Below are 144,179 nucleotides of genomic sequence, written 5' to 3'. Positions count from 1 at the left end.
ATCTTAGGAAGCTGCGCCTCGATAAAGAAAGGGCGTATCGTACAGGCGATAAAGTCCTCTACAAAGCTGCAGAAGGCCATCACTGCCGCAAAAAACAATAATTCAAAAAGAGACTCGAAGAAAAATGTTGCACAATGGAGTCTTCCACAATATGGAAGTCTCTACATCAAATTACCAACTACAGAAGGAAAGCCCCCAATCATTAGATAACCTGCAGCTTGCAAATGAGCTGAACACAATTTATTGTAGGTTTGATACAACCAACAATTCGCATATTTTGCATCTCTGTTCCAACAGGCAAACCGAGCACTGCAGCCAGTCAACGTCTGCACCCCTGCGGTGCCCCAGCATCTACACAACACAACCTGCTGACCTGTCCCCAAAATGGCATCCACTATCAATAAGCCAATTAGATGTAATATTCAGAAAACAGCCGGCCCAGACTGTCTGCGAAATGTCTAAACTTCTGCGCTGGTCAGCTAGCCTTTGTTTTCACAGAAATATTTAGAACATCTCTGGAACGCTCAATGGTCCCTGCCTGTTTTAAACGCTCAACCATTGCCCAGTTCCTAAAAAATCTAAACCAACAAGTCTAAATGACAATAGGCCTGTTCCTCCTACATCATTGGTCATGAAAGCATTTGAAAAACTGATAATGGCTCATCTGAAATCCATCCCAGATCCCCTGCTGGACTTTGCAATTTGCCTACAGGTCTAATAGATATGCAGATGACGCTGTAAACGTGTATGCCTTATGTGCTAGAACATCTAGACTCTCCGGGAACCTATGCCAGAATTTTGTGTGTGGATTTCAGCTCTGCATTTAATACCATTGCTGCTACACAGCAAGCTCTGCCACCTACGCAGACCTGGAACCATCTGCAAATGGATAACCAGTTTCTTAACCGACAGGAGACAGCAGGTTAGGCTTAGGAGACACACCTCAAGCTCTTTGGCAGTCAGTACTGGGCGCTTTCCCCACAGCTCTACTCACTGTACACCAATGACTATCTCCACAGACCCATCTGTCAAGGTTTGCTTATTACATAACAGTAGATGGTCTCATACAAAATGGGGATGAGTCTGCATAGAGGCATGAAGTGGGACAGCTTTCCTCCTGATGCAGAAACAACAACTTGGAACTTAATGCTCTTAAGACCATGGAGATGATAATAGACTATAGGAGACCCCCCCCCCCCCCCCCCCCCCCCCAAGTACCTCCCCCTAATCATAAATGGATCTACAGTAACCCAAGTAGAGTCATTCAAGTTTCTTAGGACGACAATTTCCAACAACCTACAATCAAGAAAGCGCAGCAGAGGATGTACCACCTACGGCAGCTGAAAGTCTGGCCTACCACACAAATGAATGGTGCAGTTCTACACCGCGATCATCAAACCCATCATGACCTCATCTATGACTGTATGGCTCGGCTCCTGCTCAGTATTAGAGAAGGTGAGACTGCAGCGCATCATCCGAACAGCGGAAAGGATAACTGGCTGCAGCTTACCTTCCCTGCAGGATCTTCACGCTAGCAGGTGTAGAAAGAGAGCGGCAAAGAATGCCTCAGACCCCTCACCCTGCTCACGCCATCTTCCAGCCTATGCCTTCAGGAGTGAGATACCGTTCAGTGGCTACTATAACCTCCAGGCACAGGAACCGCTTTTTCCCTCAGGCAGTTGCCTTGCTTAATGCAGAACCGCGCTAAAGCTGCTATGACTTGGAAGCATTACAGCACAGAACTGAAAACGAACACTACTCCCTGTTTATTGCCACTAAAACATCCACACGGTCTGCCCTTGCCCGGCACCATCCACACTGTCTGCCCTTGCCCGGCACCAGCCACACTGTCCGTCAAGCAACTGCCAAGTCAAATTCCTTGTAAGTGCAAACTTATTTGGCCAAATAAAGTGATTCTGATTCTGTTACACTGCACTAATAGTCCAGAGCCTGAAGCAAGCTTCAGAGTCTATTACAGGAATATACCAATACAGGCCACTAGGTGGTAGCACTGTACTGTTATGTTGAAAATGCAGTGTTAATTGAAGGCGATTTCGCAAGCAAGTTCATTCAGTTTTGTATGGGATCGCGTTCAGTATACAAACAACATCTCTTAGCAACCATCAATGAAAAACGCAAGCCAGTGCAGAAGGGATGCGATTTTCACGCAGCCCCATTCACTTCTATGGGGCCAGCATTGCGTGAAAAACGCAAAATATAGAACATGCTGCGATTTTCACGCAACACACAAGTGCTTATGAAACGAATGTGTCCGGATTCAGTGCGGGTGCTATGTATTCGCATTGCGCATTGCACCCGCGCAGAGTACTCGCTCGTCTGCCAGGGGCCTAATGATTACCAGTTATAGTCACCCAGCGTGACTTAACAAAAGAAAAAAAGAAAACTATTATTTCCAAAGGAATGAAAGAAAAAAAAAAAAAAAAAAAAAAAGAGCCCTCACACAGCTTCATAGTTCTAGGGGTCAGAATATGGTGATAAAAAAGTAAGATTTGTTAAAGTGAATGAGGCCAAACACTGACAGCCCAGTGATTGCAATGAGCAGTGGATTCACACGTGGCCCTGACAAACAGCTGCAGTTTACTCATGGATGAGGCCCAGGGCTAGTTTCAAACTGCTGTTAGGCGAGCTTACTGGATCCGGCATTGCAGGATGTTACAGGAATGGCCGCCAGGGCCCAAGCTGCATATGTTACCAGTGTACAATATTATCCATTTACCACAGACCTGCGCCATTTAGGAGAACGATCCATCCAATAAAAGCAACGACAGGAAACTAAGTAAATCTACTTTCACACCTGCGTTGGGTGCGGATCTGTCTGGTATCTGCAAAGACGGATCCGCACCTATAAATGCAAGCGCTGGTATCCGTTCAGAACGCATTCGTCTGCATTATTCTGTCCAAAAAAAATCTAAGTCTAAGTGTAAGTCAAAGGGATCCATCCTGACTTACATCGAAAGTCAATGAGGGATGGATCAGTTTACAATTGCAACATATTGTGTCAATCTAAACCGATCCGTCCCCATTGACTTACCGTACATTGTAAGTCAGGACGGATCCGTTTGGCTCTGCATCGCTAGGCGGACACTAAAACGCTGAAAGCAGCGTTTTGGTGTCCGCCACCAGAGCGAAATGGGGGCGGAACGGAGCCAAACTGATGCATTCTGAACAGATCCTTAGGCCTCGTTCACACTTCAGTGTTGGGTCAGTGATTTCCATCAGTGATTTGTGAGCTAAAACCAGGTGCAACTCTAAACACAGAACAGGAGCAGATCTTTCCCTTCTACCTCATGTCTGTGGAGGCTCCATTTCTGGTTTTGGCTCACAAATCACTGATGGAAATCACTGACCAAACACTGAAGTGTGAACGAGGCCTTATCCATTCAGAATGCATTCAGGCTAAACTGATCCCCCCGGGGGTGAAACGACATCACTGCTGCCCATACACCTCAAATAATATACAGGAGGTGACGTCACCACTGCCCATACACCTCAAATAATATACAGGAGGTGACGTCACCGCTGCCCATACACCTCAAATAATATACAGGAGGTGACGTCACCGCTGCCCATACACCTCAAATAATATACAGGAGGTGACGTCACCGCTGCCCATACACTCCGTTTGGGGCCGCTTGTGAGAACCTTGAAACGGATCTCACAGGCGGACCCTGAAACGCCAGTGTGAAAGTAGCCTAAGTAGTGGAGATAAAATGAAATGGACTGCCGAGGATGCGTGTACACACCATGGTCTGATACCCCACCTCTGCCACACTCTTGGCACGTATTTGCTTTACTTACTGGTTTAACAATAACTTGGTAAGTTCCATGTAGTGGGCACTGGGCATCGGTGTGAAGGTCTCCTCCCTCCGTTCATTGTCTCGGATTTCCTCCAGCTTTTCTAAAATAAAGATATCTGTAATTAACACATTGTGTCTGCATGTAAACCACCCGCCCCACGTGCCCCCGGGGGTGAAACGTCCGCACACTCAGGACTGCAGCGACCACAGTAAGTATGACATGAAGAGTCCTGATCACATGGTGTCTGCACATTAGATGATGAAACCTTGGTGGTCTTTAAACTGGGACCCCCTGCCCCCGAGCAGAAGTGTGGCAGGAGGCATCCAGAAATCTTCACTATAAGGGAGTCCACGTGGCGTGGCAGAACTGAAAGCACTTCAGCTCAGATCTCATCATGTGAAGGCATGCTCTGGGATGACACCGCAGAGGAGAAAAGCGGAGCGGGCCCCTGCTTTGTCATTCTAGGGCGCAGAGGGGACCCAAGGTCCGAGCACTAATCATGTCTTTAATAGAGGGGGACAGAACCGTCTCTCACCAACGTCCATCCACTCCGGAGGAACAATGCGGCATTTCTGGCGCTGCTTCAGGTTGATGGCCAGCCACAGAGGCACCTGCACAGGGAGACCCGGGTTAAAGGGACCTATGTCACCCTGGAGAAGAGCAGAAATATGGGTCAGAGCATAAACAGCACAAGGGACGTGCACAAAGTAATGGCTGAAACACAGTAATAATATACAGGAGGTGACGTCACCGCTGCCCATACACCTGTCCTAATATACAGGAGGTGACGTCACCGCTGCCCATACACCTGTCCTAATATACAGGAGGTGACGTCACCGCTGCCCATACACCTGTCCTAATATACAGGAGGTGACGTCACCGCTGCCCATACACCTCAAATAATATACAGGAGGTGACGTCACCGCTGCCCATACACCTCAAATAATATACAGGAGGTGACGTCACCGCTGCCCATACACCTGTCCTAATATACAGGAGGTGACATCACCGCTGCCCATACACCTGTCCTAGAGGTGACATCACCGCTGCCCATACACCTCAAATAATATACAGGAGGTGACGTCACCGCTGCCCATACACCTGTCCTAATATACAGGAGGTGACATCACCGCTGCCCATACACCTGTCCTAATATACAGGAGGTGACGTCACCACTGCCCATACACCTGTCCTAGAGGTGACGTAACCACTGCCCATATACCTCAAATAATATACAGGAGGTGACGTCACCGCTGCCCATACACCTCAAATAATATACAGGAGGTGACGTCACCGCTGCCCATACACCTCAAATAATATACAGGAGGTGACATCACCGCTGCCCATACACCTGTCCTAGAGGTGACATCACCGCTGCCCATACACCTCAAATAATATACAGGAGGTGACGTCACCGCTGCCCATACACCTGTCCTAATATACAGGAGGTGACATCACCGCTGCCCATACACCTGTCCTAGAGGTGACATCACCGCTGCCCATACACCTCAAATAATATACAGGAGGTGACGTCACCGCTGCCCATACACCTCAAATAATATACAGGAGGTGACGTCACCGCTGCCCATACACCTGTCCTAATATACAGGAGTTGACATCACCGCTGCCCATACACCTGTCCTAGAGGTGACATCACCGCTGCCCATACACCTCAAATAATATACAGGAGGTGACGTCACCGCTGCCCATACACCTGTCCTAATATACAGGAGGTGACATCACCGCTGCCCATACACCTGTCCTAGAGGTGACGTCACCGCTGCCCATACACCTCAAATAATATACAGGAGGTGACGTCACCGCTGCCCATACACCTCAAATAATATACAGGAGGTGACGTCACCGCTGCCCATACACCTGTCCTAATATACAGGAGGTGACATCACCGCTGCCCATACACCTCAAATAATATACAGGAGGTGACGTCACCGCTGCCCATACACCTCAAATAATATACAGGAGGTGACGTCACCGCTGCCCATACACCTGTCCTAATATACAGGAGGTGACATCACCGCTGCCCATACACCTCAAATAATATACAGGAGGTGACGTCACCGCTGCCCATACACCTCAAATAATATACAGGAGGTGACGTCACCGCTGCCCATACACCTCAAATAATATACAGGAGGTGACATCACCGCTGCCCATACACCTCAAATAATATACAGGAGGTGACATCACCGCTACCCATACACCTCAAATAATATACAGGAGGTGACGTCACCGCTGCCCATACACCTCAAATAATATACAGGAGGTGACATCACCGCTGCCCATACACCTCAAATAATATACAGGAGGTGACATCACCGCTGCCCATACACCTGTCCTAATATACAGGAGGTGACATCACCGCTGCCCATACACCTCAAATAATATACAGGAGGTGACTTCACCGCTGCCCATACACCTGTCCTAATATACAGGAGGTGACATCACCGCTGCCCATACACCTCAAATAATATACAGGAGGTGACGTCACCGCTGCCCATACACCTGTCCTAATATACAGGAGGTGACATCACCGCTGCCCATACACCTCAAATAATATACAGGAGGTGACGTCACCGCTGCCCATACACCTCAAATAATATACAGGAGGTGACGTCACCGCTGCCCATACACCTCAAATAATATACAGGAGTTGACGTCACCGCTGCCCATACACCTCAAATAATATACAGGAGGTGACGTCACCGCTGCCCATACACCTCAAAAATATACAGGAGGTGACGTCACCGCTGCCCATACACCTGTCCTAATATACAGGAGGTGACATCACCGCTGCCCATACACCTGTCCTAGAGGTGACATCACCGCTGCCCATACACCTCAAATAATATACAGGAGGTGACGTCACCGCTGCCCATACACCTGTCCTAATATACAGGAGGTGACATCACCGCTGCCCATACACCTGTCCTAATATACAGGAGGTGACATCACCGCTGCCCATACACCTGTCCTAATATACAGGAGGTGACATCACCGCTGCCCATACACCTGTCCTAATATACAGGAGGTGACATCACCGCTGCCCATACACCTGTCCTAGAGGTGACATCACCGCTGCCCATACACCTGTCCTAGAGGTGACATCACCGCTGCCCATACACCTCAAATAATATACAGGAGGTGACGTCACCGCTGCCCATACCCCTGTCCTAATATACAGGAGGTGACGTCACCGCTGCCCATACACCTGTCCTAATATACAGGAGGTGACGTCACCGCTGCCCATACACCTGTCCTAATATACAGGAGGTGACATCACCGCTGCCCATACACCTGTCCTAATATACAGGAGGTGACATCACCGCTGCCCATACACCTGTCCTAATATACAGGAGGTGACATCACCGCTGCCCATACACCTCAAATAATACACAGGAGGTGACGTCACCACTGTCCATACACCTGTCCTAACAGGTGACGTCACCACTGTCCATACACCTGTCCTAACAGGTGACGTCACCACTGTCCATACACCTGTCCTAACAGGTGACGTCACCACTGTCCATACACCTGTCCTAATATACAGGAGGTGACGTCACCACTGTCCATACACCTGTCCTAACAGGAGGTGACGTCACCACTGTCCATACACCTGCCAATATACAGAATATGACGTCACTACCCGCCCTGACATCTACAATATTCATGACGCGTCCTAGAAGCACAAGCCTCAGGATACCGCCAGCGTAATGCTGGTACTTGTGGTTCTGCGACATGACCTGGCCGCCCCAGAAGAAACACGCCTCTCACCCCGATGAGGTACACCTTGTCCAGGCTGAAGTTGGGGATAATCGTCACCAGTTCCTTCTCGGCCAAAAACTCCACCTCAGAAGCATCCATCTCCTTCGCCGCGCTCCTGTCCCGCAGCCTCCGCCCACAGATTTCCCGCGCTGTCGTCCTCGCCAATCAGAACAGAGATCAGTGTATGACGCGATGTTTGCGTCCTAAACCTCGCTCTGAAAAATCACATGGCTATTCATGAAATTGAGGCCTGGAACGCAGGCCCGCACCGGAAGTGACGACAATTAGCTGGGGGGGGGGGTGAAACAGGGTGCGCACGCGCGGCTATATACTCCCGCCACACATATCAGGAAGGAATACACTGCTGCGCACTCAGGGGTAGGGGGATCCGATGGAATAAGGTATAGTATTCTGACGGAACACCGGAGCTCTAACGGAAATCCTTACTTTGTGAAAATACCGTACGGCATGGATCAGCCATCTGGGGCTGTGGGGGCATTGCTGGCTTTGATCAGGTCGGTCTCTCCCAGCACTATCAGCCAGGGGGGTGCAGCATATTGGGGGGCGCTTGAGGAGCTCCATTCAAGTGATCAGAGCTTAGCCGCGCCGAGGCCAGTGATACTAGTCGAGACGTCACTGGGCCGGCAGTAGACGGTGAGAAGGCTGCTACCTTCTCAAACAGCTGATCGGCAGTGGGTCCCGGGTGTCCGATCCCCATCGATCAGATGCTGATGATCTATCCCAGTGTGCTTCTAGCTGTTGCGAAACTACAACTCACAGCATGCTGGGAGTTGTAGTTTTGCAACAGCTGGAGGCACACTGGTTGGGAAACACTGATCCAGAGGATAGATCATCAGTTTAAAAAAACTGCAGAACCCCTTTAATGTCATTTGCAGATTGGCTGTGTGTATGAGCAGTGTCTATGCCGACATACATTGCATTCAGGATTAGTCTAGTATAAAGTAGCTTTGTCTTTAAATTTCGTTATCTTTATCTTTGTGCATTTATCTTTTAATGCGACAGTGGTTTACAGATTCCCCCCCCCCCCTCAGCAGTGCAGGGACGTTTTAGGAAAACCATTGTTATCAAATGACAGTTGATAAAATACATCAGAGGGGGGGGGGGACAATGAATCCAGTTAACAGACTCCACTCCGTCTCCCTAATCGTACACAGAGGACATGCCTGCACCGTGGGGGTCATCTTTTGGAGCAGAGACTAAAGTCCTGCATGCAGTACTTTCGTCTCCGCTCCAGAATCATCTTCTGAGCGTAAACCTAACGGACCCCATTATAGTCTATGGGGTCCGTAGGCTCCGTTCGCCTCAGTTATGTGCCCAATCCGTCCTTTCCGTTCTCCTGCTCCTATAACGGAAAGGCTGAACACTGGTGTGAACTCAGCTTTAGAGACTTGTAGAATGAGAATTGTGTTCTGTTTTTATAGAAATGGAGACAAAGTACAAAGAGATCTTGAAGTTCCTCACTGCTGGAGAATACCCCTCCTGGTGTAGCAAGTCCCAGAAACAGAACTTCAGGCAAACCTCTGCTAAGTTTACAGTAAAGGGTAACTATCCGACATACAATCTTATTTGTTTGTAAAGATGGCTGCAATGAATGTTGCTCTTATTTTTTTTTACTTTCATTACAGAAGGAGAGCTCTTTGTTGGAGGAAGAAGAGTTATAAAGAGCGAGGAAGAAGCAAGGAGGATCTTCTTCGAATTTCATGCATTGCCCATTGGAGGACATGCAGGCATCAATCGAACCCGATCGGCCGTCTCCTCGAGGTTCTATTGGCATGGAATGACCATGGATATTGATAACTGGGTACACACTGATTATCTTTATATTTTACAATAATTCTGAAAGCCGTACACATGTTGACAGATCATTTCCAACAGATCCAGGAATGTGATAAATGCCAGAGGGTTGGGAAGCCTTTATCCGCTCCACAGCCGTTACAGTGTGCGAAGGTAACTATCTCCTATAGTATTGCATAACGTGTTAGTACATTGGTTTATTAAAAATAAAATCTATTTGTTTCATCACGTTAGGTCTCTGCTGTCTGGGAGCTTGTGGGGATTGGCCTAACGGGTCCTTTCACAAAGACAGTGGATGGTTTCCAGTACATTATGACGGCCACAGATTATTTTTCGAAGTGGGTGGAGGCCTTTCCTCTAAAAACAAAATGTGCTGCTGAGGTGGGACGCCATATTTGCTCCATGATCTACCGATATGGTTGTCCCAAACTAATACTTTCAGACCAGGGCGGAGAATTTGTCAATCAAGTAGGTGTACTATCAATTTCCTATTGCTGTTAAAACAAATATTTTGTAATATGTATGGTTATTATATATATATATTTATTTTTCTTTTAGCTCAACAACCAGATGTGCGGTCTATTGGGAATTGAAAGAAGCGTGACAACGGCGTATCACCCACAGAGCAATGGCCTGGATGAGAAGATGAATGATAACATAAAGAGGCAAGCTTTTTACTCCACTTCAAGTGCCATGCTTGTCTCCTCGCGGCTAGCCCTGTCCACGCTCTGCCTTTTTGGTTGAGATGATCAAATCTGCCGATCTCAGCCAATTTAGTGCCTTCTCATATGAAAGTATGGGAGGCTAATGCACGTGCTCTGCAGGACGCTGCACTCAGCATCTCCTCATAGAGATGCCTTTGAATCAGCAGAACGTCAATGGCGCGGAGACGCTGGCCCAGGAAAGAACTCTATGGAAGCAGGGACAGGCCACAGACACCAGTATACCTACATTCAGCTGAGAGCTATACATTCCACACTATTTGTGAGACTGTTGTAAATGTGTTTATCTTTCTTTTTCTTTTATTCCTTATAGAGCGCTCACTAAATTGGTGAATGACAAACAAAATAACTGGGACGTGTATCTAGATGCAACATTGTTTTCCATAAGGTCGAAGATCCAAACAACAACCAAATTTTCACCCTTTCTTTTGATGTACGGGAGGGAGGCAGTGTTCCCCGTCGAGGTTCCTGTTGAACTGCCGGTGAGTTGTTACTGATTTAGTATATGTAATAATTGTCTTAAATACTGATCTCGCCTCGTTCTGCTGCTTTATTCACATACAATTGTCCTAACTATTATCTGACCAAGTTTTCTGCCGTCGCTGTATTTACAGATAGTGTGCGGATGTAGACATGTAACTAATCACTATATATTTATTCATAAACATTGTAATCTCAATAATTATCACTTCTGATTTCCATTAATAGCTGTGACTGTACAACAAATGGCACTTTTATTTATCAATACAAAATTTCAATTTACTATTTTTATTTGAAAATTTGGTGTCTATTTGTATTTTTGTTCATGGTCGGGATACAGAATGAAGAAGAGGAGGAGGAGGGTTTCTGCTTGAGGCCAAACTCCTGCTCTCACAGATTGCATGTATAACAAGGCATTGGTCAGGTGTATGGATCACATTGCAGAGTGGTGGGCATGGCATGTTAATGTGTGTGGCCCTGTTGCTTCTGGGCATATAAGGCTGCGGAAGGTGCTCTGGTTGGTTTACGTGCCAAGCGTATGGTTTTGCTTCTTTTTGAAAGTGGGTGGGGGGGGGGAGTAAACCTCCTCGTAGTGTGATTGTCGCTACTGTACTCATAGTAATTTTGGTGGTTGAGGGGTGAAGTAGATGGGGTGTGGTGGCTGGGAGGTAAGCCTATAGTAAAGGTTGGTCCAGTTGTCTTGAAGTGGGTTGGTGTGTGTGTATTTTTATAATGTTTTAAAAAATGTTCTTCCCAGCTGTCGAACATCATTCTTCCGGAGGAGAAGACTTATGTTACTTTTGTAAATGAGCAGAAAACATCAATGGAGAAGATACAGGAAACAACAAAGAGAAATATTGAAACATCGAAGGAAAAGCATAAGATGATATATGCAAACAAAGTGCGGAAGAAACACCAGAATTTAGTTTACTCTGTTGCCGATGCGGCCAAGGCTGCAATTGTTGCTATGGACCATTCATACGCATTTCATACTCCAGATGTTTTGGACTGCATCTCCCATGATGGTGCTCCAGCTGTTATGGACTACTCCTCCCATGGTGGGACATCAGATGTTATGGACTACTCCTCCCATGATGGGACACCAGATGTTTTGGACTACACCTCCCACGATAGTACTCCAGTTGTTTTGGACTACACCTTCCATGATGGTACTCCAGCATTAGGAGAAATGTATTTCACCGTATCGGCACTGCCTAATGCTACCAACCTAGACGGCGATCACGGCACACAATGCTGAAGTCTCTGTGCAGACTGGAACAGCTTGTCACATGCCAGGTGACACTTTAAAGTCAATGCTCCACACTGGACATGAGCATCAAAGATGGGCCTCTTCACCCGCCTCGTGGTCCATAGGAGAACATGCTTGGCTGAGTTGTCACACACGTAGAGTTAGTGGCGTGACGGACACAAGGATCGTGGGAGCCACACCGTATGAAATAAAATAATTAGGAGGGCTATACGTACACAATGCATATTAAGACAGAGGACAGAATCCAGGGACAGATGTGGGGCAGTCCCTTGGGCTGGGGTGCAGTGACCGCTAGATTGGGGTGCAGTCTCTCAGCCTTCCCTAGTGAGTGACTTGGCTTTTGTTGTAAAAAGTGTCATAGCTTTGAGATATTGGAAATAAATATTTTGTCAAACTAGGGTTGCACAAAGGCATTATATACTGCGCAGCCCCTCCATCCAATACACTGTCCTACCGATGTACTGCAGAAATCCCCCTTTCCCCCAATCTGCTGCACCCACCCCCTAGCTGGCTGGGAGTAGGGAGTGACCTACCTGATCGAAGCCAGCCAGCAATGCATCTAAAGCGTGCTGTGTACGCGCGTGCGCATTGTGAGGGTAAGGAGAAAAGACTGTCCGATTGCCATACCTGAGGGTGCACGCGCAGTGTCCGTGAGTCATTGCTCCCTGTAATTTTACCTTACCCGTGCCGTGGTAGTGCGCTTGCGCTGAGGCGCACACCCCCGGAAGTTACGAGGGGTACGGGATTTTCACGAAGTAAGGATTTTTGTTAGAACACCGGCGCACTGTACTTGTAGATCACGTGCCTAAAAACAAGTGAATGCAGCAGATTCCGGCTGCAGCGGCTCATTAGACATTAACGCCAGGCCCGCCCTAAACCTCTCCGTTATGGCTCCTTTACCCTCCAGTAGTAGCCGTCTACCTTGTTAACCCCTTAATTGTGACCTTCAGGGTAGAGCACATCGTCCTCACCTCTCATCATCGTTGGGGTGTTACCCCCCCGGGTCTTATGGACATCATACAGGAGTTGAGATGGGGTCGCATCATGGCCGCTTAGGGATGAAAAAAAAAATCTAAAAGTGGCCTCATGTTGTAGACGGGTCCACATTAATAGAAGGTGGGACAACAGAAGTGGGCGGGGCCAGTAATACCACAGTGCAGAGCTATGTACCGCCCCTGCAGAACCAGATACCATAGTGCAGCACACAATACTGCCACCCGCCCCGCAGTATGAAGCTGTATCGTGGCCCTGACATACAGGAGGGCTCCTGATACTCTGACATTATTGATGCTGAGAGCATCTGCTCGTTATGTACTGGCGGCCATGATGAGCCCCTGGGAAATCTCTGTAGGGTCGGCCTTCCTGACACACACAACTATAGTGTGCCCTAGTGGCCGTATACATGGCGGGTTATGTCAGATCAGCATCACCACCGGCTGGACAGATGCATGTGCACGGTGACCTGGATCCACGCTGCCGGATCAGATGCTCTCAGTAGTGCAGCCTCAGGCTTTGGGCCTGGAACGTAGAGGGATCAGATCTCAGAAGGGAGAGATTAACAGACGGTTTTCACATTTTTATTGTTCATTAGAGCAGGTTCTTCCGGTCGCTCTAGAGATCTCAGTAACGAGGAGGGACGGGATGATGGGGGTGCTCCATCACTTATATAGATGTCCTGGAGGGGGGGGGGGGGGTAACGTTATAATAAAAATATATAAAATGTTTGTCTCGGCACTTGGACAATAAAGTTGTATCCGTTTGTATTACGCAGCAGTCACCCTGCGCTGTCTGCACAAGGCGTTGGTGTTCTCATCGCCTTCTCTGAGGGATAACGCCCCTCCCCCATCATCTGCGTCTCTTCGCGGGGGAGGCCGGGCGGCCATGTTGGACTGCTGTTTTGGCATTCAAGGTCCCAGTCGGGGTGGGAGGGGTGATGATGATGTCTGGGACGTTCAGGTGTCTGTCTGGGAATCTTCTGGAAGCTTCGTCGCTGGTGTTACACATCTGCAGCGCTGCGGAGACATTATAGAGAACGTATATATTGGCTCACTACAACTCCCAGCATGCACTCCTTAGAAGAGTTGTGGTTTCACAGGGTTTGCTGACATCTGGTATACATCATAGTGATGAGTATCATGTCATTAATGGGTACATAGACTGTTTCAGTATTTCTGCTTGCTGTCACGGAATAGAAACATTTTTGTTTACAGAGCTAAAATCCTCCCCTGATCTCACAGCTGAGGGTTTGTTACAGTTGTATCCAGTCGATCCTCTATACAGCAGCACACACCTCCTGTCCTGAGAGTCCAGGAGGAGGACTGTCCAGACTGGATACAATTGTAACAAACCCTCAGCTGTAAGAATTCTACATGTGGAATTAACCCATTTAATGTTATTATTTGCTGACAGCAAGCAGAGGTCTAAACAAAGTGAACAAAACATACATGACACTTTATGGTGGACACCGCCGCCTGATGAGCATTACCTGTGGGTAAAGTCAAGCAGGGCGGATCCGGCACTGTAATATATATATATATATATATATATATATACGCTGTACGTATACAAAGGCTTTCTGACGGCAGGTGACGTCCGCCGCCCACAGGAAAGCACCGACCGGAAGTTTCCTCCCCATTAGTCACAAGCTCCGAATCCCAGAGGGACAGGGAGGCGGGGCCAGATCTGTGTGATATCACATGACCCCAGATCTCCGATAAACCCGCCCAAAAAAAAAATAACAGACTGGAGGTTTTCTGAAAAAATGTCAGAATTCTGGCCACACATGATATTTATTATAGGCTTTATACACTTTTTGTGCCTCCTTGGACCAAGGGGTAGGAGTGGGCATGGCTTAAAGGGGTCGTCCAACCCCTATCATGACCCGCCACAATGCCCGGGCACCTCATATAAGTTATACTTTCCCCGCTCCCTGGCACCCATGTCGCTCCTGATCCCTGCACGGCCGCCGCTGTAAGGGAGGTTCGACACTCTCCGTCCCCTACCGGATGTTTGGATCCACGCGGGGATCAGGAGTGGGGTAAGTATAACCTATAAGAGGTGCCTGGTCATTAAGGGGGTTGGACAACCCCTTTAAGATGTACCAAAAAAAACAGGGTGTAAAAATAGACAAGTGTGTCTGAAGATGCTCCGAACCCATCATCCAGCCGGCGCCGCCGTCGTTTCTGCCACGTTTATCAAGCGTTGCACAATGTTTGACAAATCTGGCGCATCTTTTATCATAAGGGCTCTTTCACACGAGCGGACGCCGTGCGGGTAATCCGCTGCGTAAAAGCGAGCCAAGCCCCGCTCCGGACCTCAAAAACACGGATGATAATGACCGATAACGCTCCGAGACTCTCGTGACTTTTTTACTACAAAATCACGGTGACAACTTTATCTCAGATCACAGAGCGTTCTCAGTCATGTCCATGCTCCGTGTCTCTGAGGTCCGGAGCGGGGCTTGGCTCGCTTTCACGCAGCAGATTATCCGCACGTGTGAAAGGACCCTAACACCGTTGAGGTTACTGCACCTTCTTACGCACCATTCACAAGATTGTGCTTTTTTGTCAACTCCTTAAATCCGATGCGGGCTGCCATCTTTAGTAAGGTAGACTCGCCCGTCCGGCGATGCACAGGTAAGCCCTTACCTGTACCTGTGGCGGGAGCCGGTCTGAAATCAAATGCGGTCACCGGGAGCAGGCAGTTCCGAGAACAGTCGCCGGGGCCTTCATCGGGCTGTTCTCGGATCTGCCTGCTCCCGGTGACCGCATTTGATTTCAGACCGGCCCCTGGCACAGGTAAGGGTAGTCTACCTTACTAAAGATGGCAGCTCGGAGGTGTTCGCTGGCCATCACTGCTTGTCACACATTTCAAAAATTAAGGTAGGAGTAGCATTATATCAGGAAAAAATGCAACGTTTTGTCCAGAATTCTGGTGCAAATTAAATGATCTATTCCTGCTACATGTACAATGTCCGAATATTACACAGGATTAGAAGTCTGCCCCAATGTAAAAAGCGCAGGATCCTATCAACGGGCAACCACCATTACTGCTTTCTGGGGGCCCCTGCTCCTTCCACTATGTAAGGCATAGCGCCCGCACTCAATCCGGACCCATTCATTTCCATAGGTCTGTGTACATGAGTGGGGTTTGTCACACATCACTTTTGCGTGAAAATCGCAGCATGTTCTGTATTCTGCATTTTTCACGCAACACTGGACCCATAGAAGTGAATGGGCTGCGTGAAAAATGCATCCGCTTTTGCACTTGCGTTTTTCGTTGATGGTTGCTAAGAGATGTTGTTTGTATACCTTCAGTTTTTTGTGCAAAACGCATTAAATCGCATTGCACCCGCACAGAAAAAACTGAACCAAATGAACTTGCTTGTGAAATTGCGCATTTGTCACTGAACGCATCCGCTCACGCTCAACTGCAAGGGGCCTAACTCTCCCACTGTGACCTCCACAAGATCAGCAAGCTCCTCTCCTGAAATCCTCTGTGCTGCTGGGACCCTGCTCCTTTCACTATGTAACTCTCCCCCTGTGACCTCCACAAGATCAGCACACTCCTCTCCTGAAATCCTCTGTGCTGCTGGGACCCTGCTCCTTCCACTATGTAACTCTCCCCCTGTGACCTCCACAAGATCAGCACACTCCTCTCCTGAAATCCTCTGTGCTGCTGGGACCCTGCTCCTTCCACTAGGTAACTCTCGGCCTGTGATCTCCACAAGATCAGCACGCTCCTCTCCTGAAATCCTCTGTGCTGCTGGGACTCTGCTCCTTCCACTATGTAACTCTCGGCCTGCGATCTCCACAAGATCAGCAAGCTCCTCTCCTGAAATCCTCTGTGCTGCTGGGACCCTGCTCCTTTCACTATGTAACTCTCCCCCTGTGACCTCCACAAGATCAGCACACTTCTCTCCTGAAATCCTCTGTGCTGCTGGAACCCTGCTCCTTCCACTATGTAACTCTCGGCCTGCGATCTCCCCAAAATCAGCAAGCTCCTCTCCTGAAATCCTCTGTGCTGCTGGGACCCTGCTCCTTTCACTATGTAACTCTCATCCTGTGATCTCCACAAGATCAGCACACTCCTCTCCTGAAATCCTCTGTGCTGCTGGGACCCAGCATTTCTTACCTTTCAGACAGGAGACGTGGAGGCCCATGCTATCATTCTGCCCTCGGCTCCTCAGATCCTGTAAGACAATGCAGCGGGTCAGGCCGGAGCAGTAATGAGCGGCTCTGGCGATATCAGACACTCATCTGACAGCAGAATCTTGTGACACAGAAATAAAGTAACAGAAAACCACAAATTCTGACAAAAATAAAGTTACAGCCAGGAAACCTCAGCGCTCGCTCATCTCTCCACCTTCGTACTGTTCCACCGCCACCGCGTTCTCTGTCGGCAGTGTGCACGGTGTAGCTCAGCTTCCTGCAGACAGTTATTCTGCTTTCATCCTTTGCCAAATGTTTACCCGTCGAGCAAAGGGCAACACAGGGGCGACAGCAAGGGGGGACGACGACACAGGGGCGAGAGAAAGGGGGGGGGGACACACAAGGGAGAGAGCAATGGGGGAATACAGGAGCGAAGGCAAGAGGGGAACACAGGGGCGACAGCAAGGGGGGACGACCACACAGGGGCGAGAGAAAGGGGGGGGGGACACAAGGGAGAGAGCAAGGGGGGAATACAGGAGCGACAGCAAGGGGGGACGACGACACAGGGGCGAGAGAAAGGGGGGGGGACACGGGAGAGAGCAATCGGGGAACACAGGAGCGAAGGCAAGAGGGTAACACAGGGGCGACAGCAAGGGGGGACGACGACACAGGGGCGAGAGAAAGGGGGGGGGACACACAAGGGAGAGAGCAATGGGGGAATACAGGAGCGAAGTCAAGAGGGGAACACAGGGGCGACAGCAAGGGGGGACGACGACACAGGGGCGAGAGAAAGGGAGGGGGACACAAGGGAGAGAGCAAGGGGGGAATACAGGAGCGACAGCAAGGGGGGACGACGACACAGGGGCGAGAGAAAGGGGGGGGGACACAAGGGAGAGAGCAAGGGGGGAATACAGGAGCGACAGCAAGGGGGGACGACGACACAGGGGCGAGAGAAAGGGGGGGGGACACGGGAGAGAGCAATCGGGGAACACAGGAGCGAAGGCAAGAGGGTAACACAGGGGCGACAGCAAGGGGGGACGACGACACAGGGGCGAGAGAAAGGGGGGGGGACACACAAGGGAGAGAGCAATGGGGGAATACAGGAGCGAAGTCAAGAGGGGAACACAGGGGCGACAGCAAGGGGGGACGACGACACAGGGGCGAGAGAAAGGGGGGGGACACAAGGGAGAGAGCAAGGGGGGAATACAGGAGCGACAGCAAGGGGGGACGACGACACAGGGGCGAGAGAAAGGGGGGGGGCACAGGGGCGAGAGAAAGGGGGGGGGCACAGGGGCGAGAGAAAGGGGGGGACACAGGGGCGAGAGAAAAGGGGGGGGACACAGGGGAGAGAGCAATGGGGGAACACAGGAGTGAAGGCAAGAAGGGACAACGACACAGGGGCGAGAGAAAGGGGGGGGACACAAGGGAGAGAGCAATGGGGGAATACAGGAGCGAAGGCAAGAGGGGAACACAGGGGCGACAGAAGAAAGCAAGTGGGGAACAAGGGCAAGAGGTGGAGAGAGCGATATAAATGTGAATTAAGCACTGGAGGTGATATATAAGACTTACTATTAGTTGCTGAATCATGTCTGTCTAGTGTCAGTCCCTCTGTTTCTCTCTGAACTTCCACCCTCCTCCCTTTTCCCTCTCCATAGACTTCTATGGCATGATGTAACCTGATCCCTCAGTGAGCAGGCAGTCCATCTTGGTCTAACAAGACAGATTTATTTTCAAAGTTCAGAGAGAAAGTTAGTTTAGACAATGGGTAGAAAATAGCTGGTAACTGAAGAACAGCCTCCGTGGACAGTCAGCCTGGGAGATTCCCACCAGCCGAAAGAACTGCGTCAGAAAACATTTCTGCTCCATCAACAAGAAGTCCAAAGTCAGGACCACCACAAGTGGAGACGGCCTATTCCTGGACACTATAGAACAGGCATGGCCAACCTGCGGCTCTCCAGCTGTTGTAAAACTATAACTCCCACCATGCCCTGCTGTAGGTAGTCTTGGCATGCTGGGAGTTGTAGTTTTGCAACAGCTGGAGAGCCTCTGGTTGGCCATCCCCACTATAAAACATGTCTCCAGGACACGTCTATATCCTAAAGACATGCTGGACAATGACTTTATCAACAAAGCCCAGGAGTTCCTGCCGAGGCAGTTTAGGGGCTTTGATGGCCTGCAGCCCACCACTACTCGTTATGCTTAGGATAAGGACAGAGTGCACTGACAATGTGCTTCAAAAGTGGAGACATCCTGGTGGCATCAAGACCAACAATCAATCTATCTTCATCCTTCCGTGAGAAGATTAAGAACATGTACAGTGCAGTGGTCCATGAGCTTCTGGAACACTTACAACTGTGAGGTAGTCGCCATGGCATTTTCTTTAGTGTTTCTGGAAGAGGATGGTGAACCCGCAGATGATGAGAGACCACCTAATATCTTGCCTGCAGAACAGCATGATCATAGGTTCCCATACAGATCACTTAGTGACTCCATGCTTTCAAGGAAGACATTTAGGTCTATGATGGGTCAATTGATTGCCCTAACAGAGTCTCACATGACCCAAGACAGACCTAGGATCCTCTGTGTCACCAGAACTGCAGACCCTACACAAGTCCAGATTACCAATACTGACCCTGGTACAATTGTCTTCTTAGCTATATAACTAGCATGGACCCCAGTATGTATCATCCACCAGTCACCGTTCCTGGAGAAGAATAGCCTGGGGTTATGAAGAACATGGCAGCAGATTGGATTCTCCATGTCAGCAGAGTTCCTGTACTAGAGAATTGAGGTGCAGAGTCCAACCACCTGATCTCACCAGTGACCTCTGTAAGGAAGTATTGGTCCTCAGCACCAATGAGTGCTTGAATTGTCCATCCGACCCCAAATTGTGTGAGCTCACAAGACCAGCAGAAGGTGATGACAAGTCAATGACTTCAGAAAGAGGCAGATTCTGGGCTTGGTTTCTGCACTCCCCCACTAATCTTTTCACAGTCGGTCTTCTGCTGCATGAAGGAGCAGATTCCGGGCGCAGTCTCTGTGCTCACCAAAGAACTTGTCATTCACCTGGCTTTCTGCAAACAGATGTATTCATAGAAGTCCGTTTCTTGCTGCCTGAAGAGGCAGATTCCAGGCTCGGTCTCGGTTCTCACCAAGTCACTTGACAGTGCAGCTTCATCCTTGTCACATAAATGGCACGTCGCAGTAATTACCCTGCACTGCTGCGTCTATGAAGCTAAAGAGAGGAGAGCAGCGCTCATAGGTAGGACCGCTTTACAGAAGGGTCACCTGCCAGCGCAACACCCAATATGGCATGCAAGATACCAGTAGCTGGTAGTCAGGATACAGTGGTCAGAGGAATGGGATCGGCGTTGGCGCAACTTGGTAAATCAGGATACAGATCAGTATTATTATGTTTCTCTTAAAGGTAACACGTTTCTGGGGCGATTGGGTCCCTTCTTCAGACCAAGAGATCTTGGTCTGAAGAAGGGGCCTGTTCGGCCCTGAAGCGTGTTACCTTTAAGAGAAACATAATTAATAAAGAATACCGATCTACATCTGTATCCAGACTTACCTGGTAGCGCCGATCCCATGCCTCCAACCACTGTTTCCATGATGCTGGGAGCCTGGGTCGGGCTGTGACACATGCACGTTATACAGACGGATACTGCGCCCGGAATCTGCCCCTCAGACTGAGCTGCTGGAGGCCGCAGCCCTTCTTCCCGAGCTGCTGGAGGCCGCAGCCTTTCTTCCCGAGCTGCTGGAGGCCGCAGCCCTTCTTCCCGAGCTGCTGGAGGCCGCAGCCCTTCTTCCCGAGCTGCTGGAGGCCGCAGCCCTTCTTCCCGAGCTGCTGGAGGCCGCAGCCCTTCTTCCCGAGCTGCTGGAGGCCGCAGCCCTTCTTCCCGAGCTGCTGGAGGCCGCAGCCCTTCTTCCCGAGCTGCTGGAGGCCGCAGCCCTTCTTCCCGAGCTGCTGGAGGCCGCAGCCCTTCTTCCCGAGCTGCTGGAGGCCGCAGCCCTTCTTCCCGAGCTGCTGGAGGCCGCAGCCCTTCTTCCCGAGCTGCTGGAGGCCGCAGCCCTTCTTCCCGAGCTGCTGGAGGCCGCAGCCCTTCTTCCCGAGCTGCTGGAGGCCGCAGCCCTTCTTCCCGAGCTGCTGGAGGCCGCAGCCCTTCTTCCCGAGCTGCTGGAGGCCGCAGCCCTTCTTCCCGAGCTGCTGGAGGCCGCAGCCCTTCTTCCCGAGCTGCTGGAGGCCGCAGCCCTTCTTCCCGAGCCGCTGGAGGCCGCAGCCCTTCTTCCCGAGCCGCTGGAGGCCGCAGCCCTTCTTCCCGAGCTGCTGGAGGCCGCAGCCCTTCTTCTCGAGCTGCTGGAGGCCGCAGCCCTTCGTCCCGAGCTGCTGGAGGCCGCAGCCCTTCTTCCCGAGCTGCTGGAGGCCGCAGCCCTTCTTCCTGAGCCTTGGCCACTTTCTGGAACAGCGGCAAGTGAGGTGCAAAAGCACAAAAAAGTAGTTTGTGCTTAACTGCCGTGCGCCACTGTCTGCAACACAATCCTGGGCAAAACCACCTGATAATCCCCCTATGTTTAGACCACCTATTATTTTGCTTCAAGCAGAAGCGGTTTATTACGGATTCTGCCATAAGTCTTAATTTTATTTAATTTTTCAAAAACTTATTGTCAAGTAAATAACGTCGCCAAAAGACTGGAAAGCAAACGCCACAAATGTACAAGAAATAGTTTTTTTATGGCGTTTTTGACAACTTTTTAGTTTCTTTGGCACATGATTTTTTTTTTTGCTAGTGTCATTTCTTTTCATTGCGGTGCTTTTATTCGTCTCCATGGCATTTGTTTTTTTAACATGCAACACGTCGTAGTAATGGCGATTAACCTCCTTTATAGGGAGAAAAAAGAAAAAAAATCCATTCAAACGTGAAGAAAAAAAACTCCACTAAAAACATGCCATAAAAGATGCATGCGACATGGAATAAACCAAATCCATTTGTATCACAGTTTTTTTTTATGCCAAGACCCTTTCTTGTGACTTCGCGCACACGGGGGGTTAACCACTCACTTTTTTATTTGTTGTTTGCAGCCTTTTTACAGGAGAGGATTAGATACACCGCTCAGCAGACAGTATCACACAGGAGAGGATTAGATACACAGCTCAGCAGGCAGTATCACACAGGATAGGATTAGATACACAGCTCAGCAGACAGTATCACACAGGAGAGGATTAGATACACAGCTCAGCAGACAGTATCACACAGGATAGGATTAGATACACAGCTCAGCAGAGAGTATCACACAGGATAGGATTAGATACACAGCTCAGCAGAGAGTATCACACAGGATAGGATTATATACACAGCTCAGCAGACAGTATCACACAGCATAGGATTAGATACACAGCTCAGCAGACAGTATCACACAGGATAGGATTAGATACACAGCTCAGCAGACAGTATCACACAGGACAGGATTAGATACACAGCTCAGCAGACAGTATCACACAGGAGAGGATTAGATACACAGCTCAGCAGACAGTATCACACAGGAGAGGATTAGATACACAGCTCAGCAGGCAGTATCACACAGGATAGGATTAGATACACAGCTCAGCAGACAGTATCACACAGGAGAGGATTAGATACACAGCTCAGCAGACAGTATCACACAGGATAGGATTAGATACACAGCTCAGCAGAGAGTATCACACAGGATAGGATTAGATACACAGCTCAGCAGAGAGTATCACACAGGATAGGATTATATACACAGCTCAGCAGACAGTATCACACAGGATAGGATTAGATACACAGCTCAGCAGACAGTATCACACAGGATAGGATTAGATACACAGCTCAGCAGACAGTATCACACAGGATAGGATTAGATACACAGCTCAGCAGAGAGTATCACACAGGATAGGATTAGATACACAGCTCAGCAGTCAGTATCACACAGGACAGGATTAGATACACAGCTCAGCAGACAGTATCACACAGAATAGGATTAGATACACAGCTCAGCAGACAGTATCACACAGGATAGGATTAGATACACAGCTCAGCAGACAGTATCACACAGGACAGGATTAGATACACAGCTCAGCAGACAGTATCACACAGGAGAGGATTAGATACACAGCTCAGCAGACAGTATCACACAGGAGAGGATTAGATACACAGCTCAGCAGACAGTATCACACAGGAGAGGATTAGATACACAGCTCAGCAGACAGTATCACACAGGATAGGATTAGATACACGGCTCAGCAGTCAGTATCACACAGGAGAGGATTAGATACACGGCTCAGCAGACAGTATCACACAGGATAGGATTAGATACACGGCTCAGCAGTCAGTATCACACAGGAGAGGATTAGATACACGGCTCAGCAGACAGTATCACACAGGATAGGATTAGATACACAGCTCAGCAGACAGTATCACACAGGATAGGATTAGATACACAGCTCAGCAGACAGTATCACACAGGAGAGGATTAGATACACAGCTCAGCAGACAGTATCACACAGGAGAGGATTAGATACACAGCTCAGCAGACAGTATCACACAGGATAGGATTAGATACACAGCTCAGCAGTCAGTATCACACAGGAGAGGATTAGATACACGGCTCAGCAGACAGTATCACACAGGATAGGATTAGATACACAGCTCAGCAGTCAGTATCACACAGGAGAGGATTAGATACACGGCTCAGCAGACAGTATCACACAGGATAGGATTAGATACACAGCTCAGCAGACAGCATCACACAGGATAGGATTATATACACAGCTCAGCAGGCAGTATCACACAGGATAGGATTAGATACACAGCTCAGCAGACAGTATCACACAGGATAGGATTAGATACACAGCTCAGCAGACAGTGTGGGGTGGCGTCTCACCTGGGCGGTGTGTGTAGTGTGGGGGGCGTCTCACCTAGGCGGTGTGTGTAGTGTGGGGGGCGTCTCACCTGGGTGGTGTGTGTAGTGTGGGGGGCGTCTCACCTGGGTGGTGTGTGTAGTGTGGGGTGGCGTCTCACCTGGGCGGTGTGTGTAGTGTGGGGGGCGTCTCACCTGGGTGGTGTGTGTAGTGTGGGGGGCGTCTCACCTAGGCGGTGTGTGTAGTGTGGGGGGCGTCTCACCTGGGTGGTGTGTGTAGTGTGGGGGGCGTCTCACCTGGGTGGTGTGTGTAGTGTGGGGGGCGTCTCACCTAGGCGGTGTGTGTAGTGTGGGGGGCGTCTCACCTGGGTGGTGTGTGTAGTGTGGGGGGCGTCTCACCTGGGTGGTGTGTGTAGTGTGGGGGGCGTCTCACCTGGGTGGTGTGTGTAGTGTGGGGGGCGTCTCACCTGGGTGGTGTGTGTAGTGTGGGGGGCGTCTCACCTGGGTGGTGTGTGTAGTGTGGGGGGCGTCTCACCTGGGCGGTGTGTGTAGTGTGGGGGGCGTCTCACCTGGGTGGTGTGTGTAGTGTGGGGGGCGTCTCACCTGGGTGGTGTGTGTAGTGTGGGGGGCGTCTCACCTGGGTGGTGTGTGTAGTGTGGGGGGCGTCTCACCTGGGCGGTGTGTGTAGTGTGGGGGGCGTCTCACCTGGGTGGTGTGTGTAGTGTGGGGGGCGTCTCACCTGGGCGGTGTGGATCCCGCATGTCCTGCTCCCGGTCTGCTGACTTCACCTGGCAGCACAGCTTTAGTCCTCGGAGCGCAGCGCGGGGCGACCACCTCTGACCAATCAGCTGCCTCCTCCCCACGACTGCAGGGAACACGGGGAAGTTTTTTCTTCCATTCAGCTGCAGTAATCCCATTACCCTCCGCTCCCGTCCGCTCATCACTCATACAGCGCATTACAGGAAACTTGGCAGACATATATACTTTACATTAATGGGATGTGTAAGAAGAGAGCCAGGATGATGGGAGTGCTGGGAATGTTTGTGGCACTAAACACCACTACATCTGTCAGCACATGGGGGGGGGAATGGAGTAACGCATGGTATCACCCTGAAACCACAATGTAATGTCACTCCCTAATGCTGCTCACCGCTGAGGTTTTGTTACAGTTGTAGCCAGACTTGGCGATTCCTCTGGTTACATGAAGGTTTCTTGTATTGTGTTATGCTGCCATGCTGGGGGTTGTAGTACTCTCCATTTCACAGAGGCTGCAGATACCAAAGTGTCGGCAAAATCTTAGGTGATGGCAATAACAATCCACAATGAGGACGAGACTCCGCAGGTTTCGGCATGGCTTATTTTTGAAACCCGTTGTCTGAGCGTCCCTCGCCGTGTATCGGGGTGTTTCACGGTAATGCCCCTCCCCCGGTGCGAGCTTAACACATAACCCACGACTGAGGAACAGGGAGCAAAATATGTAGTTAAATTTTAACAGCCTGAAGGTCTCCGGAGGGTGACTGATAACACGCATGGAGTCAGGCTCCAAATATCTGTCACCGCAGGGCAAACAGCATGACATCATCACCACTATCCTCATCGTTTACATTATTGGGGGTTATAGTGCCTGACTTCAGTGTCCGCCTTGTGTCATCAGGTCATGTTCAGGAGGATTTTGCACATATAATGACGACTCACCAGGAATATCCCAGCAGCGTCATCAAATCCGTACATTTCAGACCCTTCCAATATGGACAGCTGCGTCTGACCACCGGTCCAGAGCTTGCTCTTCTGTGCAGGCAGGTTGTCAGCCTCTCCTGTAAAATACAGGATGACATGATCATCAGATCTCTCCTGGCAGCAATCAGACACCTCCCCTCCAAGCGCAGTCCTGCTTGTTCCCACGGCACAGAGTATTGCTAAAGATGGATCAGAAGAGCCAAGATATAATACGAGGGTCCATACAATTAATATAAGTTATAAAACTGCCATAATGCACACAGCCTGTATGTATCAGTGCTGTGTGCTGAATTTCCAGTGTATCCTATAAGATGCAGCTTCACACTGCTCTCCCCTAACTCACATGGTCTACACTGTGTCTGCTGTGTACAGAATCTCTATTATTTCCTATAAGATGCAGCTTCACACTGCACTCTTCTGCCTGTATATACTGTGTGCAGAATCTCCACTGTATACTGTATGATGCAGCTTCACACTGCTCATCCCTGACTCACACTATCTATACCATGTGTCTGCTGTGTGCACTGCAGAATTTCCAGTATTTCCAATGGCATGCTGAATATCCCGTGTATCCTATAAGATGCAGCTTCACACTACTCTCCTCTGACTCACACTATCTGTGTCTGCTGTGCGCAGAATCTCCACTGTATACTATATGATGCAGCTTCACACTGCTCATCCCTGACTCACACTATCTATACCATGTGTCTGCTGTGTGCAGAATCTCCACTGTGTACTATATGATGCAGCTTCACACTGCTCATCCCTGACTCACACTGTCTATACCATGTGTCTGCTGTGTGCACTGCAGAATTTCCAGTGTATCCTATAAGATGCAGCTTCACACTGCTCATCCCTGACTCACACTATCTATACCATGTGTCTGCTGTGTGCAGAATTTCCAATGGCATGCTGAATATCCAGTGTATCCTATAAGATGCAGCTTCACACTACTCTCCTCTGACTCACACTATCTGTGTCTGCTGTGTGCATTATCTCCAGCATTTCCTGAGATGCAGCTTTACAATGCTTTCCTCTCCCTTTGTATATTGTCTGTGTATGCTGTGTGCAGAATCTCCGTTATTTCCTGAGATGCAGCTTTACACTGCTTTCCTCTCCCTTTGTATATTGTCTGTGTATGCTGTGTGCAGAATCTCCGTTATTTCCTGAGATGCAGCTTTACACTGCTTTCCTCTCCCTTTGTATATTGTCTGTGTATGCTGTGTGCAGAATCTCCGTTATTTCCTGAGATGCAGCTTTACACTGCTTTCCTCTCCCTTTGTATATTGTCTGTGTATGCTGTGTGCAGAATTCCCAGTGTGTCCTATAGGATTCAGCTTCACGCTGATCTTCCCTGACTCACACTGTCTATACCAGTGGTGCAAAACCTTTTCTGGTTAGGGGCCACGTTGTCAGACTGAAGGAATCCCAAGGGCCGAAAAGAAAAGTTAAAGGGGTATTACCAACTAAACAACTGTATTTACGGTGTATTGTATATACAGTATATACTATAAATGTCTGGTTACACCTCTAGGATTCCCATCTAATGCATATGAGCAGCCACAAGACATAGACATACATGTCTGTGGTTGGGGGCTGCACAGAATGATATCAAGGGTTGTGCACCCCTGGTCTATACTGTGTATGCTATGTATAGGACAGGATCTCCAGTGTATCCCATAAGATGAAAGCTTCACACTGCTCCTCCCTTTCACCTGTTTGTGCTGTGTGGGGTCTTCAGTGCATAATATGAGACAATGCTTCTTGCTGTTCTCCCCTGGCTCACACCACACCTCCCGTCTATACTTTGAGTATTGTATGCAGAATCTCCATTGTATCCTATGAGGCAGGGGACAGCAGTTCAATGTCACTGATCTATCACGTGCAGCCCCATGGATTTATCTCAGTGCAGAACACGTACAGTGTTATAAGACTCTGCCTCTTTAGAGCCAAAGGTGTGACGGGCAATGTAGCCTGCAGAGCTGCACATGAGACTGCATTAGCGGAATCTCAAGAGACTGAATTCCTGCAGCCACAACTAGGGGGAGCTCATCGAGCAGCCAGCTCCTCCTAGTGGTAGGTAGAGGGAGTCAGAATTTTCTCATGTGCTTCAGTGGCTGTACAATAGGAGGCAGTGGATTTAGGACTATATCAGGAAAATGGTGTAAGGCAGCAGAATCGGGTGCATATTAGAGAGTTGCGCCCCATCCAGTTTTCTGTTTCTTTTACCTTTTATATGGCTATGGGATCAGTACCTGCCGGCCGAGGCTGCGCTGCTGTACATGGAGGCATCAAGGACGGGTCCGCCAAAGATGTCTTGGTGCCACATACAGCGCTCCTGCAGATCATCTCCATTTCCCCGCTCTTCTGTGCATGTCCTATAGTATAAAACGGCAAACACTCAGCAGATGGTTATTACCGGCACTCACCTTCTGAGGGGTACTTACCTGATATACATTCTTATCAGTATAAGCTTGTCCACCAGATCTGTGACTCCTCTTAGCTGCACTGTCTATTGGTGCCACGGCAGATAGAAAAACAGCCTGAGCCTCTGTCAGTATATCACAATATAAATTGCAAAAAAAGCCCCCTAAAACATAAATTTTATTAGGATTGAGTTAAAATCACCCCGTTAAACCCACAAAGGAAAGATGGTTACCATGGACAAAAAGTGGCCCGACAAATATTATACATGTAGTATTAAATTGATGGCAAAAATAGCGACAATAAATTAATAAAATAGGGGGGACAGTGCGAGTAGGTAGCGAGCGGGGAGCACTTTCCCCATGGAGGCCCTAATTCAACCTCAGCCCAGGGACAGCCCCTAATGGTGGGGTTTCCCTGTCCTATAAGACCCTGGATGCCCTAGATGGTTTGGATTATTAGTAACACCGCAACGCATTTCCCCCGGATGGGCTCCTCAGGGGGTTGGTAACAGTTAGGGCTCTTTCACACCTGCGTTCTTGTCTTCCGGCATAGAGTTCCGTCGTCGGGGCTCTACGCCGGAAGAATCCTGATCAGTTTTATCCTAATGCATTCTGAAAGGAGTGAAATCCGTTCAGGATGCATCAGGATGTCTTCAGTTCCGGACCGGAACGTTTTTTGGACGGAGAAGATACTGCAGCATGCTGCGCTTTTTGCTCTGGCCCAAAATCCTGAACACATTGATCCGGATCCGGCCTTAAGCTAAACGTCGTTTCGGCGCATTGCCGGATCCAACGTTTAGCTTTTTTAGAGTGGTTACCATGGCTGCCGGGACGCTAAAGTCCTGGCAGCCATGGTAAAGTGTAGTGGGGAGCGGGGGAGCAGCATACTTACCATCCGTGCGGCTCCCGGGGCGCTCCAGAGTGACGTCAGGGCGCCCCAAGCGCATGGATCACGTGATTACATGGCACGTCATCCATGCGCATGGGGCGCTCTGACGTCACTCTGGAGCGCCCTGGGAGCCGCGCGGACTGTAAGTATACCGCTCCCCACTACTACTATGGCAACCAGGACTTTAATAGCGTCCTGGCTGCCATAGTAACACTGAAAGCATTTTGAAGACGGATCCGTCTTCAAATGCTTTCAGTACACTTGTGTTTTTCCGGATCCGGCGTGTAATTCCGGCAAGTGGAGTACACGCCGGATCCGGACAACGCAAGTGTGAAAGAGGCCTTAGAAATAGTCCCATCTATACTGATAATACACTTGATATAGTAAGATGAACACAAAATGAGACAGATCAGGCAGACTTAGAAATGGCTGCCAGATACATCACATGTTGCGGACAGGTTGGTAGGAGAGGACACAGCCTACAAATGACAAAGCAAATCTATATGTGCCCATGAGGAGAAACCAAATCACATCATGGGAAGTTTAACTCACATGTGAAGTGCCCCAACAGTTGCCAGGCTGCTTGATGAAGCAATGAGGCATATTGCAAAGGGGGGGATTTAATAAGGGTGCCCGAGCGCACCTCACACCCCAGGAAGACGAACTTCCAGTCGGTGGAACGCACTCTGCCCCTACACTTCCGGTATCGTGGAACTATTGGCATTGTTCAGCATCGCTCTGACCTCAGCATTCGCCGCGTCAAAGGTGGAGATGAGACGGTAGTGTCTGTTCTCCCTCCAATGGTCTTTTTGGAGTAAGTAGAGTTTCCCTTTCTGTGGCTAATGCATGTTGGAAAGCTTGTCTAAGGGGAGCCTTAGGGCTCTTTCACACCTGCGTTCTTTTCTTCCGGCATAGAGTTCCGTCGTCGGGGCTCTATGCCGGAAGAATCCTGATCAGTTTTATCCTAATGCATTCTGAATGGAGAGAAATCCGTTCAGGATGCATCAGGATGTCTTCAGTTCCGGACCGGATCGTTTTTTGGCCGGAGAAAATACCGCAGCATGCTGCGCTTTTTGCTCCGGCCAAAAATCCTGAACACTTGCCGCAAGGCCGGATCCGGAATTAATGCCCATTGAAAGGCATTGATCCGGATCCAGCCTTAAGCTAAACGTTGTTTCGGCGCATTGCCGGATGCGACGTTTAGCTTTTTCTCAATGGTTACCATGGCTGCCGGGACGCTAAAGTCCTGGCAGCCATGGTAAAGTGTAGCGGGGAGCGGGGGAGCAGCATACTTACCGTCCGTGCGGCTCCCGGGGCGCTCCAGAGTGACGTCAGGGCGCCCCACGCGCATGGATGACGTGATCGCATGGACATGTCATCCATGCGCATGGGGCGCTCTGACGTCATTCTGGAGCGCCCCGGGAGCCGCACGGACGGTAAGTATACCGCTCCCCTGCTCCCCACTACTACTATGGCAACTAGGACTTTAATAGCGTCCTGGGTGCCATAGTAACACTGAACGCATTTTGAAGACGGATCCGTCTTCAAATGCTTTCAGTTCACTTGCGTTTTTCCGGATCCGGCGTGTAATTCCGGCAAGTGGAGTACACGCCGGATCCGGACAACGCAAGTGTGAAAGAGGCCTTAGGATACCCCCGGTCCATCAATCTGTTGTATAACTTTCTTGATTCAAAATGGAATTCATTGGTGCTGGAACAATTTCTGCGCACCCGTAGGTACTGGCCCCTCGGGATCCCCCCTTATCTGCGAGGCGGGATGATGACTATCCCAATGTTTCCGGGACATAGTAGCGCTGCGTCTTTCCCTTTGCTTATAGACCTTCACGTCCAGAAAAGTAATACATTCTGTCTGCATTTCAGAAGTGAATTTGAGGCCTACCCCATTGACATTTTAAATCCTCCTTGTTACCATTCCAGAGCACAAACACATCATCGATGTACCTTATCCCAAAAACTATTTTCTCGTTCCACCATGTGCCACGGTCAGGAAAAAACATATTATCCTCCCACCAGCCCAGGAAGAGACTGGCATACGTGGGGGCACAGGGGCAGCCCATTGCCCCCCCCCCCCCTTCCCCTGAGCTGGTGGTAGAACCGCATATGAAAGAGGAAGAAGTTGTGTTTGAGAATGAATTTGAGAAGTGTCATGACAAGATGGTTGTGGGCATTGTAGTATGTCCCTCTTGTACATAAATAATACCGCCATAAGTCCCTTGTCATGGCAGCTGCTGCTATACAGGGATTCGACATCAATACTGGCGAGTAGGAAGAGGGAACAATGACCGGCGTCTCTACTTTGTTCAAGAAGTCCATTGTGTCCCTCGTGTATGATGCCACGGAGAGGACAAACTGTCTCAGGACCTGACCAAGATATACCCCACAGTTAACGCCCGATACTATTGGGCGACCCGAGGGCCTCCATAGGGAACATGCTCCCCGCTAGCTACCTACTCACACTGTCCCCCCTTTTTTATTAATTTATTGTCACTATTTTTGCCATCAATTGGATACTACATGTACAGTATTTGAGGGGCCACTTTTTGCCCATAGTAACCATCTTTCCTATGTGGGTTTAACGGGATGATTTTAACTCCATCCTAATAAAATTAACGTTTTGAGGGTCCTTTATTTGCAATTTATATTGTCTAGTTTTCAGGGACACCATTACTATCTCTCATATTTATGTATATTTCTTTATGTTTTTCTATCACCTCCCATGCTTTACACTGTAGTTCTGCTCCATTAGGACACAATTCTGACCCGTGACTAGAGCTCAGCTGCATGGTGTCTGGAGTATGAGGTTATCCATCTCCTGTATCATCAGAGGCCCAAGCTGTGGCTCTGGCCTTCTTCCATGCTTTACACTGCAGTCCTGCTTGTAAAGATTAGATGCTGTGTATAAGTGCAATCTCAGCAGGACATGGAGAGACGATCAAAGGCTATAACCTACAAGTAGCTAAACCACCATTGAGGCAATGGCCCCCAATAAGTGGGAGGAGCCTGTAGAGCAGCGCACCCATAATGCATTCCTTCCTCGGCGGACATATAAACTGTGCAGCTAATCTCCGCAGCGGCGTCGGAGGCGGCAGCTTCTGCCAGGAGATCACTTACTGGAAAATTAAACAGGAGATAAGATTCATGTGACTGCAGCGATGTCCTGAGGTGCACTACCAGGGAGGGGTCCGGCTTATAGCACACTGCAATGTTAGGGAACTCTTAATAAACAGAGAGGGGCCCTGAGCACCCCCCCCCCCCAGAGGCTTTTTACCCCCTGTGGAGGCGCTGCAGAGGATCCGAAGGGGGCTGACAATACATGGTCAGGGAGCCCTTCTGACAAATGTAATTCTGTTTTGTAGTATTTTCCATTACTCTGAATGCAGCCTGCAGTGTAAAGAATGGAGGTTTTTTGCTCTGGTTGTCATAACTATGCCCAACATTCTGTCTATGTCTACCAGATACAGACGGCCTGATAACAGGGAGCAATAGCCGACGGTCCATGCACAGAATGCGGCCTGCAGATTTCTGCTCAAGAGCGGAGATGTTCAGAATCTCTAAATACTATTTTCTACTAATATACTCCACTCACCCCCAGAGCTGCATTCCCAGTTCTGCCACATGTAGCCTGGATTCCATCAGCACCGCACAGCCTGTATGATACACCAAAGTGGCAGTTACATCCTGCTGGCTGCTATTGGAAACAGTCAGCAAGCCTGTGGGCAGTTCCCCACTCTCTACATCAGATGTCTGTGCAGTGTCAGGGGGTAAAGGCTAACCCATAGGGGTTCCACTCCACCCTTGTACCAGTCATGTGACCTACAATCGGTTCACCCGAGTTCCGGAGAGCAGTGCATTGTGGGAACAGGAAACCTGCAGAATCCAGGATTTAGCTTTAGATGTGACTGGAGTAAAGGACATCAGAATAAAGTAAGTTTATATTTCCAACATTATATTAAAGGGGTCGTCCGATGAACAACCTTTATGACCTGTCCACAGGATAAGTGATAGACGTGCAATACTGAGACCCCCCAGCGATGAGAACGGAGGTCCTGGGGAAGGCTATGGAGTGGGGCGGTAGTGCGCATGTGTGACCCGAGCGCGGCCATGCCTGTCGTCCCATAGAAGTGACACACACTGCCGCTCCACTCTCTAGGCGGCCTCTGGTGACCGCTGGGGGTCCCGCCTATTACACATTCACACTTATTCCGTGGACAGATCACAAACACTTTTTGTGGGCGACCCCCTTTAGACTCCTACTAGTGATGGCGAGGTCGGATTCCTTACAGTAAGCTGTAAAATAAGACGAGGCCGAGAGAAAACTGCAGAAACGTCAGAATTCTATTTTTTTATTATTTTCATGAAACAAACACCGGAACAAAAAAATTAAAATATATTCTGTGTCTCTTCAAAATACCGTGCAAAGTCCTGGACCGCGAGGAGAAGGCGAGAAACGGGGGAGTGAGCATAAGACGTTGCGGGGGGGGGGGGGCGGCGATGCCGGGTTCACACAGAGTGCAGCGTGTCAAACGCACATGAGCATTTGTCGCGTGTGAAAACTGCGTGGCCAAAAACCACGGCGATTCACAGCGGCGTGTGCAAAGTTTCGCCAGATGGTGCACTACTGCTACGCGGGAACCCGGCAGACTGCGAACAAGATATAAAAGGACGAGCGAAAAATATAGTAGTGGTGAAGAGGAGGGAACTGCTCTTCTATTCACTGACAGGCAGCAGGGATGGAACCGTTATCACGTTATAAAAAGGGTATCTCTAGTCTCTGTCCCAGCACCAAAAATAAAAAGACTGTAAGTAATTGTGCGTCCGCGTTTGAGACGGCAGGGGTCGGCATTTGTCTGTGACTCAGGTTAAATTTTGGGTACATTTCTGTAGATTTTCGGTTGATAAAATGTCTCATTATTAATTCTCTATGAAAATCATCTGAAAAACAACACAAAGCGGGAGATTCTCCGTATAAATCATCTCCACGCCGTTCTAGAAAACACAGAGCGCTCTGTAGAGCCGGTGAGCGGCAGTTCTGGGGCGTGGACGGCATCACCCGGGTGGACACCCCCTCACAGGTCCCGTCTGGATGTACGAGGGGCCCCCATAAAAATGTGGTCTGTTCACAGATCGAAATCTGCCCGGCAGTAGAAATGGCTGTCATTGACTCCTTCTACATTCGGCGGTCATCTTGCATAGTGCGGGCTGGCGGCGGCCCCCTGACCTTAGCATAGATGAATGATGGACTTGTTGATTTCAGGATTGGCCCAGTCGTTGCGTAAGTCGTCTAGGTGGCTGTCAAAATCCACGAGGGTTTCGTACGAGCGGCCATCCATGAGAGACGCCGTGATCCTCTGAGCCTCTGGCCAGTCTTCAAAGACATCTCTGGAGGGGAACATGAGAAGCCCTCAGTGCCCGGACCCCAAAACCACAACACCCCCACTGCACACCCATCCTTCCTTGTATCCATTTCTGGGAAAGCTGGGTGGTGGGCAATATGGCTCCCAGGAAAGTTGTCACCCAGCTTTCTCAGACTACGGAGAGGAGAGATTGCTTAGGTGTGTTGCAATATAGTCCAGACCCCAAGAAAGCTGGGCGACAGCCACTGTGGGAGCTGTAACAGCAACTATATGGGATTTTACCCAGCTTTCCAGGATGCGGACACGTCTGTACGGATACTCACTCGTGAGGGTCTTTGGCTTTCCATCTATTATCATGGGACTCGTACACGTGGATGGAAGGGATTATACAGTCCATGGAGAATTTGGAGTTGTCCACCTGAGGACACAGAGCAGAAGACGCAGCGTTACGGCCAGAACATAACGGACACCCATCTCTGACTAATAACTGCTGCCACCGGGGGCGCTGCTCAGTGACAGCAAACACAATGGCAGAACTGGACCCGGCTCCCAGAATTTTACCTAAACCATGTATTTCAGCTGTTGCTGGGGAGTCCCACTTTACAACTGACAGGCTGCCCCCCACAGTAACAGAATGGTCCCCCTCCATATAATACTGCACCCCCTACAGTAACAGAATGGTCCCCCTCCATATAATACTGCACCCCCCGCAGTAACAGAATGGCCCCCCTCCATATAATACTCCACTCCCCACAATGACAGGATAAATACTCCATGCTGTCGTGTATGCTGACTGCGATCTAACAGGATTCTGAATGTGATTGCTTAATTCTGAACACAGCGACATCCCCAGCTATAAGAGGGGGTGCACACTTATGCAACCACATTATTTTAGTTTTTTTTGTTTTCTTCCCTCCACCTAAAAGATTTCAGTTGTTTTTCAATTGAGTTGTACAGTTTATAGGTCACATTAAAGGTGGAAAAACTTCTGAAATGATTTATCTTTGTCTCATTTTTTTTACAGCACAGAAACCGGACATTGTAACAGGGGCGTGTAAATTATATCCACTGTAATACTCCACCACCCACACCGATAGGATGACCCCCCACCATGTAATACTCCATCCCCCACACTGACAGTCTGATTATTATGACCTGCCCCCTGGAGGATATCATGGATTTCTGTACCATTATTAAAGCTGCGTCACTGTAGCCCTCTGCGATCCGGGAGGCGATTCTCTCAGCGACCGTGTTAAGACTGAAAAACAAGTAAAAATACATAAAGAACGGAGGTTTTCATTCGGATTGTCCAGGTTCCATCCGATACACAAATCCTGTCTATACTGGATGCACGAGACACGGTTTACAGCTGTGGGGCGGTCACATGAATGGATTGCTCTGCACCGCCATGTAATCGGACGTGGTTGTCGCGCAGCAGTCACATGACCTCAGCCTGCGTGAATCTGCGGTGTGAAGAATAGGGCGCAGCACTGACCTGTTGTCTTTCAGCCGCTCGTTCCCCTGGTAGTAGCCGGCGATCACGTAACCGTTCTCTTTACACCACGTGTCAATCTGAGAAGACAGAACAGCAGGTGTCAGGTGCGGCACCGCGCCCCCACTAATCACAGGGACACCCTGGAGCCCCGCAGCACTCGTCGGATCACACCCGCAGGACTTGCCGAGGACTTGCTGCCATCACGCCGTTTTAGGGGTTGAGCAGAAAACATATTCTGGGGCGGTTTTATTTACTTTCAATGACGTTCACAATGCATCCAGCGACACCGATCCTGTTCCCTCCACTCACCCGGCTGCAGCGGTGACATCACATCGCGTGCATGACCACTGCAGCGGGCACACAAAGCCCAGCGGAGAGAAGAAGAGGTGGCGCTGGATGTACTCAGCAAGCACTGCTGCATCTGAAGTCCATTCCCCAGCGGGGTCCTATAACAGACACGGATTCTTTTCAGTTCATGTAGCTTTAAAAACCATAACTTTTTTTGGAGTTATTTAAACAATTTTTGCATCGTTTATCGGTGACGTGCTGGGAGTTATTCTTTTACCATTTTTCTTAAGAGTATTTTTTGTTTTTAGGTTTTGTTAATAAACCGCACACTATATCCGGTAGCAAGTAGAGAGACAATAAGTGATATTTATTATCCTAATTACAGTTAAAAGTACGGAAAAATAGGGATATCTAAGTAAATGGGAAAAAGGTTAAAATTAAAGGAAAACCTGTCACCAGGATTTTGTGTATCCGCTAGCACATCCGCAATACCCAGTCCCCATAGCTCTGTGTGCTTTTTTTAATCGTGTAAAAAACCCGATTTGATACATATGCAAATTAACCTGAGAGGAGTCAGAGCTTGAAAATATGACTCTTCTCTGGTCACACAAGATATGACTCTTATGTTAATTTGCATATGTATCAAATAGGTTTTTTTACACAATAAAAGCACACAGAGCTATGGGACCTGGATATTGCGGATGTGTTAGCGGCCATCTAGCAACCCATGTCCTCAGCTCTATACACAAAATCCTGGTGACAGGTTCCCTTTAAGAAAAAAAAATACAGTTAAAAGGTCAAAGTCAAAATAGAAGTAAAAATTTAAATTCACTTGCACAAAAAGAAGTTGGTTTGGCCCCACATGTGGTACCAGTAAGTGTCCTTGTTAGGGATCTCTCTCTGTTACTGGTAATACAGTTGCTGTATATCCACAGTGTAGTAACAATATGTTCTGCTGGGTGCTTCTTTGTTGGGTATTTAAATACTGCAGATATTGTATATTAGTTGGATGGCGCCAAATCAAATTCACAAGTATCGCAGAATAGAAAAATTGTCAACAAGTCATTCCGTCAAAGACCTATCCAGGAGACCACTAGTTAATTGTGAAAATGCCAGTCATTAAAGGGGTTGTCTGGGTTCAGAGCTAAACCCGGACATACCGTACCCTTATTTTCACCCAGGCAGCCTCCCTGAGGCTAGCATCGGAGTATCTCATGCTCTGATGCGCCCCCTTGCCCTACGCCACAGCGCGCAGGGCACAGGCTCTTTTGTTTATCATAACACACTGCCGGGCGGAAGCTTCCGCCCGGCAGTGTGTTCGGTGACGTCACCGGCTTTGATGGGTGGGCTTTAGCGCTGCCCTAGCCGTTTTACTGGCTAGGGCAGCACTAAAGCCCGCCCATCAGTGCCAGTGAGGTCACATAGAGAGCCCGGTACGTCACCGGAACTCCTAAAAATGCCTTTGCCCTGCACGATTTAGCGCAGAGCAAAGGAGAGCATCGGAGCATGAACTGCTCCAATGCTCAAGCCAGGGGGGCTGCCAGGGTGAAAATGGAGGTTTGCCCCTGTTCTGCTCTTAACCTGGACAACCCCTTTAATAGACATTAATCCTATGAGGGCCTCCTTACATATAGTATATCCTTAAACTTGATACATATTTGTATAGTTTTCCCCCAAATATCCTGCCCTTTCATATAGTCCACTTATACAGCTCATTTGTATAGTCCTCCCAAATATACCCCTGTGTTACACATCTATACAGTCTACATATAAATAAATATACTTTCTATTTTTATATATTTTTATACATTTTTTGTCTCCATTTTACATATATATTTGATGCATTTTTATATTGTTTTTTTCTCAATTAATATATTGAAAGATAAGAGACACATAATGGGCCTCTCAGCGATAATGGCCTAGGATAAGCTCGACCACGGACAACAAGGGATATACTCATCCCGATTGTATCGGTGAGAAATAATCACCCTTTAATTTGGAGGAAGTGGATAAAAAGGGCGTTACAACCAGTGGCGGGTCACCACTGAGGATGGGGTCAGATGAGACCCCGAAACGCGTCTGGTGATTCAACGTTACCTGTTCAGACATTAAATGATAACATATCAACTGGTTTGGAAGCGCTTCCATTAAACTATACCAGCCCACAGATCCACAGCAACCTCCCCGGTATATACAGCCAGCGCGCGCTGACCGCACGGACGCCGAGCCTCTACACCACGTGGGACGCCGGGTACATACAACATCACGTGGTTTGTCGTGCCCACAATATCACGTGAGACGCCGAACCTGCCGTGAACGCTGAGAGAGGAGGACGCACGGAGAACAGGAGTGAGTGAACTCACGGGAAGACTCTATGGCAGGCAGCACACTTTCTCCTTGTGGGATATAATCGGTGCTCGCCTGCTGGATCACTTGGATTTTCTATTGTGTCACAGCAACTGCTTCACTTGGATCATTTATTAGTTGATGTAGCGGCTGCATTGTTTAATGAAACAGATAGCTGTACTATAAAAATCGGACAATTATTGGCTGAAAAGTTTTCTAATCTGCGATACTTGTGAATTTGATTTGGCGCCATCCAACTAATATACAGTATCTGCAGTATTTAAATACCCAACAAAGAAGCACCCAGCAGAACATATTGTTACTACACTGTGGATATACAGCAACTGTATTACCAGTAACAGAGAGAGATCCCTAACAAGGAACTGCTTTTTGTGCAAGCGGATTTTGCTAATTTTTTTAATTTTAATTTTTACTTCTATTTTAACTTTGTTACCTTTTAACTGTATATTTTTTTCTTAATTTTAACCTTTTCCCCATTTCCTTAGATATCCCTATTTTCCGTACTTTTCACTATAATTAGGATAATAAATATCACTTATTGTCTCTCTACTTGCTTCCAGATATAGTGTGCCGGTCTATTAACAAAACCTATTCCTACATACATCAGCCAGACCTTGAGCACGTAGACGGGTGAGCGCCTATACATTCTAGAAGTCTATTTCTATTTTTTGTTTTTAATCTTTATTCCTGGGGGGGGAGGTCTGTTTTTCCCCAATTTTATAAACATTTAAATTGTGCCCTTTTTCTGATCTGGGGACAAATAGAATATGGTGGAGGGGCGGGGCTAGAAGCTGGAGGTGTGGCTATCAGTGGCGTTCTTTATTTCTATTTCACACATGTGCATTTAGCATTACATTGTTTCGTTTTTTTGAAGATTTCTCCTATAATTGGGGATAACATATTGAGCCCAGTTACAGCGGGGAATACAGCCCCCTGATATGTACTGCAGAGCCGACCTGTATCCCCCAAGACCCCGCGGCTCCTGCAGTTACCTGGGACCCGATCATCAAGTGTTTACTTGGGTCAAAACAGGAAGCGGCACTGACCGCTGCTTGACCTGGACCCAGCAATGGGGAGTCGGGGACAGTAATAAAGCGCCTCTGCCTTCTCTATGGGGAGCCATGGCCTCCTGCACTTTTAGCATGCAGCTGCCCTCTCTGCAAGGACATTCAGGAATGTCCTTGGACAGATAAACGTGAGCTGTCCGGGACAGCGGAAACCTTCATATAATGCTCTGACAAAGTCATCAAAGGATGCCAGTTCTCCCTGATCTCAGCCGTGATCACATGGGTGACAGCCTCACCAGAGCACGGATCACGCGCAGGCGCATCAATCAAATAAACCTCAATGGGCTTTTCCCATGCATTCTTAGCATACGCACACATTTTTTACATTCGGGTGAAAATCGTAGACTCAGAATTAAAATTAGCTCTGTATCAGAATACTCCACTCGTGTGAAGGCAGCGGTGTTCACGTATCACCAGACGCCCTGGTGACTGCGCCATTATTAATAACTGCCGTGTCTGACCACAGCAGAGCGTCAGCCGTAGGTCACATCCCCTCTTACCAGCGTCAGCGCCACCTCTAACACCGGTGACAGGGCAATTGTGCCATGGAACAGCGGGATGCAGTCCACAAATAGGACCTGCTGCTGCGAAGCCTCTTTACGCTTCTGCTTCTCGGCCACCAGGATGCCGTTCACGGAGCAGGCTGGGTGCTTGGCGCCATGCAGCATCATCTTGCAGTACGCTTGTGTCGTCAACTTAAAGACAGGCATCTTCTGTGCAGGAAGAAGGGAAGACAGTTATTATGGGTCGGAAGATAACGGGGATCATTCTTTACCCCCTCACAATTATAAAATAGTCCACGCCCCCTTCCATAATTATTATATGTGATGAAACACATTAGATCAAATGAGGGAATGTTTGGCACCACAATTCTGCAGTGTGAATCTGCCGTAAGGCTGCTATTTATCAAAAACACTGGTAAGCAGGGTGTACTAATGGTGATAGATAATCAGTTCTCCTCTCTCCTGTCCTTATACTATACACAGCGATAAGCAGTGTGTTCTAGTGATGATAGATAATCAGTTCTCTCCTGTCCTTATACTATACACAGTGCTAAGCAGGGTGTTCTAGTGATGATAATCAGTTCTCGCCTCTCCTGTGTTCTCTCCTGTCCTTATACTATACACAGCGATAAGCAGTGTGTTCTAGTGATGATAGATAATCAGTTCTCACCTCTCCTGTCCTTATACTATACACAGCGATAAGCAGTGTGTTCTAGTGATGATAGATAATCAGTTCTCACCTCTCCTGTCCTTATACTATACACAGTGCTAAGCAGGGTGTTCTAGTGATAATAGATGATCAGTTCTCACCTCTCCTGTCCTTATACTATACACAGTGATAAGCAGGGTGTTCTAGTGATGATAGATAATCAGTTCTCACCTCTCCTGTCCTTATACTATACACAGTGCTAAGCAGGGTGTTCTAGTGATAATAGATGATCAGTTCTCACCTCTCCTGTCCTTATACTATACACAGTGATAAGCAGGGTGTTCTAGTGATGATAGATAATCAGTTCTCACCTCTCCTGTCCTTATACTATACACAGTGCTAAGCAGGGTGTTCTAGTGATAATAGATGATCAGTTCTCGCCTCTCCTGTGTTCTCTCCTGTCCTTATACTATACACAGCGATAAGCAGTGTGTTCTAGTGATGATAGATAATCAGTTCTCACCTCTCCTGTCCTTATACCAGTGTTTCCCAACCAGTGTGCCTCCAGCTGTTGAAAAACTACAACTCCCAGCATGCCCAGACAGCCTTTGGCTGTGTGGGCATGCTGGGAGTTTTAGTTTTGCAACAGCTGGAGGCACACTGGTTGGGAAACACTGCCTTATACTATACACAGTGATAAGCAGGGTGTTCTAGTGATGATAGATAATCAGTTTTCACCTCTCCTGTCCTTATACTATACACAGTGATAAGCAGGGTGTTCAAGTGGCGATGGCCCCCAGATGAAGGTTTTGTTGAAACGGGTGTTGGGGTGTGCGGCTCTCCTGGGGGGATTACTTATTATGGGTAGGTAACGACCATCTTGGCTCATGTACTGTTTACCTTTGAGGGAGGGGTTTATGTATAGGACATGATTGATGCATGTCTTAGCATTTGCTATTGACTCCCTGTAACATTAGTGAATTTATTATTTGCCATATATTGGACAATTTAATAATTACTATTCATACCCACCCTCTATTGTGACTGCATTTTTATATTGTCCCTCAGGTGGTAGCGCACCTTATACTGATGTTATTCATCTCTTTTTATCATGTTATGTATATTTATTCAATAAAGATTATTATATTTTTTGAGCTGCAGAGACTCAGGTTGTTCTGTTTATATGGAGTCGGCTCGTTGTTGAGGGGAACAGACGCAGGTGCGGAGGCAGCACGGGGGGGGGAACAGACGCAGGCGCGGAGGCAGCACGGGGGGGGAAACAGACGCAGGTCGCGGAGGCAGCACGGGGGGGGGAACAGACGCAGGCGCGGAGGCACTTCGGAGGGGGGGACAGACGCAGGCGCGGAGGCACTTCGGAGGGGGGACAGACGCAGGCGCGGAGGCAGCACGGGGGGGGGATAGACGCAGGCGCGGAGGCAGCACGGGGGGATAGACGCAGGCGCGGAGGCAGCACGGGGGGGGGACAGACGCAGGCGCGGAGGCAGCACGGGGGGGGGACAGACGCAGGCGCGGAGGCAGCACGGGGGGGGACAGACGCAGGCCGCGGAGGCAGCCACGGGGGGGACAGACGCAGGCGCGGAGGCAGCACGAGGGGGGGGACAGACGCAGGCGCGGAGGCAGCACGGGGGGGGGACAGACGCAGGCGCGGAGGCAGCACGGGGGTGGGGACAGACGCAGGCGCGGAGGCAGCACGGGGGGGGGACAGACGCAGGCGCGGAGGCACGGGGGGGGACAGACGCAGGCGCGGGGGCAGCACGGGGGGGACAGACGCAGGCGCGGAGGCAGCACGGGGGGGGGACAGACGCAGGCGCGGAGGCAGCACGGGGGGGACAGACGCAGGCGCGGAGGCAGCACGGGGGGGGACAGACGCAGGCGCGGAGGCAGCACGGGGGGGGACAGACGCAGGCGCGGAGGCAGTTACGGAGGGGGGACAGACGCAGGCGCGGAGGCAGTTCGGAGGGGGGACAGACGCAGGCGCGGAGGCACTTCGGACGGGGGGACAGACGCAGGCGCGGATGCACTTCGGAGGGGGGACAGACGCAGGCGCGGAGGCACTTCGGAGGGGGGACAGACGCAGGCGCGGAGGCACTTCGGAGGGGGGACAGACGCAGGCGCGGAGGCACTTCGGAGGGGGGACAGACGCAGGCGCGGAGGCACTTCGGAGGGGGGACAGACGCAGGCGCGGAGGCACTTCGGAGGGGGGACAGACGCAGGCGCGGAGGCACTTCGGAGGGGGGACAGACACAGTCGCGGAGGCACTTCGGGGGGGGGACAGACCAGGCGCGGAGGCAGCTCGGGGGGGGGACAGACGCAGGCGCGGAGGCAGCGCGGGGGGGGACAGACGCAGGCGCGGAGGCAGCGCGGGGGGGGACAGACGCAGGCGCGGAGGCAGCGCGGGGGGGGACAGACGCAGGCGCGGAGGCAGCGCGGGGGGGGACAGACGCAGGCGCGGAGGCAGCACGGGGGGGGGACAGACGCAGGCGCGGAGGCAGCACGGGGGGGGGACAGACGCAGGCGCGGAGGCAGCACGGGGGGTGGACAGACGCAGGGCGCGGAGGCAGCACGGGGGGGGATAGACGCAGGCGCGGAGGCAGCACGGGGGGGGATTAGACGCAGGCGCGGAGGCAGCACGGGGGGGGGATAGACGCAGGCGCGGAGGCAAGCACGGGGGGGGATAGACGCAGGCGCGGAGGCAGCCACGGGGGGGGGATAGACGCAGGCGCGGAGGCAGCACGGGGGGGGGGGATAGACGCAGGCGCGGAGGCAGCACGGGGGGGGGGGATAGACGCAGGCGCGGAGGCAGCACGGGGGGACAGACGCAGGCGCGGAGGCAGCACGGGGGGGACAGACGCAGGCGCGGAGGCAGCACGGGGGGGACAGACGCAGGCGCGGAGGCAGCACGGGGGGGACAGACGCAGGCGCGGAGGCAGCACGGGGGGGGGATAGACGCAGGCGCGGAGGCAGCACGGGGGGGATAGACGCAGGCGCGGAGGCAGCACGGGGGGGGGGGGGGGACAGACGCAGGCGCGGAGGAAGTTCGGAGGGGGGACAGACGCAGGCGCGGAGGCAGTTCGGAGGGGGGACAGACGCAGGCGCGGAGGCAGTTCGGAGGGGGGACAGACGCAGGCGCGGAGGCAGTTCGGAGGGGGGACAGACGCAGGCGCGGAGGCAGTTCGGAGGGGGGACAGACGCAGGCGCGGAGGCACTTCGGAGGGGGGACAGACGCAGGCGCGGATGCACTTCGGAGGGGGGACAGACGCAGGCGCGGAGGCACTTCGGAGGGGGGACAGACGCAGGCGCGGAGGCACTTCGGAGGGGGGACAGACGCAGGCGCGGAGGCACTTCGGAGGGGGGACAGACGCAGGCGCGGAGGCACTTCGGAGGGGGGACAGACGCAGGCGCGGAGGCACTTCGGAGGGGGGACAGACGCAGGCGCGGAGGCACTTCGGAGGGGGGACAGACGCAGGCGCGGAGGCACTTCGGAGGGGGGACAGACGCAGGCGCGGAGGCACTTCGGAGGGGGGACAGACGCAGGCGCGGAGGCACTTCGGAGGGGGGACAGACGCAGGCGCGGAGGCACTTCGGAGGGGGGACAGACGCAGGCGCGGAGGCACTTCGGAGGGGGGACAGACGCAGGCGCGGAGGCACTTCGGAGGGGGGACAGACGCAGGCGCGGAGGCACTTCGGAGGGGGGACAGACGCAGGCGCGGAGGCACTTCGGAGGGGGGACAGACGCAGGCGCGGAGGCACTTCGGAGGGGGGACAGACGCAGGCGCGGAGGCACTTCGGAGGGGGGACAGACGCAGGCGCGGAGGCACTTCGGAGGGGGGACAGACGCAGGCGCGGAGGCACTTCGGAGGGGGGACAGACGCAGGCGCGGAGGCACTTCGGGGGGGGACAGACGCAGGCGCGGAGGCAGCACGGGGGGGGACAGACGCAGGCGCGGAGGCAGCGCGGGGGGGGACAGACGCAGGCGCGGAGGCAGCGCGGGGGGGGACAGACGCAGGCGCGGAGGCAGCGCGGGGGGGGACAGACGCAGGCGCGGAGGCAGCACGGGGGGGGGACAGACGCAGGCGCGGAGGCAGCACGGGGGGGGGACAGATGCAGGCGCGGAGGCAGCACGGGGGGGGGACAGATGCAGGCGCGGAGGCAGCACGGGGGGGGACAGACGCAGGCGCGGAGGCAGCACGGGGGGGGACAGACGCAGGCGCGGAGGCAGCACGGGGGGGACAGACGCAGGCGCGGAGGCAGCACGGGGGGGGGACAGACGCAGGCGCGGAGGCAGCACGGGGGGGACAGACGCAGGCGCGGAGGCAGCACGGGGGGGGGATAGACGCAGGCGCGGAGGCAGCACGGGGGGGGACAGACGCAGGCGCGGAGGCAGCACGGGGGGGGGATAGACGCAGGCGCGGAGGCAGCACGGGGGGGGGATAGACGCAGGCGCGGAGGCAGCACGGGGGGGGGGATAGACGCAGGCGCGGAGGCAGCACGGGGGGATAGACGCAGGCGCGGAGGCAGCACGGGGGGATAGACGCAGGCGCGGAGGCAGCACGGGGGGATAGACGCAGGCGCGGAGGCAGCACGGGGGGATAGACGCAGGCGCGGAGGCAGCACGGGGGGATAGACGCAGGCGCGGAGGCAGCACGGGGGGGACAGACGCAGGCGCGGAGGCAGCACGGGGGGGACAGACGCAGGCGCGGAGGCAGCACGGGGGGGACAGACGCAGGCGCGGAGGCAGCACGGGGGGGGGACAGACGCAGGCGCGGAGGCAGCACGGGGGGGGACAGACGCAGGCGCGGAGGCAGCACGGGGGGGGATAGAGGCAGGCGCGGAGGCAGCACGGGGGGGATAGACGCAGGCGCGGAGGCAGCACGGGGGGGGGGACAGACGCAGGCGCGGAGGCAGTTCGGAGGGGGGACAGACGCAGCCGCGGAGGCAGTTCGGAGGGGGGACAGACGCAGGCGCGGAGGCAGTTCGGAGGGGGGACAGACGCAGGCGCGGAGGCAGTTCGGAGGGGGGACAGACGCAGGCGCGGAGGCAGTTCGGAGGGGGGACAGACGCAGGCGCGGAGGCAGCACGGGGGGGGGGGACAGACGCAGGCGCGGAGGCAGTTCGGAGGGGGGACAGACGCAGGCGCGGAGGCAGTTCGGAGGGGGGACAGACGCAGGCGCGGAGGCAGTTCGGAGGGGGGACAGACGCAGGCGCGGAGGCAGTTCGGAGGGGGGACAGACGCAGGCGCGGAGGCAGCACGGGGGGGACAGACGCAGGCGCGGAGGCAGCACGGGGGGAAAGGCGCGGAGGCAGCGCGGGGGGCAGACGCAGACAAAACGGGGGAGGGGTGCAGACATATTTGGTCATTTCTAATAGACCCTGATTTATAAATATTGAGGGCCTCTTTAAGAATTAACCCTTTATCCATCCAGAAAACAATCATTGGGTATAAATCGATAGAACAATGAATTTCTGGTCATGCTGTGCTGGGGATATGTCTGAGGGGAGGGGGCGTTCAGTGACAGGTAGCAGAGATCTTATCACACCGGTCCTCCCCCTGGGAGCCCTCAGTGTCTCCGTCCCTCACCTCCTGGTTGCTTCCGGTGCTTTCTGCCAGGAATGAACCGTCTGTCACCGCGAGCAGTCTTACACACAGCCGTAAAGCGTCGTACACGCAGCACAGGCGTAAAGCGAGCTCAGGTCACATGGTACGGAGCAGACCACCGGCGGCCATTTTTACTGAGGGCACATCATGTTTTCACAGTATAGTAGTTCGCTGGTTTAGCTTTGGCTCTAGTACCGTCACTTCTCAGTGATATCCGAGGAAAGCTCCACTCGTGTCCACACTACACTCCGGGCTACAGCGATCTCTATATACAGAGTCCTCCGGGGAAGGTCCGGCGTGCAGTGCGGCGCTGGGCGGGGCCTCCTCTCTTTCCACAATCGTCCTCTCGCTGGTTCCGGTGTCCTCTCTCTGTTCTTGGCAGGCGGCCGCTGGTGAGGTGAGCGCTGGCTGACGGCTCCGGGGCGGGCAGGGCGAGCCCGGGGGTGTCCTGTGTGTGTACCCGGGGAGCTGGGTGTGACCCCCGTACACCCCACAGTCTGTCTGCACGGGTGACATCTCCCTATAACTGCCCGGTAATACGTGCATCTGTATCAGGCCCATATATTATAGCGGTGTCCACAATGCTGGGGGTTATCATCACATGGCTGGTGAGCTGCCACCACCCCCAGCATACACATACGTGTAGTTCTGATGGGAGTTGTAGTTCTCTGTGGAGATGCACGTTTTGGCCTCAGATCCGGTTATTCTTCATTGGATAATTATTGATTAGGTGATCGTGTCCAGTCTGTCACCTTCGTATAACAGCGGCGCCCAGGAGCGGTGAATACCCCCAGTATACACATACGTGTAGTTCTGCTGGGAGTTGTAGTTCTCTGTTGAGATGCATGTTTTGGCCTCAGATCCGGTTATTCTTCATTGGATAATTATTGATTAGGTGATCGTGTCCAGTCTGTCACCTTCGTTACAGCGGCGCCCAGGAGCGGTGAATACCCCCAGTATACACATACGTGTAGTTCTGCTGGGAGTTGTAGTTCTCTGTTGAGATGCATGTTTTGGCCTCAGATCCGGTTATTCTTCATTGGATAATTATTGATTAGGTGATCGTGTCCAGTCTGTCTCCTTCGTGTTACGGCGGCGCCCAGGAGCTGTGAATACCCCCAGTTTACGTAGTTGGGGGCACAGGATGGGTTCGTAGAGAGGCATCCAGCCCCATAGAGTCTGCACACCGCCTTAAAGGGGAAGTCACCGTATCGATGTCTTGTAATAATCGGGAGACCCTCTGGTCCTGTCTAAACCTCTGAGGGTCTCACGAGCCGTGAAAGGCACTGTGACCTTCCTGACTGGGTGACCTTAAAGGGACTCTTCAGACTGGGTTTTTTATTTTATTATTATTCTTAGAAAATATGTTTAATTTTTTTCAGCAGTGCTATGCAAAAGAGACTTAGAGGGGTCTTCCAGTTATATAATGGGCCTTTGCTCTCATGATTGGGGGGTCCCTGCAGTAGTACCCCATTAATCTAATAGTGTTCACTTCTCCTGTGTATAGGGGATAACTTTATATTATCGGAATACTCCTTTAAGTGCAAAATCGTGCCCCCCTGTAGCAATCGGCACAGAAAGATGAAACTGATACAGATAGGTTATCCATTGTCAGTTTACTGCTGCTGTGAGGGGAAGATGTCATTTGAAGGGTAATCCTCTTCAGTAATAGTAGGTGTAGAATTAGGATAACAGTATGACTGCTCTATTGTTAGGCTGCTTTCACACTTGCGGCAGAGTGATCCGGCAATCTGCATGCAAATGGCCAGCATTTGTAGACGGATCCGTCTTACAAATTCGTTGCAAAAACGGATCCGTCTCTCCAGATGTCATCCGGAGAAACGGATTAGATATATAATCTAATTTTATTTTTATTTTTACCGGTCTGCGCATTCAGGACAGATCCAGAATTGCGGTATTTTTAATGCATTTCAATGTAAATTATTGCCGGATCCGAAATTTTGGTTGGAGATAATACTGCAGCATGCTGCGGTATTTCCTCCGTCCAAAACGCCATTCAGTGACTGAACTGAAGATGTCCTGAACGGATTTCTCTCCATTCAGAATGCAGTAGGATAAAACTGATCCGTTCGTTTCCCGTATTGAGCCCCTAGGACGGAACTCTATGCCGGAAAAGTAAAAAAAAACTCTAGTGTGAAAGTACCCTTATACACACCTACTACAGGGGGCTCTCTGGTCCCAGTGATTGTCTGACCGAGGGTTAATGGAGACTGCCTGCTGTGCTAAATGTCTAAGCAAAGAGGACGTTGGAGGATGTAGAAAACACGGAGCGATCTCAGAAAATCGTATCCAGAAACCGTCCGCCCTTTATTTATAAAAACAAATTACATTGAATGTTCACATATAGGTTATTAATATGAGTGTCCCTTTAACGGTGGGTGTGAGGGGTCAAACCTGCCGTGGTGCCTGTGGATTGTCCTTATTAGGGGGCGTCTGAGTTCTGCGGCACTGGGCACGCTGCCAGATCAGCTGACGTTAATGACACCGATGACGATCCACCGCTTTGGAGCAAAGAATGCTTTTAATCCAATATGCAGATGAATAGTGCACCGAGGGCAGGTCCAGGACACTTTGCACCTTTGCTCCTCCTATTTCCTCTGACAACCCCTTTTCCATCCTGATGATGGGAGTTAGAGTCCTGTATCTGTAATATCATTATAATAGTTCAGTGTCGGCTAATGCTTCCGTCCCGTGTGTAATAATTGCCTCCTCTCCTGCAGAATGCTGTCTTCACGAGTGCTTGGCTTGGTTGGGAGGAGGGCGCTGTCTACCTCTGCTTCCCTGCAGGGTCATGGTAGGTACCGTCTGTCAGCTGTCTGGTAGGAAGTGCTGCTGTGACAGGAAGCAGGAGGGTGGCCACAGGTCTGCAGTGCCTCAGGACAGAGGTTGCGCCTCTTTTGCTGTGGTCCATTGGCCAGGCTATGTAGGGGTTAAATGCAGTGGGCCGTGTGCTGTTCTGGTTGGAGATCCAGCTGTCAAACTGACCAGTAGGTCACTGAAGGTCATAAGATGTCACCGGCCATGAGTGGTAAGAGGTCGGAGAACAGTGAGACGTCACAGTCCTGAAGCTCAGTGTAGGTGACTGCAGCGTCAGATACGGCAGCGTCCTGTAATCCAGAACAGTGTGAAGAACGTTAATTTCTCAAGACTAGAAGATTCAGTGATAAAAGCGGGTGTTGTCTTGGCCGCAGTCGTCCTGTGTAGGGTAGGTTCAGGCTGGTAAGTCGTGCTGGGATTTACATTGCTGTTTCTTGTATTCACAGCCACCATTGCCGTCCCTGAGTACACCCTCCCCAAATACCATGACTACCGCTCCTTCCCCCTGCCGGACATCCCCTACCAGGAAAACCTCACCCCCGACCTGAAGGCTCTGAAGGAAAAAGAGAAGGGAGCGTGGGCATCTCTGAGCGCACAGGAGAAGGTGCAATGTGAGTGGCTGCGGCCATGATGGCGTCACGTGACTGGGTTTAATGGTTAATGAGATTAGACTGGACACATGGGCAGGAATGGCGCAGTTTTTGGCTGCATTAAGATTGCCGCCTTGTTCTCCTCTAGTGTACCGCATCAAGTTTGACCTGACATACGCTGATATGAACCGGGGATCAAGCGAGTGGAAGACTGTCATCGGTGGCACACTCATCTGCATCGGCCTCACTGCCATCATTCTCACGTGGCAGAGGAAATATGGTAAGGGAGGCAGAAGTGGGTGATGACTCTCAGGTGGCAGACACAGGCCGCCATCATAAATCATCCCGTGGACCTGCAGGGAGTTCCGTATTAAAGAGCTGTACATGGTCCTCTTCACACTTCAGACCTCATAGTAACCTTTTGTATGCCACGTTGGGGGGGGGGGGGTTGCACCACTGAAGGTAGCATTACACTGCAGAATTTCTGATCATCCTAAGGGCTCATGCACACGACCATGTGCTGCCTGTGGCCGTATTGCGGCCCGCAATACACGGGGCACCGGCCGTGTGCAGCCGGATCACAGACCCATTCATTTCAATGGGTCTGCAATCCGGGAGAAGCGGTGCGGTGTGCTTCCATGGTGTTTCTGGCCGTGCATCTGCACCGCAAAAAAGTAGTGCCTTGAGGACGGCAGCACGGAGCCCTTACATTGGTGGGCATGAGCCCCAAGTCTGATGGCAAGCTGATTTTCCACACTCTACTGTAGCTGCTGCCCCGGAAGGGTTAAACATGTGCAGGTCACTACAGGATTAGGATCTCCTGAGAATCTGAGTTCTACTTAAGCCCCGCCTCCATCCTAATAACCACACCCCTTCTAATGACATCACATATTTAAGGCATTGCTGTAATCGCCCAGACCTTACATGGTGATGAAGCTGGAATAGGAGACGTTTACAGTGGAGACATCTGGTCTGCATCATCCCCTGCGAGGCCTGAAATACGCGACTTGTAGGATCCTAATGCCGCAGATTCTTTTTATAGAATCTCCCTTTATTGTCAAACCCGGTTAGGAAGAGACCGGACGTGCTCCATTATGGCTGCTGCAGAATAACCTGAGCCTGGCATCCTCTTTGTCGTCCAGGCTGGCACCCGCCCCCCTGTAAGGTCTAGAGCCCTACTGTGGCCATAACATCCCATTGGCGCCATGATGCACGCGGAGGGGTTTCATCATCCCTGATGTCCGCCTCTCCAGTGTAATAGGGGCTACACGGCAACTTCTAGTCAAATGACATAAGATTTCAGGTCTCGCTCTTAAAGGGGTTGTCCAGCTTTATGGCCAGGACATCACTGTACATAAATGCCTGCTCCTCGTTGTTCCAGTCTGGCTCCTTCAGGCCCCACGGTGTGTGAACTTCCAGACAGGGTCACGTGTGCCGCAGCAGAGGCCAGTGAAGTAATCCTGGTGCAGGCATCAGGACCTGAACAAGCCTCCATCCCCTCAGGGGCCCGGCTCTGACTGGTGCTGGGCTCCTGCTGTAATGGCCAGGATCAGAGGTAACTCTGGGGCCAGCCACGTAACTCACTTGATGCTGTGGTCTGCAGGGTCTCTGGGGGTCTACCATGGCTGTATGTCTATTAGACACTGTGTAATAGACTGCCTGTCACTGGTATACAAGCTGTGCCACTGCATTATAAAGGCAATGTTCACTAGTGAAGAAAAAATAAAGGTTAATAAAGTTTAGGTAAAAAAAATAAATAATTCCATAAGCTGATTTTTATTTTGTAAAAGTGTTTAAAAATCCACAGACAAATGATTTCCTGTTTGTTGAAAGCCGTATGATAAAGATAACGCCCCGTGAAGAAGGTAAAAATGCAAAAGATATTTAATATAGTTTTTCCTATTCACCCTGTTCCCCAAAAAGTGGTACCAATGAAAACCATGTCGCACCTCGTGCAAATAAAAATAAAAAAAAAAGCCACATACGCCTACAACAGTGTAGAACTGAACGGGTTCTGGCGACATAATGAGGCATCAAAAGAATCGCGGTAGAGCAGCACTGCATTACCTTAAGAGGTGGGTCCTGTAATAGGAAAGGGACCTGTGGGTGCCGCAGGGTCAGCGCATCCAGATCTGCGGCACCCCTCCGGTTTAATGCAACGTGATGTTACAGAGCGCGGTTTCGCTGAGATATGAGCAATGATTGTGCTAAAGTAGGAAACACAAAAAGCTACACATTTGGTATTGCCATTATCATACCGAACCCTAAAATGGTAACAGGCTAGCTATGGCGCACAGTTAACGGCGAAATAAAAAGTGCGGAAAAACAATGGAGGGACTGCTTTTTTTTTTTTTTTTTTCCCCCATTACCCCCATGAAAAAGGTAATGTAAGTTATTTGTACCCCAAAACCGTGTCATTAAGAATTCAAATCGGCCACAAAAAAACAAGGCCTCAAATGGCTGCAAGAACAGAAAAATAAAGGACAGAGAATAAGAGCCGCCCAGCGTTGCGGGTGGGCCCTGGGTGCTGTGGTGGTGGCGCCGCCGTCTCGCCTGCATTAACGTCTCTCCCTCTCGTAGTGTTCGGTGAAATTCCTCACACTCTGTCGGATGACTGGATCGCCATGCAGACCAAGAGGATGCTGGACATGAGGATCAACCCCATCGAAGGCTTCTCCTCCAAATGGGACTATGAAAAGGGCGAGTGGAAGAAGTAAGCTGCCGCCGCGCCCGCTCTGCTGGTTCCTGTATCTTGCTGTGGTCCATTCACACAAATACCTCATCGCTACTGGAAAGTCTCTGCTTGTCTGATAATAAAATGCCGTTTACTTGACTCCTCCCGTCATTTATTCCACCCTGAGAGTGAAGGAATGTGGGTCGTGTATCCCCCGTCTGATGAGCTACGTAGAGGCTGTATCTTCCTCCTCCTACATTATATAACAGGCCCCATTCACACGACTGTGTGGCGGTCATGCCCATGTTGAGGACCTCAAACAGTGGTGCACAGAACATGGGCACCTGCTGTGTGAACTCTGAACTTAAGTGGGTCCGCGATCCGCAAGATACGGCAAAAGATAGGATGTGTCCTATATTTTTCGGATCCGAAGCCCTTCCATGGGCTTTCTGGTCTGTAAGGTGGGACATGTGCATTCTTTTGCTGTATTTTGCAGATCATGGACCCTTTCAAGTCAGTGGGTCTGCAGCACGGTGGCCATACGTTTGTCAGAATAAGCCCTTAAGATGCGTTCACGCTTGTGTATGGCGCAGATACATTTAAATGAATTTTTTTTCTTGGTACGAATATTCTAGATCTGTGTTTTAGCACGTAGAAGTGACTGGCGCCGATTGCTCGTTTATCGGGTGATTATTGGCACCTCTTACACTGGCAGATCATCAGGAACGAGTGGTTATAGAAACGCTCGTCTGACAGGTCATCGTCTGTGTAAAGGGACTGCTCGAGGGCCGCAGATACCTGCCTTGGGCCACGTGTTTTAGAGCCCTGGAGTGGCGCTGTGTATTTTAATGATGAGGGCCACGTTCATAAAAAACCAGGGCAGTGTAACCAAGCTGTATAGTAGGGGAAATGACGAGCAACAGTCGGTGCCCTTCTGCATCGAAATTTACGCTGGCGTTCAAAGGTTCTTCCGAAACTTGGGCTGCGTATAAAATAGGCAAATATTTCCTGATTATTTGATTAAACAGCTCCTTATGAGACGGTGCGTGCGCAGAGACAGTCGCAGGTGCGGTTTAGATCGGTTAGTAGAGCCGTGATCTCCCCGGTTCGGCATCTGCATGGGGTGGATTCTTCATTAACTGATTTTATTTTTCTGTTGGAAATCTGGATCCGCACCACACTCTCCAGGTGCAGGTCCGTCGGTTCTCCAGCTGGAATGGATTGCGTGAAGAATGGCGTTACCTGCTGTCTCCTCCCCATAATGGGATGTGCGGACACAGCGACTTTCCCCAGCAATCAAATTCCACTCTGCTTATAGTGAGGTAAGAACGGGAGGAGATGCAAAGTGAATGATTTAGGTTGCTGTATGAAGGAGACAGGGCGGGTACAGCTCCCTGCCATATGAGGAGAACGTCCAAAAAGGTGACCCTGAGTAAATGTCTCCTGCCGTGGTGAGGGTCACCGGGGATGGAGAAAATCCAACACAGCAAAAATGAAATAAGATCCAGAATAGAATAATCTGACGGTGTAGGTGGTGAAACACTGGGGCTTCCGAAGCAACCAAATGTGTTCTAGAGGGGTATAAACCTCACCGGCCGGAGTGCCCTGCAGATGCCCAGGAGTCTCACCGGTCAGGAGGGTGATTGGTGTTAAGCAAAGCGCGCTTCAGGTGCTTCATCCAAAGTTGCTTCGTTCGAAACTTCAGAATAATACCGTACGGAGATCCGACTCTGTACGGTATTAGAATGTATGGGCTCTGCATGACTTCGTTGAATAACTTCGGTAATTGATTTTTAAAGTGGAAAACCCCTTCCGTTCGGAACTGAAGCCGAGTGTGGTTTCAAGTTTTAAAGTGGTTTTCCACTTTAAAAATCAATTACCGAAGTTATTCAATGGAGTCACGCGCAACTTCGCGAATAAGGCTACTTTCACTGTAGTGTTTTTTGCAGATCCGTCATGGATCTGCAAAAACGCTTCCGTTACCATAATACAACCGCAGTATTATGTCTTCTATAGCAATGAAAGTCAATGGGAGATGGATCCATTTTCTATCGTGTCAATGAAAACTGATTCGTCCTAACACACAATATAAATCAATGGGGACGGATCCGTTTTCTCGCTCCGCATCCCAGGATAGACAGAAAAATGCTGCAGGCAGCCTCCAGAGGGGAATGGAGACGGATCGGAGGCAAACAGGCATTCTGAGCGGATCCTTTTCCATTCAGAATGCATTAGGGCAAAACTGATCCGTTTTGGACCGCTGAGCCCTGAACGGATCTCAGAAACGGAAAGCCCAAACGCCAGTGTGAACGTAGCCTAACTTCGTCTCATCGGAGCCCATACATTCTTAGGCTGCTTTCACACTAGCGTTCGCTGGTCCGCTCGTGAGCTCCGTTTGAAGGAGCTCACGAGCGGACCCGAACGCCTCCGTCCAGCCCTGATGCAGTCTGAATGGAGCGGATCCGCTCAGACTGCATCAGTCTGGCGGCGTTCAGCCTCCACTCCGCTCGCCTCCGCACGGACAGCTGAACGCTGCTTGCAGCGTTCGGGTGTCCGCCTGGCCGTGCGGATCCGTCCAGACTTACAATGTAAGTCAATGGGGACGGATCCGTTTGAAGATGTCACCCTGTGGCTCAATCTTCAGGCGGATCCGTCCCCCATTGACTTTACATTGAAAGTCTGGACGGATCCGTCCGAGGCTATTTTCACACTTAGCTTTTTTTAGCTAATATAATGCAGACGGATCCGTTCTGAACGCTAGTGTGAAAGTAGCCTAAACTGTACGGAGACGGATCTCCGTACAGTATTATTCTGAAGGTTTAAACGAAGCGACTTCGGATGAAGCATCTGACGCTCGCTTCGCTCAACACTACTTGGATTTCTTTCCCCACCTGCCCCTTGGCCTGCGGCGCCCCCTACCTGATCTCAACCGCGGAAAAATGGAATGAAAGGAATATTTATCATGTCTCATCTTTAAAGGAGTTGTCTGGGTTCAGACCTGAACCTGGACATCCCTCCATTTTCACCCCGGCAGCCCCCCTGACATGAGCATCGGAGCAGTTCATGCTCCGATGCTCTCCTTTGCCCTGCGCTAAATTGCACAGGGCAAAGGCATTTTTCTGAGTTCCGGTGACGTACCGGGCTCTCTATGGGGCTGACAGGAAGCCCGGTTACGTCACTGGCACTGATGGGCGGGATTTGGCTCTGCCCTAGCCAGTAAAACGGCTAGGGCAGAGCTAAAGCCCGCCCCTCAGAGCCGGTGACGTCACCGAACACACCGCTGGGCGGAAGTTACCGCCCAGCAGTGTGTTATTGAAAACACAAGAGCCTGTGCCCTGCGCGATCTAGGACAGGGCACGGGAGCGCATCGGAGCATGAGATGCTCCGATGCCAGGCTCAGGGGGGCTGCCGGGGTGAAAATAAGGGTATGTCCGGGTTCAGCTCTGAACCAGGACAACCCCTTTAAGTCTTCACACGCGGAAGATTTTGTTACAGAAATCGCGGCAACTGAAAATCCGTTCTATTCGCCGCAATGAGGCTTGCAGAATCCGCGTGCTTGCGCCTCCTTATTTAAATGAATGGAACGGAATTCCAGTCACAGAAAATTCTGCAACAAAATCTCCAGTGTGTGAAGGCGCCCTGTGATTTATCAAGGCCGGCGTGTGCTATGCCAGGCGCCTCGTCCGCACCATTCACGCCAGGTGATAACCGCGTTGTGGTCCCGCCCTCACAATGTTCCCTTTTTAGAAACTGGCGGGGCGTAAAAACAGCAGCTGTGACGCAATTTAGGCTACTTTCACACCTGCGTTTTTACCGGATCCGGCAGGGTTCAGCAAAAAACGCTTCCGTTACTGATCATACAACCGTCTGCACCCGTTATGAACGGATCCGGTTGTGTTATCTGTAACAGGCAACACGGATCCGTTTTCTATTGTGTCAGAGTTAAACGGGTCCGTCCCCATTGACTTGCATTGTGGATCATGCCGGATCCGTTTTGGTTGCTGCGGTTTTCTCTCCCGTATGGGAATGCAACCAAACGGAACGCAATGCATTTTGGTGCATTCCGTTTTGTTCAGTTACATTTTGTCCCCATTGACAAGGAATGAGGACAAAACGGAAGCGTTTTTCTCCGGTATTGAGACCCTATGACAGATTTCAATACCCGAAAATACAAGTCACAGTGGCATTTAAAAAGCCGCAAAACTGGGTTATGCCGCCAAAGTGCAGGAGGATGATCCCCCACTGGACGGAGGTTTTGACTGAAAAACGTAGATGGATCTGCGGAACACCTAATTTACATAGCTAGCCACGCCCTCCTACTTTTCAAACGTGGCAGAAAGTCACAGAATGTTTGTCACGTGTGACAAAATTTGCGACTTTTTCCAGCAGAATACTGGCACAAGGGGAACCAAACTCCTGCCATTGCACCCTCATGCACCATAAAGTCCTCGCCCCCTTTTCCGGACTCTTCACCACAGCGGGCGGGGGTTAGCCTGACCGCCGTTCCTTTCTGTGCACTTCTGTCACGTGACGTGCGATATATTCCTTATAAACTGATGGGACCTTAGATTGTGAGCTCCTGGGGACAGCGAGTGCCGATGATGTCTGTACAAATGATAGTGGAGAGAGCGGTGATGAGCGGCTGCGCCTGTCACCCAGCTGCCTGTCCTCAGTCCCTCCTCCTGTCACTTCACATTGGCTGGGAGCGTAACCTGATGCCTCAGTCCTGGTGACCAGTCCTGTGCTGTTTGTGACAACAGTGTTACTCTGCATCGTCATCGCCCCCTCCTGACCCATAATACTCCTAGTCCTCTGTACCCCGTGATCCCTCCGGGCGCCCCGCGTTCTGTGATTACTTGCCGATTCTGGCAGCCGGCGTCTTCTGAGAGCCATGGGTGGAGGAATGAGCCAGGTACTGGGGTGGAGGGGCTACAGAGAGACTCAACTGTGTTTATATGAGATGAACGAAAAGTTCTGCAGCTTACTAATTTACAACCAGGACATTGTCAAGAATTCTGCTTGCTGTCAGTGAATGGAAATATATGTTAATATCTAGAGGATGAAAGTTTGCAGCAGTGTATCAGCATAGGCTCAGCTCTCAGACCATTCTCTGAACTGGATGGATGACTGCATGTAGTACGTCTGGGACGGCGCTCGTGTATTACAGGTGCCTGTGCTGTCTGCAGGAGCTGAGTCACATGGAAGGATGGAGCAGCTGTGTATACAGGACACGTCCACTAGAGGGCGGCAAGCTCCACTGTATACATACCAGACATAGGAAGCAGAGTAAGGAATACAGGATCAGTAATGTATGTACACAGTGACTGCACCAGCAGAATAGTGAGTGCAGCTCTGGAGTATAATACAGGATGTAACTCAGGATCAGTACAGGGTAAGTAATGTATGTACACAGTGACTGCACCAGCAGAATAGTGAGTGCAGCTCTGGAGTATTATACAGGATGTAACTCAGGATCAGTACAGGATAAGTAATGTATGTACACAGTGACTGCATCAGCAGAATAGTGAGTGCAGCTCTGGAGTATAATACAGGATGTAACTCAGGATCAGTACAGGATAAGTAATGTATGTACACAGTGACTGCACCAGCAGAATAGTGAGTGCAGCTCTGGAGTATAATACAGGATGTATCTCAGGATCAGTACAGGATCAGTAATGTATGTACACAGTGGCTGCACCAGCAGAATAGTGAGTGCAGCTCTGGAGTATAATACAGGAGAAGTAATGTATGTACACAGTGACTGCACCAGCAGAATAGTGAGTGCAGCTCTGGAGTATAATACAGGATGTAACTCAGGATCAGTACAGGATAAGTAATGTATGTACACAGTGACTGCACCAGCAGAATAGTGAGTGCAGCTCTGGAGTATAATACTGGATGTAACTCAGGGTCAGTACAGGGTAAGTAATGTATGTGCACAGTGACTGCACCAGCAGAATAGTGAGTGCAGCTCTGGAGTATAATACAGGATGTAACTCAGGATCAGTACAGGATAAGTAATGTATGTACACAGTGACTGCACCAGCAGAATAGTGAGTGCAGCTCTGGAGTATAATACAGGATGTAACTCAGGATCAGTACAGGATAAGTAATGTATGTACACAGTGACTGCACCAGCAGAATAGTGAGTGCAGCTCTGGAGTATAATACAGGATGTAACTGAGGATCAGTTCAGGATAAGTAATGTATGTACACAGTGGCTGCACCAGCAGAATAGTGAGTGCAGCTCTGGAGTATAATACAGGAGAAGTAATGTATGTACACAGTGACTGCACCAGCAGAATAGTGAGTGCAGCTCTGGAGTATAATACAGGATGTAACTCAGGATCAGTACAGGATAAGTAATGTATGTACACAGTGACTGCACCAGCAGAATAGTGAGTGCAGCTCTGGAGTATAATACAGGATGTAACTCAGGATCCTTACAGGGTAAGTAATGTATGTACACAGTGACTGCACCAGCAGAATAGTGAGTGCAGCTCTGGAGTATAATACAGGATGTAACTCAGGATCAGTACAGGATTATTTGGACCTGGAGACTTCATTATTTAGGGACATTATATCTGTGGAATGCCTGACATTGAGGTAAATGAACACATTACAGCTGTTAGGCCCCTTTAAGAGACAAAATGATATTGGAATATGTTGTGTAATGGGTCCGGGTGAATCTCAGCTCTGGAGCATTATTAATAGCTTCTTCCTCAGATAAACAAGACATAAAAATAGCCTCAGTAAAGTCAAGAGCGTCGCCCCCACACGGATTAAGCGTGCGCTGTGTGTGGACATGGGACATCTATCACGGTCTGGGTGGTCCAGGTGTTGTCAGCGCTGCCATAGTGATCAGACAGAGCTCTATATACACTGGGTGTCTCTCACCCTGAATACATGTGTAATGGGTGTCAGTGCACTTGATGGCGGAGCACTAGGTTCAGCCATCAGTTTGGGGTCTGTTCACATGAATGGACTGAGCTGCAGTGCTCAGTACGGCTGCGCTCTTGTGAATGACATTGTGCTGTACAATGATGGGGCTCCTTCATTCTGCTGTGTGGTGGGGTTCCCTCTGGTCGGACCCCCACTACCTCAGCTGAACGTCCCAGGAAAGCCCTTTAATCTGGAATCAGTGTAACCTTTGTGTCTTGCAGATCCTGGACGGGTTATATCTGGGGAACATACGGGGTGAGTATGACCCAAAAGTGAGAACTAAAACACCTCCCGGGTCCAATATACCTGGAGCTGTCACAGCCGTGTAAACTCCACCCCAATGATGGGCATATATACAGTATATATAGTGCCCTCCAATAATAACTCCACCCCAATGATGGGCATATATACAGTATATATAGTGCCCTCCAATAATAACTCCACCCCAATGATGGGCGTATATACAGTATATATAGTGCCCTCCCATAACAACTCCACCCCAATGATGGGCGTATATACAGTATATATAGTGCCCTCCAATAACAACTCCACCCCAATGATGGGCGTATATACAGTATATATAGTGCCCTCCAATAACAACTCCACCCCAATGATGGGCATATATACAGTATATATAGTGCCCTCCAATAACAACTCCACCCCAATGATGGGCATATATACAGTATATATATAGTGCCCTCCCATAACAACTCCACCCCAATGATGGGCGTATATACAGTATATATAGTGCCCTCCAATAACAACTCCACCCCAATGATGGGCGTATATACAGTATATATAGTGCCCTCCAATAACAACTCCACCCCAATGATGGGCGTATATATAGTGCCCTCCAATAACAACTCCACCCCAATGATGGGCATATATACAGTATATATAGTGCCCTCCAATAACAACTCCACCCCAATGATGGGCGTATATACAGTATATATAGTGCCCTCCCATAACAACTCCACCCCAATGATGGGCGTATATATAGTGCCCTCCAATAACCACTCCACCCCAATGATGGGCATATATACAGTATACAGTCATGTGAAAAAATTAGGACACCCTTTGAAAGCATGTGGTTTTTTGTAACATTTTTAATAAAAGGTTATTTCATCTCCGTTTCAACAATACAGAGAGATTAAAGTAATCCAACTAAACAAAGAAAACTGAAGAAAAGTCTTTTCAAGATCTTCTGTAAATGTCATTCTACAAAAATGCCTATTCTAACTGAGGAAAAAGATAGGACACCCTCACATGTATTCCCTCTTAAATTGGCTCAGATCTCACACAGGTATATCACACCAGGTGCACATAATTAGTAGATCGTTACTCTGCATGTTGAATGAGGCTTGCCCTATTTAAACCTCAGACATTTAGTTTGGTGTGCTCCTGACTGTTGAAGTGAGAGTGAGCACCATGGTGAGAGCAAAAGAGCTGTCAGAGGACTTCAGAAAAAAGATTGTAGCAGCCTATGAGTCTGGGAAGGGATTTAAAAAGATCTCAAAAGATTTTGAAATCAGCCATTCCACTGTCCGGAAGATAGTCTACAAGTGGAGGGCTTTCAAAACAACTGCCAACATGCCCAGGACTGGTCGCCCCAGCAAGTTCACCCCAAGAGCAGACCGCAAGATGCTAAAAGAGGTCTCCAAAAACCCTAAAGTGTCATCTCGAGAACTACAGCAGGCTCTGGCTACTGTTGATGTAGAAGTACATGCCTCTACAATCAGAAAGAGACTGTACAAGTTTAACTTGCATGGGAGGTGTGCAAGGAGGAAACCTTTGCTTTCCAAGAGAAACATCGAGGCCAGACTGACATTTGCCAGAGATAAAGTTGACAAAGACCAGGACTTCTGGAATAATGTTCTTTGGACAGATGAGTCCAAAATTGAATTATTTGGACACAACAGCAGAGGACATGTTTGGCGTAAACCAAACACAGCATTCCAAGAAAAGAACCTCATACCAACTGTGAAGCATGGAGGTGGAAGTGTCATGGTTTGGGGCTGCTTTGCTGCAGCAGGACCTGGTCAGCTCACCATCATAGAATCCACGATGAATTCTACTGTGTATCAGAAGGTGCTTGAAGAACATGTGAGACCATCAGTTAGAAAATTAAAGCTGAAGCGGAACTGGACCATGCAACATGACAATGACCCAAAACATACTAGTAAATCAACCAAAGATTGGCTGAAAAAGAAGAAATGGAGAGTCCTGGAATGGCCAAGTCAAAGTCCAGATTTGAATCCCATTGAGATGCTGTGGGGTGACTTGAAAAGGGCTGTACGTGCAAGAAACCCCTCAAACATCTCACAGCTGAAAAAGTTCTGCATTGAGGAGTGGGGTAAAATTTCCTCAGACCGATGTCGAAGACTGGTAGATGGCTACAAGAACCGTCTCACTGCAGTTATTTCAGCCAAAGGAGGTAACACTCGCTATTAGGGGCAAGGGTGTCCTATCTTTTTCCTCAGTTAGAATAGGCATTTTTGTAGAATGACATTTACAGAAGATCTTGAAAAGACTTTTCTTCAGTTTTCTTTGTTTAGTCGGATTACTTTAATCTCTCTGTATTGTTGAAACGGAGATGAAATAACCATTTATTAAAAATGTTACAAAAAACCACATGCTTTCAAAGGGTGTCCTAATTTTTTCACATGACTGTATATAGTGCCCTCCAATAACAACTCCACCCCAATAATGGGCGTATATACAGTATATATAGTGCCCCCCAATAACAACTCCACCCCAATGATGGGTGTATATACAGTATATATAGTGCCCTCCAATAACAACTCCACCCCAATGATGGGCATATATACAGTATATATAGTGCCCTCCAATAACAACTCCACCCCAATGATGGGCATATATACAGTATATATAGTGCCCTCCAATAATAACTCCACCCCAATGATGGGCATATATACAGTATATATAGTGCCCTCCATTGGAAACATATACCATGCCAAACAGAGCACTCTGTATAGATGGAGTGCACTGGGCACCATTAGGTGGGTTTTCTCTTGTGAAGTGATCACTGCGCTGCTTTATCTTATCTGGGTCATTTCTCATTCTAGATGCCGAGGACAAGGCGTCTCTGAGCAGACACGGGGTCACACACATCGTGTCTGTCCACAACAACGCCAAGCCCCTCCTGCCGGTGAGTATTCGCCGCCATCCGCAATGGCGGCATTTTATTTGTATTTCCTGCAGTTTAAATTGTGCCCAACCATACACAAGCTGTGATCACTCCCATTATTCCTCTATTCAGGAGTACACATTCTAATTGCATTCTAAATGTATTCCTCCCATCATCCCCAACCCCAGGAGCTCACAATCTATTCTTCCTATCTCACACACAGTGTATTACTCCCATCATTCTTGACCCTAACAGCTCACAATCTAATCTACCTAACTCACACAGTGTATCACTCCCATCATCCCTGACCCCAGGAGTTCACCTTCTTATCTATCTCTATTACACACAGTGTATCATCACTCCTATCATCCCTGACCCCTGGAGTTCACCATCTTATCTACCTCTATTACACTCAGTGTATCTTCCCCTGCAGAGTTTTTTCTTTTCTCCTTTTTACTCTGTGGAGTAAGGTTCTCTGATGTCAGAGTGAGGCGGAAGAAGATTGTCTTCTCCCCCCCTCTCTACTATTTCAGAAGCTCATTCTCCTTCAGTTGTCCCTCAGTTCACTCCTTGTTCTGAGAGTTGCTGATGCCTTAGTGCTGACACGGTTGTGCTCACGCACGATACTGTGCTGACGCTTCTGAGAAACACTCCTAGCTGACGCTACCTGCTAATCCTCCAGCCGCATCGGCTGCTGCTGCTATCCGCTATTTTCTTCAGTAGTTTTTTTCTGATTTGTTTCTAATGTCTTCTCCGGGTTCAGGGAAGGTGCCCTCTTCAGGACGGAAGGCCTCTTCCAAACGCAGGCACCTGTCATGTCTGGGCTGTGGCGCCTTGCTGCCTGACGACTATATCTATAACAAATGTCAGAGTTGTCGCCCCCCCCCCCCCCTCCAGATCCTGTGCCCCATTCTCTGGACATGATAACTTGGGTAAAAGAATTTGTGGGCAAGTCCATAACTGACGCATTAACCCAGAAAAGACCTAGACATAGTTCTCCTAGGAAATCTTTGTCTTTTGGAGAAGACCTGATGATTGTTGATGAAGCCCATTCCTCGGCTTCAGATAGTGAAGATGAGGACTCTACCACCCAGATATTCCCGGTGGAAAAGGTTGAGCGACTATTGAGATCCATCTGGTCAAGGGACCAGGATGTTGATCACGGCGAAGCTTCTACATCCACCTCTAGGGGGCCTGCGGCCTTTAAAGTGGAAGCTCAAATGTTTGATGATAACTAAATGGAAGCATCCAGAGAAGGGACCGGTAAAGGGTTCAGAACCTTATACCCCCTAGTCCAAAGTCAACTGGACCAATGGGGTCCTCCTCCCAAGGTGGATTTAGCCATATCCAAGCTGTCAAGACACACTGTGGTTCCCTCTGAAGATGGTTCTAATCTCCAAGATCCACTGGATAGAAGAGTGGAATGCACTTTAAGAAGAAGCTATTTTGCGGCCTCCGCCTCAGTTGCAGTTGCATCTTCAGAGGTTGCTAACTTTCTCAGGAAGAAGCTCCTGGAAATTCAAACAGATGTAGACTCTGGTGTGGCTAGAACTGATATCAGTTCTCAGTTCAGGTCTGCTCTTTTGGGAGCTGATTTCTTGAGTGAGGCAGTTTCTCAACAGCTTAGGTTGGCTTCAAAGTCGATGGCTCTTTCTGTGGCCAGTAGAAGACCCCTCTGGCTCAGACCCTGGAAGGCAGACAATGCCTCTAAGTACAATCTCTGTGGCCTCCCTTACGAACCAGGGAGACTATTTGGGTCTGAGCTAGATAGGATTATGGAGGGACTCTCTGATAAAAAAAGGAATGTGTCTCCCTCAGCAATCCTCTAGAGGGAGAGAGGTAGGCAATTTAGGGGATCCAGATCCCAACCCTACCATAGATCCCGTAGATGACAAAGCTCTCGCGGCAGAGGAAATCCTCGCACCCAGGACCCTAAGGAAAAGAAGTCGAGCCTTTGACGCCATCTTTACTCCTCCAGCAGATCATATTGTAGACCCTCTTATTCCCCCCGGCTTGCTCACTGCTATAGGCGGACGTCTCCGCCATTTCCCAAAAAATTGGGAACACAGAATTTCGGACCAGTGGGTCCTTCAAGTTATAAGAGAAGGGTACAGAATACGTTTTTCAGCTCCTCCTTCTTCAATGTTCGTGAGGACCTCACTCCTCTCTCCTGTAAAACAGGCGTACTTAGAACAATCCATCCTTCTTTGCCTACAAAAGGAAGCGCTAGAGGAGGTGCCCTCTGCAGAGAAAGGATCAGGGGTGTATTCCCCCATGTTTCTTGTACCCAAACCGGACGGGAGCTGGCGAATAATAATAGATCTTCGTTACCTGAACCGTTTTATAACCCAAAAGCGGTTCAGAATGGAGACCATTTGCTCGGTCATAGAAGCTCTGCAACCAGGGGACCTCATGGTCACCATAGACCTCAAAGATGCTTATCGTCATGTACCTCTTCATTGGGATCACAGAAGATACCTACGGATTGTTGTCTCTCTCAGGGGCACTGTCAGACATTTTAATTTTGCTGTCCTGCCTTTTGGAATCTCTTCACAAAGGTTATGGTCCCTATAGTGGCAGCCTTGAGGCTAGAGGGTTTAGAGATTATTCCTTATATAGACCACTAGCTACTAAAAGCCGACTCTCTAGATATATTGCAGAACCATCTTCATGGGGCTCTTACTTTTCTCCAGCATTTAGGCTGGATAATAAATTGGGAAAAATCCAAAATGATACCGGCAACATCAAGAAGATTCTTGGGGTTCATAATAGACTCCTCTCGGATGACTCTCTTCCTCACTCCGTAGAGACGCCAGAAGGTAATCAGAGCTGCAGTGTTTCTAATGGTCCCCCGTGTGGTTTCCATCAGAACCTTGATGAAGTTGTTGGGCCACATGTCAGCAACTACAGAGGCAGTCCCTTGGGCACTAGCACACTTGTGCCCTCTTCAGTCAGAAGTGTTTTTTTACACAATAAAAGCACACAGAGCTATGGGGACTGGATACTGCAGATGTGCTAGCGGCCATCTAGCAACCCATGTCCTCAGCTCTATACACAAGTCCAGGGCAAGTGATAGTTCGCTCAGACAATATGATGACAGTATTCTACATAAACAGACAGGGAGGAACGAGATCTCAACCTCTGCTCCAGGAAGTGGGATTGATCCTGTCTTGGGCAGAGAAGAACCTTACCCACCTGGCCGCAGTTCACATCAGAGGAACTCTTAATGTGGTGGCGGATCTTCAGGTACCAGACGAGTGGTCCCTAAACCAAGAAGTCTTCCATCAGATTACACAACGGTGAGGAATGCCAGAGATCAATCTTATGGCGACAAAGTTCAACACCAAGGTGGACAGATTCTGCTTCCTATACAAGGAGGACAATCCTTGGGCGGTGGATGCTCTGTCCATTCCATGAAGGTTCAGGCTGGCCTATGTATTCCCTCCAGTTTCCATGATACCAACAGTATTGATGAAACCCATGCAAGAACAGACCTCAGTGATTGCCATAATACCCTTCTGGCCGAAGAGGTCTTGGTTCAACTAGCTCAGACACATGAGCCAGGGGCAATATTTGAAGCTTCCCCTGAGGTAGGACCTAGTACATCTGCCTAGACTTGAAGAGTCTCAACCTGACAGCCTGGAGGTTGATCACCCCCTTCTTCTTGAGAACTTTATCTCATTACAGATCGGTATCTACCAACAAAGCCTATTCCAAAATCTGAAGGATTTTTCTGCAGTGGTGTGCCCTAAATGTGGTGTCCTCATTGGATCCCCCTCTTTCTTCCATTCTCCAGTTCCTACATACCTCAGCTTTGTCTGCAGTTTTGGGCAAGCCTTTTTCTAAGGACTCTCTAATCAAAAGGTTCCTTAAAGGAGCCAAAAGACTGCAACCTAGGATCCTGATCCCTATACCTCAGTGGGATCTGTCAGTCGTGCTCAGTGGGTTATGCTCTCCCCCCTTTGAGCCCCTTCAGAGTGTGGATTTAAAATTCTTGTCTTGGAAAACCTGTTTTTTGCTGGCCATTTCTTCAGCAAAGAGAATCGGAGAATTGCAGGCCTTGGCTGCTGTGGCGCCATGTGCTCTATTCTTACCGGATAGAGTCCTCCTGCGGTTTCTCCCAACCTTTGTTCCTAATGTACCTTCTTTCTGCAATTTAAACCAGGTAATTTCTTTACCTGTTTTTTTATACATCTCCAGTGTCGGAAGAAGAGGAGGTCCTACAGACCCTAGACGTTGCCAGAAGTATGAGAATATACCTAGAAAGAACTAAAGACTTTCGAAGATCTGAGAATTTTTTCATTCTTTTTGCCGGAGAGAACAAAGGTCTTAAAACTTCTAAACCGACATTAAGCCGTTGGATCAAAGAAGCCGTCAGAGAAGCTTTTGTCGCTCAGGAATTGGCGCCCCCGGCTTTTGTCCACACTCAGTCTACCCGAGCGGTAGCTGCCTCTGCGGCTGAGAGGAGCCCAGTACCTTTGGAGCACATTTGTGCTGCGGCCTCGGGGAGTTCCCACTCTACATTTGTAAGCCATTAAGGAGTTCAGAACACACCGCCTTTGGCAGGTCGGTCTTGAATTCAGTTCAGCTGGAGGACCCTCCCTTATAGGTTCTCTTCTTGCTAAGTCCCCAGTTGTGCTGCTGTTGGGACGTAAGGGAATCGTTAATTTCTAACAATAATTTGTTTTCCCTTAGTCCTAACAGCAGCACACGTATATCCCTCCCTCTAATTTTTTGTTTGTTTATTACTTAACATTTCGCACGGTGTGTGTGTTTGGGGAGGCCTTTATAAGGGCCTATTTGGTTAATTATCACTTTATTTAGATTTAGTTAATAAAAGTTCCACCTGTCCTAATTGTCCACAGGGGCAGTAATACCCCAACTGTGCTGCTGTTAGGACTAAGGGAAAACAAATTATTGTTAGAAATTAACGATAATATTACTGCAGAGTGTTTTTCGGACACTAGAGGATGGTATTACAGCACAATATTACTGCAGAGTGTTATCTGGACACTAGAGGGCGGTATTACTGCACAATATTACTGCAGAGTGTTATCTGGACACTAGAGGGCAGTATTACAGCACAATATTACTGCAGAGTCTTTTCTGGACACTAGAGAGCGGCATTACAGTACAATATAACTTCAGACTGTTTACAGGACTCTAGAGGGAGGTATTGCAGTACAATATTACTGCAGAGTGCTTTCAGGACACTAGAGGGTGGAATTACAGCACAATATTACTGAAGAGTGCTTTCAGGACACTAGAGAGCAGTATTACTGCACAATATTACTGCAGAGTGTTTTTTGGACACTAGAGGGTGGTATTACAGTACAATATTACTGCAGAGTGCTTTCAGGACACTAGAGGGCTGTATTACAATATTATTGCAGTGTTTTCTGGACACTAGAGGGCGGTATTATTGCACAATATTACTGCAGAGTGTTTTTTGGACACTAGAGGGCGGTATTACAGCACAATATTACTGCAGAGTGTTTTCAGGACACTAGAGGGCGGTATTACAGCACAATATTACTGCAGAGTGTTTTTTGTACACTAGATAGTATTACAGTACAATATTACTGCAGTGTTTTTTGTACACTAGATAGTATTACAGTACAATATTACTGCAGAGTGTTTTTTGTACACTAGATAGTATTACAGTACAATATTACTGCAGAGTGTTTTTTGTACACTAGATAGTATTACAGTACAATATTACTGCAGAGTGTTTTTTGTACACTAGATAGTATTACAGTACAATATTACTGCAGAGTGTTTTCAGGACACTAGAAGGCGGTATTACTGCAGAGTGCTTTCCAGCCACTACGGGGCAGTAATCCTCTGCAATAACAGACATAGAATATGATTTCAATGGAGAAGATCCGGCACAGGCTGCAGATAAGAACTATAGGCAGAAGCATAGAGACGTTCAGACACAAGTGTCATGGAGCAGGCGGCGCAGGGTCATATCCTGTCAGTCGCCGATCTTTGATTTCTTGATGGTGCGACTGATGAGGATTATTTCAATGGAAAGATGTTATATGAAGAAATCACCATTTTAAGGGCTGAGCACAGGATATTCTACTGCTGGGACCCCAGTGATCATGTGTAGCTGAGCAGCGTCCCTGCAGCGCCCCCGCAGGAGAAAGGGAGTATCACCCAGTTCTCATTGAGACGAGCACTCAGTGTAGCCATTCTCCTCTCCTGCTAAACGTCCCACAAAACGTGCCCCTAATCAAGGAGGATGTGAAATAGGACGTCCCCTTTAAGCTGTTCCATCTAACTAGATCCAGAGATGAATGGTTGGGTGGCAGTGACTATCAGGAATGTCTGCTCTCCTTGAACATCCCTCAGGTGTCCCCCCAAATACCTGCTGCTGTATTTGGGGGACAGCTGTAGGACGATTATTTTGGGGAGCTCAGTTACTTGTGATTGGGGTCAGTGTCCTGCGGTCCTTCCCAGAGCATCTCCTCTGCTCTCAGCCTCTGCAGCTGTTTCCTTCCCTCCTGTCTCTGGGAGAAGCAGAGACATCTGGAGAGGATGCTGCGTCTCATCCTCACGACCACGACTCTGCGGTCCCTGCCCTCAATCTCTGCTCGATGTGTTACTCAACCAGCCACCCCTTCCTGTTCCTATTTCTCCTGCCACACACCGGGGGCATGATGTAAGATGCGGCAGCTCGGGGCAGGTTATTAATACTTCTGCAGCAATCCCCTGTGCAGTAATGAAACGCATGAGCAGCGCCACACGAGCACTGAATTGTGATGGACACACAGGGGCAGGGCTCGTTACAGTGTGTCAGAACTGTGTCTTATAATATGCTTGGCTCCTGGGTGATTACCACATGGCTAGGATAGATTCATATTCAGCAACTGCAAGCAGAGCTATTGAAAACTGTAAGGAAGGAAAACCAGAACAATGCAAAACTACAGCTGAATGAGATACCATCCATAAGCGAGTTACCTACAGCGCCCCCATAACAGTGACATCCACAGCCCCCCCCATAACAGTGACATCCACAGCCCCCCATAACAGTGACATCCACAGCGCCCCCATAACAGTGACATCCACAGCGCCCCCATAACAGTGACATCCACAGCGCCCCCATAACAGTGACATCCACAGTGCCCCCATAACAGTGACATCCACAGCGCCCCCATAACAGTGACATCCACAGCGCCCCCATAACAGTGACATCCACAGCGCCCCCATAACAGTGACATCCACAGCGCCCCCATAACAGTGACATCCACAGCGCCCCCATAACAGTGACATCCACAGCGCCCCCATAACAGTGACATCCACAGCACCCCCATAACAGTGACATCCACAGCGCCCCCATAACAGTGACATCCACAGTCCCCCCATAACAGTGACATCCACAGCCCCCCCATAACAGTGACATCCACAGCGCCCCCATAACACTGACATCCACAGCGCCCCCATAACAGTGACATCCACAGTGCCCCCATAACAGTGACATCCACAGTGCCCTCATAACAGTGACATCCACAGCCCCCCCATAAGTGATATCCACAGCGCCCCCATAACAGTGACATCCACAGTGCCCCCCATAACAGTGATATCCACAGCCCCCCATAACAGTGACATCCACAGCCCCCCTATAACAGTGACATCCACAGCGCCCCCATAACAGTGACATCCACAGCGCCCCTATAACAGTGACATCCACAGCGCCCCTATAACAGTGACATCCACAGCCCCCCCATAACAATGACATCCACAGCCCCCCCATAACAGTGACATCCACAGCCTCCACAGCCCCCCATAACAGTGACATCCACAGCGCCCCCATAACAGTGACATCCACAGCCCCCCATAACAGTGACAACCACTGCCCCCCCATAACAGTGACATCCGGAGCCCCCCCATAACAGTGACATCCACAGTGCCCCCATAACAGTGACATCCACAGCCCCCCCATAACAGTGACATCCACAGCCCCCCCATAACAGTGACATCCACAGTCCCCCCATAACAGTGACATCCACAGCGCCCCCATAACAGTGACATCCACAGCCCCCCCCATAACAGTTACATCCACAGCCCCCCCATAACAGTGACATCCACAGCCCCCCCATAACAGTGACATCCACAGCCCCCCCCATAACAGTGACTTCCACAGCCCCCCATAACAGTGACCTCCACAGTGCCCCCATAACAGTGACATCCACAGTGCCCCATAACAGTGACCTCCACAGTGCCCCCATAACAGTGACATCCACAGTGCCCCCATAACAGTGACATCCACAGTGCCCCCATAACAGTGACAATTCACAGTGTCCCCATAACAGTGACAATTCACAGTGTCCCCATAACAGTGACATCCACAGTGCCCCCATAACAGTGACATCCACAGTGCCCCATAACAGTGACATCCACAGCGCCCCCATAACAGTGACATCCACAGTGCCCCCATAAGTGACATCCACAGCCCCCCTATAACAGTGACATCCACAGTGCCCCCATAACACTGACATCCACAGTGCCCCCATAACAGTGACATCCACAGTGCCCCCATAACACTGACATCCACAGTGCCCCTATAACAGTGACATCCACAGTGCCCCCATAACACTGACATCCACAGTGCCCCTATAACAGTGACATCCACAGTGCCCCCATAACACTGACATCCACAGTGCCTCCATAACACTGACATCCACAGTGCCCCCATAACAGTGACATCCACAGTGCCCCCATAACAGTGACATCCACAGCCCCCCCATAACAGTGACATCCACAGCCCCCCATAACAGTGACATCCACAGCCCCCCATAACAGTGACATCCACAGCCCCCCCATAACAGTGACATCCACAGCCCCCCCATAACAGTGACATCCACAGCCCCCCATAACAGTGACATCCACAGCCCCCCATAACAGTGACATCCACAGCCCCCCCATAACAGTGACATCCACAGCGCCCCCATAACAGTGACATCCACAGCGCCCCCATAACAGTGACATCCACAGCGCCCCCATAACAGTGACATCCACAGCCCCCCCATAACAGTGACATCCACAGCCCCCCCATAACAGTGACATCCACAGCCCCCCCATAACAGTGACATCCACAGCCCCCCCATAACAGTGACATCCACAGCCCCCATAACAGTGACATCCACAGCCCCCCATAACAGTGACATCCACAGTGCCCCCATAACAGTGACATCCACAGCCCCCCCATAACAGTGACATCCACAGTGCCCCCATAACAGTGACATCCACAGCCCCCCATAACAGTGACATCCACAGCCCCCCCATAACAGTGACATCCACAGTGCCCCCATAACAGTGACATCCACAGTGCCTCCATAAGAGTGACATCCACAGTGCCCCCATAACAGTGACATCCACAGTGCCCCCATAACAGTGACCTCCACAGCCCCCCCATAACAGTGACATCCACAGTGCCCCCATAACAGTGACATCCACAGCCCCCCATAACAGTGACGTCCACAGCCCCCCCATAACAGTGACATCCACAGTGCCCCCATAACAGTGACATCCACAGCCCCCCATAACAGTGACATCCACAGCCCCCCATAACAGTGACATCCACAGTGCCCCCATAACAGTGACATCCACAGTGCCTCCATAAGAGTGACATCCACAGTGCCCCCATAACAGTGACATCCACAGTGCCCCCATAACAGTGACATCCACAGCCCCCCCATAACAGTGACATCCACAGCGCCCCCATAACAGTGACATCCACAGCCCCCCCATAACAGTGACATCCACAGCCCCCCATAACAGTGACATCCACAGTGCCCCCATAACAATGACATCCACAGCCCCCCCATAACAGTGACATCCACAGCCCCCCCATAACAGTGACATCCACAGCACCCCCATAACAGTGACATCCACAATGCCCCATAACAGTGACATCCACAGCGCCCCCATAACAGTGACATCCACAGCGCCCCCATAACAGTGACATCCACAGCCCCCCCATAACAGTGACATCCACAGTGCCCCCATAACACTGACATCCACAGCCCCCCCATAACAGTGACATCCACAGCCCCCCCATAACAGTGACATCCACAGCCCCCCCATAACAGTGACATCCACAGCCCCCCATAACAGTGACATCCACAGCGCCCCCATAACAGTGACATCCACAGCCCCCCATAACAGTGCCAATCTTATTATTATGATTATTGTTATTTTGCAGCTTTTCGCTTTCTACATCAGGCAGACATCACCCGATACTCGGCTTGTGCTGATGGAGAACTTTATATATCTGTGCTTTACCCTCTAGTACAATTCCTTTAATCCGGCAGCTATATTCCACAAGATGGGTAGCAGAGGACTGCTCTGAGAGCGGAGGCAGCCCCCTATTTTTGGGTAATCAGTATCAGTCTCTATGTGCTTCATGCTCATTGTGTTACCCGGGGGGGGGGTGATAATCTGGAAGGTGTGATGCTCTGGGTCCGTCCCTGTGCCGGATTACAGGAATTCTATGGTCTGTATAGCTTTGTGTCTGTTTACTGTGGGGGGGCAGGTGACCCCACATAGATCTCCATGATGTGTCCCTTCTGTCTTGCAGGACATGACCTATCTGTGTATAGCGGCCTCGGACTCCGAGCGGCAGAACCTGTAAGGACCCCCATGCGCCTCCTCATGTCACTGCAGATAAGTTTCATTTCTTCAGCCTGTAGTCACTGCGGTTGTCGCAGCCACTTGCTGGAGGAAGGTTGTCAGTTTCAGTGGAAATCCGAACTGGTGTTTCCTGCAGTGCCGGGGCCCAGGAGTATCAGTATGACAAGCTGAGAGTGCTGGGGCAGCTTCTGGCCTCAAGAGCTTGTAATCTAATATTACTGTGATGCCGCAATGTGCAGGGAATTCCAATATAGCGATTCTCTCCTATCTGTGATCCGGGGCCAAGTAGGGGCCAAGTAGGTAAACATTAACTTGACTTTCAATGCATTTTGTTGAGTATTTAATGGGTTAAGTGAAGACTTGCTGCATCTGTATATATGGCTTTCAGGCTGGAGGCCTATGGTGACCAGCAGGGGCCACACACCAGACACCTGACCATTATCCTGCTCTGGACACTTTTTAAAGGGGCAGTCACCCCATCATATCTACACTCCTAATAGGACATTATTTGAGATATCTTAATCAGACAATCCCTTTAAGACCTCACAGGACGCGGCCCGAGCCCCCACTGTCAGTATCTCTATGGCTCTGTGGGGGCTGCAGGTGACGGCAGAGAAACGGTTACCCAATAAGTGGCTCTGCTTCCAAGAACAAACACTTCCTCGCCTTTCCTCCGAATCTGCTGCTCCTCAGCCTCACTGTCTGACCCTCCAACCACTTCCCCTTCTCCAAAACAACCCCTCCGCCGCCTGCAAATCTGGGCCACCCCTGACATGGTTAACTCTGCAGATTATTACACCCCTGACCTCTCTAGAGATCTGCAGAACATCGCTCTATGCTCTCTACCTCCCGACATATACATAATTATATACTCTGCAGATTATTACACCTCTGACCTTGCTACAGATCTGCAGAACATCGCTCTGTCCTCTCTACCTCCTGACAGATACATAGAGATAGACCCTGCAGATTATTACACCTCTGACCTCTCTAGAGATCTGCAGAACATCACTCTGTCCTCTCTACCTCCTGATAGATACATACTGATATACCCTGCAGATTATTACATCTCTGACCTCCCTAGAGATCTGCAGAACATCGCTCTGTCCTCTTTACCTCCTGACAGATACATAGAGATAGATTCTGCAGATTATTACACCTCTGACCCCTCTAGAGATCTGCAGAACATCGCTCTGTTCCCTCTACTGCCTGACAGATACATAGTAACATATCCTGCAGATTATTACACCACTGACCTCTCTAGAGACCTGCAGAACATTGCTCTGTTCTCTCTACCTCCTGACAGATACACAGTGATAGATCCTGCAGATTATTACACCTCTCTAGACATCTGCAGAACATCGCTTTGTCCTCTTTACCTCCTGACAGATACATAGCGATATATCCTGCAGATTATTGCACCACTGACCTCTCTAGAGTCCTGCAGAACATCACTTTGTCTTCTTTACCTTCTGACAGATACATAGTGATATATCCTGCAGATTATTACCCCCCTGATCTCGCTAGAGTTCTGCAGAACATCACTCTATCCTCTGTACCTCCTGACAGATACATAGTAACATATCCTGCAGATTATTACACCACTGACCTCTCTAGAGACCTGCAGAACATCGCTCTATCCTCTCTACCTCCTGAAAGATACATAGTGGTATATCCTGCAGATTATTACACCACTGACCTCTCTAGAGATCTGCAGAACATCGCTGTCCTCTCTACCTCCTGACAGATACACAGTGATACATCCTGCAGATTATTACACCACACCACTGACCTCTCTAGAGATCTTCAGAACATCGCTGTCCTCTCTACCTCCTGATACAGTGATACATCCTGCAGATTATTACACCACTGACCTCGCTTCAGATCTGCAGACCATTACAGCGCTCTGTGATGTGTAGAAGCCTCTCTCCACCTTCAGATCTTTTAGCGCCTTCACATGCGGCAGATTTTGTGGCAATAAATTCCATTCATTTGAATGGGGCGGCAAGCACATTGGCTTCTGCAAGTCCCATTAAGGTGAATGGAACTGATTTTCAGTTGCGGTTTTCTGCTACAAAATCTGCTGCGTGTGAAGGCGCCCTTATGTCTTCCAGCCTCCCTGCTAGTCCTGCCATATTGGAAACCGTGCTGCGGATTTAACACAGTGAAATAGGCACAGACAAAAATATGGCGCAAAAGTTGTGTAAAAAAAACAACTTGTACTTGTGTCTAGTATGTTGCAAATGAAATAAATTGTGCTGCATACACTTCATATATTAGCGGTAAGCGTCCGCCACACATTCTGCCGCCAATCAAGAGACTTTCCAGGTGCAGTGACATTCATAGATCTCTGCACATTTTTTTTATGTTTTTGATAAAACTTCTCCAAAATAAACAATAGTTACTCATTGTAGCGGAGTTTGCTACAATTGAATCCACAGGAACTCGCTGCTGATCCCATCAGCAGCACAAATGTCTCTCCTGTCCTGATAGTTTGTTACAATGAGTCAGTGCAGGTTTCTGGTGAGCCCCTTTGCATGTTCTCATGCGCTGGCAGTTTGTACAGTCTTCACTGCCGGTACATCGTCCATTCTGCGGACCATTCAGGAGGAAGTGGGTTTATCACCTCTCTGAGACGAGGCCTCAATCTTCAGACTTTTTCCTTTAGTACAGGAAATTAATTGATCTTAAAACTGCGAAACATCGAGCAGTAATAGTGTGTACAGGAGTAGTAAGCGAAACGCACCGGGGGTTTACACACTGGTATATGTGGGCGTTAAGGCTGCTGTGCGATGTATGAGGCGTAAAATAATATCCCCTAACGACCCCCAAGCCCCCCCTTCACTAACACTGCAGCTGGGTCCTTCAGTTTTTATGTGACTGAAGACATATCATCATCTAGTGAAAAGTTCTGCCACTTTTTCGGACTTTATATTTAATTTCCTCATGATTTTCAAAATCTTTGCTGGCAGTCACTAAATGTGCTCACATCCAGGGGCTGAAAACCTGTACAGACCCAGCCCAGCTCATGTCCTGTTAGGGTCTGTTACAATGTATCTAGTCTCCCCTGTGATACAGACAGCCTGAACTCCAGACTGATACATTTCTGCTGCTGGTTATCTGTGTGCCCGAAGCATTGTATGATAGGTAGATTGGACACTCAGGGGTCAGAGGGCACTAGTTTTTTCTTTCTTTTTGGAATATGACTTTCTGTCCGTGCCCCCTCATCTCGCCTCCATGCACAGCTTAGGGCTCGTTAACACGACCGTGTGAAGCCTGAACCGTGGACTGCAAATTGTGGTCTGCAATGCACGGGCACCAACCGTGGCCCAGCTGCATGGGGATCGTAGACCGGTTCACTTGAATGGGTCCGCGATCCCTCCGTTCCGCAAGAAGATAGAACGTGCTCCATCTTTTTGCGGTGCGGAGGCACGTAACGGAACCCCAGGAAGCACTCTGTAGTGCTTCCGTAGGTTTCTGTTCCGTGCTTCCGATCCGCATCTCCGGATTTGCGGACCCATTGAAGTGAATGGGTCCCGCAGGGCCGCATCTGTGATGCAGAATGCACACGGAACGGTGCCCATGTATTGCGGATCTGCAAATGGGGTCCGCAATACAGCAACAGGCATCACATGTTCGTGTGAACGAGCCCTTACATTCAGCTTTTCACAGCCAGCACGGCTGCCTCCTGCCATATGATCTGAAACCACAGAGACAGCAGAAGAAAAGCTCAGCTTCCTAAAACTGCAACTTTCTAATAAACTTTTGTGTTTCAGTTTCTCACCATTTTTAAGACATGTGCATCCTGTCACTGAATAGGATCATTCATTGTTGACATCCCAGGGTTAGACCATGTCTTAGGCTACTTTCACACTGCAGTTTCTGGGTCCGCTGGTGAGATCCATTTCAGGGCTCGGACAAAACGGATCAGTTCAGCCCTAATGCATTCTGAATGGATAAGGGTCCGTTCAGAATGCATCAGTTTGGCCGCGTTTGGTCTCTGCAGCGTTTTGGTGACCGTCTTACTATGCAGAGCCAAACAGATCCGTCCTGACAGAAGTTCGGGCTTGGGATCGGTGTTCTGTGGATTGTATTATTTTCCCTTATAACATGGTTAAATCAATATAAGGCTATACAACCCTGGCAGTGCTGGAGGTTCAGGACAGGAGCTGTCTAATACTCGCGCTCCGAGTCCCGAGCGTACAACTCGCTCGTGTGAAAGTGGCCTTATTATCTTATTCATAACAGGGGGCGGGGCTGTGACAACCTCTCAGACATGATATACAGGCAGGTTGTCAGCAGTAATATATGTCACTGTGGTATAAGGTGTGTGGATCTCATGTCTGATCACAGGTCATTATATCAGTGATGTCATCAGCAGGGGGCGGGGCTGTGACTACCTCTCAGACAGGATATACAGGCAGGTTGTCAGCAGTAATGGATGTTCCTGTAGTATAAGGTGTGAGGATCTCATGTCTGATCACAGGTCATTATATCAGTGATGTCATCAGCAGGGGGCGGGGCTGTGACTACCTCTCAGACAGGATATACAGGCAGGTTGTCAGCAGTAATAGATGAATAGATGTTCCTGTAGTATAAGTTGTGTGGATCTCATGTCTGATCACGTATATCAGTGATGTCATCAGCAGGGGCGGGGCTGTGACAACCTCTCAGACATGATATACAGACAGGTTGTCAGCAGTAATAGATGTTCCTGTAGTATAAGGTGTGTGGATCTCACGTCTGATCACGTCATTATATCAGTGATGTCATCAGCAGGGGGCGGGGCTGTGACTACCTCTCAGACAGGATATACAGCAGTGGTGGCGAACCTATGGCACGGGTGCCAGAGGCGACACTCAGAGCCCTCTCTGTGGGCACGCGCACCCTGGATAAAGTCTATGGTGTACCAATAAGCCTTAGACTTTTCCTGCCATTCATCAGCGCCGGCGCACTATGAGCAGCACAGGCAGCACACTGAATGTAGGCAGGCTATTACAGCTACACGATAAAGTACATAGGAGATATATTGGTATTCAGGGTAAATTGCCATGTTGACACTTTGCGATAAATAAGTGGGTTTTAGGTTGCAGTTTGGGCACTCAGGCTCTAAATGGTTCGCCATCACTGATATACAGGCAGGTTGTCAGCAGTAATAGATGTTCCTGTAGTATAAGGTGTGGATCTCATGTCTGATCACATGTCATTATATCAGTGATGTCATCAGCAGGGGGCGGGGCTGTGACTACCTCTCAGACAGGATATACAGGCAGGTTGTCAGCAGTAATAGATGTTCCTGTAGTATAAGGTGTGGATCTCATGTCTGATCACATGTCATTATATCAGTGATGTCATCAGCAGGGGGCGGGGCTGTGACTACCTCTCAGACATGATATACAGGCAGGTTGTCAGCAGTAATAGATGTTCCTGTAGTATAAGGTGTGTGATCTCATGTCTGATCACATGTCATTATATCAGTGATGTCATCAGCAGGGGGCGGGGCTGTGACTACCTCTCAGACAGGATATACAGGCAGGTTGTCAGCAGTAATAGATGTTCCTGTAGTATAAGGTGTGGATCTCATGTCTGATCACATGTCATTATATCAGTGATGTCATCAGCAGGGGGCGGGGCTGTGACTACCTCTCAGACAGGATATACAGGCAGGTTGTCAGCAGTAATAGATGTTCCTGTAGTATAAGGTGTGGATCTCATGTCTGATCACATGTCATTATATCAGTGATGTCATCAGCAGGGGGCGGGGCTGTGACTACCTCTCAGACAGGATATACAGACAGGTTGTCAGCAGTAATAGATGTTCCTGTAGTATAAGGTGTGTGATCTCATGTCTGATCACATGTCATTATATCAGTGATGTCATCAGCAGGGGGCGGGGCTGTGACAACCTCTCAGACAGGATATACAGGCAGGTTGTCAGCAGTGATAGATGTTCCTGTAGTATAAGGTGTGTGATCTCATGTCTGATCACAGGTCATTATATCAGTGATGTCATCAGCAGGGGGCGGGGCTGTGACAACCTCTCAGACAGGATATACAGGCAGGTTGTCAGCAGTAATAGATGTTCCTGTAGTATAAGGTGTGTGATCTCATGTCTGATCACAGGTCATTATATCGGTGATGTCATCAGCAGGGGGCGGGGCCGTGACAACCTCTCAGACATGATATACAGGCAGGTTGTCAGCAGTAATAGATGTTCCTGTAGTATAAGGTGTGTGGATCTTATTTCTGATCACATGTCAGTATATCAGTGATGTCATCAGCAGGGGGCGGGGCTGTGACAACCTCTCAGACAGGATATACAGGCAGGTTGTCAGCAGTAATAGATGAATAGATGTTCCTGTAGTATAAGGTGTGTGGATCTCATTTCTGATCACATGTCAGTATATCAGTGATGTCATCAGCAGGGGGCGGAGCTGTGACAACCATGTGTCATTATTATAATGTATTTTTTCTTCTGCAGGATCCAGCATTTTAAGAAGAGCATCCAGTTTATCCATGAATGTCGTTTACATGGCGGTGGCTGCCTCATACACTGGTCAGTGCCTCATACACTGGGCAGTGCCTCATACACTGGGCAGTGCCTCATACACTAGGCAGTGCCTCATACACTGGTCAGTGCCTCATACAGTTTAAAGGGCTTCTGTCCCCCCCCCCCAAAAGTCATCTTTAGTTTTTGGGCTACTTAAAATCCTTATACTGCGATTTTTCACTATATAGCGCTCTTACCCTTTTTCGTTCAGTAGTTTCTTTAAAAACTGCACTTTTATAATATGTAAATGACCTGTCTACCAGCGAGTAGGGCGGTTACTTGCTGGTAGCAGCCGCATCCTGCTTTCAAAAAAACGCCCCCTCCTCCTGTTGATTGACAGGGCCAGCGAGTGCTCTCGTCCCCTGGCTGGCCCTGTCTGCGTTCTAAATTTCGCGCCTGCACGGTACCGGTCTTTAGTCGGCGCAGGCGCACTGAGAGGAGGATGCTCTCTTGGCTGCTCCTTCCTCAGCGTGCTTGCGCCGGGTGTAGATGTGACGTCATCGGCGCAGGCGCATTGAGGAAAGAGCGGCCGAGCGAGCATCCTCCTCTCAGATTTAGAACGCAGACAGGGCCAGCCAGGGGACGAGAGCACTCGCTGGCCCTGTCAATCAACAGGAGGAGGGGGCGTTTTTTTAAGGCAGGATGCGGCTGCTACCAGCAAGTAACTGCCCTACTTGCTGGTAGAGAGGTCATTTACATATTATAAAAGTGCTGTTTTTAAAGAAACTACTGAACGAAAAAGGGTAAGAGCGCTATATAGGGAAAAATCGCAGTATAAGGATTTTAAGTAGCCCAAAAACGAAAAATGACATTTGGACGGTGACAGAAGCCCTTTAAGTTTTAGTTTCAGACCAGGATTTATTGTAAATATAACATCCAGTGAAAATGCAGGAGAATATTAAAGGTGTCCAGTTTTATCAGTGTATAATAAAAAGTTCTGTAACTTTCTGATTGATTTTGTGTTTCGCTTCATCACTATTTCAAGATCTCTGCTTGCAGTCAGTGAATGGGAGCATATCTATATGAAGCCATACCTAATACTGAAGGTTTGTTACAATTGTATCCTGTCTAGACAATCCTCTGTGATAAATCCATCAGCTGCACAAATCTCTCTCCTGCATTAGATCTCTTTACCCTGTGAATGTTCCCATTCACTTACATGTAGCAGAGATCTTGTAAATGATGACATTTGGGACACGGAGTCTATTAGACGATTCCAAAACGTTTATGTAACTTATCAACAAGAATAGTAATCACTGGCGCTATTCCGCAATGCAGACTGATAGTGCCGCAGGAAACTGGCGGTACCGCAACCGACTAAAATAACTGCAATCTAAAATCCGTATTGTTTCTGCACAAACAATGAAATATAAACCGTCTCCTAATAGGCTCCTGCTGAGATTTCACCGCATCCAATATTCCCCTCTACGAATAGTGCAATTGGTTCGTAATATAGATCAGTCCTACCTACCCCGGCCGGGGCAGGCTCCCATCTGAACAAAAAGAACTAAACTGTGGGATTGAGCCACGCCATTGGAGCTTCTACCACGGCTGGACTATCCAAGGAACCAACGGCACTATTCGTAGAGGGGAATGTTGGATGCGGTGGACTCTCAGCAGGAGCCTATTAGGAGACGGTTTATATTTGATAGTTTGCGCAGAAACAATGCTGTTTGTGTAACCCCTGAGGTGGCGGCTCAGACACTGACGAGGCCAGTCGATGTATATAATCTGGGTACTGGTGTGCTGCTGGTATCGGGGTGCACTGAATTGTCTTCTCTCAGTTTGGCAGGGGTGTCTCGCAGCACCACCATCTTGGTTGCCTATCTCATGACGGTGACAGCGTTTGGCTGGGAGGAATGTCTGTCTGCTGTGAGAGCCGCGAGGTCTTATGTGGGGCCGAACCTCGGGTTTCAGCAGCAGCTGCAGGAATATGAAATTACCCTAGTGAAAGAGGTAACGTAATAATGTGATAATGGCCGGGAGGAACCCCCTTATACATTGTATAGACCACCCGGCTGCATGGAGTGAATTGGGGAGGGGTGATCTGGTCATGATACTATGGGGGGCTACTATGAGGGTGATACTATGGGGGCTACTATGAGGGTGATACTATGGGGGCTACTATGAGGGTGATACTATGGGGGCTACTATGAGGGTGATACTATGGGTGCTACTATGAGGGTGATACTATGGGGGCTACTATGAGGGTGATACTATGGGGGCAACTATGAGGGTGATACTATGGGGGCTACTATGGGGGCTACTATGAGGGTGATACTATGGGGGCTACTATGAGGGTGATACTATGGGGGCTACTATGAGGCTGATACTATGTGGGCTACTATGAGGGTGATACTATGGGGGCTACTATGAGGGTGATACTATGGGTGCTACTATGAGGGTGATACTATGGGGGCTACTATGAGGGTGATACTATGGGGGCAACTATGAGGGTGATACTATGGGGGCTACTATGGGGGCTACTATGAGGGTGATACTATGGGGGCTACTATGAGGGTGATACTATGGGGGCTACTATGAGGCTGATACTATGTGGGCTACTATGAGGGTGATACTATGGGGGCTACTATGAGGGTGATACTATGGGGGCAACTATCAGGGTGATACTATGGGGGCTACTATGAGGGTGATACTATGGGGGCTACTATGAGGGTGATACTATGGGGGCAACTATGAGGGTGATACTATGGGGGCTACTATGAGGGTGATACTATGGGGGCTACTATGAGGCTGATACTATGTGGGCTACTATGAGGGTGATACTATGGGGGCTACTATGAGGGTGATACTATGGGGGCTATTATGAGGGTGATACTATGGGGGCGATACTATGGGGGCTATTATGAAGGTGATACTATGGGGGCTATTATGAAGGTGATATACTATAGGGACTATGAAGAAGGTGATATGCTATGGGGACTACTATAAGGGTAGATTGTAAGCCTCGCGGGCAGGGCCCTCTCTCCTTCTGTACCAGTCTGTAACTCGTTTATGATTAGTGCAATGGTCTGTATTGTGTATGTGCACCGCTTATCATATGCGCAGCGCTATGGGATGAATGGTGCTTTAATAATAAATAATATTAATGGGACTACTATGAGGGTGACACTATAGGGACTACTATTAGGTTGACACTATGGGGACTATGATGAGGGTGATACTATAGAGACTACTATGGGGACTATGATAACGGTGATACTATGGGGACTACTGTGAGGCTGATACTATGGGGCTCACTACAAGTGACCAGAATACATGCCCGTCTGTCCCATGTCCTCGACATGCCCCCGTCCCGCTCTGCCATATCCAGTCGGGGGTGCTGGGGGCAGTAGTAAGAGCAGCGTGTAATGAATCCAGGACTAATATCCAGGCCTCTGTTGGCTGTACAGCGCGTCGTTCACACCTTACTGCCTGCTGAGTCATGTGTGTCCTGATTGTGCTGAGCGACCTTGGTGGCCGTATTCCTGCCGTTCTGTGTTGGCAGGTCAGACGTCGGGCAGGGTGATGGGTCACAGGACTCTGACACTGCACTTTTCTCATCCACACAAGCTTTGGTCATCACCTAGAAATTCTCCCGGGTCATGATGTGTCCATCAACAACTGAACACATCACATGCAGAAGGAACTGCTGACTTAGATTGCAACACCATTTAAATTAACCCCTCCTGTCATTGTGACACTTGTGGATGTCCCCGCAGACCACACACAGCGCTGTCCCTGCATCCCAAGTCACACAGTGTGAGAGCTGCTCCAGGGGCCCCATGTCCTGCATGCTGTAGTCAGAAGACATCTACATCCAGTCATAAGACTAAGGGGGACACTGCCAAATGGTCATAACAACCATGGGGACACCTCCCACCAGTCATATGATCAAGATGGACATCTACAACTGGACATAAACCTCAAGAGGGACATCTACAACTGGACATAAACCTCAATCGGGACATCCCCAACCAGTAATATAACCCAAGGGACATCTACAAATAGTTATAGGCCCAAGACACCTCCAACTGGTCATAGTAGAAAGGGGACATCTCCATCTGGTCATAGGACTTAGAGGAAAACCTCCAACCAGACATATGACCAGTGGGGACATTTCCAACCAGTAATATGACCAAGGATAACGTTTTCAACCAGTCATAGGATTAAGATGGACATCTCCAAATAGTCATATGACCAAGAGATATCTCCAACCTGTCATACAGTGATAGGTCTAAGGGGAACATCTCCAATTGCCAACGAGTCATCTGACCACCAGTCCTAGGACTAAGGCCTCATACACACAAACGTTTTTTTTCCGTTTACGTCCAGGTTTTTAGAGCGCGTTCCGTATACGGAAGTTACTCCGTATGCCTTCCGTTTCTGGATTTCCATTTTTACGTTCTGTTCAAAGATAGAACATGTCCTATTATTGTCCTCATAACAGACAAGGATAGTTCTAAAAAACGGAATGCACACGGACATCATCCATATTTTTTGCGGATCCGTTTTTTGCGGACCGCAAAATACTGAAAAAGCCATACAGTCGTGTGCAATAGGCCTAAAGGTGTATTTACACACGCAGATGAGCAGCAGATTGTCGGGAAGGTAGTGTTCAGCTGCTCGCTCAGTGAGGGTAACACTTTCCATTTACATGCAGCAATCCCCTCCACAGTATGTGGATGAGCAGTTGCTATTGCTATCGCTCGTCCTCATACAGCTGCACTGTTTAAACATCACAATCTGCTGCCCAGAAATTATAATTTAGGGGCCTGCACAAACAACAGGACCATAAACGAGCGATGATCTGGTGTAATACAGCCCTAAACATGCAGCTGATACCCGATGAACAAGCAAACACTCATTCATTGGACAATCTAGATTTTTAGGCAGGCTTAAAAATCAATGATTGGCTGTCGGCAACCAACAAGTCAGTTTGGGGACGAGCCATGGCATTGGCAATGGCTCCTCCCTATACTGTGGAGGAGATCACTGCTTCTGTGTTTGGTCAGAAGACAAACACAGAAGAGGCACAGATTTGTCGATGATGCCTTTCCTCTGTAGGTCCCACTTCTGGCTGTGGCTTACAAAAAACTGAGCAAATACTGACAGTGTGAAACAAGCCAAATTCTTAAAGGGAGTCTGTCATCAGCATTTCACGTTTTTAACCCTTCACATAGCTCCCTAGCATGCTTACAGTTAATAGAAACGTTACCTCTGGCATCAATCCTGGACTTATAAAACCATCAAAAACTATCTTTATAACATATGCAACTGAGGGCTCGCAAGTGCCCAGGGGCCGCGTTACCCTCGTAGGTGCCCTGCTAGCTCAGCCTTTTCATTGCTTCCCCCCGCCCCTTCCTACCCTCCGCCCGCCCATGTTTTCCCTCTGACCGCCTATCTACCAACTTGTTATTCCGCCGAGATCCCACGGCTGGCACATGCGCACTGCGATGCCAATTCCTTGTACGGCATCACAGTAATTAATGTGCATGCGCCGATGGACCGCCTCCTTTCTTGTGTTTTCACGTCGTTAGCATACGCAATAGTTACTGTGATGCCATATAAGGAATGGGCATCGCAGTGCACATGCGCTGGCCAAAGGAATGAATGCGCCGGCCGTGGGATCTCGGCGGAATAACAAGTTGGTAGATAGGCAGTCAGAGGGTAGGAAGGGGCGGGGGGAAGCAATGAAAAGGCTGAGCTAGCAGGGCACCTACGAGGGTAACGCCGCCCCTGGGCACTTGCGAGCCCTCATTTGCATATGTTATAAAGATCGTTTTTGATGGTTTTATAAGTCCAGGATTGATGCCAGAGGTAACGTTTTTATTAACTGTAAGCATGCTAGGGAGCTATGGGAAGGGTTAAAAACGTGAAATGCCGATGACAGACTCCCTTTAAGGGTGTATTAAAGAGCCCGATGCGGCAGACGATTGTTGGGAAGGAAGCGTTCCTTCCTGGCAATCTTCTGCTTGCTAGCGGAGGAGACTGCTACTATTACATGCAGCGATCTCCTCCACAGTATGGGGAATAGGGAGGAGTGATGTATATATCATCGCTCTTTTCTATACTGAATCATTGTTTGCCGGCAGCAGATCATGAGTAGACACCACGATCTGCCGCCTGCAAACGATGATTTTTTTTTTTTTTATCTGTCGAAAGCACCCTAACCCAAAATTTGGATTGCCCAATGATCGAACGTTTGCTTGTTCATGGGGCAGTTGGCAGCAGTATTAGACTGCCAGATGATCGCTAACGAGTGTTACTACGAATGCTCGTTAGCCATCATCTGTCAAAAAATCGGCAGGTGCAGGGGCGTAGCTATAGGGAAGTGGTTGCTTTTGGACCCAAACTCAACCAGGAAGAGGAGTAAAAGATTTTATTGTCAATGCCCCCTCTACAGTATTAGACAATGACATTATATACAGTGACATGGCATACAGTGTATACAGTTACACCGACGGAGCAGCTGAGAGCGTGATCTTGACTAGCCACAAGAGTGGGGCTTGCACGGGAGTCGGTGGTTGCCAGGAAGTTGCTAGGGGAAGGGGGGGGGGGTCCCTTCAAAACTTTTCTGTGGTGCCTAGTGATTTCTAGTTATGCCACTGGACAGGTGTAATACAGGCTTTACAATCCACTAATTGATGCTTCCTTGTCACTACTGACAGAGTTTCTGCTTTTGGTCAGTACAGTATGAAGATGGGTAAAGCTGTAAGGGCATGGGAGAGTCCAGGAGAATGGTGAGAGAAATGAGAAAGATTACACCTTCCAGTGCAAGCTCACTATATGCAGATTAAAGGGAGAGTACCACTAACATATCATTGCACAGCCAATACCTAGATGTGAATGGACACTGTGAAATCCTTCATTTCCCCTCTGGGGGCGCTGCAGGAAGATTGAGCACTTACTGACAGGTTTATCCACAGATTACAGCCGACCACTGGAGGGTTCTTCTCTATGGTAGACGACCTCTGTAACTCCTGTAAGCATTCAATGGGTGAGGTCATAGATGGCAGGCATGTATCACTGAGGCTGCTACTCTCAGTGATATAAGTCCTGGAGGTAGGTTGCGACCAGTGATGCCACCGTGAAGATCACTAAGTTTGTGGTAGCTGGAGTTTGGGTCCAGGATTTAGGAGTGACTGAAGAGCCTAGGTGGAAAGGTCACTCTCATACTCCATTCCGGGTGTTCCTACCTCAACCAGCTGGAAAACTAATTAAAAGGCTGCCAAAGAGCCGTATGTGTGTGTGCTGGTCTGAGAGGAAGACCCACGGACAAGACCACGCGGCCAAAGAGCAGTGTGTGTGCTGGTCCGAGAGGAAGACCCACGGATAAGACCACGCGGCCAAAGAGCAGTGTGTGTGTGCTGGTCTGAGAGGAAGACCCACGGATAAGACCACGCGGCCAGAAAGCAGTGTGTGTGTGCTGGTCTGAGAGGAAGACCCACGGACAAGACCACGCGGCCAAAGAGCAGTGTGTGTGTGCTGGTCTGAGAGGAAGACCCACAGACAAGACCACGCCGCCAGAGAGCAGTGTTAGTGCTGGTCTGAGAGGAAGACCCATGGACAAGACCACGCGGACAGAGAGCAGTGTGTGTGTGCTGGTCTGAGAGGAAGACCCACAGACAAGACCACGTGGCCAGAGAGCAGTGTGTGTGTTCTGGTCTGAGAGGAAGACCCACAGACAAGACCACGCAGCCAGAGAGCAGTGTTAGTGCTGGTCTGAGAGGAAGACCCATGGACAAGACCACGTGGCCAGAGAGCAGTGTGTGTGCTGGTCTAAGAAGAAGACCCACAGACAAGACCACGTGGCCAGAGAGCAGTGTGTGTGCTGGTCTGAGAGGAAGAACCATGGACAAGACCACGCAGCCAGAGAGCAGTGTGTGTGCTGGTCTGAGAGGAAGACCCACGGACAAGACCGCGTGGTCAGAGAGCAGTGTGTGTGCTGGTCTAAGAGGAAGACCCACAGACAAGACCACGTGGCCAGAGAGCAGTGTGTGTGCTGGTCTGAGAGGAAGACCCACGGATAAGACCACGCGGCCAAAGAGCAGTATGTGTGTGTGTGTGTGTGCTGGTCTGAGAGGAAGACCCACGGATAAGACCACGCGGACAGAGAGCAGTGTGTGTGTGCTGGTCTGAGAGGAAGACCCACAGACAAGACGACGTGGCCAGAGAGCAGTGTGTGTGTGCTGGTCTGAGAGGAAGACCCACAGACAAGACCACGCAGCCAGAGAGCAGTGTTAGTGCTGGTCTGAGAGGAAGACCCACGGACAAGACCACGCGGACAGAGAGCAGTGTGTGTGTGCTGGTCCGAGAGGAAGACCCACGGACAAGACCACGTGGCCAGAGAGCAGTGTGTGTGCTGGTCTGAGAGGAAGACCCACGGACAAGACCACGTGGCCAGAGAGCAGTGTGTGTGCTGGTCTGAGAGGAAGACCCACAGACAAGACGACGTGGCCAGAGAGCAGTGTGTGTGTGCTGGTCTGAGAGGAAGACCCACAGACAAGACCACGCAGCCAGAGAGCAGTGTTAGTGCTGGTCTGAGAGGAAGACCCACGGACAAGACCACGCGGACAGAGAGCAGTGTGTGTGTGCTGGTCCGAGAGGAAGACCCACGGACAAGACCACGTGGCCAGAGAGCAGTGTGTGTGCTGGTCTGAGAGGAAGACCCACGGACAAGACCACGTGGCCAGAGAGCAGTGTGTGTGCTGGTCTGAGAGGAAGAACCATGGACAAGACCACGCGGACAGAGAGCAGTGAGTGTGTGCTGGTCTGAGAGGAAGACCCACGGAAAAGACCACTATGCAAAGTGGAATCTCTAGGTGAAAACCTACAAGATGGTGAGAAGCTTATATTTCCATGAACTGTTATTTTGTTTGCTGAAGCCTTCATCGTTTTGCTGTGTATGCCCAATAAGCCCTGGGAAAAGAGACTGTCTGAATGGTCCCGTCTCACACTCCCTAACTATGAAACGTTATAAATTGTAGCTCAAATGAGGAGTTTCCCTTTATGATGGAATTCCCCTTACTGCATTCCCATGTAACTGTATGTCCATTGGATGGCACAGGCACAAAAGCTGTACCCTCACTGTCTGTAATGGCAAAGATTAGGAATATATCCGAACCTGGCCATTTAACGCCTCAGATATATATAATCACTGAAGTGTAGGGTTTGCATTCTAATCACGTGGAAACACGGTTACCTCAAGATCCGCAGTTGCTCGGTGTCTCCTCCACCCTTTGCTGGGAGAAGCATTGCGTGTCAGGGGCTCTGAGGATGAGCAAAAAGAAAAACCAAGGCTGTGGCTGAGCTAAACACCAGCAAAATAGCTAGCTGAGAAGAAACCACAACATACAGTGCACCTAGAAAAGGAAGACGCTGAATGATGGTAACCAGTTGACTTGTGGTACCACCACTGTACATTGGAACATGGAGCCAAATACCAAGAAGTCTTCAGTCTATGGAATCTCTGGAACCTGTAGTTCTCTGGTGATGTCATTCAGGAGGAAGGTCCTGACAGTAGAGGGGTAGTGTGACCGGGCCCCTAAGCTCAGGGGGCTCTTGGCCCCTTTGCCAGTAGCACACCGCCAATTAGGTGTCACTGTCCTGAGGATGAGAATACAGTTAGCTACTGTGATGGATATCTCCCTGCCCCACCGTTACCTATGAAAGGCTTCAGGCCTAGTGTTTGTAGCCTATCAGAGGCCGGCACAGGCGGCATGATGACGGGCACTAAATTGGGACATTTTGTGGTGACACACATAAGAGGGCATGTTCTTGAACTGGCTCATATTATAGGGGGGCACTAAGAGGGGGCATTTTTGTACTGGCACACATTATAAGGGGGCATTTTTGTACTGGCACACATTATAAGGGGGCATTTTTGTACTGGCACACATTATAAGAGGTGTTGCTTGTACTGGGGCACATTGTAATTATTATTTTTTTTGTACTAGCACACATTGTAAAGGAGTATTTTTTTGTACTGGCACACATTGTAAAGGAGTATTTTTTGTACTAGCACACATTGTAAAGGAGTATTTTTTTTGTACTGGCACACATTGTAAAGGAGTATTTTTTGTACTAGCACACATTGTAAAGGAGTATTTTTTGTACTAGCACACATTGTAAAGGAGTATTTTTTGTACTAGCACACATTGTAAAGGAGTATTTGTTTTTTTTGCACTGGCGCACATTGTAAGGGGGTATTTTTTGTACTGGCGCACATTGTAAGGGGGTATTTTTTGTACTGGCGCACATTGTGAGGGGTATTTTTTGTACTGGTACACATTAGGGTTCATTTTTCTAATAACACACATTATAAGGAGAATTATTACTACTGGGGGACTATGGGGAACATGATTACTAGTATGGGCACAATGGGGGCATTATTAATATTTGGGCACTGTTAACACTAAGTGCATTCTGGGAGATAATTTCTATTGGTGAGTCCTTGGGGAACACTAATTTGTGGGGGCCTCCCTGGCACAGTATCAGCTTAGCAGAATTATTTTTGGGGGACATCATGTTTACACTATTCTCATTCAGACGGCCGTATGCTGTCCGCAAAAATGCGAATCCGTTTTTTTGCGGATTAGATGCTGTCCCATTCCCATTAACTTATATGGGGCCTTTTCTTCCATTGCACGGCTCAGCAAAACAAATAAAACATGTCCTGTACTTGTCAGTAAAAATCAGGACATGGCCCCATTGAGGTCTATGGGTCAGCAAAAAAACTGATCTGCATTTTTGCGGACAGCATACGGCCGTCTGAATGAGCTCTTAGGCCTCTTTCACACGGGTGTCGCATTTTGGCTCAGGATGCGTCCCGGGTGCATTGCGGCAAACCCGCGCGAGTAGGTACGCAATTTCAGTCAGTTTTGACTGCGATTGCATTCCGTTGTTCAGTTTTTATCGTGCGGGTGCAATACGTTTTGCCCGCGCGTGATAAAAAACTGAATGTGGTACCCAGAACCAAACCCGGACTTCTTCACAGAAGTTCAGGTTTGGGTTCAAGGTTGTGTAGATGTAAATATTTTCCCTTATAACATGGTTATAAGGGAAAATAATAGCATTCTTAATACAGACTGCATAGTACAATAGCGCTGGATCGGTAAAAAAAATAATAATTAACTCACCTTAATCCATTTGTTCGCGCAGCCCGGCTTCTCTTCTTTCTTCAGGACCTGGGTAAAGGACCTTTGATGACATCACTGCGCTCATCACATGATCCATCACCATGGTAATGGATCATGTAATGAGCGCGGTGACGTCACCACAGGTCCTTTTCCTCATACAAAAAGAAAGAAGAGAAGCCGAACTGCGCGAACAAGTGCATTAAGGTGAGTTAAATAATGTATTTATTTTTTAAACCCCTCAAGCGCTATTGCGCTATGCTTTCTGTATTCAGAATGCTATTATTTTCCCTTATAACCATGTTAGAAGGGAAAATAATAATGATCGGGTCCCCATCCCGATCGTCTCCTAGCAACCGTGTGTGAAAATCGCACCGCATCCGCACTTGCTTGCGATTTTCACGCAGCCCCATTCACTTCTATGTGGCCTGCATTGCGTGAAAAACACACAAAATAGAGCATGCTGCGATTTTCACGCAACGCACAAGTGATGCCTGAAAATCAGCGCTCATGTGCACAGCCCCATAGAAATGAATGGGTCCGGATTCAGTGCGGGTGCAATGCGTTCACCTCACGCATTGCACCCACGCGGAAATCTTGCCCGTGTGAAAGAGGCCTTAGTGTCAGGGACACTATTTGCTGGGCACAGTTATTTTTTTAGGGCAATAATTATTGAGGGGGAACTATCTGCATGTTACTATTGCTTCAGGGGGTCTGTTTCTGCAGCATAGTTTTGGGGAGCACAGTGGGCACAGTATTTGGGGGCAGGATGAAGAGTGCAGAAGGTGGGACATGGGATGATGATGGGAAAAGTAGGAAACTAAGATGTCTGTTTGTCAAACTCTGCAAAGACAAGAAATAGCTGAAGAAATCATCATGGTGGTCTGGTCAGAGGAGACGTCACTGGATGTAAGAGGTATGTGGCGCAGTATTAACCTGTATGTTTTGCAGAGCCGTATGTAATGTTTTCCAGTAGGGCTGGAGGGGTGAGGTTGGGTTAAGAATTTGGCATGGGGGGGGGGGGGAGAGTTGTAGAGTGCCATTTCAGTTACTTAGAAGGGGCTGCGATAGCCAGACAGGAGAGCTGCAGGGATGCTACAGTAGTGAGCAGACTGACATCTCCTGCTGCTGCCAGGTTTGCATGTCTTACATTCAGATATTGATGCGGATTTGGATGTGGAGTTTGCTACAGAACTGCTGCAGATTTGACGCATTGCAAAGGTATCTGCAGCAGATCCACAGAAGGAGGTGTCAGGATGGGGAGCCCTTCCTCCTTGTGAACTAATAATGGTAGGTGCACATTACCGGCTCTGGGTGTGATAATCAGAAGGGTCTTCTATCTCATTATGTAGCGTCATACACAATTATTACAGGATTTGGTTGTTTTATAGACGGGTATAGGTTAGTGGTAGCCCATCCTCGGTAAGAGGCCTACATCTGTCAGCAGCTAGCTTTCCTGCTGATGGTTTCCAAGAAGAAGCAGGTTTTTCCCCCACACTTCAGAGTAAAAGTCAAGGAGAGATCAGAGAAACCAGTGGTATGAATGGACATCGTGGCCCAGGGCTGGTGGACCCTCTTAGACCTTGCGGACTAGGGCTGTGAATCCTGACGCCTCTCCAGTCCCTGTTATAATCTCAGATTAGGTCCCTGTTTTCGCCCCTACAGTACAGAATGTGGCTGCTGCAGGAATATGGGAGAAGCCCCTTCAAAGATCAGGAAAAAGTCCTCAAGTTACTGTCCGAGCAAGAGCAGAAAGAGCAAGTGAGGCAAAGCCAAACCCGCTGGATCAATCGGCCCCAGACGGACTACTCGCTGCCTTACAAAGCCTACGGCGACAGAAGCAGGTGGAGCAACGTATAGGGGACAAGAGGATCATGGACGGAATGTAGTGGGGAGGAGGCAGAAGCTACAAAGAACGACACCATAGTACAAGAAAATGTTCTCCAACCGTATAATATATGCCGTGTTTCAATCTCTCATGATCTCTGCTTACTGTCAGTGAACAGGATCATTCTTATTTATATTCAGAGATGGAAGTCCTGACCTAATGCTTATCATGCTGAGGGTTTGTTACATTGTATCAGTGTAGCTAATCCTCAGCTGGACTCCAGGCTGATATCTATTGCATGCACTGATACATTATAACAGATCCTGAGCTGAATGAGCAGGGCTATGGCTGGGGAGGATACACGGTGACCTCAGCACATATTCCATTGCCAAAGATCGCAGTGTAGCCCCAGCCTCTGAATGTAAACAAGAATGCATCCATTCACTGACCGCAAACAGTGAGGAATTGAAACACAAAAGCTCATATTCATTAACCAGTTCGTACCTGTTTTAAATGGTGGGTGTGTGGCCTAAAACTTATTGATGGATATACTTACAGATGGGGGGGGTTGAAGGGTCACATCCGCATGCAGGCGTCCAAGCATGGTGTCTGATGGTCCTGGGAGGAGATGCCATTGACCAGCAGGTGCAGCCCTGGACCCTCTAATGCTGCGGCACTGATCCCTTCCTCCATGTTGTATCGTCCACATTGTACTTCCCTTTTCTTGGAAATGACATTAATTTGGAGTAAATGTTTTTCACCGAAATCTCTTTTAGTTTCAGAAGTAACTGTTTTTGTGTAAATAGGAGCTGCCCGGAGCTTCCCATATAGCAGAGCTGGGGTGTCACTAGTCAGCTAGGCTGGGGAGTCTGCTATCTTCTTCTGGATCCACAGTGCAGGACTCTTGATGGACGTTCCCTATATAAAGTCATGTGCTCTGGGGACCATATATCTCCAAAACCAGCCCATTCCTCACTACAGCTGGTCCATACGGCTGATGTTTCTTCAGACGCCAATGAAGCCTTCATCAAGCAGTCTGTAAGAAAGATGCGGGTGGGGGGGTCCCAACAACAGGCGTACTGCTGATGGTGGCCAGGGTGGTTCTCCTCACAATGCTCTTAAAGGGAAACTGTCAACATGAAAATGCAATGTAAGCTACAGACACCATGTTATAGAGCAGGAGGAGCTGAGCAGATTTATGTATAGTTTTATGGAAAAAATTATGTAAAACTTGTAATTTATATATTTAAATTTGTGCTCATTCTGGGCTTTGAAGTCCAGGAGGCGGTCCTATCAGTGATTGACAGCCTGCCCTCTATGGCGGTGTATACAGAGGTAGCTGTCAATCACTGATAGGACCGCCTCCTGGACTTCAAAGCCCAGAACGAGCAGAAAGTTAAAGGGTTTCTGTCACCAGAATTAACCCTATTAACTAGCTGACATTAGCGATGAGCTAATATCAGCTGAACCTAACTAGCCTATTCCTACTTTTATCTATGCCCCTGTTACGCCAGAAATCTAACTTTTATAATATGCTAATTAGCCTCTAGGAGCGGGGGGGGGCATTGCCCCTGCTCCTAGAGGCTCCGTTCTCCCACCTCTGGCCACGCCCTACTACAATGTATAAATTACAAGTTTTACTGAATCTTTTCCTATAAATCTATATATCGATCTGCTCAGCTCCTCCTGCTCTATAACATACCGCCTGCAGCTCAGACACCATATTCAACGTGACCGGTTCCCTTTAAGGCTGTAATAGGTCTCCTTGATGCAGGGTGTCAGCGGCTACAATTCCGCTCTTGCAGCCCCTTCTTAATGGGGTATTTTCATTTCGGCCATAATTAGACCAGGGGCCAGAGGAGGCCGGAGTTAAGAGTTTACTCTGAGATCAGGAAGGAGCCTTGCATCCGCACAGTTCACACCTGTCCCCACCATGTGCCAAGGTAAACATGGCTTTTGTGGCTTGGAGACCCATCATAAAGAAACTGCAAAAACAGGATCCAAAGACCCCACAGGCTTCTCCTTCATACTTTCAGGTTCAGAATGGAGCAAAATTAGCTCTGATGGAAGCGAGCAGAAGATGAACTTCCAAAAAATGTCTGCACTGAGGTGCTGCTCACCCAACCTGGGTTTCGATGTGGTCACAGTATAGGGATATACAGGTAGTGAAATGAAACTGAAGATATTTCAGGACTCTATAGAGGGAAGTTGGCACGGCCGGGCCTGCGTGCTGAGACACAGCTGCCTGCTCTGACTGTTTGCTTTTTTGCAGAGCAGACTCCATGTATTTTGCTCGCTCACAACTTCCCGTTTTTTTTTTTCTCCTTTTGGCCCCTTTTTAAAAAAAATTCTCATGCTCCGGTTCTGCAGCTTAGTTGCAAAACAAATCTCCAGCGATGGCTGCCATGATATTTGGGAGTTACGGTAAATATCTTTTCAGTCTCTAAATTTTTATTCTTTACATTGGGTGTTAGAGCCCGCTCTTTACTACTGTTGTCCTTCACATCCGGGCACCCTGCCCCCACAGAACAGATTCTGCTTTTATACCTTTTCATCCATGAGGGTTACCCTACAATGGGCAACTATTAATAATGCAGCCGTGTTATAACAGGAGCAGATAACATTCAGGTGGTACGGGGATTTCGCTTCTAAAACTGCCATACACCTTATATGGCGAGAGAGGGAGTAAGCCACAGCCAGACGCCTCTATCCCCTCCAGATTCTGTCTTGCCCAAACTCCCCTGTCCCCTCCAGGCCTTGCTGCCCTCTCTAGACCCCTCTGTGTTCTCCACAACCCAGACCTCTCCAGATGGATCTGTCCCCTCCAGGCTCCTCTATCCCGTTTAGACCCCGCTGCCCTCCCTCCAGACCCTGCTGCCCTCCCTTCAGACCCCGCTGCCCTCCCTCCAGACTCCTCTCTTCTCTCCAGACCTATCTAGGTTACCCTGTCCCTCCTCCAGACCCCTCTGTGGCCTTCAGACTCTTTTGTGCACTCCAGAATCCTCTGAGGTGACTCTTGGTCTTCCTTTCCTGGGGCGGTCCGCACGTGAGCCAGTTTCTTTGTAGCGCTTGATGTTTTTTGTGACTGTAGGACTATCAGCTGTGTGTCCACCTGACTTCTCCACAACCCAACCGATGGTCCCAACCCCATTTATAAGGCAAGAAATCCCACTTATTACACCTGACAGGGCACACCTGTGAAGTGAAGACCATTTCAGGTGACTACCTCTTGGAGCTCATCAAGAGAATGCCAAGAGTGTGCAAAGCAGTAATCAAAGCAAATGATGGCTACTTTGAAGAACCTAGAATATGACATATTTTCAGTTGTTTCACACTTTTTTGTTATGTATATAATTCCACATGTGATAATTCATAGTTTTGATGCCTTCAGTGCGAATCTACAATTGTCATAGTCATGAAAATAAAGAAAACTCTTTGAATGAGAAGGTGCGTCCAAACTTTTGGTCTGTACTGTATATATATGTATATCTATATAGAGTAGAAGGGGGCACTGCTAGCGATCTCCCGTGTCTCCTACGGTAGCGGGCCTCCTTGTCACTACTGGCGGTGCTCAGCCTCAAACAAGATGGCTTGTAATCCATGAAGAGAAACGAGGGCGGCACTCACCATTGTAGTTCAACATCTTCTTTTGTTCCATCAAAAGAAAAGAGGGCAAGTTACATGGCATAGGCGGGCAACGCCACACAGGCAAAAACAAACAGCAGCAACGGCCGTTTTGCGCTATTCGCTTTCTCAGGCTAATGGCGCGAAACAAAAGAAATATATAATACTGTTAAGAGGGCTCTGACAAGAAAATCTTTCAGCCCTCCTCTCAGATGGGCCCCTTCTCGGTTTGGGCCCCGTAGCAGCCGCTTCCACTCTAGCTACGCCCCTGGCCTAGAGATATGTGGGGAAAGAATACTTGGGTTTTCATTATGACAATTCCACATTAAAGACAAAAATACAAGTTCTGAGTGCTAGCCTACCCATAGGAAATACCTGCCCTGAAAAGGGCAACCCGACCCCCAACCTGCCCCTAGAAGCAGCTAGTCTTGCCCTACGTTTAATAATGGCAGTGATTGAGGAGCAGGAGCCTTATATGCAGCACAAACCGTTTTTTTTTCTGGAAATCTGCACAACATTCACAGTGACAACCTTCTGAAATCAGGAGTAAGGCCTTAGGCGCCATGTTTTGTCTGTCTGCAAATAGTGGATCCACGAAACATGGATGCCGCCAGTGTGCGTTCTGCAATTTGCGGAAAGGAACGGGCCGCCCATAATAGAAATGCCTATTCTTGTCCGCAAAACGGACAAGAATAAGACATGTTCTATTTTTCTTGCGGGGCCACGGAACGGAGCAACGGATGTGGACAAGTGAATGGATCCACACCTGAGCCTCAAACAACGTTCCTGTGCATGAGGCCTTAGGTGTCGTGCACACGAACGTATTTTGTTTCCGTGTCGGTTCCGTTTTTTTCTGCGGATAGGATGTGGACCCATTCATTTGAATGCGTCCACAAAAAACGCGGACAACACACCATGTGCTGTCCGCATTAGTATGTCTGTTCCGTTGCCCCGCAAGAAAAGTAGTGCATGTCCTATTTTTTTCTAGTTTGCAGACAAGGATAGGCATTATTACAATGGATCCGCAAAAAAAAAATGATCTGCAAAAAAACTAATGCCATTCGGACGTCATTTGTTTTTTGTTTTTTTTTCGGATCCGCAATTTGCAGACCACAAAACACATATGGTCATGTGCATGTAGCCTTATTCACCTGTCTGTGTCAGTGATAATATCTGTGTCAGTCAGTGTTGCATCTGTGAAGATGTCCATGAAGGATCCATATTTGGTCCATCTGTCCCTTTTTGTGCCCTTCATGTGTCATCCGTGTTCCATGTACACTGCTAGGCTGAAATTAATTTCCAGAGCATCTCCTAGCAATGGTCAGTGAAAATTGCTGATAGAACATGGCCGCCATCAGTGTTGTGTCAGTGATTTTGATGGACCTATGGCCTCATGCACACAACCGTTTTTCAGGTCCGCATCCGAGCCGCAGTTTTTGCAGCTCGGGTGTGGACCCATTCACTTCAATGGGGCCGCAAAAGATGCGGACAGCACTCCGTGTGCTGTCCGCATCCGTTGCTCCGTTCTGAGGCCCCGCAAAAAAAATATAACATGTCCTATTCTTGTCCGTTTTGCAGACAAGAATAGGTATGTCTACAATGGGCCACCTGTTCTGTTCCGCAAATTGCGGAAGGCACACAGGCGGGTTCCGTTTTTTGCGGATCCGCAGTTTGCGGACTGCAAAATACAGAACAGTCGTGTGCATGTAGCCTATAGATGTCAATGTTTGGACAACATAATAGACCAAAGCAGTGCATGTCTCTGTGTATTTTTCCACTGACCCACAATCACTGGAAAATCACTGATGTGTAAACAAACACATTAAAATCAACGAGTACGTGTGTAATCCGTGGAAAACATGGACAGCACACATCCGAGATTCATTGATGGATGTGTGAATAAGGCCTATCGTTGTAAACTTTATTTTCCATTTATTTGCAAAGTTATACTGAGTTACATTCCAGAGTTCTGCTGGTTGCATTGCGCAGATGACAGGACACAATTCACATCTGGCGGTCAATAGCGTTTTTTTTTTTTTAACTTGCTTGCAAAATGGTGCGAGTTTCATTGAATGCACCCTGAACGCATCCGGAGCCGATCCGTAACGCTCGTGTGAAAAAGGCCTGAGGCTATGTCTGCGTGTTACTGAAACGTTGCAGATTTTCATGTGGATTTTAAGTCTGCGGCATGTCCGTTTATGCTGGAGATCTTCACGGTGGATCTCAGTCTTTGCAATTGAGAGGGTGAAATATGTGTTTTTTACAGCGGTTTTTTTGTATTTTCTGCTGTGGATCTGTGGCAAAATACGCAGTATTTTCAGGCATGTGCGGATGTACCCTTAAAGGGAGTTTCCAACCCCATAAAAATTTTTACGAACCACTGACCAATGTGAAATAAGAACAGGAGTATTATTCCCCTGGAGGGTTGCACGTGCGTACACATCATGCCCTTCGCTCATAGTAGGACCCATTCTTGAAGCAGGAACAGGTTCCAGAGGTGGGACCTGCACCTAATTGGACATTTAGGACGTATTCTATTAATATGCCATAAATATTCAAATGGGAAGACCCCTTTTAAGTACATATTAGATTTATTATATGTTGCACTGGATGATTGCAGGAGGAGAAAATACTAGACTGACGCTGCTTCATAGATACTTACATAGAAAAGACAGATGAAAATATGAATTCATGGGGCCCGGGCCCTCCTGCGGAATAAACAGGTCGCAGCCATCTGAAGAAGTGACCTCATCGCACCTTCTCTGGAGAGAGGCTTGTCATTCATGTCTTGGGAGATTCCCCAGGTCTCAGGTCTCACGGCTTCTTTACAGATGACATTTGTGAATGGGGCCCGGCTCAGTAGGAAATAGTGGCGCACTCCGTTTCCTTCCACGTTAGCAGCACCAATCTGCGGTGACTCATCTGTGCACATTTCTCAGACAGAAACGTCAGCAATGTCCAAAATGTAAGAAAAGCTAAAGTCAGCAGAATACCTGTTAGGGCTCATGCACACGGCCATTGCCCGGCCATGTGCACACCGTATTACGGATGTGGACCCATTCACTTGAAGGAGCTGTGCGGAACAGAGGCATGCAGCCCCAATGAAGCACTGCGGAGCACTTGCGTGGTTTTCTCTCCGTGCCTCCGCACGGGAAAGAAATAGAACATGTTTTTTGCGGTGTGGACGGATCATGGACCCATTCAAGTTGCAGCCGCACGGATGTTGCCCGGAACGGCCGGCAGCCCTTTTATTACGCTGAGCGCGCCACTTTTGTGATGCTGTTTATGTTGGCATTCCGGATGCCGCTCATTTTAGATACATTTCTTATTCAGATGACTTTTTGTGACATCCTCGAATTTCCTTCGTTGGTGGATGCGTCCGCCATTGTCTGTCTTTTAGACACATTTGTGAAGCTGAAATCCACAATTCTGGAGCATAAAAGGACCTGTTACTCGCAGCTCATCCACCTGCATTTACAGTATGTACAGTGTGGTCGGGCCGCACAAACTGCGTGCAGATTACAGCTGCCCCGCTGCACCTGTATTCGCCATTTGAAGCAATATCAAGTACAGGTGGATGTTTTAGGATATAAAAACTGCTTGGATTAAAGAGAAGCTGCTGTTTCTTTCTCTTCTAATGTTGTAGGGACATCAATAGGGGACATTGTCTGATATACTTTATTTAGAGAACTTAGGGCCTCATCCACATTTCTGTTTTTCACGGATGTGTGCTGTCTACATTTTCCATGGGCTGCACGTGTATCCATTGATTTAAATGTGTCTGTTCACACATCGGTATTTGTTTATGCAATACCTTGGTCTGTGATGCGGACTAAACATGCCCATTGAAGTCTATGGGTCCGTGAAAATCACAGACACAACACAGATGGCATCCGTGGTGCATGCGGTTTTCACTGAAAATTAATAGGAGATGCTCTGGCAATAAATTTTCAGCTGAGCAGCGTCCCTGGATGACGTACAGATGGTAGAGACGGACACACGGATCCTATATGTATGAAACACAGAATTTTTTTTTCACTTGAAAATGACCTGGAAATGTGGATGAGGCCTCAGTCAGTAAGGCTGTACTGTGTAGAAGGAGGTGCCTTAGGGCTCATGCACACAAATGTATTTTTGGTCCGCATCCGATCCGTATTTTTTGCTGATCGGATGCAGACCCATTTAGTTCAACGGGGCCGCAAAAGATGTGGACAGCACTCCGTCCGCATGTCCATTCCATGGCCCTGCAAAAAATAGAACATGTCCTATTCTTGTCTGACAGTCCTATAGAGGATGAGGATAGTGGTGCGTGATACACGCTAAAAAAGACCAAAAGAGAAGGAGCCAAATTCCCTAGGAGTTAATCAGATAGAGGCTATGAGGTGGATCATAGAGACCTGAATGATATAATCTATATAGACTTGTTTCCTTCTATCTCAAAGGATAGATATATAAAGTAGCAATACTTACACATATAGAAAATTACGTGTTACAATCAGAATAGATTCATATAAAATCAAAGCCAAGATGTTAATGACTCACTTCCCCCAGGAGGGTAATGTGGGATAAAGCTGAAGACACCAACACCTCCTGCGCCTGGGTCGCCTGTAGAGATGTCAGAGAAGGACAAACACTCAACAGTGTATCTTGAACTTTTTCTTTTATTCCAAAGCCAGGGTAGGGGAGGAGAGGAAGCTCGACGCGTTTCAGGGCCTAATAATGGGTCCCCTTCATCAAGAAAAAAGCGCCAAAAGGCTTCTAGCGACGTCACCTCTGGTTTCCGTGTGCGTTCCACGCTGGAACGCACCGGAAATGACGCGCCACAAGTTGGCGGCTCATATAGTTACAATCGGAATTAATATGCAAAATTTGAAATTGAAATCAATACACAGACAACTAACACAGGGATAAGTATAGAAGGACACTGAGCCGCTGCTCTATAGCATCGCAGCGATCTTCAGATATCCAGTATGGCGACGCGCCACCTCCGGTGCGCTCCACAGTGGAACACATACCCGAACCGGAAGCCACACATCGCGCACACCAGACGAATAAACCATATATATTTTATCATAATATTCAAATATGTGGGGCACTTAGGAGGCGGGGTCAGGTGGCCGCAGACCCCGATTAGTATGGTCACCAGTGGCTAAGACCAGGCCGTAAGTACACGTGATCTCACCAGAGAACAACGAAAGGAATGTAGTGTTCGATGGCTAGGTCACATGATCGGGTGCCTGCGTCACCGGTCGTCACTTGGCATGCACCGGTGAAATGCAGGGGCCCAGAGTACATATACTAAAAGGAAAGGATTAAAATTATAATCGTAAATTCCATTGTTCAACCTTAGCAGTGTGTCATTTCTTTTGGAAAGGCTACCTTTTCATATATATAAATAAAATAAAAAAATAAAGAATAAAAAATAAATAACAAATTAAAATAAAAAAATAATAAATAAAAAATAAAATAAACAAATGGGCAAAAAGATACAAGCGTATATAGACAAATTCGCAAAGATAATGATAGACAGCCATTAGAACCCACACATTCAGGCAAATAATCATGTAGATAATAGACTACATATTCATATAAATAGTTCTTACATTAAAAAGAACGGGTGGATATTAAAATAAACTAAGGCCTCTTTCACACTTGCATTGTCCGGATCCGGCGTGTACTCCACTTGCCGGAATTACACGCCGGATCCGGAAAAACGCAAGTGAACTGAAAGCATTTGAAGACGGATCCGTCTTCAAAATGCTTTCAGTGTTACTATGGCAGCCAGGACGCTATTAATGTCCTGGTTGCCATAGTAGTAGTGGGGAGCGGGGGAGCAGCATACTTACCATCCGTGCGGCTCCCGGGGCGCTCCAGAATGACGTCAGAGCGCCCCATGCGCATGGATGATGTGTCCAAGCGATCACGTGATCCATGCGCTTGGGGCGCCCTGACGTCACTCTGGAGCGCCCCGGGAGCCGCACGGACGGTAAGTATGCTGCTCCCCGCTCCCCACTGCACTTTACCATGGCTGCCAGGACTTTAGCGTCCCGGCAGCCATGGTAACCATTGAGAAAAAGCTAAACGTTGCATCCGGAAATGCGCCGAAACGACGTTTAGCTTAAGGCCGGATCCGGATCAATGCCTTTCAATGGGCATTCATTCCGGATCCGGCCTTGCGGCAAGTGTTCCGGATTTTTGGCCGGAGCAAAAAGCGCAGCATGCTGCGCTATTTGCTGCGGCCAAAAAACGTTCCGTTCCGGAACGGAAGACATCCTGATGCATCCTGAAGGACGGACTGTCCATTCAGAATGCATTAGGAAAATCCTGATCAGTATTCTTCCGGCATAGAGCCCCGACGACGGAACTCTATGCCGGAAGACTATAACGCAGGTGTGAAAGAGCCCTAAGCTAAACATCTGGGTAAGATACTGCATGCTGATAAGACTTAAAATAGATACAAACGCAAAAACACAAAATGCAATCGCACTCTGCAACCAACACTCTGCCCTGCCTTTATGCTGGATGTTGAATAAGGCATTGGTGTACATTTTGGCCAAAGCGTAATAAGCCACTCACCACGTCAAGGTCGCCTCCATGAGTGGTCCCTAACACTAGTTCCTACCTTTTATGTGCCATGACAGCCACATAAAGTCCAGGGAGCTGTCATGGCCCATAAAAGGTAGGAACTAGTGTGATACCTCACAGTCCCCTGATCTAGGTATTACCATCAGCAGTGGCTGTTCCGGGGCCCCTGCTAGTAACACCCATGGCAATACCCGCAATATGAGACCTGGGGATCTATCACTGCCAAACGGTTTGGGAAAGCTGGGTGACAACCCCTATGTGTATAAATTATCAGTTCACCCAGCTGTGCCAAGAACCAAGAGATGTTAGGTGGGCAGAGAAAACACTGAGACCCCCGGACTGAGCTTCCACTTCAGGGCGACCAGCCGCCACCATGATGGGCTCCTGGGTTGTCATCTGGGGGTATGCTCCTATCTAGGGTAAGTACCTGAGGCAGGGGCGGACATAAGCTGGTGCAGCCGATTCAGCTGCACAGGGGCCCGGCGTGTGAGGGGGCCCATTCATACTAGTAAGCGCATCCAGAAGCGCTCACTAGTATGCAAGAGATCGGTGCTTACTTACCCCTCCGGCTCCGCTTCCTCCCTGGTCTCCTCCAGCCTGACTGCGTACAGCGAGCACTATGACCTGACGCTGTATGCAGTCAGGTCACGAGACTGTGCAGCGCGGGCTGTTGGAGACCAGCAGGGCAGGCACTCACCTCTGGACCCCGAGAGCAGCGGAGCAGGAGAGGTACGCTTTAATTATTTATTTTTAGTCTGATCTAAGGTCTGATGGGGCCCTGGGGGTCTGTCACATCGATATGGGGGGCCTAAATGAGCATATGGGGGTGCCTGACTCTGGGGCTCCTGAGCAAGTGACATTTGGGGGGCCTGAGCAAATGACATATGGGGGGGCCCCTGAATAAATAAACTGATATGGGGGGGGTCCTCCTGAGCAACAGATATGGGGGCCTATCTGAGCAAATGATGTATGGGGGTCCTGAGTAACTGACATATGGGGGGGGGGCCTGAATAAATAAACTGATATGGGGGGGGGTCCTCCTGAGCAACAGATATGGAGGCCTATCTGAGCAAGTGACGTATGGGGGAGGGGCCCTGGATAAATGAACTGATATGGGGGGGGGGGGGGGGGTTCCTCCTGAGCAACAGATATGGGGGCCTATCTGAGCAAGTGACGTATGGGGGGGGGGGGGGAGAGGGCTGAGCAATTGACGTATGGGGGGCCTGCCTATTTTATACTGACAGACATGGGGGGGCACTATGGAGGGGGAGGAGCACTATGGGAGGCCCTATCTTGTATACTGGCCCACATGGGGGGCACTATGGAGGGGGGAGCAATATGAGGGCCCTATCTTATATACTAGCACACATGGGGGGCACTATGGAGGGGGGAGCAATATGAGGGCCCTATCTTATATACTAGCACACATGGGGGGCACTATGGAGAAGGGGGAGAGGGGCACTATTGGGGTCATTATTATAGGGGAATTATACTGGCACACATTATGGGGGAATTTTATACTGGCATATTGTCAGGTACTATGGGGATAAGGGGGGGGGGGGCACGATATAGGACTATTTTATACTGGCGCAAAGTATAGGGCACTATGGGGACCTTGTCTCAACTGGGGGCACACAGTAGGGGGCATTGGCACACATTAAGAGGGTACTATGGGGACATTGGCTCTACAGGGGGCACTAAGAGGAGGTATTTTTTTTATACTGCCACACAACAGGGCATTTTTATTTTTACTGTAACACATTATAAAGAGAATTATTACTACCGGAGGCATTATAGTTGGCTTTATTACAGTTGAGGGACTATGAGGAACATGAATACTAGTATGAGCACTATGGGAGCATTATTACTTCTGGGACACAGTAGGAAATTATTACTGTAGGGGCACTATTATTACTATGTGTTGTCTGGTAGATAATTATTTCTATTGGTGGGACTTTGGGGAGCACTGTTACTGTGGGGGCACACTGGCACGGTATCAGCTTAGCACAATTATTTTTGGGAAACATTATGTTTACACTGTTAGTGTCAGGGACACTGTTTCCTGGGTACAGTTATTTTTTAGGACACTGTGTGCCAATATTGAAGGGGAACTATCTGTGTGTAACCTGTATAGGGAGCACAGCGGGCACAGTATTGGGGGTGGCAGGATGGGGCGTTCAGAAGGTGGGAGGATGATGGAAAAGTAAGAAACTAAGATGTCTGTCAAACTCTACATAGAGAAGAGATGGCTGGAAGAAATCATCATGGCGGTCTGGTCTGAAAGGAGACGTCACTGGATGGAAGAGGTATGTGGACCTGTATTAGGCTACTTTCACATCTGCGTCAGTGATTCTGGCAGGCTGTTCCAGCAGAGAACCGCCTGCTGGAATTCACTGGATCCGGCACTGCTGGATGCAGACTGAATGCCCTCCGGCCCCATTGACTATAATGGGGTACGGCAGAGATCCAGCCACAATCTGACAAAAATGCTGAGAATCCGCGGGACACAAAACACTGCATGCTGCGGTTTGTGTCCGGCTGATTCCTTGCATTTTCTGCCGGATCAGGTGGCCGGAGCGTAGTGCTGCAGGTGTGAAAGTAGCCTTAGGCCTCATGCACACGACCGTTGTGTGCATCCGTGGCCGTTGTGCCGTTTTCCGTTTTTTTTCACAGACCCATTGACTTTCAATGGGTCCGTGGAAAAATCGGAAAATGCACCGTTTGGCAGCCGCATCCGTGATCCTTGTTTCCTGGCCGTGAAAAAAATATGACCTGTCCTATTTTTTTCACGCCCAACGGTTCACGGACCCATTCAAGTCAATAGGTCCGTGAAAAATCACGGATGCACACAAGATTGTCATCCGTGATCCGTGTCCGTGTCCGTTTTTTTCCTATCATTTCAATGGCAAACTTGACTTCGATTTTTTGTTTGTTTCATCTTTCATGTCCGTGGATCCTCCAAAAAACAAGGAAGACCCACGGACGAAAAAACGGTCACGGATCACGGACCTACGGACCCCATTTTTGCGGACCTTAAAAAAAAACGGTTGTGTGCATAAGGCCTTACTCTGTATGTTTTGTATTGCTATAAGTAATGTTAGGATGGAATAGGTTAGGTTGCGAATTTGACTGGGGGGGGGGGCATATTCTTTGCACAGAGGCCCTCTGCTGTCTGACCTGAGGTGGCTACAGGTGAGTGATCTGATGGAGGTCAGTGGAGGAATGTGATGCAGGATTGATCACTGGTCAGATGAGAATAGGAGGCCAGCAGATCCCCACCAGTCAGTGTTGATCTGGGGGCACATTATGGGGGGCTTTCCAGGATGAGACTGAAGCAGAGGAGAATAGATGAGATGGGGATGTGGCTGAGAGGGCAGTGATCAGGTACCACCTATTAGCGGATCCCACTCGCCCTCCAGCAGATCCTGTGGAGATGCCGGGCGGCGGTGACTGTGGCTGCCTCCGGTTTCCCGGAACCCCCGGCTCTTCTCAGCAGCCGCTGCCCACGGCACCCGGGCGAGCGCCCCACTGTTTCTCGGAAAAGCCTTCGCTTAAAAGAAGCTCTGACAGGCTTGGCCCCGCCCCTCCCCTTCCCGGAGGGGCGGAGTCAGTCAGGTAGGGGGCGGGTGCTCGATGTTATTGCATGGAGAGCTGTCAGTTGTCAGCAGTCAGTAGAGAGCGGCGGGGAGAGCGCGAGCCAAGGTGATTATTACACGGGGGAAGGGGGGCCGTGCATTACATACGGGGGGCATTATATACAAGGAGCTGTGCATTATATACGGGGGTTATTATATACAGGGGTTATATACAGAGAGCTGTACATTATATACAGGGGTTATTATATACAGGGAGCTGTACATTATATACAGGTGTTATATACAGGGAGCTGTACATTATATACAGGGGTTATTATATACAGGGAGCTGTACATTATATACAGGTGTTATATACAGGGAGCTGTACATTATATACAGGGGTTATTATATACTGTGCCTATTTTATACAGGGAGCTGTACATTATATACAGGGGTTATTATATACAGGGAGCTGTACATTATATACAGGTGTTATATACAGGGAGCTGTACATTATATACAGGGGTTATATACAGGGAGCTGTACATTATATACAGGTGTTATATACAGGGAGCTGTACATTATATACAGGGGTTATATACAGGGAGCTGTACATTATATACAGGGGTTATTATATACAGGGAACTGTACATTATATACAGGGAGCTGTGCATTATATACAGGGGGTATTATATACAGGGAGCTGTACATTATATACAGGGGTTATTATATACAGGGAGCTGTGCATTATATACAGGGGGTATTATATACAGGGAGCTGTACATTATATACAGGGGTTATTATATACAGGGAGCTGTACATTATATACAGGGAGCTGTGCATTATATACAGGGGGTATTATATACAGGGAGCTGTACATTATATACAGGGGTTATTATATACAGGGAGCTGTACATTATATACAGGGGTTATTATTTACAGGGAGCTGTACATTATATACAGGGAACTGTACATTATATACAGTGAGCTGTGCATTATATACAGGGGTTATTATATACAGAGAGCTGTGCATTATATACAGGGAGCTGTGCATTATATACAGGGGTTATTATATACAGAGAGCTGTACGTTATATAAAGAGAGCTGTGCATTATATACAGGGAGCTGTGCATTATATACAGGGAACTGTACATTATATACAGGGGTTATTATACACAGGGAGCTGTACATTATATACAGGGGTTATTATATACAGAGAGCTGTACGTTATATAAAGGAAGCTGTGCATTATATACAGGGAGCTGTGCATTATATACAGGGATTATTATATACAGGGAACTGTACATTATATACAGGGGTTATTATATACATGGAGCTGTACATTATATACAGGGGTTATTATATACAGGGAGCTGTACATTATATACAGGGGTTATTATATACAGAGAGCTGTGCATTATATACAGGGAGCTGTACATTATATACAGGGGTTATTATATACAGAGAGCTGTGCATTATATACAGGGAGCTGTACATTATATACAGGGGTTATTATATACATGGAGCTGTACATTATATACAGGGGTTATTATATACAGGGAGCTGTACATTATATACAGGGGTTATTATATACAGAGAGCTGTGCATTATATACAGGGAGCTGTACATTATATACAGGGGTTATTATATACATGGAGCTGTACATTATATATAGGGGTTATTATATACAGGGAGCTGTACATTATATACAGGGGTTATTATATACAGAGAGCTGTGCATTATATACAGGGAGCTGTACATTATATACAGGGGTTATTATATACAGAGAGCTGTGCATTATATACAGGGAGCTGTACATTATATACAGGGAACTGTACATTATATACAGTGAGCTGTGCATTATATACAGGGGTTATTATATACAGAGAGCTGTGCATTATATACAGGGAGCTGTGCATTATATACAGGGGTTATTATATACAGGGAGCTGTACATTATATACAGGGGTTATTATTTACAGGGAGCTGTACATTATATACAGGGGTTATTATATACAGAGAGCTGTGCATTATATACAGGGAGCTGTACATTATATACAGGGAACTGTACATTATATACAGTGAGCTGTGCATTATATACAGGGGTTATTATATACAGAGAGCTGTGCATTATATACAGGGAGCTGTACATTATATACAGGGAACTGTACATTATATACAGTGAGCTGTGCATTATATACAGGGGTTATTATATACAGAGAGCTGTGCATTATATACAGGGAGCTGTGCATTATATACAGGGAACTGTACATTATATCCATCCGCTGTGGAGCTTCTATCTAGACTGAGCTTCCAGGTGGATGTATAGCGGCGACGTTTATTTATTTAGGGTCGGCAACCTCCGGCGCTCCAGCTGTGAAACTGCAACTACCAGCATGCACGCTGGCTCTGCAGTCCCTATAGAAGTGAATGAAGCATGCTGGGAGCTGTAGTTTCACAACATCTGGGGTGCTGGAGGGTGCAGCCCCCTGATTTATAAAATATGTACAGGGTCCTCCGGACAATTACATAATTATTGATATTCTCGGGCATAGATATATGGGGTGCAGGGCAGCAGAGGCTCACCCATCCCTGGGGCCTGAGGGTGCCCAATCCTCCGGTTATAAGTGGCACAGTAGATGGGGTCCTGCAGTGGTTGATTTGTATACTTGCAGCATTTTGTTTCTGCTGCCTGGCATCTGTGTACACAGCTCTGCTGATATACAGCGAGCGTGGCCTCAGCGCTTCAGGCCGTGGACAGGAGGGTGATGCTGCACAGGAAGCTACAGGTGGTTTGAAGAATAAATATATTTCCTCACCAAGGAAGGAAGGGGGGTAAATGTGTTATTATGGGGGACCTTCCATGACCCCCAAGAATGACCTCCGCCCGTTTATCTTGTATTAACCCTTCCCCTACTGACCCCAGGCTGATACTATTGCAGATGCACAGGATCACAGTGTAGTGTCATCCAGCCCATAATAGCATTAAGGATATGTTGCATTATATTTTTTACAACCAGTGTTTGGCACGTCTTATGTTTTTTTGGTCAAATATGTTTGCGTAGACCTGCTGTTCTGCTGGTTGCTATTAGAAACAGTCAGCAAGCATGCAGACTGACAAACCTCTAACAGCTTTGGTAAGCCCCCGTGGCTGGTGTTGTACAAAGGCTCTTCATAGAATTCAAATCAGCAGAGCGAGTTGTGGCCAGATACTGAACAAGCAGGGGGTGCTGAAAGATTTCAGCTCTGAAGCTCTGAGTTGTCTTCTGTACACCAGGCTCTTTACAAATTTCTGATGTAAGAAAACCAGGCTGCATTATAGGAATAGCGAAGCCGCTGTCTATTCACGGACCTGCTGACTGGTGTAGATGGGTTCGACCTGTAAGATGATAGGTACCAGATGGGCTAGTGGATCAGTCATCCGCTTCAGTGCCGCCTGTATCTTCAGGTGTGGAGGTTCCTGTACCTGTGTTCGTGGCTGTCATGTAATCACCACCAGTGAGGACTGTGTACGGATTGCGAGCTCACGTGGATCACCCCCTGCAGTGCTCCAGACCGTACTTTACTTATTAACTCCTTATGTTACATTTTCTCATGGTAGATGTGTGATCGTAACGGTGGCAGACGTCTCCGGCAGTGGCTGATTGAGCAGATCGACAGCTCCTTGTACCCAGGGCTTGTGTGGGAAAATGACAGCAAGACACTCTTCCGTATCCCGTGGAAGCATGCCGGAAAGCAGGATTATAACCAGGAAGTGGACGCCTCCATATTCAAAGTAAATGACCCTTTGCAACGTTGAATTCTTTTGGCATATTTTAGGGAGTTGCACATTCAGCATTTCTCTTGTATTATCAGAAGGAGCACAAGAGTTTGTGGGAAGGAGCACAATGGTTTCAGTTTTTGGAGCATGATTACCTGGTTGTTGCGTCAGAGACGACTGCCGCATGTAGTATTACATGGTGGTCAGATGAATGGTAATCCTTACGATATAAGGACAGGGGTCCACCAGTGTGGAAGGCGCTCTTGTAGAGCAGGACCCTTCTCTATGATGTCCGTATGGTGATATGGCGTGGGGTGGTCTTTTATGAGACAACCCCTTTAAGGCGCATGTTATATTTATAGGCAGATGCTGATTGCAGTGTGACCGCTGGGACACAATGATGATGTGCCCATGGATGGAGGGATATCCTCGCCAGGACTTTGTACGTCGTTATGTTTACCATTTCTGTCGGGCTGGGGGCCTGATAATCTACATATAATGTCTGCATGTCACGTCTGAACATCCCAAGGTTATGTCTAGGTGATGTGGTTTGCATACGATACTCCTGGGAGGGACGGGGTTAACAAGCCATTCCAGTACTTCCCTTTTACTGGGTACTTAACACCTCACATTCAGATCACCCATACCGGGTCGGATTAATGTTTGTGGACCTATAAAGTTCTCTAAATTCCTTTCTAGTACAGTAATCGTAAATCCCTTCTGTAGTAAACTGATGATCGGGAGCGAATGTTTGTAGGAACAGCAGTCATTCACAAACATCAGTGATCAGTAACGATCATTCATCCCCCACACAATTTCAGTCGGGCCGTGTATAAATGAGCGCTGATTGATTTGTTTTATCGCCGGTCAGCGCTCGTTACGGCCCCCACTGACAGCGGTTAAACATCTTTTTGAACACCTAGACCTTAGAATTCTAAACACCAATATATTTTGTGGTATTTTAGCACTTGTATATATAATCAATATATAACACGTTCATTAAGTTCTATATATAACTTTATTAATCGTAATACTAACACAATGAGGATAAGGCTAGGGCTACGCGGCGCACCAATGTCACGTGACATTTTTTGTAATGACAGTCAATGGATGGATTTTTGGCGATTGTCGTGTCCCATGTTGCAGTCGGCGTGCAGCCCTAGCCTTACTCTAAATGTATATTGTGCTGACTTCACGTTACTGACTGATGACTGTGATGTTGAATTGGTGGAAGAAGGTGGTAGGATGAGGCTGGGAGGTGGTCCTGGGGTAGAGATTTTGCAGAGGGTCCTTTAGGGCTGAAGCTATGGCAGCAGCATGGTTCTTAGCTTTGGAGGTGAGCAGGATTGTCAGCCTTCCCGCAGCAGGAATGTGAGACTTTCTCTTATCTTCTAGCTTCTTCCAGTAACAGAAAGTGAAAGACTTTCTCTTGTATTTTTATGATGCTGGGGTTTTACTGCAGCGCTTGATAACGTTGCTTGGATGGTTTTCTGGAAAATACTGTCAGGGGTATAAAGATGTCGTGGTGCCGTCACCCTGCAGAGGTCTCCATGTAATTAGTGTGCAGTGAAAGCAAGGAAAAGGCTGTATGTTATATTTCACCACACATCCAGATGCAGGGCAGTGTCTCCGCACTGCACACCCCCGACCTCATGTATGTGCGGGGATCCATCTTCTAGGCGTCATTGTACGTCCTCCTCCTTATATTAGTGCATGTTTCTCCCCTGGACCCTGCTGGACTCTTCTGTGGTATTAGACTGTTCTGAGATAAGTGGTGACGGAGCACTGGTCCCCCATTATCTCCCCTTGCTCCCCCCGCAGTGAATAAAAGGAATCTGTTTCATTTGTTTCTTTGTAGGCCTGGGCGTTATTCAAAGGCAAATTCAAAGAAGGCGACAGAGCGGAGCCAGCCACTTGGAAGACACGATTACGCTGCGCCTTAAACAAAAGTCCTGACTTCGAGGAGGTGACAGAGAGATCCCAGCTGGATATCTCAGAACCCTACAAGGTTTACAGGATCGTCCCAGAGGAAGAGCAGAAGAGTAAGTCAGTTCAGATAAAGCCCCAAAGATATTGTGGATTATCGACCTGCAAAGATCTATTTCCCTGAAAAACCGAGGATAAGATATTTCCCTGTATGTGAACACAATGGCCTCATATAGTGAGCGGTAGGATAGTCGTGTCTGCCCCCGATGGCTGCGGAGGATCGGACCAGTTTTAGTAGCACAAATGGAACATTATCATTCATTATTGGTGAGATGAGATATAACATGGCTGACTCATGCGGTATAATTGTGCTTGGTTCTTTAGGTAAGCTGGGGGGCGGCTGTCTGAATGAAGGCACAGAAATGGACTGCAGCTCATCGGAAATAGAGGTGAGAAGAGAGACTGCATTAAAGAGGCGGCTGATCATGCGCCAGTCTAGGAATGAGCGCTTTTACCAGACACGCGCGGTCCATTCCGACTGTAGTGTGACAGCTGCATGAACATGTTCCTCTTATGTCACCTCAGTGTATGAATCACCACAAGTCACATGACACAACGTAGCAGAGCATGATAACAACGGCAGAGCGCCATCGATACTGACGCCGTATGGAAGCGGCACAAATATTGATGATCATGTTGCTGGCTTTATTGACACATTTGTATCTGTTGGAAAAGGTGACTGTTAACAATCAAACGCCTTTTTTATGATATTTCCAGAAAATGTGTCTTATGCCTCATTCACACGTCAGTGTTCGGTCAGTGATTTCCATCAGTGATTGTGAGGCAAAACCAGGATTGGAGCCTCCACAGACATAAGGTATGAGGGGAAGATCTGCGCCTGTTCTGTATTTAGACCTGCACCTGGTTTTGGTTCAAAATCACTGATCGAAATCACTGACCGGAGGCCGCTTTCAGACGAGCGTATTGAAATCCGTCAGTATTCTGGCTCAGGGTCCTGATGATAAACCATCAGTATCATCATCAGGATTTCCATGTGTATTCCTTATTTATGCACTGCACAGACTGTAATGTGAGTATTTGGAAACAAATCCACACAAAACTCTGACATGGTGCGGATTTCAAATACTGACGGAAATTATACGCCCATGTGAATAGCTCTATTCATTAACATTAGCAGCGGATTCCGGAACATAAAATCCGGACTATATACGCATTGCAAATACGCTCGTCTGAAAGCGACCGAACACTGGCTGTGTGAATGCTGCCTTAGTGAGTGCAGTATTCTGAAGCCCTGCGGTAGACTGTCAGACAGCCATGCTTCTCACTGTAGAACCCTTTAGACCTGGGGTGTATATAGGACCTGCAGACGTTGAGCCATGAGCCGGTCATGTAAGGAAGCAGCCTGGGTCATGTAGAGGCTTAAGTGACCTTTGTAAGCCCATGATCATCCATTCACTGGTGGATAGCAGGTGGCTGCCGACATCTGACACTTATCCCAACCTATTATTAATAACTGGATTAAAATAGAATTTAGTAATATCTTGGTTTCTCATTTCCTGTTTTTTTTTATTTCAGGCTTCTACAGATGACTATTTGGCTATGATTAAACGTAGTCCTTCGCCCGCTAAGGACACATGTCAGAAGCACGTACTACAGGACTGGCTGATCTATAATCACAGTGCAGGTAGGTTTGCTGGGTGAGCCGGAGAACCAGGGCAGTTTATGATATTTCCCGGTCAATGCAATTATGCATTGCTTTGAGTTAGGCCCCATTCATACAACCATTATTCTGGTCTGTATCCGATCCGCATTTTTTGTGCATTGGATGTGGACACATTCAGTTCAACGGAGCCGCAAAAAATGCGTACAGCACAACATGTATTGTTCACATCCGTATGTCTATTCTGCAGTCCTGCAAAAAAGATAGAACATGTCCTATTCTTGTCCATTTTGCGGACAAGAATAGGCATTGTTACAATGGGTCCGCAAAAAAAACCCAGATGCAACAGGGGTGTCACATAGACTTCCTCTATATTTTTTGTGGTTGTGAACTGCAAAATCCATACAGTTGTGTGCATGGGGCCTTAGGCTGTGTTCACATAGAGTTTTCTCTGTTCTGTGAAATCTGCTGTTCCACAGGATTTGGTGCAGGTTTTTGATCCTGTGCTTGGTGTCGCTGAGCGGCTATACAATGTACGGCGCTGTGCTTAGCGAGCTGCGAGAAGGCCGCGGCGCACACAGTAGCGCCGGTGCCTTCTCAAACAGCTGATCGGTGGGGGTCCCAGGTGTCGGACCCCCACCGTTCAGATACTGATTACCTTTCCTGAGTATAAGTCATCAGTATCAAAATCTCAGAAAACCCCTTTAACTCGTCCATAAGCTAGTATTCTGAGGAGTATATATTGGGGGCCCAGAAGTTGCAGTCTCTCCAGGGCACAATGTCCACTCTGCTACATAAGATGACAGCCATTCTATAAGTAGCATGTGATACTTGAGGGCCCTGGTATGGATTTTGCATTGGGGTCCAGGAACTCAAAGGGATTCTGTCGGCAGACATTTGGCATTGCGGCACGTTTCAGATTAAAGCTTCTGTTTCTCGGCCATGCTCCTGGTTAGAAGATCCAAAGTAACTGTGGTTAAACTGGTTTCCTGTCACTTATCTAGCACAGTCAGCAGTTTTACTAGATCCAAACCACTGACAGATTCAACGTCAGCCCCTGAACCCTAGTGCAAAATCATCCATAAATCTTCTTTTCATCAGTGAAAGAACTGTTAGGCCTCCTGCACACAAATGTGTGCACTCCGTGGCTGTGCTGGCCGGGCCACAATGCACGAACACCGACCGTGGGGTAGCCGCAGCTGATTAAAGTGAATGGGTCCGCGATCCGCCCATTCCGCAAAAAGATAGGACATGTTCTATCTTTTTGTGAAAGGAAATATGGGACGAAACCCCATGGAAGCACTCCCTAGTTTCCGTCTCCGGATTTGCGGACCCATTGAAGTGAATAAGTCTGCATCTGTGATGCGGAATGCCCACGCAATGGCGCCCGCAATACAGCAACGGGCAGCACATGTTCGTGTGCATGAGGCCTTAGTGTTTGTCCATACAGAGCAGCCATGCTTTGGTGGAAGTAATGTACACTTGGGGTAGGCATTTCCAGCAGCAGTGAGTCATTGTTCTGCGGTGCATGAGTGATACTCATAGGGAGTAGTTTACCAGGGCTGGAGTTTCTAAGCCCGGGACAGTCCTGACCAAAAGTACAGAGCAAGCTGGGATTTCTCAGGGTTTCTAGGCGTAGAAGGCACAGATTTCTTGATGTGACAGTTTCTGTTCCTCCTTAGGTCTGCACAGCTTAGAGTATGCCACGTACATGAATGAGTCCGTCTCACCGGGTAAGATATAACATAAAACCGTCTGGTGTCCTCTACTGAACCTCTCTAGAAATGCTGAACCCACATGACACAATGCAGGATGCTGCGACATTGGTACCACAGAGGCAGCTACTGGCAACTGCTATAGGACCCGTGGACCCATGGAAGGCTCAGACTGTTGTGAACCTGTGCAACTATCCCGGCACCACAGTGTTAGGCCTCATGCACACGACCGTATGTATTTTGCGGTCTGCAAAACATGGATCCACAAAAAATACGGATGACGCCCGTGTGCATTCCATATTTTGTGGAATGGAACAGCTGGCCCCTAATTGAGCCGTCCTATCCTTGTCCGTAATGCAGACAATAATAGGACATGTCATATTTTGGGGGGGAACGGACATACGGAAATGGAATGCACACAGAGTAACTTCCGTATCTTGCGGATCCATTTTTCTGCATATGGTCTGCAAAATAACCGGTACGGACGCGGAAAGAAAATACGTTTGTGTGCATGAGCCCTTAGACACATCCACCTATCCCCCATGGGGGTGGGGGTCGGTGCAATGAGTAGTGGCATGATCCAGTGTTAGTTAGGGGTCCTGATATTAGTTCTGCTCCTTCTATGCACCATCTCATCCAGAATTCTGGGTTCTACCTGGTATACAGGTCCTTCTCAAAAAATTAGCATACTGTGATAAAGTTCATTATTTTCTGTAATGTACTGATAAACATTAGACTTTCATATATTTTAGATTCATTACACACCAACTGAAGTAGTTCAAGCCTTTTATTGTTTTAATATTGATGATTTTGGCATACAGCTCATGAAAACCCAAAATTCCTATCTCAAAAAATTAGCATATCATGAAAAGGTTCTCTAAACGAGCCATTAACCTAATCATCTGAATCAACTAATTAACTCTAAACACCTTTTAAAAACTCCCAGCCTGGTTCATTACTCAAAACCGCAATCATGGGTAAGACTGCCGACCTGACTGCTGTCCAGAAGGGCATCATTGACACCCTCAAGCAAGAGGGTAAGACACAGAAAGAAATTTCTGAACGAATAGGCTGTTCCCAGAGTGCTGTATCAAGGCCCCTCAGTGGGAAGTCTGTGGGAAGGAAAAAGTGTGGCAGAAAACGCTGCACAACGAGAAGAGGTGACCGGACCCTGAGGAAGATTGTGGAGAAGGACCGATTCCAGACCTTGGGGGACCTGCGGAAGCAGTGGACTGAGTCTGGAGTAGAAACATCCAGAGCCACCGTGTACAGGCGTGTGCAGGAAATGGGCTACAGGTGCCGCATTCCCCAGGTCAAGCCACTTTTGAACCAGAAACAGCGGCAGAAGCGCCTGACCTGGGCTACAGAGAAGCAGCACTGGACTGTTGCTCAGTGGTCCAAAGTACTTTTTTTGGATGAAAGAAAATTTTGCATGTCATTCGGAAATCAAGGTGCCAGAGTCTGGAGGAAGACTGGGGAGAGGGAAATGCCAAAATGCCTGAAGTCCAGTGTCAAGTACCCACAGTCAGTGATGGTCTGGGGTGCCACGTCAGCTGCTGGTGTTGGTCCACTGTGTTTTATCAAGGGCAGGGTGAATGCAGCCGCTATCAGGAGATTGTGGAGCACTTCATGCTTCCATCTGCTGAAAAGCTTTATGGAGATGAAGATTTCATTTTTTAGCACGACCTGGCACCTGCTCACAGCGCCAAAACCACTGGTAAATGGTTTACTGACCATGGTATTACTGGGCTCAACTGGCCTGCCGACTCTCCTGACCTGAACCCCATAGAGAATCTGTGGGATATTGGGAAGAGAAAGTTGAGAGACGCAAGACCCAACAGTCTGGATGAGCTTAAGGCCGCTATCGAAGCATCCTGGGCCTCCATAACACCTCAGCAGTGCCACAGGCTGATTGCCTCCATGCCACGCCGCATTGAAGCCTCCTGGGCCTCCATAACACCTCAGCAGTGCCACAGGCTGATGGCCTCCATGCCACGCCGCATTGAAGCAGTCATTTCTGCAAAAGGATTCCCGACCAAGTATTGAGTGCATATCTGAACATAATTACTTAAAGGTTGACTTTTTTTGTATTAAAAACACTTTTCTTTTATTGGTCGGATGAAATATGCTAATTTTTTGAGATAGGAAATTTGGGTTTTCATGAGCTGTGGCCAAAATCATCAATATTAAAACAATAAAAGGCTTGAACTCCTTCAGTTGTGTGTAATGAATCTAAAATATATGAAAGTCTAATGTTTATCAGTACATTACAGAAAATAATGAACTTTATCACAATATGCTAATTTTTTGAGAAGGACCTGTAATTCACCATCATTATCATATGTCAGTCCTGCAGCCTTCATAACCACACAGGTAGGCCAGATCGCTAAACCTCCCTCATCCAATAACTTGTAGACAGAGAGGTCAGATCATGGATTACTGGGTCACACCCTCATGTGTAAAGATGCCTTGTGCAAGTAATGAGTAAAGTTACGGGAACGTCTTATATTTATTGATATTTCCACCTTTCCTGTAAATTGTGATAAGAGATTTATTACCGCGAGTGGCACGCTATCACCGCGGAAGCGGAGGAGGTATGACTGAGACCCATGGACTCATAAACACCAGCAGTCACCACAGTATAGCCGCATTCACATATACTTTTGTGGCATCTTTTTTTGAGCTTGCATTTTTTTCAGATAAAACACCATGCACATCAATATAGTTATATTGCAGAGATATATATCGCTCAGTCTATGGGAAGACACAGGTGTGTCTCTTTTTTACTACTGGTATTTTTTTCAGTCTAGTGGTGTTTTTTGCATCTCAGGAGTTTTTTTTTTTAATCAGCATATTGATGCAATGGCTTTTTTCATGCATTTTTCAGCCCTCCTCCATAGGGAAAAAACACGCCACTCAAATGTGTCAACACAAAAACAGCAATAAAAAAAAGCCATAAAAAACACATTTGGTATGAGAAAAAAAATGCAAGAGGTTTTTATGGCATCCTTAAGAGGGGTGTGTGGAGGAAGCCGAAGTATGACTTTGCTGCTGCTTTGGCTGTGACCGTGTCAGTGATACAGTTTTTGCTCCTGCGCTTTCCTATCCAATGCTCTATGCTAGAAAATGGAGAAATCAAAATCAAGGCACATTCAAACCCTGAGTTGCCAGATCTCCAGGCGTGCATGTACAAACAGAATAACAGAATAAAGTGGTCTTAGAAGGCAGAAAATGCTCAAAACCCCAGATGCTGTTGCGCATTTCTAACCGGGGGAGCAAATCCTGCACATGTGATCCGTTGCTAACAGCAATCCCCAGCAAAAATGCATACAATGGAGGATGCCCGCAGGGGACCACACGTACCACAAAGACATCCTACACAGGATAACCAAAGGTGTGGATGTGATTGGCTATATAAAACAGAAATGTACAAAAAATAGTGCGCTACACTGGTAAGTGTAATTGACAATATCTGGCTGAACTCTCACACTAATATTAAAATGAGACTTTATATCAAGAACATACCGGAGCCCGCGCACCCCGTCAAGGTATCTTAAAGTGACACGGGACCTAACGCTTACCTACCTGTGCCGTATGGCCAATTACAGGGGCATAAGGTCTGACATACAGCGAACAGCTCCCAGGTTACCTCCTCCCATTGTATGTGTGATTTCACGCTAGAGGTAACTGGGAGTTGTTTTCTGTGTGTCGGACCTTATGCCCCTGTAATTGCCCATACAGCACAGGTAGGTTAGCATGAGGTCCAATGCCACTTTGAGATACCTTGACGGGGTGCGCGAGCTCCGTCCGGTATGTTCTTGATATAAGAGTATATTGGCAAAAGTCTCATTTTCATATCAGTGTGAGGGTTTAGCCATATATTGTCAATTGCATTTACCAGTGTAGTGCACAATTTTTTGTAAATTTCTATAAAATGGAGAAAGGCAATGATAGAAAGCCCTGATGGTGCAGGTCATCTGGACTTATCTACGGCCTTCACCAGTGATGTCGGTTAATTATATGGAAATCATTGTGATTTTTCATTCTAAAAAAACTCAGTTATTTTTGAAAATGTCATGGGACTACGGAGGGCCCCTTAATTTACCCTACTGCCATTGACTCATATAGAGGAAGCACCTGTCCTCCTGTGAAGGAGGAGAACCTCCCTCTGTCACTGATCACTGGAGCACGGCCTGAAGAAACCGTAATTACATCACAAGAGAAATCTTTCGGGGGAAACACAGCAGAGCAGATTGACTTCTTAAAGCTTCCGTCTGCTAAAAATATTCATTCACATTGAACCCTCTCTGAATGTGACTTTACAGGTTAAATCCTCACAGAATGTCCTAAAATTTCCTAAAACCTTTGTTTTATGTATTTTAGGCCTCATGCACACGACAGATCTTCAAAATACAGATACTGGCTGTATGCATCCGACAATCCCCCCTAAACGGGCAAGAATAGGACATGTTAAAGTTTTTTTCGGGACAGACGTGGGGACGCGGATGTGGACAGCACACACTGTGCTGTCTGCATTTTTTGCTGCCCCATTAAAATGAATGGGACTGCATCCGATCCGCAAAAAAAAAAACGGTTATGTGCATGAGGCCTATATACGAAAACTGACTTACATCATGTCTTATACTACAGTCGCATCCAGAGCTGCAGTTGGCATTTTAGCATAGGCTGCTTGTTCTCACATATCTCTACAGCCCTTGCTGGCTGAGTGTCTGCATGGAGCGTGCTGTCCTATGGGGCAGTGTATATAGACATTATACAATTGCTCCAGCAGATGATCAGTGATGGTGGACTGCAAGGAGCAGACTGCACAGTTTTAATGCTGCTTTGGATGTGACTGGAGTAAATACCTGGTAGACAATAAGTAAGGCCAGTGTCATTACAAGTGTACCACAGTGTCCTTAGGTGGATGTATGATCTTGTGTCTCTGGCCTAAAGTGATCCTCTGTAATCACTCCACCCCAGATCTTCCAGAATTAAGTGGTTCAGACTGTAAGAAATGATCAGCGTGTACTCCGATAACTCCTCACTGCTGACCCTTATGTCTGGTCTCATTACTGTTCTCCTCGTCTGCAGCTTTGTCACAGATGATCATCCAGTTTTATTACGGAGGGAAAGTCGTCAGCCAGGTCACAAGCACTCGGCCCGAAGGATGCCGCCTGTCTGTCGCTGGAGAAAAGGCTTATGGGAGTGAGGCCCTGGAGACCATCCGATTCCCGTCCGCTGACTACATTGTCAACGAGCGCCAGCGGCATGTCACCAAGAAGCTGTTTGGACACTTGGAGAGGGGCGTCCTTTTATATAGTAACAGGCATGGGATTTTCATCAAGAGGCTGTGCCAGGGAAGAGTCTTCTGGAGCGGGAACTGCATGCCATATAAAGACCGCTCCGCCAAGCTGGAACGTGATGAGGTGGTGAAGATATTCGATACCAACCAATATATACGAGGTGAGCCGCTGACTCCATGCTCAGGAAATAGAGCACGATCATAGTATATGAAGAGTTCTGCAGCTTCCCAATATACTTTATGTTTGTTACAATGTGTCCAGCCGAGCTTCCCCCTGTGATTAACCATTTCCTGCCTGGGTGTGATTTCTGGCTCCCTTCGTTGCAGTAGTAGAGCTCGGTGAACATTCAGTAGGTGGTCGCTGAACTGCTTGGTATATCTTATGTCGTGGGGTACACAGACAATATAATGTCGCCTCATGGCTATTGTAAGGTGATTCAGGGACCAGGACATAAGGTTTGTCTATAATGCAGTATATATGGTGAAATATTCTAGGATCTCCTCCATACACTGACCCATCTTCTGATGTGTCACATGAAGCAGAGATGGTAACGGACATTTTTCATCTGTTCTTCCTGCAGAATTCCAGCAATGTTACTCCAGTCAGCTGAGGCTCCCGGACAGCAGGGTCACACTGTGCTTTGGGGAAGAGTTCCCAGATACCGTCCCTGTCCACATGAAACTGATCATTGTGCAGGTGAGAAGGGTCCTGCTGATGAGGCCTTATTGAAATTCCCATATTCCCATCAAGTACCAACAGTATGGTCGTCAGAATGTCTGTGGCTTATGTGCCTATGGGGTCCCACACAATGTCACAGTGCTATTATTATTATTATACACCATGTAGTGGCCAGTCACCTGAATGCAGCACATTTCCCTCCCACTACACGGTGTATGGAGCTGTGCCGTGGCTCCTACTATCAGCTGATCATGGGGTCAGACCCCCCCTGACCCATTATTACTTGTACCAAGGATAGGTCATCAATTTAAAGGGGTTATCCCATCATAATGATCACTGTTAAATCTGTTAATGATTTGACAGTGATCATTTTTTTAAATATACTTGATTAACAAATTCCCACCGTTTAGGATAAAATTCATCCCCACTTACCTTATTGTTGTGACTCGGTCTCCCCTGGTTACGCCACCGCTCTTCTCCAGAATCCCGAAGGCTGCGCTTGCGCAGAAGACTCCTTCTTTTCTCCCGGCCGGGCAGCTCGCTGTACTGAACGCACACGCTGCCGCGCATGCGCGATGGTGATTTCTTCCCGGCCAGAATAGTCCAGAGCTGTGAACGCATTCAGTCTAGCGCGCGGCCCGGCCGGGAGAAGACTTCAATCAAGATGAAGCCCGCCCCCAGCCAGAATCCAGGAAGTGAACGGCGCGGTGGCAGCAGGTAAGTATAAAAAGGTGAAGTGGGATAACCCCTTTAAGTTTTAGAAAAGATAATGAAAAGCAGAAACTTTCTAATAAACTCTGTGGCCCACATATACAAATTCTGTGTAATATGTAGACAGAGTAAGGGGTAGACAGTCTGAAAATGCACCAAATATATCACAGTGGTTGATAAATCTGATGCATCTTGATTCAGTTTAGTTTACACCAAAAATGTGCCACGTGCCCTGAAAGTCTGTCCAATCGCACGAAAATTCTGTCCTCCAAAAACATTAGACTGACTTTACGTTGTTCTAATCTGTGCCACTTTTATGTGCCAGAATTGTGGCTTTCAGCAGCGTAGATGTACATAGAACAGGCATCCTCCACCTGCGCCCTCCAGCTGTTGCAAAACTACAACTCCCAGCATGCCTGAACAGCCTACAGGTATCAGCCTACAGCAGGGCATAGTGGGAGTTGTAGTTTTACAACAGCTGGAGGGCCGCAGTTTGAGGATGCCCGACATAGAAGGTACATGAAAGCTATCCACGCCCCCTTCTAGTTTAAAACGAGGAAATGTCGAATGTTGGAAAAAAGTCTTTCTGATCTGCGCCATCATAGTAAATTCTGAAATTCTTTAACAGTTTAGAGATCTCTACTTTACATTTCGGAAACCTAACTAGATCTAGTCCTGCTTCCAGCAGATGGTTTGTTACAGTTGTATCCAGGCGAGACTTTGGGAACTTGGGATCCAAACTGATACATTGTAACAAACTCTCAGGACAGGAGAGAGATTTTTGGTGTAGTGTACACTGTATGTGGCATTCTGAGGTTTAGCAGCAGTAAGGATGCATTTACATGGGTAGTTTTTTTTTGCCACAGTTTTCATAATTGTGGTGAATTACAACAAAAACTTTTTTATGAAAAATCCTGCAAAATAAAAATTCCGGCCTGTAAATACATCTGAGATGTCACCTTCAGGAATGGCTCAGTTATCTGCAGAGGTGAATAAGCCCCACTGTAAGCTTTCCCACATCCTGTATCCTCCTGGTGGTGTCTGATCTTGGCCGTCATCGTCTCTTCTCTGGTTTGTCTCTAGATTGAACAGCTTGGCCTGAAGCAGCTAATAGACAACTCTGTGAAGAGTTATAACACAGGAGGTCTGCATTTACTGCCGGACCCCCAGATGGATCCAGTGCAACGTCTTCTCCCGGACCCCTGCACAACCCACCAGAGGGCATTCTACAGAGAGACGCCGCAGATTACGGTCTGACCGCACCGCTCCTCTCGATAACTACTTGTACATTACAGATATGTTTATTTTTATAGCATGTTAACAATGATGCTTTGTATAGTGTGAACAGGAGCACAGTGCGATTTGTTCTGACCTGATGGGGGCTGGACGTCTCTGTCCACACCCTATAATGTGCCTTGTTTGCAAGTGTCTAATACACATTTGCGTACTTCTGTAGAAAAGCCTCCGATAATTTCTGAATTGCTTCATGTTTTTAGTAATTAGGTGACTCTGCAATCCTCCCTCCGCAATCCTTCTAGTCTATGCCTTGCTGCTACTGTAGTTGTAGTTTGAGAACAGCTGAGCTGAAATGTACTAGTGATATGTACGGTGATATGTACGGTGATATGTACGGTGATATGTACGGTGATATGTACGGTGATATGTCCGGTGATATGTACTAGTGATATGTACGGTGATATGTACGGTGATATGTACGGTGATATGTACGGTGATATGTACGGTGACATGTAAGGTGATATGTATGGTGATATGTACTAGTGATATGTATAGTGATATGTATAGTGATATGTATGGTGATATGTATGGTGATATGTACGGTGACATGTACGGTGACATGTACGGTGACATGTACGGTGATATGTACGGTGATATGTATGGTGACATGTACGGTGACATGTATGGTGACATGTAAGGTGGTATGTTTTGTGTATGTACGGTGATATGTACTAGTGATATGTACGGTGATATGTACTAGTGATATGTACTAGTGATATGTACTAGTGATATGTACGGTGATATGTACTAGTGATATGTACGGTGATATGTACTAGTGATATGTACGGTGATATGTATGGTGATATTTATGGTGATATGTACGGTGATATGTATGGTGACATGTACGGTGACATGTACGGTGATATGTACTAGTGATATTTATGGTGACATGTACGGTGACATGTACGGTGACATGTACGGTGACATGTAAGGTGGTATGTTTTGTGTATGTACGGTGATATGTACTAGTGATATGTACGGTGACATGTATGGCGATATGTACTAGTGATATGTATAGTGATATGTACGGTGATATGTATGGTGATATTTATGGTGATATTTACTAGTGATATGTATGGTAACATGTATTGTGTATGTATGGTGATATGTACGGTGATATATACTTGTTACATGTATGGTGATATGTACTAGTGATATGTACTAGTGATATGTACGGTGATATGTACTAGTGATATGTACTAGTGATATGTACTAGTGATATGTACGGTGATATGTACTAGTGATATGTACGGTGATATGTACTAGTGATATGTACGGTGATATGTATGGTGATATTTATGGTGATATGTACGGTGATATGTATGGTGACATGTACGGTGACATGTACGGTGATATGTACTAGTGATATTTATGGTGACATGTACGGTGACATGTACGGTGACATGTACGGTGACATGTAAGGTGGTATGTTTTGTGTATGTACGGTGATATGTACTAGTGATATGTACGGTGACATGTATGGCGATATGTACTAGTGATATGTATAGTGATATGTACGGTGATATTTATGGTGATATTTACTAGTGATATGTATGGTAACATGTATTGTGTATGTATGGTGTATGTACGGTGATATATACTTGTTACATGTATGGTGATATGTACTAGTGATATGTACTAGTGATATGTATGGTGTATGTACGGTGATATGTACGGTGATATGTACGGTGACATGTATGCTGATATGTATTGTGTATGTACGGTGATATGTACGGTGATATATACGGTGATATGTACTAGTGATATGTATAGTGATATGTACTAGTGATATGTATGGTGTATGTACGGTGTTATGTCCGGTGATATGTACTAGTGATATGTATAGTGATATGTACGGTGATATGTATGGTGTATGTACGGTGATATGTACTAGTGATATATATGGTGTATGTACGGTGATATGTACTAGCGATATGTATGGTGTATGTACGGTGATATGTACTAGTGATATGTATGGTGATATGTATGGTCAGCCACGTCGCTGTAACTTCTGTACAGCAGCATTTAGTAGGATATTCAGAGGACAAATGTGACTTTTTTATTATTTTTTTTTACTTAGGGCTCGTTCACACGAACGTAAGGGCTCTGTGCCCGTGCTGTGGACCGCAAATTGCAGTCTGCAATGCACGGGCACCGACCATGGGGCAGTGCATGCGGATCGCAGACCCATTCATTTGAATATGGGCCGTGATCTGTCCATTCCGCAAAAAGATAGAACAAATTCCATCTTTTTGCAGAACGGAAGCACGGAATGGAACACAACAGAAGCACTCCGTAGTACTTCCGTGGGGTTCCGTTCCGTGCTTCCTTTCTATTCCGCATCTCCAGATTCGTGCACCTCAAGGGAATGGGTCCGCATCCGTGATGCGGAATGCACATCGCTGGTGACCCGTGTATTGCGGAAACGGGTGCACTACGGCCGTGTGAACAAGCCCTTATTCCATGAATGAAGCGAGGGGACCAAGCTGAGGCTGTCACTGCGTCCTGTAGGATGATTTATTCTGCAAGTCCCATGGTTTCATTTATCACTCAGGGCCCTGCCTTCACTTTGTATAAGAGGCTCCAGTGTAGAAGATTGCAGCCAGCCCCCAAGTGTGGATTCATTCACATTGTTGCTGGCGTTACAATTGACACAATGTTTCACTTTGTATTTATTTGGACATTTTATTACTGTTGCTTGAATAAATAAAGTCTCTTTTGTATTTCTTCTTAACATCTTTATGACCAAATGACAAATTTTAACCACTTAATGACTGTCATGTAGTATTTTTATGGTGGCTTATTGCGAGTGCACTTCAGAAGAATCCCAAAGCGAATTCACTGATCGGAGTTCAATACAGTTGATTTTCTATTGGACGCATAGCCTAGTACTTTCCCTGTCAGTGTAGTACTGTTGAGCAATAATGCTTTTAAATACTTTGTATTTTGATGCTTCAGGTCCCCCAGGGAGGACAAAAAAAAAAAGGAACAGTTAGGCCCTTTTCAGATGGGTGTCCCGGATTTGCTCTGGATGCATCCTGGGTGCATTGCGGGAAACGCGAGTGCGCACGCAATTTAAATCAGTTTTGACCTCGGGTGCGTTGCGTTGTTCCGTTTTTCTCATGCGAGTGCAATGCATTTTGCACGCGCGTGATAAAAAACTGAATGTGGTAGCCAGACCTGAATGTATACACTGAAGTTCGGGTTTGGGTTCGGTGTTATGTAGATGTTATTATTTTCCCTTATAACATGGTTATAAAGGAAAATAATAGTATTCCTTATACAGAATGCTTACTAAAATGTTGCTTGAGGGGTTAAAAAAAGAAATAAATTAACTCACCTCATCCACTTGATCGCGCAGCCAGGATCGTCTTCTTTGAGGACCTGCAAAAGGACCTTTGATGATCTTCTATCTTCATTCAGCGGGACCTGCGCTGACGTCACCGTGCTCACCACGTGATTAGCGCGATTACATCATCAAAGGTCCTTTTGCAGGTCCTTAAAGAAGAAGAAAAAAGAAAGTGCCAGCTGCGCGATCAAGTGGATGAGGTGAGTTAATTTTTTATTTATTTTTTAACCCCTTAAGCAACATTTAGTATTAAGAATGCTATTATTTTCCCTTAAACCATGTATAAGGGAAAATAATACAGAAAATTGACTTTTATCAATTTACTAACATCATCTCCTAGCAACCATGCGTGAAAATCGCATTGCATCCGTACATGATTGCGGATGCTATGAGATTTTCACGTAGCCCCATTCATTTCTATGGGGCCTGCATTGCGTGAAAAACGCAGAATATAGAACATGCTGCGATGTTCACGCACAGGAGTGCTGTCAGCATCTTTTGTGGCTCCATTGAAGTATATGGGTCCGCATCCGAGCCGCAGTTTTGGCTCCAAAACAATGTCCGTGTGCATGAGGCCATAATATAAGGGAATGGCCACACAGTCAGGTTTCCTGATACTTTTTTAGAACCCAAAATCCTTAATGAATCATAAAAGGACAGAAAGTATAGTAACATAGTACATAAGGCCAAAAAAAGACATCTGTCCATCCAGTTCGCCTGTCATCCTGCAAGTTGATTCAGAGGAAGGCAAAAAAAAAACTGTGAGGTAGAAGCCAATTTTCCCCACTTTAGGGGAATAAAAAATTCCTTCCCGACTCTAATCAGGCATCATAATAACTCCCTGGATCAACGACCCCTCTCTAGTAACTATAGCCTGTAATATTATTACACTCCAGAAATACATCCAGGCCCCTCCTGAACTCCTTTATTGTACTCCCCATCATCACCTCCTCAGGCAGAGACTTCCATAGTCTCACTGCTCTTACAGTATAGAGTCCATAGTCTCACTGCTCTTACAGTATAGAGTCCATAGTCTCACCGCTCTTACAGTAAAGAGTCCATAGTCTCACCGCTCTTACAGTAAAGAGTCCATAGTCTCACTGCTCTTACAGTAAGAAGTCCACAGTCTCACTGCTCTTACAGTATAGAGTCCTAGTCTCACTGCTCTTACAGTATAGAGTCCATAGTCTCACTGCTCTTACAGTAAAGAGTCCATAGTCTCAATGCTCTTACAGTATAGAGTCCATAGTCTCACTGCTCTTACAGTATAGAGTCCATAGTCTCACCTGCTCTTACAGTAAAGAGTCCATAGTCTCACTGCTCTTACAGTAAAGAGTCACAGTCTCACTGCTCTTACAGTATAGAGTCCATAGTCTCACTGCTCTTACAGTATAGAGTCCATAGTCTCACTGCTCTTTGACAGTAACAGAGCCATAGGCTCCTTACAGTAAAGAGTCCATTAGTCTCACTGCTCTTACCGTAAAGAGCCATAGTCTCACTGCTCTTACAGTAAAGAGTCCATAGTCTCACCGCTCTTACAGTAAAGGGAGGCCCATAGTCCTCACTGCTCTTACAGTATAGAGTCCATAGTCTCACTGCTCTTACAGTAAGAGTCCATAGTCTCACTGCTCTTACAGTAAAGAGTCCATAGTCTCACTGCTCTTACAGTAAAGAGTCCATAGTCTCACTGCTCTTACAGTAAGAGTCCATAGTCTCACTGCTCTTACAGTAAAGAGTCCATAGTCTCACTGCTCTTACAGTAAAGAGTCCCATAGTCTCACTGCTCTTACAGTAAAGAGTCCATAGTCTCACTGCTCTTACAGTATAGAGTCCATAGTCTCACTGCTCTTACAGTACAGAGTCCATAGTCTCAACTGCTCTTACAGTAAGAGCCATAGTCTCACTGCTCTTACAGTAAGAGTCCATAGTCTCACTGCTCTTACAGTAAAGAGTCCATAGTCTCACTGCTCTTACAGTAAAGAGTCCATAGTCTCACTGCTCTTACAGTAAAGAGTCCATAGTCTCACTGCTCTTACAGTAAAGAGTCCATAGTCTCACTGCTCTTACAGTACAGAGTCCATAGTCTCACTGCTCTTACAGTACAGAGTCCATAGTCTCACTGCTCTTACAGTAAAGAGTCCATAGTCTCACTGCTCTTACAGTATAGAGTCCATAGTCTCACTGCTCTTACAGTACAGAATCCATAGTCTCACTGCTCTTACAGTAAAGAGCCCATAGTCTCACTGCTCTTACAGTACAGAGTCCATAGTCTCACTGCTCTTACAGTAAAGAGTCCATAGTCTCACTGCTCTTACAGTAAAGAGTCCATAGTCTCACTGCTCTTACTGTAAAGAGTCCATAGTCTCACTGCTCTTACAGTAAAGAGTCCATAGTCTCACTGCTCTTACAGTACAGAATCCATAGTCTCACTGCTCTTACAGTAAAGAGCCCATAGTCTCACTGCTCTTACAGTAGAGTCCATAGTCTCACTGCTCTTACTGTAAAGAGTCCATAGTCTCACTGCTCTTACAGTAAAGAGTCCATAGTCTCACTGCTGTTACAGTATAGAGTCCATAGTCTCATTGCTGTTACAGTAAAGAGTCCATAGTCTCACTGCTCTTACAGTAAAGAGCCCATAGTCTCACTGCTCTTACAGTAAAGAGCCCATAGTCTCACTGCTCTTACAGTAAAGAGTCCATAGTCTCACTGCTCTTACAGTAAAGAGTCCATAGTCCTCACTGCTCTTACAGTATAGAGTCCATAGTCTCACTGCTCTTACAGTAAAGAGTCCATAGTCTCACTGCTCTTACAGTAAAGAGTCCATAGTCTCACTGCTCTTACAGCAAAGAGTCCATAGTCTCACTGCTCCTTACAGTATAGAGTCCATAGTCTCACTGCTCTTACAGTAAGAGTCCATAGTCTCACTGCTCTTACAGTAAAGAGTCCATAGTCTCACTGCTCTTACAGTAAAGAGTCCATAGTCTCACTGCTCTTACAGCAAAGAAGTCCATAGTCTCACTGCTCTTACAGTAAAGAGTCCATAGTCCACTGCTAAAGTCGTCCATAGTCTCACTGCTCTTACAGTAAAGAGTCCATAGTCTCACTGCTCTTACAGTATAGAGTCCATAGTCTCACTGCTCTTACAGTAAAGAGTCCATAGTCTCACTGCTCTTACAGTATAGAGTCCATAGTGTCACTGCTCTTACAGTAAAGAGTCCATAGTCTCACTGCTCTTACAGTAAAGAGTCCATAGTCTCACTGCTCTTACAGTATAGAGTCCATAGTCTCACTGCTCTTACAGTACAGAGTCCATAGTCTCACTGCTCTTACAGTATAGAGTCCATAGTCTCACTGCTCTTACAGTATAGAGTCCATAGTCTCACTGCTCTTACAGTAAAGAATCCGCTTCTATGTTTGTGTACAAAACTTCTTTCCTCCAGACGCAGAGGATGTCCCCTCGTCACAGTCCTGGGGATAAATAGATGATGGGAGTGATCTCTGTACTGACCCCTGATATATTTATACATAGTAATTAGATCTCCCCTCTAACCCTAACCCTAACCCTAATTTTGATAATCTTTTAGGGTACTGTAGTTGCCTCATTCCGGTTATTACTTCAGTTGCCCTCCTTTGGACCTTCTCCAGCTCTGCCTTGTTCACAGGAGCCCAGAACTGTACACAGTCCTCCATGTGTGGTCTGACTAGCGATTTGTAAAGTGGTAGGATTATGTTCTCATCACCGCCATCTATGCCCCTTTTGATGCAACCCATTATCTTATTGGCCTTGGCAGCAGCTGCCTGACACTGGTTTTTGCAGCTTAGTTTGCTGTTTACTAAAATTCCTAGATCCTTTTCCATGTCAGTGTTACCGAGTGTTTTACCATTTAGTATGTACGGGTGACTTGCATTATTCCTTCCCATGTGCATAACTTTACATTTGTCAGTGTTAAACCTCATCTGCCACTTATCTGCCCAAGCCTCCAATCTATCCAGATCCATCTGTAGTATATATATATATATATATATATATATATATATATATATACAGTATACTGTCCTCTTCAGTGTTAATTACTTTACACAGTTTAGTGTCATCTGCGAAAATTGATACTTTACTATGCAAGCCTTCTACAAGATCATTAATATTGAAGAGAATAGGGCCCAATACTGACCCCTGAGGTACTCCACTAGTGACAGTGACCCCTCCAGTACTGACCCCTGAGGTACCCCACTAGTGACAGTGACACCTCCAGTACTGACCCCTGAGGTACTCCACTAGTGACAGTGACCCCTCCAGTACTGACCCCTGAGGTACCCCACTAGTGACAGTGACCCCTCCAGTACTGACCCCTGAGGTACCCCACTAGTGACAGTGACACCTCCAGTACTGACCCCTGAGGTACTCCACTAGTGACAGTGACCCCTCCAGTACTGACCCCTGAGGTACTCCACTAGTGACAGTGACCCCTTCAGTACTGACCTCTGAGGTACCCCACTAGTGACAGTGACCCCTCCAGTACTGACCCCTGAGGTACCCCACTAGTGACAGTGACCCAATCTGAGTGTGTAGCGTTAATAACCACCCTCTGTTTTCTATCCCGCAGCCAGTTACCCACATACAGACGTTTTCTCCCAGTCCGAGCATTCTCATTTTATATACTAACCTTTTATAACAGAAACAACGTCCCCTCTTTTCTTTTTTTTATTCACTCCTGGTTTTGGCTTAAACAATTGCATCAGGAGACCTGACCCTGTGGCCGGACCTTAAAGGGTTTCTACCACTTCGCTGCACATATTTACCTGTCAGACACTAGCGATCCGCTAGTGTCTGCTCTGCCCAACCATCCTAATATAATTGCTTTTGGGGCAGCCGTTTTGCTAAAAAAAGAACTTTTATTAATATGCTAATGAGCCTCTAGGTGCTATGGGGGCGTCATTAGCACCTAGAGGCTCCGTCTACCTTCAGAAACTGCCGCCGCCCAGCGCGTCCCTCCAGCCCGCCCATCTCCTCCTGAATGCGATCCTCCTTGTGAGCGCCTGTATTCGGCGCATGCGCAGTGAATGTCTGACAGCTTCCCTGCTCAGACATCTCCACTGCGCCTGTTCCTCGGAGCACTATGGCGTCATCGCGCAGGCGCAGTGGAGATGTCTGAGCAAGGAAGCGGTCAGACATTCACTGCGCATGCGCAGAATACATACGCTCACAAGGAGGATCGCATTCAGGAGGAGATGGACGGGCTGGAGGGACGCGCTGGGCAGCGGCAGTTTCTGAAGGTAGACGGAGCCTCTAGGTGCTAATGACACCCCCATAGCACCTAGAGGCTCATTAGCATATTAATAAAAGTTCTTTTTTTTAGCAAAACGGCTGCCCCAAAAGCAATTATATTAGGATGGTTGGGCAGAGCAGACACTAGCGGATCGCTAGTGTCTGACACCTAATTATGTGCAGCGAAGTGGTAGAAACCCTTTAATACAGCCTACAATATACAAGTTACCTTATGTACTGCCACCTGGTGACAATAGAAGATACTGCAGAAATGTATAATTATCTTCTCAAGCTGAGGTGGTTCTACTGAACTGAACTGTGGTGATCTAAGGTCGTATTCACATGCCTGTGACAAGACGGTCAGTTTTTTATCTGTCTAGATGTCTGTCAAGGAACAATGGTCAGTAAAAACCAATGCCATCCTTGTTCTGTCTGTGGTTTTTGCAGACCCATAGACTTTTAACGAGCAAATGATTCTCGGTTGGCTAATTACATCTTTCACGTCGGTCTAAAATCAATGTTGGCATCACATTGCACCATGTAAACAGGGGATGTGCTAGCAACAATATGCAAACTGTATGAGGATCCAGTGACCTAGTTTTTCCACATACTGTTTGCATCAGGAAGCGTGAAAGCCCTTTAAATGACCGTCGATCGATGCTTGTTATGGCCAGGCACCAACCCGGGTAAAAGGGCTCACCCACATCTGTGTGCCGTCCGAATATACTGCACAGCTCACAAACTGAACACTGACATGCTAAAGTCAATGGGCCAATCCACACGTCCTATTCTCTCCATCAGTCTGTGCAGAGACGGTCGCAGCCTGCACTATTTCCACACTAGACGTGTCCATTCAAGTAAGCGGGTCTGTCACAGATGGAAGCTAGGAGATGCTAAAAAGAAGTGAATGCAGTTTTTTTTTTTTTACGGCTGTGACAGAAGGATGACATTCCGAAGCCATATGGATGGAAAAAATGACAACTGGAGTACAGTGAAAGACAATACGGATTCCACATGGATGGAAAATTGTCTGTTTTTGGTGGATGGAACACAGATGGGTTTTTACAGTCTTTATAATCGTGCACGGTGTCTTCTTTGTGGTAATACGTTTAAAAAAAGTCCTAACAAACTTCAATGGAACAGCATCTGACACATTGTACTTTCTCTTACTCCAGGCCAGTGATGGCGAAGCTTTTACAGACTGAGTGCCCAAACTGTAACCCAAAACCCACATATTTATCGCAAAGTGCCAACACAGCAATTTAACCTGAATACTACAGTCCAGTATAGTATATCTTCCATGTACTTTATCATTTAGCTATAATAGCCTTCCTACATTCAGTGCGCTGCCTGTGCTGTTCATAGTGCGCCCTGCGCTGATGAATGGCAGGAAAAGTACTGGTACACCATAGACTATTTCCAGGGCGTGGGTGCCCACAGAGAGCGCTCTGAGTGCCGCCTCTGGCACCCGTGCCATAGGTTCGCCATCACTGCCCTAGGCCCTGGTGCTACAAAGTTGCAGGCACTGTTATATGTAGAACTTTTGTTGCAGTTTTGTTGCTGCAACAGCTCTTTAGTTCTGAGTGACCTCTGACTACTAAACTCTTAGGCCTCATTCACACAGACAGTGTTCGGTCAGTGATTTCCATCAGTGATTTTAAGTCAAAACCAGGAGGGGCTCTAAACAGAACAGGAGCAGATCTTTCCCTTATACCATATGTCTGTGGAGGCTCCAGTCCTGGTTTTGGCTCAGAATCACTGATGTAAATCACTGACCAAACACTGATGTGTGAGTGAGGTTTTCGGCTGCTTTCACATCTCTCCAGCGCAAATACCGGCTGGACAAAAACCCGGTGCATGCATCAGTTTTTGACCGGCCAAAACCTGGCATTTATGCTGGAAATTGGCCGGATCACCACCAGACCTCACTGCAGTCAATGGGGATCCTGCGGTGAAGTAGAGAATCCCGGAACAGCCTCCCGGATCTCCTAACGGAGATGTGAACGAAGCCTTATCTGTGTTGCCTGTTCCAATGAATTTCACTGCGGTGCCCCAGCATAACTTTTGGTGGTTGAGGGGTGGAGGGGGTGTTAGTGGCAACTACAGAGTAAACATGAATTAAATAATGAAGTCAGCAAACATCTGCTTCCTCCCCGAATCTTCACCCCGCGACTTAGCGTGTGAATTTTTTTTTGGTCTGTTACAAAATAAACAGCCACTTCTGAGTTCTGACTAGCGGTTGTCCAACAACTGGTTGCTTAATAGGATATGAAGGCCGAGGGTGCTCACAGCTCTGCACAACAGAAATCACTGTTAGGCCTCTTTCAAAAGACTGTATGGCTTTTTCAGTATTTTGCGGTCTGCAAAAAACGGATCCACAAAAAATATGGATGACGTACATGTGCATTCCATTTTTAGCGGAACAGAACAGCTGGCCCCTGATAGAAAAGTGCTATCCTTGTCCGTTATGCGGACAATAATAGGACATGTTTTATCTTTGAACTGAACAGAAAAACAGAAATATGGAAATGGAAGACATACGGAGTACCTTTCCTTTTTTGTTTTGCAGATCCATTGAAATGAATGGTTTCGTATACGGTCCGTATATGGAACGCAAAAAACGGAATGTCAACGGAAAAAAACGTCCATATTCTGGCTCCGGAATACACACGGATACAGGACGATATACCATCTGTATTGTTATCAGTATTGCTTCAGTAATTCATCCGGATTTATATTGAGGAACTCACATGGACGATATAATGAACGTACTTGGAAGCAAATATGCACAAAATACCGACATAAATTATATGTGAATAGCCCTATTCATTAACATTAGCAGCAGATTCTGATACATAAAATCCAGGTCATATACAGATTGTAAATACGCTGGTGTGAAAGAGACCATAAAGGGCTTGTCTCCCTCCAGCAAATAGAATTTATCATGTAGAGTTAATACCAAGCACTTACTAATGTATAGTGATTCTCCATATTGCCTCCTTTGCCGGCTGGATTCATTTTTCAATCACATTATACACTGCTCATTTCCAGGGCTTATGACCAGCCTGCAGTCCAGCAGCGGTGGTCGTACTTTCACACTATAGAAAAAAGTGCCGGCCTCTCTAGTGGATCGGACCGTGGGGCCGCTCATAGGCATGCACAGGAACTCCCGTTTGGGGTACTTTGTATCTGAGCTGCAGTGGTGGCTATAACCCCTGGAAATGAGCCATGTATAATGCGATGGAAAATGAATCAAGCCAGCAAAGGAAGCAATATGGAGAATCACAATCCATTAGTAACTTTGTCAACATGATAAGTGCCATTTGCTGAAGTGAGACAAGCCCTTTAAGCTCAGATTTTGTGATTTCTATCCTGATGTTTTGTCAATTTCCAGAAAACTCATTCACATGTAGTGTTATGCCTCATTCACACGTCAGTGTTCGGTCAGTGATTTCCATCAGTGATTTTGAGCCAAAACCAGGTGCGGCTCTAAACACAGAACAGGAGCAGATCTTTCCCTTAGGCCCCTTTCACACGGGCGAGTTTTCCGTGCGGGTGCGATCCGTGCGGCGAACGTATGGCACCCGCACTAAATCCTGACCCATTCATTTCTATGGGGCTGTGCACATGAGCGATGTTTTTAACGCATCACTTGTGCGTTCAGTTGAAATCGCAGCATGCTCTATATTGTCCGATTTCAACGTGACGCAGGCCCCATAGAAATGAATGGGGTGTGTGAAAATCGGATGGCATCCGCAAGCAAGTACGGATGCCGTGCGATTTGCACGCATGGTTGCTAGGAGACCATCGGGATGGAGACCCGATCATTATTATTTTCCCTTATAACATGGTTAAAGGGAAAATAATAGCATTCTGAATACAGAATGCATAGTAAACCAGCGCTAGAGGGGTTAAAAAAAAATAAAAAAATAATTTAACTCACCTTAGTCCACTTGCTCGCGAAGCCGGCATCTCCTTGTGTCTCCGCTGCTGATGAACAGGACCTGGGGTGAGCTACTCCATTAAATAGAGCTTAAGGACCTTCGATGACGTCACTCCGGTCATCACATGATCTTTTACCATGGTGAATCACCATGGTAAAAGATCATGTGACGTACCATGTGATGACCGGAGTGACGTCATCGAAGGTCCTTAACTTGTATTTAATGGAGCAGCTCACCCCAGGTCCTGTTCATCAGCAGCGGAGACAGAAGGAGATGCCGGGCTTCGCGAGCAAGTGGACTAAGGTGAGTTAAATTATTTTTTATTTTTTTTAACCCCTCTAGTGCTGGTTTACTATGCATTCTGTATTCAGAATGCTATTATTTTCGCTTATAACCATGTTATAAGGGAAAATAATACAATCTTCAGAACATCAATCCCAAGCCCGAACTTCTATGAAGAAGTTCGGGTTTGGGTACCAAACATGCACGATTTTTCTCACGCGAGTGCAAAACGCATGACAATGTTTTGCACTTGCGCAGAAAAAATCGCGCATTTTCCCGCAATGCACCCGGCTCTTATCCGGGCAAAAAAAATGACGCCCGTGTGAAAGAGGCCTTATACTTGATCTCTGTGGAGGCTCAAATCCTGGCTTTGGCTCACAATCACTGATCAAAATCACTGACCGAACACTGACTGTGTGAATGAGGCATTACGCTGGGTTCACACCTGAGCGTTTTACAGCGCGTTCCTACGCGCTGTAAAACGCACAACAGGCAAGAACCAATGATTCCCTATGGGAATGGTTCACACCTGGGCGTTTTACAGCGCGTACGATCGCGCTGTAAAACGCCCGACGCTCAAACAAGTACAGGAGCTTTTTTTGGCGCGTTTGACGCGCGTTTGGGCCATAGACTCTTTGCTGTCAATCACCCAAACGCGCGTCAAACGTGCGTTTACTATTACAAAAAACGCGCATAACAACGCGCGACAAAATCGCGCATAAAAACGCGCGTTTGCGAAATGCTTAGGTGTGAACCCAGCGTTAGAGATTTGCTTGCTATCTGGGTGTGCCGAGACTGCATTGACGATTATTAATTTTCTGCTGAAATGCTCCTTGTGAGCCCAAGAAATAAAGTGTTCCTTTGGGATCCCCCAGGAAGGAATACAGTGGCGCAGTTCACATCTTTAGGCCTCATGCACACAACTGTTGTTGTGTTCCGTTCCGCAAAATGGAGTTCCCTTGTTCTGTGATCCGTTTCCGTTTTTGTTTCCGTGTGTCTTCCTTTATTTTTGGAGGATCTCCAGACATGAAGGAAAGTAAAAAAAAAATCTAAGTCGAGTTTGCCATGCAAATGTTAGGAAAAAAAACGGACGTGGATGACAATCTTGTGTGCCTCCGCATTTTTTCACGTCCCCATTGACTTGAATGGGTTCGCGAACTGTTTTCCGTGAAAAAAATAGGACAGGTTATATTTTTTTGACGGACTGAAACCACAGATCACAGACGCGGATGACAAACGGTGCATTAGCCGAGTTTTAAACTGACCCATTGAAAGTCAATGGGTCCGCAGAAAATCACGAAAAATGGAACAACGGACACGGAATAAATCAATGGTCGTGTGCATGAGGCCTTACTGTGTAGGAAAGTGCAGACTGCTCCTGTTTCCTATACAGTTGGCCATATTGTGTAATCTGATGGAGAGTGCATGGGCGGCTTCATCATGTCTATGGGTGGCTTTAGGCCTCCTGCACACGAACTTGTGCTGCCTGTTGCCGTATTGCGGATTCTCAATACACGGGCGCCATTCCGTGGGCATTCAACATCACAGATGCGGACCCATTCACTTCAATAGGTCCACAAATCCGGAGATGCGGAATGGTGCAGAAGGAAAGCACGGAATGGAAACCCACGGAAGCACTACGGAGTGTTTCTGTGGGGTTTCGTCCCGTACTTCCGTTCCGCAAAAAGATAGAACATGTCCTATCTTTTTGCGGAATGGCAGGATCGCGAACCCATTAAAGTGAATGGGTCTGCGATCCGTTGCGGCTTCCCCACGGTCGGAGTTCGTGCATTGCGGCCCGGCCATGTGCAGGAGGCCTTAGAATGATATAACTAGAACATTATAACATGCTCAGCCTCTTTAAGGCTACTTTCACACTTGCGGCAGGACGGATCAGACAGGCTGTTCACCATGTCGGATCCGTCCTGCGGCTATTTCGCCGTGCCGCAGGACCGCCGCTCCGTCCCCATTGACTAAAAAGCCTGACATGCAGTAATTTTAGTCCGGCGGCCTTTCGGCGTGCACCGCCGTGCTGCGCCGGAGCTCCGCCCCAGTCCCCATTATAGTCCACGTCGGATCCGTCCTGCCGCAAGTGTGAAAGTACCCTTAGAGCTAGTAGTTGCTATTATTGTTGCATTGTTTTTTACATGGTCTGTCGATATTGATGAGCTATCCCCAGGATCGGTTTCAACACCTTGCACCCCACTGAACAGCTGTTTCAGGCAGCCACCGGAGCCGGATACTATACCATGTATGGAGGTGAAAGCAGAAGCCTCTGTACTCTGGGGGTCATTTATTACCATCTCCATGTCAGTTTTTGGTGTAAAAAGGTCTCCAGACCCCTTTTTTAGACTTTATAAACACCCATGCCACAATATTTTGTCACACAGGAGTTTGTACGGAAAGTGGAAACAGGCGTAAAAGGGAAGTGGAAACAACTCCAGGCAGGGGCTGGTGTAGTTGTCACTCCAAGTGCACAGACTGCTAGAGGTGCACCTAATTCATGACGAAGCCTGAGCCTCAGAAAACACCTTTAGGCCTCATGCACATGGCCTTATTTTCAGTCTGCATCTGATCCACTTTTTTTGCAAATCGGATATGGACCTATTAATTTCAATGGAGCTGCAAAATATCAGAACCCCCGTGTGCTGTCTGCATCCGTATGTCCGTTCTATGGCTGACCCCCAAAAATTTGAACATGTCCTATTCTTAATCATTTTGCACACAAGAATAGACATTGTAACATAGTGCCGGATCTGTGGAGGGGAAAATGAGGATGCACATGGCCAGTATCCGTTTTTGTGGATCTGCGATTTTGGGACCAGAAAAAATTGATACAGTCTTGTGCATGAGGCCTTAAAGTGAATCTTTTCCCACTAACTATCGATCAATCTTCTCGGCCCCTTCTGCTCTTGCAGACTGCACTGCATTTTCATAGTGACAGGTTACCTTAACCCTTTCACTACTGGAGGTTTTTTCGTTTTTGCATTTTATTTTTCTTCCCTATCTTCCTTGAGCCAAATTTTTTTTATATTTCCATTGACATAGATGTATGAGGGCTTATTTTTTGCGGGACACGTTGTACTTTCGAATGCCACCATTAATTATGGCATACAATGTAGTGGGAAGTGGTAAAAAAAATCCAAATGGGGTAGAATTTAAAAAAAAAGGCAATTCCTCTGCCGTTTTACAGGTTTTGTTCCCATAGCGTTTCGTTTGCAAAAAAAAAAGACCCATGCCCTTCATTCTCTGGGTCAGTACATTTATAACGATACCCCATACATATATAGGTTTTTATGTCTAAATAGTGTAAAAATAAATTTTAACTTAAAATTATTATTTTTTTTTAAATCACCATATTCTGACCACATAACTTTTTTATACTTATGTCTACTGAGCTATATAGGGGCTCATTTGCGGGACAATATGTAGTTTTTATTGATACCATTTTGGAGTGTACTTGACTTTTTGATCACATTTTATTACATTTTTTTGGGTAAGAGAAGCAATGACCCTTTTTTCATAATGCCATTCGGCGTATTTGAAAATTTAAAAAATATTTTAATAGTACGGGTGTTTTCGGTCGCGGTCATACTCATGATGTTTATATTTATTATTATTTAGGTATTTATTTTTTATCATAAGGAAAGGGGGGTGATTTAAACTTTAATATTTTGTTTATTTTTTATATATATTTTAACACGTTTTTGATTTTTTTTGTAATGATTTTAAAGCTCATATATGAGCCTATAAATTCTGTTTTTTTATTTTTATTTTGTGCAATCAGGGATTTTTTTAAATGACTATTACTGTGAATTGCTCATTTCTTATGTTGGCCTGCCATCTGGTGGCCAAAATAAGAATGGCAGCATGAATACTATCGGCCTCGTCAGCGAGGCTGATAGTATTCAGAACAACTACCGACAGCCCCATGGGCCGCAGGGGGTGTTGGTAGGAAGCACGAACTTCTGGGTTTTTGCGCTTTTAAATGCTGTGATCTCACTCACTTGATCACGGCATCTAAAGCCTTTAATTACCGGGATCGGCATTATTGCTGGTCATGGTAATTAGCCGCAGGTCTCTGCTGTTTAAAACCATGAGACCCGCTGCATGTGCGAGTGGGCGCCATTTTCGCACATTGCTCCAGCGCTGTTCATGTATGGCGCTGGTAGCGAAAGGATTAAGGCCTCAGGCACACGACCGTGGGGCCACCGTGTTGCAGACCAAAAACCGCAGGTCTGCAAAAGGTAGGATGAACACTTGTTTCACCCCCAAAAGCCTGACATTAGCCACGCACCCCATTTCCGACAAAGGACCAAAAAAAAAAAAGTATTGGAAGAATGTCAGGTGAGCTGCACAGGGCCGGGGTGCTTCTTCCCCCCTCAGTCAGCCACAGACAGCCATGTCCGTCGGCTCTAGTGACTGACTGGGGTGAGAGAATCCTGTAAGTCAGTCACAATGCTGCTGTCTGAGCGTGGAGCTGCTGAAAAGGAGAACATCCCTATGTCTGTCCAGGCCCTGCACAGGATGGAGGACAGGGAAAAAATGGACGTCTGGCCACTCTACCTAAAGGACAGAATAGATGAGCTATTCACTGAATACAACAGTCATGTCATTCACTGGCATCAGAAATGCAAGCTTTAATGACTTTCTCCTAGCAAAATCAACCAACTCCTCAACGATGCATCTAGGTATCGGACCGCAAAACACATACGGTCGTGTGCATGTAGTCTTAGGCCTCTTGCACACGACCGTATGTATTTTGCGGTCCGCAAAACATGGATCTGCAAAAAATCCAGATTTTGCGGAACGGAACAGCTGGCCCCTAATAGAACAGTCCTATCCTTGTCCGTAATGCAGACATGTTTTATTTTTTTGCGGAACGGAAATACGGACATACGGAAACACAATGCACACGGAGTATCTTCAGTTTTTTTGGCGGACCCATTGAAATGAATGGTTCCGTATATGGTCCGCAAAAAAAAAGGAACGGACACGGAAAGAAAATACGTTCATGTGCAAGAAGCCTAAGGCCTCATGCACATGGCCGTTAGGCGGCCGTGGCTGTATTGCTGCTGGCCGTGTGCACCACGCACTCTACCTAAGGGACAGAATAGATGAGCTATTCACTAAATACAACAGTCATGTCATTCACTGGCATCAGAAATGCAAACTTTAATGACCTTCTAACAAAATCCGAGCAAAATCAACCACCTCCTCAACGATTCACTTGAATGGGTCCGCAATTCCAGAGATGCGGAACGGAGTCACAGAACAGAACACCGGAAGCACTACGGAGCACTTCCGTGGTGTTTCTTTCCATTGTTTTGCACCTGAAATAAATATGACGACTTTTTTTTTTTTGCTGCGGACAGACCACGAACCCATTCAAGTTGAATGGGTCCGACCCGCTGCACGGCAGTTGCCTCTGAATTAGGGACTAAATGCAGGGAACTGCCGTCTGCATTAGGCCTTACACTGATTATTTAAGAGGAAATGTGATTTATTATGACCTGGAGTTTGGTGAATAGCTCTGTAAAGTAACTTTTCACCACAAGCTTCCCTTTTTGAACATGGCTGCAGCACTGAAGGAGTTAACAGGAGAAAGGATTCTGATGCAGAGGTTCCTCTTTTCTACAGAGGAGTAAAGTGACGAATATCAGCAAAGCAGCTACGAGGCAGCAAATGAACAGACTGGCCACAAGAGAACAGTTCTACCATCAACTGCGTTAAAAATCAAATCAGAGCAGAAGTCCTCACCTTGTCGTCTCCAGAAACCGACGTGAAAACCTGAGGCTCATGAGATGTCAGAAAAACTGCCAAAGTGCAGAAGGGGCTCTGGCAGTCGCCTGTGACCTGCATTGTGGTCTATGGTGGTGAAGTTGCAGGCAACTTGCGACCAAAAATCCAACAGTGTCGACCACATTAACAATCAGTAGATGTGACATCATTGAGATCTGTCGCCATGTAGCCCCAGCCTAAGGCCCTTTTCACACAAGCAAGTTTTCTGTCCAGATGTGATACGTGGAGGGAAGTGTTAGCTTCCCTTGCGTCCTGACCGGTCATTTCAATGGGTCTGTGTACATAAGCATTGTAGCATCTTCTATATTGTGTGTTTTTTACTCAGCCCTGACTCCATAAAAGTGAGGTGTGAAAAATGGAATCTTATGGATGCAATGCGTTTTTCACTGACGGTTGCATGCACATGAAAAACGCATCGAAAACTGATTGCATCCGGAAAAAAACTGAAATCCTGAACGCAATTGCAGACAGAACTGATTAAACTTGCATGAAAACCATCAGTTTTTCCGTGAACAGATCCGGCTTATTCTATATCGCTCGTGCACACAATGCGGAATATGCGTGTTTTTTCAGCGCAGATTCCCGTACTGAAGTACCAGCAAAGCGTAGGAGATGACAGATATCTCATGGACACTTTGCGGATTGTTTCCGTTTGGACATTGACCTGCCTTGTGGATTTCCAAATCTGCAGCATGGCAATTATGTTTGTGGTTTTAAATGGAAGGGTCAAACTGCATCTAATCGGCACCAAAATCTGCAACTTCTAATTTCAGATCTTATATGCATTCCCAATTTTGGCGCATCTAGAGAGGTCTGTGTGCCAGAACTGTATGGCTGCAAGGAGCTGGTGTACAGTCCAGGTGTAACCTAGACCAGTTTTCTGGTGCCAGTAATCTTTAATGGAGTCGCGTCAATTTTGACGTAAATTTGTTTTTTCCCTTAGTCCTAACAGCAGCACAAGTGGGGTATTCGCCCCTGTGAAGCTGGTCAGGACAGGCGGAATTTTTGCTGAATAAAATTCTGCATCTCTAGTAATTAATTAATTAACTCCCCCCTCCTTATATAGGCCGCCCTCACACAGGGCTAGTTGCTTTTTTAACAAGTAAACATAACAGCATAGAGGGAGGGATATTTGTGTGCTGCTGTTAGGACTAAGGGAAAACAAATTTACGTCAAAATTGACGCTTCCCTTTCGTCCTAACCAGCAGCACAAGTGGGGAAGTAGCAAGGAACCTCACACAAATCTTGGGAGGGCAAAGGACTAGCACTAAGTAGCTAATAATCCCACAGGAGTTAGAGAGCTGACCTATGGACGAGCAGCATCTAACACGGACCGTCCAAAGGCTGTTCCCTCAGAACGCCTATTCTCTAGGCGGTAATGGGCAATAAAGGTGTTTTGCGTGCTCCACGAGGCAGCCGCACAAATCTGCTCTAAGGGGATTAGCTTCCTTTCCGCATATGATGTAGAAACTGCCCTTGTAGAATGGGCAGATAAGAAAGATGGCGGTGGTAAGTCTTGGGATGTAAAAGCCAGCTTAATAGCGTCCTTAATCCATCTGAGGCGGAGGGACTCAATCCAGGGAGTCCCCGTCCTGTAGGGGGAACATCAGCTTAAACCTCTTGGTTAAGACCGGTCCTTTTTCTGGATGTTTCCATTCGGTCGCCATTAGTTTTTTAAGCGACTCGTCCACTTTGAAGGCCCTTGGCCCCGTAGCGGTGGAGTGTGGAGCTTCCCCATGCTCAACATCCTGGTCCCTTGACCTGATGGAGCGCAGTAATCTTTGTGTCTTCTCCGCCGGAAAAGAAAAGACCGACTCCTCTTCCTCAGAGGAAGAATTCTCGCCAAGCGAGATCACGTCTTCTGACATAGGAACAGGCCCAGGCGAGGCCTGCCTGGGTCTCTTGTTGGAGACCGCCCCCTTGATCTCCGCGACGGAGGTGTCCAAGAACTCCTTCATCCAGGAAAACATTTCAACAACCGTCGGCTCAGGATTGGCTGGC

General features: G+C 48.0%; 6 protein-coding genes across 13 annotated transcripts in view; 3 read left to right on the top strand and 3 right to left on the bottom strand.

The window, feature by feature from the left end:
- Window positions 1-7,740, bottom strand: part of GINS2 (GINS complex subunit 2) — a 12,610-nt gene extending 4,870 nt beyond the window's left edge. The window contains exons 1-3 of the mRNA XM_044270751.1: window positions 7,612-7,740; window positions 4,355-4,469; window positions 3,820-3,919 (exon numbers count right to left, since the gene is read on the bottom strand). Coding sequence (XP_044126686.1) covers window positions 3,820-3,919; window positions 4,355-4,469; window positions 7,612-7,701 — 305 coding nt within the window. The 5' untranslated portion in view covers window positions 7,702-7,740. The remainder of the gene's footprint in view (window positions 1-3,819; window positions 3,920-4,354; window positions 4,470-7,611) is intronic.
- Window positions 7,741-12,929: 5,189 nt separating this feature from the next.
- C10H16orf74 (chromosome 10 C16orf74 homolog) lies at window positions 12,930-25,667 on the bottom strand. Of its 6 annotated transcripts, none has more exons than XR_006386914.1 (3): window positions 25,072-25,288; window positions 17,023-17,080; window positions 12,930-13,901 (listed from the first exon to the last, which is right to left on the bottom strand). XR_006386914.1 is itself a non-coding variant. In XM_044269867.1 (3 exons), the coding sequence occupies exons 1-3, from the start codon at window positions 25,650-25,652 to the stop codon at window positions 13,735-13,737; spliced, it is 261 nt and encodes an 86-aa protein (XP_044125802.1). In that variant the 5' UTR covers window positions 25,653-25,667; the 3' UTR covers window positions 12,930-13,734. The 6 variants fall into 6 exon arrangements, 1 of the variants encoding a protein (XP_044125802.1); XR_006386913.1 differs by lacking the exon at window positions 25,072-25,288 and adding an exon at window positions 24,627-24,943; XR_006386911.1 differs by lacking the exon at window positions 25,072-25,288 and adding an exon at window positions 24,661-24,924.
- A 7,653-nt stretch (window positions 25,668-33,320) lies between these two features.
- Window positions 33,321-46,496, bottom strand: EMC8 (ER membrane protein complex subunit 8). 2 transcript variants are annotated; one of them, XM_044270118.1, is made up of 6 exons: window positions 46,316-46,496; window positions 40,065-40,277; window positions 35,843-35,919; window positions 35,536-35,605; window positions 34,671-34,765; window positions 33,321-34,372 (listed from the first exon to the last, which is right to left on the bottom strand). In XM_044270118.1, exons 2-6 carry the CDS (start codon window positions 40,272-40,274, stop codon window positions 34,213-34,215), a joined length of 612 nt encoding a protein of 203 aa, XP_044126053.1. In that variant the 5' UTR covers window positions 40,275-40,277; window positions 46,316-46,496; the 3' UTR covers window positions 33,321-34,212. The 2 variants fall into 2 exon arrangements, with proteins under 2 accessions (XP_044126053.1, XP_044126054.1); XM_044270119.1 differs by having other exon boundaries at window positions 40,065-40,274.
- A 151-nt stretch (window positions 46,497-46,647) lies between these two features.
- LOC122920538 lies at window positions 46,648-52,594 on the top strand. 2 transcript variants are annotated; one of them, XM_044270120.1, is made up of 5 exons: window positions 46,648-46,730; window positions 49,075-49,148; window positions 49,618-49,782; window positions 49,910-50,041; window positions 52,342-52,594. In XM_044270120.1, exons 2-5 carry the CDS (start codon window positions 49,076-49,078, stop codon window positions 52,476-52,478), a joined length of 507 nt encoding a protein of 168 aa, XP_044126055.1. In that variant the 5' UTR covers window positions 46,648-46,730; window position 49,075; the 3' UTR covers window positions 52,479-52,594. The 2 variants fall into 2 exon arrangements, with proteins under 2 accessions (XP_044126055.1, XP_044126056.1); XM_044270121.1 differs by lacking the exon at window positions 46,648-46,730 and adding an exon at window positions 46,788-46,866.
- A 4,609-nt stretch (window positions 52,595-57,203) lies between these two features.
- LOC122920979 (dual specificity protein phosphatase 22-A-like) lies at window positions 57,204-93,445 on the top strand. Its single transcript, XM_044270839.1, has 7 exons — window positions 57,204-57,347; window positions 59,599-59,632; window positions 62,464-62,546; window positions 73,111-73,160; window positions 79,645-79,719; window positions 81,498-81,669; window positions 92,517-93,445. The coding sequence occupies exons 1-7, from the start codon at window positions 57,327-57,329 to the stop codon at window positions 92,709-92,711; spliced, it is 630 nt and encodes a 209-aa protein (XP_044126774.1). The 5' UTR covers window positions 57,204-57,326; the 3' UTR covers window positions 92,712-93,445.
- A 13,073-nt stretch (window positions 93,446-106,518) lies between these two features.
- IRF8 (interferon regulatory factor 8) lies at window positions 106,519-123,723 on the top strand. Its single transcript, XM_044269779.1, has 9 exons — window positions 106,519-106,590; window positions 110,064-110,237; window positions 112,081-112,264; window positions 112,533-112,597; window positions 113,745-113,853; window positions 115,512-115,562; window positions 120,639-121,010; window positions 121,431-121,546; window positions 123,323-123,723. Exons 2-9 carry the CDS (start codon window positions 110,064-110,066, stop codon window positions 123,494-123,496), a joined length of 1,245 nt encoding a protein of 414 aa, XP_044125714.1. The 5' UTR covers window positions 106,519-106,590; the 3' UTR covers window positions 123,497-123,723.
- Window positions 123,724-144,179: the final 20,456 nt, after the last annotated feature.

This window comes from Bufo gargarizans, chromosome 10 (assembly GCF_014858855.1).
Source record: "Bufo gargarizans isolate SCDJY-AF-19 chromosome 10, ASM1485885v1, whole genome shotgun sequence".
NCBI classification, from domain to species: domain Eukaryota; kingdom Metazoa; phylum Chordata; class Amphibia; order Anura; family Bufonidae; genus Bufo; species Bufo gargarizans.
The sequence above is the reverse complement of the archived record's forward strand: the minus strand, read 5'-3'. Positions and strand labels throughout refer to the sequence as shown.

What these genes read in the sequence shown, in the direction of transcription:
- C10H16orf74 (XM_044269867.1), bottom strand. Translation starts at nt 25,652, where the DNA reads ATGTACGGATTTGATGACGCTGCTGGGATATTCCTG. An exon ending in ACGCTGCTGGGATATTCCTG is followed by an intron (nt 17,081 to 25,616) that starts GTGAGTCGTCAT and finishes ATTGTCTTACAG; the next exon opens with GATCTGAGGAGCCGAGGGCA. An exon ending in CCACGTCTCCTGTCTGAAAG is followed by an intron (nt 13,902 to 17,022) that starts GTAAGAAATGCT and finishes ATGTCTCCGCAG; the next exon opens with CGCTGCAGATGTGTAACACC.
- EMC8 (XM_044270118.1), bottom strand. Translation starts at nt 40,274, where the DNA reads ATGCCTGTCTTTAAGTTGACGACACAAGCGTACTGCAAGATGATGCTG. An exon ending in TAGAGGTGGCGCTGACGCTG is followed by an intron (nt 35,920 to 40,064) that starts GTAAGAGGGGAT and finishes CTGTCTTCTCAG; the next exon opens with ATTGACACGTGGTGTAAAGA. An exon ending in GTGACGCAGCTTTAATAATG is followed by an intron (nt 34,766 to 35,535) that starts GTACAGAAATCC and finishes CTGTGTCCTCAG; the next exon opens with GTGGACAACTCCAAATTCTC.
- LOC122920538 (XM_044270120.1), top strand. Translation starts at nt 49,076, where the DNA reads ATGCTGTCTTCACGAGTGCTTGGCTTGGTTGGGAGGAGGGCGCTGTCT. An exon ending in TGCTTCCCTGCAGGGTCATG is followed by an intron (nt 49,149 to 49,617) that starts GTAGGTACCGTC and finishes TTGTATTCACAG; the next exon opens with CCACCATTGCCGTCCCTGAG. An exon ending in CGCACAGGAGAAGGTGCAAT is followed by an intron (nt 49,783 to 49,909) that starts GTGAGTGGCTGC and finishes GTTCTCCTCTAG; the next exon opens with TGTACCGCATCAAGTTTGAC.
- LOC122920979 (XM_044270839.1), top strand. Translation starts at nt 57,327, where the DNA reads ATGGGTGGAGGAATGAGCCAG. An exon ending in ATATCTGGGGAACATACGGG is followed by an intron (nt 59,633 to 62,463) that starts GTGAGTATGACC and finishes TTCTCATTCTAG; the next exon opens with ATGCCGAGGACAAGGCGTCT. An exon ending in GGTGGCTGCCTCATACACTG is followed by an intron (nt 79,720 to 81,497) that starts GTCAGTGCCTCA and finishes GTCTTCTCTCAG; the next exon opens with TTTGGCAGGGGTGTCTCGCA.
- IRF8 (XM_044269779.1), top strand. Translation starts at nt 110,064, where the DNA reads ATGTGTGATCGTAACGGTGGCAGACGTCTCCGGCAGTGGCTGATTGAG. An exon ending in TACCAACCAATATATACGAG is followed by an intron (nt 121,011 to 121,430) that starts GTGAGCCGCTGA and finishes TTCTTCCTGCAG; the next exon opens with AATTCCAGCAATGTTACTCC. An exon ending in TGAAACTGATCATTGTGCAG is followed by an intron (nt 121,547 to 123,322) that starts GTGAGAAGGGTC and finishes GTTTGTCTCTAG; the next exon opens with ATTGAACAGCTTGGCCTGAA.